The 144179-nt window shown below is 48.0% G+C and overlaps 1 protein-coding gene across 1 annotated transcript; it reads right to left on the bottom strand.

The window, feature by feature from the left end:
• Positions 1 to 35846: 35846 nt before the first annotated feature.
• On the bottom strand, positions 35847 to 104551 carry St3gal1 (ST3 beta-galactoside alpha-2,3-sialyltransferase 1). The gene is made up of 9 exons (XM_075960880.1): positions 104265 to 104551; positions 86543 to 86679; positions 57816 to 57870; positions 45958 to 46806; positions 44984 to 45180; positions 43665 to 43844; positions 42512 to 42557; positions 41024 to 41143; positions 35847 to 39728 (listed from the first exon to the last, which is right to left on the bottom strand). Exons 4-9 carry the CDS (start codon positions 46261 to 46263, stop codon positions 39555 to 39557), a joined length of 1023 nt encoding a protein of 340 aa, XP_075816995.1. The 5' UTR covers positions 46264 to 46806; positions 57816 to 57870; positions 86543 to 86679; positions 104265 to 104551; the 3' UTR covers positions 35847 to 39554.
• Positions 104552 to 144179: the final 39628 nt, after the last annotated feature.

The following is a 144179-nucleotide window of genomic DNA, read 5'->3' as shown; positions in this document are numbered from 1 at the left end:
TTATTACACAATAGCTGCCCCAGTGACAGAAGCACACTCTCTCCCAGCCATGGAGGTAAGAGCCTAAGATATCCGGGGACTAGCTCGGAGGCACATTTGCTGTCTTATCCCTGACTGCTGATAGCCTTCCGTGGACGGTTAGACACACCCCTCAGACCGCTGCCTCCGTCTTCATAAGGCACTCGACCCATGTCTTCTTGTTATTCTAATAAGAGTTCAGTAAGCCCAGGCCTCATCTTGTGGCCATTACTTAAACCAGCAAAGATGCTATTTCCAAATGACATCTCTGGAAAGCACCAAATCATATCAGGCCAAAGGCCTTTCTCAACTCTCAGAGATCTTTGAAGAGAAGCCCTGTGACTCTGGTTCCACCGACTAACTCTGTGTGCTCACCTGTGTTTCATCCAACTAGTTGGAGAAATAGGATCTATTACCTTTGAGAACTTTGTGGTTGTCTGAGTTCTTTTTTTTTTCCCCTGTTGCTGTGATAAAACTCTATGGCCAAAAGCAACTTGGAGGAGAAAATGTTTATTTGATGTGAGATTTCCCTCTGTATACCATTTGTTAATAAAGGACTGCTTTGGGCCTGCACAGGACAGAATATAGGTAGGCAGGGGGAAAACTAAGCTGAATGCTGGGAAAAAGGAAGGCAAAGTTAGGGAGAAGCCATGGAACCCCTGGAGACAGATGCCGGGGACTTTACCCAGTAAGCCACAACCACGTGGCAATACACAGATTACTAGAAATGGGTTAAATTAATATGTAAAAGTTAGCCACTCAGAAGCTAGAGCTAATGGGCCAAGCAGTGATTTAATTAATACAGTTTCTGTATAATTTTTTTGGGGGGGGCTAAGAGGCCTGGAACTAACTAGTGACCTCCCCCAACATTTATTCTTCTTACAACTCTCAGGTCACAAACAGTCACTGAGAACAACCAGGGCAGGAGTTTGAGGTAGGAACCTGGAGGCAGAACTAAAGTAGAAGCTATGGAGGAATACTGCTTACTGGCTTGTTCCTCCTGGCTGGCTCACGCTGCTTTCTTATATAAGCCAGGACCACCTGCCCAGGGCCCTCCCACATTAATCATTAATCAAGACAGCACCCTACAGACTCACCTTACTGAGGCATTTTCTCAGTTCTCTCTTCCTAGACATGCCTGGGTTTGTGTCAAGTTGATCAAAACCAACAAGCATAGGGCTCAAAGAGTGGCTGAGTTCTCTTTGGTCAACTCCTTCAGCTAACTGTGCCCTCTCACTGACAATGGGAGATCTTGGTTGCAGCTGTCCACATTCCCATGGACAGCAGAGGAGACAGGATGTGTGAGAACAATGTTATGTTTTATTTTAATTACTGTGCCTAAGAGATCCATAAAACAAAAATACCTCTAACCTCTAAGTCTCTTGCCCAAGAACAGAATACTTCCTGAGACGCTGGGGATTACTGTTTACGGGAGACAACAAGGTACACATTTTCTGTCCCCTAAAAAGATTGTCGGACTCAACTACACCAGATGTGCTTGATCACATGTAGGTGGAAGATACATAGGTAGAAAGTATGTCACGATGAATGCTTGCCCCTGATTGAATAGGAGGGAGATCCACAGGCAGTAAGTACATCAGGATATATGCTTACCCCTGACTGGACCCCTGATGGGAAATATGGTGGCCTTGTAGTTTTGCGTTTTTTAAGCCTCTGTAAAACGTGACTTGTAGCCATTTCCCAGGAACCCTGGAATGGTCCTGGCCAGAGTCTATCATCCTGGTCAGTATTTAATTACAGTTTGCTTCAAATTTGGCTCAAAAAAATTTTGGTAGTAGTCTCGTTCTTAACTGATGGGATTAATGGATGTCCCAGGAGGATCAATGGAGCTTTGTATTCCCTGGAGGATTTGCCTATTTTAAGGACCTGAAGAAAGAAAGGTCAAGAGGTAGGCCCTAGCAAAGAGACATCATTGTATCACGTGGAATGGGGCAGTCCTCACCCTATCACTGACTCCCATCATGTGACGATGTTCACTTGTCCACTTTCCTGGAACAGAACCTACTTTTCAAAGAGACCCAAGGAGCTCTTTAAGCTGATGGATTTATCGATGTGCAGGGTTTGTAACATCAGCATCATCAGGCAAGACAGTGACAAAGTTATTACAGCCCTTTCTTTACCTTTTTGCCTTCAAGGCTTGAGTCTACAGGCTGTCAAAAAATTATCAGATGCCCTCATTCAAGAAGCAGGACAGTAATTCCCCTAAGATTATGACCCCTAGGGAGCGTTTTTCTCCACAGTGTTTCTTCCCTTCCACCACTGCCCAATCTCATCCGTTGGAGTATCACATGCCATTCTTCAATAAACTCTGTCTTCCTAGTTCTGTCTCTGTTCTGAATCTACTGGACTGAGGTTACAAGGACTGAAAACCCAAGGAGGCTAGAGAAAATCCAGATAACAACCGTGTGGCTGGGAATGAGGAAGGATGACTAACACAGCCCACGGCAGTTGCCACCTTGTTACACTGACCACTTGCACCACACCAAGAATCAGGCTGCTTAAGGACAGAAGATCCTATACTATTGTTTTTCATACTTGGGGAAACTGAGACTTGTAGACAATTCTTACCCAAGCACACCCAGTTGGTTGGTTGGCAGAAACAGAAACGCAGATCCAAGGGACTCAAATCTTTTCACAGACTCTAGCAAGGCTCCTTTGTTTTAGATTGTCTTTTTCTTTTTGTTTTGTTTTCCATGAAATTCAATGCTGGGTGGGTAAAGAAAGGAATTTGATAAACTTCTCCAGTCTGGAGACCCTAGAGGTCTGGGGGCAGAGAACCATGTTCTGCTGACACACCTTCTCTGCTGGAAAAGTTTTTAAACAGCCATCTCTGCTCTCCGGGTTTCTGTTCATGCCATGGGATAGGGGAAGCCTGGAGTATGGAGTGTGTTCAGAGAACTGTCTCTCCTGGATCCTCATTCTCTGGACTGCCTGGCTCTTTCCGGATTCCAAATGCAGAGACTTCAGAGTAGAGTGATAAAGAACCTGCTGCTGGCCCAGCAGGGAAAAGGGGATCCCAGGATACAAAGTGACTTCTGTCAGACCACAGAGCCCCTTACAGCAAGCCTCCAAACAGCTTTCAAAATAGAGGTGGCCTTGAACCAAGGGTGGTGGGCAGAGGCTAGAAGAATGAAGGCTTATTCTACTCCAGACCTGTCTCTAGAACACCTCTCCTCTCCCATAAGTGTGGGCAACAGTTTGAACTTCCAAACAAGAACTTCTTCCCAGGATCAACAACTCAGCCCTACCCTCAAGAACTCTGCCCCAGGGAACCTCAGCTGCTGAGCAAAACAAGAGTCTACATATTGTTCCCTTTCCAAAACAACAAGGCACGTTTAGCCACAGCCCCAGCTTGCTCCTCAATTACCCAGTACTTTTGACCTGGGAAACCTCCACAGAGCAGCTCTTGGAAGCAGTGAGCATATCTGTGGGACGAGCCGGGCTGTGATCCATCACTGCCTTGCCCTGTGATGGTGGCAAACCTAGTACAAAGGCACTTATGAGGGAGAGGGTACCGTCCTCAATGACCTTCAAACCTGCTTATTAAATAGCTGCCTAAACTTTGATGCCTTTCAACTGTTACTCTGGTTACTTGGTCATCCAGAAATTTCTTATCTTTAAATATTGCTCAGACATGCACTTATTAATGATCCTGTGCAAAACATTACCCTCTTAATTTTTTCCTTTATTTTTATTTTATGTGTACAGGTGTTTTGCCTGCATGTACATCTGTGCACCATATGTGCACAAGAAAGCAGAAGAGAATGTTAAATCCCTTGGGACTGGAGTTATAGATGGTTGTGAGCTGCGACATGGGTGCTGGGAATTGAAAGGAACCCAGGTCTACTGGAAAAGTAGTTGAATGAAAAAAATGAAATAAAAGGAAAAGAGCAACTATTCCGAAATTATAGGGAAGATTTTTATCATTGATATAAGGGAGAAAGCAGGCAGAGGGAAGAGCCCAGGCTGATCATGGCTGGCAGACCAAATGAAACCATGAAAGAAGAGAGGAAGAAGGACAGAAATGGAGGAGCCACTGACCAAGAGAGGTGGCCAGGGCCAAGAGTCCAGTGTAGCCAAAATGGTTGAGTTACAGAGGGATCAGGCCTGGGGAAGGGGAATGGAAGCCCAGCCCCAAGGAGAGAGGGGCTTAGATTGGGGGTGTGGAGAGAAGTACTGGGAGGAGCCACAGGTACTGAGTGGGAGATTGAGACCTATCAGTAGCCAGTAATCTGAACTGCTGAGCTGTCTGTCTGTCCTCCGAATACTAGTCTTTAGACCTCAACTTTCTCCATTGAACAAGCAGGAGTTCATCCAGCTGTGACCCTCAATGTCAAAGTCATGAGTGCTGGGATCACAGGACTGTACTATCATGCCCAGCCAATCTTGTGACAGTTTTTGACCCAAATTCACTTTGTGTAGGATTAGCATAGCTATTCCTGCTTTCTCTGGATTACCATCTGCAGAGACTATGTTCAGTCCTTTTGTTTCCAGGCTGGGTGCCCTGTAACTAAAGTGAGTTTCTTGTAGGTAGCTCTTTGGTGGATCCTAGGTTTGTTTTCCCAATCAACTACATTACACCTTTTGACCTTGGATGATAACGTGGAGGAGAGTGGAGTGGAGACACCTGTACTCTTTCGTTCCAGGCTTGGTGGCATCCTCTTGGTGTCTTTGGAACCTTCACAGCTACTGCCTGGCACTGAGGCCACTAGACTGTTATAAGTTGGCTTATAACTCCTCAACATTCCATGTAAAAGTAGAGACTTTGCCCTTCCCCTGATATTTTGCAAACACGGTGTCAAGCGTGGAGCAGGAACTCTGTTCCTTCTCCTGAATGAATACTGCTGATGAGCATATTAACCTTTATCAAACTCTTGTACCGGATCAAAAGCTGTGTGATCACACTCTGCTTCTGTCTTAGTTAAATGAAAGAGACACCATGCTCAAAGAAACTTACAAAAGAAAACATTTAATTGGAGGCTTGCCTACAGCTTCTTAGGGTTAGTCCATCTGGTGGAGAGCATTCTGACAGACATAATGCTGGAGCAGTGGCAGAGGGCTGCTACGAGGGGATGAGAGAGAGAGAGAGAGAGAGAGAGAGAGAGAGAGAGAGAGAGAGAGAGAGCGAGAGAGCGCGAGAGCAAGATTGGGCCTAGCATGGGTTTTTGAAACCTCAGCGCTCACCCCAGTGACATGCCTCCTCAACAAGGCCATATCCCCTGCAATAAGGCCACACCTCCTAATCCCTCTTAAATAGTCCACCATGTGGTAACCAGACATTCAAACATATGAGCCTGTGGGGATCATTTTCATTCACTCAAACCACCACAGCTTCCATCATCTCTTTTCATTATCCCCACAGGTTGGTGAAGTAAAGGCAATGATTAACGATTGCTTGAGTACTGGAGAGTAAAGGAAATCTCAGTCTCTCTCGGCTGGGCAAAGCAGACCAATATCCCAACCCAGGCATCCAGTTCTGGTGACCTCCTCAATATCACCTCCTTTGTTCCATGCAACAGAAAAATGCCAAAGGACTAAATGACCTAGACCAAAAGGAAGCTGTGTATTTGGAAGAAGCCTGAGACAGGTGGCAGAGATTGGCACAATCATGGAGCAGGCTCACCAGGATCCCAGGGTTCTGTCCTTTGGGCTTGCCCTGTGGAGAAGCACTCATCTCTAAAGCCTCCTAGTCAAGATAGCTATTACAGCTCTGGTTAAAGAACATGTACATCCCAGGTCTCTGAGGCCACTTTTTGAAGCTTGCCCAGTTGAAGTGGCTGTCCTCGGTCTTACAGAATGTGAGCATTTATCTTGGGAAATGATGGCCTGTTGAAGGAAGAGGATCCCCGAGTCTTGCCCTATGGCACTTCTCTTGCCACAATCTCCAGTGTCGGGCCCCAAATAAACACCCAACAAGGCTCCTTCTGCATGTGTGGCTCCTCCCTGCATTTTTTGCCTTGCCCCCTACCCTAAACCTCTCCAGCCTGACATCCAGGATTGTCAGTGTCTGATGGGGTCTGGGGAAAGGATGAACAGCACCTTTGGGTCCACAGAGTTTCCATGAACTGACAACAGCACCCTGAGGAAAACCTTCACATCCTGCCTGCAGACATCACAGCTGTTGTCCTATTCCTAATGTCACCAAATGTTTTCTGCTTGGAGCCCATGTGTCAGCCTGAGCAGGAGCTGGCAGGGCCTGTATTAAAAATCGCTCTCTTTGTTGCTACAAAACACCTGACAAAGAAATAGAAGGAAGAAAAGAAGGAAAGAAGGGTGGGTCTGTTTGGTTCAAAATTTCACATTACAGTCTGTTGTGAAGTCTGTTGTGAAGGCAAAGGCACTGAAACAGGAGCATGAGGCAGCTGGGCACACTGTATCTACAGTCAGAAGCAGAGAAAGGTTGTACTCAGTTCTCTTTTCTATTCAGATCAAGACTCTGGTCCATGATGTTGCACTCATTTAAGATGGCTCTTCCACCTCCACTCCCTACATTTCAGCGTTTTTAACCTAGAAACTCCCTCACTGAAGTGCATTGAGGTTTGTTTCCATGGCGATTCTATCAAGTTGACAGTCCAGCCTGACCATCACAAGGCTCACACATGGGCCAGGCTGGAGAAGCAGGAGGTGGTGGGTTTAGGCCCAGCTCCCTTGCCCATCCTGTGTACTCTGCATCACCCCCACCAACATGGTTGTGGATCTTCAGTGTAATCTCTCCATCTGCAACATGGATATGTCTCTGCCTACTTTCCTTCCCTGTCGCACAGTTCTCTAGGCCATTTCCAGTATAAAATAGCCTTCTCAGGCTCCTTTTAATGTCTGATTCTAGGGAAAGCCAGTCTGAGGCATGATGATTTTCCACACCTCTGCTCCAGCATCTGGAATCTTCTTTACTCCTCCTGCATCTTACTCCAGGGCACAGCAAAGCAATGATCAGCACTCTTAGCATGGATATGGAGGAGCTACTGGACATAGGCTGATGGTGGCTAGCGGGTCCATTGAGATACTGACGCAATTCAAAGAAGTGAAACAGAGAGCAGGTCCTATTCAAGGTCACGTTGAGAAAAATCAATGGTGAAATATGCAGGAACCAGGAGGTTGGAAAGGGCACTAAAAGAAGACGAAGGGCACAGACTTCTTCACCTTACACAGTGGGAAATTAATAGACATTTGTGGACCTTAGACCAGGTAAGAGCCCAGACAAATTCCAATGACTTTGTTTTATGGTACACAGTCATGCACGCTGAAGAATAAGGGCAATGCTCTGAAAGATGTGGCGTTAGGGACTTCCTCATTGTGTGACTAAGCTAGTGTGTACTTACATAAACCCACATGGTAGAGATGGACCACTCAGTATGGCTACAAAGAGATTCTGTGAACCTGAGATGCACAGCACACTTTATAAACATTCCCAAAAGCAGGTGTTCTCACACAATGATGAAAATTGTGCTATAGTGAATATATAAACCAGGGTGATGTCTACTTGATTGGATTGAGAAATGTCCCAAAGATCAGTAAGGCATACTTCAAGATGTATCAGAAAGGGCATTTCTTGAGAGGACTGGCATATAGGACAGCAAGAGAGAAGGACCCCGGGAATACAGACAGTACCAGCCAACTGGATAGGGACTAGAGGGAACAAAATTGAAAAGAGGAAGATGCACTGGGTCACTGCTGCATTTCCTGCTTCCTGGCTGCCACATGGTGAACAGTTCAGCTGCAACACACCCTCCCCCATCACGATGATTCTGCCTTGCCATGAGTCTTAAACAAACAAGCAATGTAGTGATCCAACCATGGACCAAAATCTCTGAAATCATGAGCTCTGGGGAGTAGATGAGGTCCTGACCTGAGCAAACATGTACTGTTGACATAAGCACAGCCATGTCAAGGACCCCCATAAGCCCACATCAGATGCCTCTTGCTAACCTTTCTGGTTAACCTTTCTCTGTCCCGTGCCATCTGCTTTCTCATCTTACCCTCTGAAACATTTATCTAAGAACTTGGGAGTCAGATATCAGGGTAAGAATCTGAATTATCGAGGAGTGGCAGAGAAGTGATCAGTGACCCCCCCCGCCCCCCCGATCCAAAAGGGACCAGAATCTTTTTAAGCTTCACCCACTACTTCCTGTGTCTCTCTATATGTCCTCGGTCCTCCAAAATCTCTATGGCTAATTTTGATCAGTTATTAGATAGTGCCACCCTCTGATCCAAAGAAAACTTTATTGGCAGCCCTCACTATATGGCACAGCACAGAATTCCCTTGCTCTATGCCTGCTCTCTGCTGAGTCCTTGACCTCTCTGTTTTCTGTTCCTAATATTGTTCCCATATCTTCTACAAGACTGCCTCCTCCTTGGTCTGATGGGAATGCCAATCCTCCTGCCAGTAAGAACTGGTCCCTTCTGTCCTTTGTCTGCCCAGAGGCTCATGATGGTAGCTGAATAGACATTCAGTACAACATGCTTTCCTCATGACGTGGCATGGGACCCTCAGCTTTCTATACTAGAGCCCTGCATGTAGATCATGAATATGATGTATGTAATATGTATGTAGATATGTATGTAAAGGTACAGAGTATGTGCCTGGCACTGTTCCTGGATTCAGTCAATCCCTTGGCTGTGCAGGTCACGCTAATAAGCCTAAATATATCTTTCATCCTTTTAGTTGTTTTCTCTAGGTATTTTGTCAAAGCAGCAAGAAGTGACCAGTACAATTAATAACACACTTAATAATTGTAACTATCAACTGCTATAGCCTGTAGAAAACTGTGTGTGCTGTGCTCTTATGAGACAAACCGCACAGCACTTTTGCTTCTGCTCGCCTTTATGAAGGTGGGAATGGTTGAGAGCAAGGATGGATGACATAGATGCTCAAGTGGAGAGATAAGAGGCAGGGGAATGATACAGTAAAGAGCGAATCTATGAAGAGTTAAATGGATGGATGGATGGATGGATGGATGGATGGATGGATGTGTTCTTGGGTAAATAGCTGGATGCTACATTGAAGAAAGGGGAGAGACGAGCTGAGTGAATGCGTGGTATGCAGGTAGGCATGCCTAAATAAAAGAACAGCTAGATGGTTTTTGGAATGTATCGATGATGAGTGTGATGCTCTTTTATTTATTTAGTCCCTAGTCAGTTCAATAATTTTGTCACTGTGCTTAGTGCTCTAATAAACTTTGATGTGCCGGTGTCTCTGTGACATGGTGAGGCAGAGTCCTTTGGATGAGTCCTCAGGAGCGACACAGCTGGGAAGAACTACACTTTAGTGTTTTGAGGAGCCTTCATACATAAAGGTCGCATCCTTTTCAGCACTCACTGATATGTGTTTTCTTTTCTTTCTCTTTTTTATTTAGTTTTTTAAAATGATCTTTTCTCATTTCACATTCCAGCCTGAGTTCCTCCCCTCCTCCTGCTCCCCCATGTTCCACTTGCCTCACCCTCCATCCACTCCTGAGAGAGGGTCAGGCTTCCCATGGGAGTAAAGGAAGTCTGACACACCACTCTGAGGCAGGACCAAGGCCCTCATCCATATATCTAGGCTAAGTGTGGTATCCTGCCAATGAGAATAGACTCCAAAGAGCCAGTTCAAGCCCTAGGGATAAATCCTGGTCCCACTGCCAGTGGTCCCACAGACTGCCCTAGCCACACAACTGTCACTCACATTCAGAGGGACTATATAGGTTCCCCCACTATCAGTCCCCAGGGGGAGGGAGAAAAGAACATGAGGGAATGAGATGACTGAGATGGGGGATGGACAGAAAGGAAGAGCAAAGAAAGATATATCTTGATTGAGGAAACCATCATGGAACTAGCAAGAAACCTGGCATTAGGGAAATTCCAAGGAATCCACAAAGATGACCCCAGCTAAGACCTTAAGCAAAACTGGAGAGGGTACCTCAGCTGGCGTTCGTCTGTAATCAGATTGATGACTACCTTAATTGCCATCACAGAAACTTCGTCTAGCAACTGATGGAAGTAGATGCAGAGATCCACAGCCAGCACAGGGCCAAGCTCTCAGAGTCCAGTCAAAGAGAGGGAGGAGTTATTTAAGAACTGTCTATTCTGTTAGTCTGCTTGTGTCAGAAATCTAGCCAAATCCCATCATCTTTCCTCCATGGTGTACGAAATAAACTCTGACCTCTTTACTGTGCCAAATAATTTGCTTGCTGCCCATCTTCCTTCCCTTCTCCTTAGATTATTTAGCATAGAAACTCACTCCTAACTCAGCATCTTCTGTGTAAGTATCTACACACTCTAAGCTCCAGTTACCCTGAGCCCCCGCCACGGCCTCGTCTGTCGTCTGCCTGATTTGCGCTTAAACCTCCTTTACCTTGGTCTTTCTCTTTCTTCATTTTGTTCCTCTTTTTTTTTTCTGTACAGAATTCTGCCTCTGCATCTCACTTGTTTATCTCAAGATTTACCTGCGAGGTCCCTGAGAATCTCAGAGTAAAGTACCACATCTGGAAAAGAGCAGGTACTTGATAAAAAATATATGCTCCAATAAGAGTGGGGTGAGGCAGAATAAGGGCCTTTTCTTCCCCAGAGCCTGTAGATATGGAAAGAGGACCTTGAAACCATAACAAAGGAAGGATTCTGAGAGAGGGAGATGGTCTTTGCGGATGGGACTGAGGTGGTCATGAAGGTATTTACAGTGCAAAAGCAGACAGCAAGAGTCAGAGACGGAAATGGGGCATTGGGAGCTGGGGTCAGTGAGATGACTGCTGAAGCTGAGTGTGGATGAAAGGCCACAGTTCAAGATGCAGGCAGGCTCTCGAAGTTAGAAGAAGCAAGGAAATAGACATCTCTTTGAGGCCTAGAAAGAAAGCAGCCAGCTGACACATGATTTCAGCCCACTATGTCCACTTTCGAGCCTACTGTAACAGAATTGTCAGTCTATACACGGGGCTTGGTTTCATTTGAATTTGTGTCTCTGTGTTTCTATGTGTGTATATGTCTGTGCGTGCATGATGTGCTTGTGTAATTGTGTGCATATGTGTGTATGTTTATATCTGTGCATGTGTGTATTCATGCATAAATATATGTGTATGCATGCATGCATACGTGGTATGTATGTGTGTGTCCAAGAGTTCAGTCTCTTGTGTCATTACTCAGAAATTCTCCATACTTTGTTTGGAAGTCCTGGAGATTCACCTCTCTTTTCTTCCCTAACACTGAATTACAAGTATATACCACCATGCCGGGCTCTTTTGTACTGACTCTGGGAATTGAATGAAGCTCTTCATGGCTTGTAAAGGAAGCACTTTAACACCTGAGTCATATCCCAGCCCTTGTTTTAAGACACAAAATCTGTGTTTGTTCTAGGAACCCTAGGATAGCAAGGCACATGACAGCTGCTAGACCTTAATGAATCTCCTATGCCCACCTCCTCGCTACATTGGTTTCACATCAACTTCCAGGTCAGACAGAAGCAAAGCCTCCTTCATGTCTGGAAGCTGTTGGTTTCCTGGTGCTTTACTTTCGGGGCCTCTGAATGCAAGGCTGCTAGCAACCTGCCTCTGTGGTCTAGACCTTCAGAACTTGGTAGCAAAGAATAAAGAATGCTTTACTTCTTTCTTCAGTCTGGATCCCAGAGGCAGGAAATCTCTGTTTCCCTTTTCATTTCTGTGGTCAGCTAAGAATACAGCCTGGTGGGGCACAATGACCTGGCCTGCAATCCCAGAAACGGGGTTGGGAGTTCAGGGTGGAGTCAGAAGGATCAGGAAATCATGGCCAGTGTTAACTCCCTAGTGAGTCTGGGGCCAGCCTGGGATACATGAGACCCTGACTCAAACAAAGAAAACAGCGTTGCAGATGTTCAGGTTTAATAGAAGCTCCAGGAGCCAGCAGGATGCCCGCCTGCCTCCATCTTTTCTATCTTTTGCTCCGCAGTCCTGACCTCCCACTGAGAAGAAGAAGCCAATGATCTTCGGGTCATCACTAGGGTGCCAAGTCAGCCTCCAGCACCAGCCAGGTGGGCTGTGACTTTCCCAGAAGTCTTTGTTCTGTGCCAGATTCTCCTGGAAACCGCCTGCTCATGCTGCCAGGCAGATTCCTGTTGTGTGCTCTGATCTCCTCCAGGGGAGCCAATAGGGTGGGGTGGGGTGTGGGGGGAGGCCATGCTGAAGCTAGGGGCAGGCATCCAGGCATGACTGCCAAGGCAACTCCAGAGTCAGCACTCACTGGAGGTCTGTACCCTTGATTCTAGAGGGCACAAAGGGCCCCAGGAGGACATAACAGGCTCCTGATTGAAGAGGTCGAGCAACACACCTATAGCTGTCTACCAAATCCTTGCAGCTATAAAATTTACTGATGGGCACTGTTCTTGACGGTCCTGAGACACATTTTCTAAATGCCAGTTTAGCCTTATAGTTTTCTCTAAAAATGTCTTCCTTCTCCTCTACTCCCTACACTCCAGGGAAGAAAAGAGACAAACAAATAATACCACCCAGAAGAAAACAAAACCAAAGATGCCATCTGGATCATGCTTTATACTGAAAATAATTATCATTATAGGATTGTTTCTATGAATAAATTTAAGAGACAATACAAATCGAATGGCAGGATATCGGATAAATGAATTTTTTTGGAAATTCTGGATGCTGGTAGGCTAAACTGGCTATAGGCTGAAGGTTCCATGACATTTAAAACAGGATGAGAGACAGCAGGAGGCAAACCTGTAAGACTGTGAGATTCAGCAAGGATGTGCGTGCAAGTGGACACACACACGCTTCCCGAAGAACGCTCCAGAACACTCAACATGGTTGCTTTGTGGCTGAGGCATAGTTTGTAATTTTCTGACTTATAATTATCTGTGTTGTCTAAAATAACATGTTAGTTTATGGTCTGCCCCCCTCCCCAGAGAGACAAGGTTTCTCTGTGTAGCCTTGGCTGTTCTGGAACTTACTCTGTAGACCAGACTAGCTTCCAACTCAGGGATCTTCCTGACTCTGTTTCTTGGGATTAAAGGCATGTACCATCACCTGGCTATATGTTGCATTTTTTTAAAGAACTTTTTTCCTTGTGAGACAAGGTTTAGCTCTGTAGCCTGGGCTAGCTATGAACTCACAGTATTCCTTCTTCCTCAGCATCCTGAGGGCTGGGATTATAGAAGTGTGAGACTACTCATGACTGAAGTATTTTTTTAAACACATTTATTTACTTGGTGAGTGTGTGTGTGTGTGTGTGTGTGTGTGTGTGTGTATAGTGTGTGTGTATGCACATGCACACACATGCATGCGTACGTGCGTGGTGTGTGTATATTCATATGCCCAGGTTGTCATGGGGGTGGTGCATGTCTGGAAATAAGAGAGCAGCTTGTGGAAGTTAGCTCTCTCCTTCTGCCATGTAGATTCTGGGGACTAAACTTAGGTTACCAGTTTTGCCACCTAGTACCTTTACCTGCTGCGTCATCTTGCTGGCACAAAGTGCTTCTTTTGCGGTGAAATAAACCCATGGCCAGCTGACCCTGGACGAGGGAGACCATGTCAGATATACCCCCAGCCCAAAGTCCCCAGGGAGATGGGACCTCTCAGCTGTGTTTATAAAAGGCAGGTGGAAGCCTCAGGCCCCTGGTTATTCATTACACTTTATGAAATGCTGATATCTCAAACGCTCATGAATAAGCTAAGGAGTGGTGAGTCACCCAAAGGCCAAACCAGACAAACGACAGCCTTACTGATTAACCAGCCTTGCAGCAACCTGCCAGCTGCCTAGTAGCATGTGGGGGACTAGGGCCCATGCCTTGCTGAGGTGGTCAAGGGTCAGAGGCTGCCTTGGGTCTATAGGGACTGCTTATCAGGAAACTAGACAGTGCCCTTGGATTTTAGAAACTCCTGGACTCTCTTGTACTCTTAAAGGCCCAGAAATGTCGTCCCTGGAGCCCTACCTTTGTGGGTTCCATGGAGCCCATTGTGGGGTATAGATGTTGCTCATGTCCTACTGAAAACATATGGTGACTTTGTCCTCTCCTCTTTCACTGAGCTTAGGGCCTCACCTTGAACTTCTGCTCTGCTCCTTACACTGAACTGAAGTTGAGAGCAGCAGCAAGCATTCTAGGGCACCCCGAGGACAGATCCAAAACCTCTTCCCTGCTCCAAGTGTCGAAGGACAGTTTTTGTGCCAGAAACAGAAAAAGGGGGAAAAATGGCTTATGAGACCTGACCTCTGAGGGCCGTGAACCGCCAGGGATACAAAGTTTCGGAGACACTGCCTTGGTTGATGGTTGGATGTGGTTACAGTTTAAATGTGAAATATCTCTCTGAACACTCGTTTCCCAGATGGTGACGGTATTATGGGATAATACTGAACCTTTCAAATGTAGAACCTGGTTGGCAGATGTGGGGCATTAGAAGGCTGCTCTTGAGGGATGGAGTCCAACTCTGTTATCAGTTTGACCCTCAGCTTCTTAATACTCCAGGAGGGGAAGAGCCTCCATGACAGGCTTCCACTGTCACAAACTCCAGCAAGCCTTCCCACTGAGAGTGGCTGTACCTGTGGCTAAAAGTTCACCCTTCCTATCCTTAAGATGCTACTGTCACGCAATTGGTAGACATTGGGCCTAACTGCTTCAAAATTATGGAATAACCTCTTCATCTCAAGATGCTCAACTCAGTCATCCATGCCAAGTTCCCTTGACTGTGTCCGGTGAGGTCCTCCCTGATTCTGGGGATGAGGAAATGGCCATCTTTGGGACTAAGTTCTTTCTACAATGATCAGCTGATGGATCCTTTGTTCTAATGATCCACTAGTTTCCCCTTGGCTTAAAGACATAGCGTTTCAGACTTTTTTCTTAGATCTTTCTCTAGGGCTCGAGAACACACCCTGGGACTCTTGGCGTGACAAGGTACGAGGACTTTATGTTATAAGGCTTTGGTTCCTTGAACGAGCCCTGTGAATACCTTCCGCGTTTGGATCCAGGCAAACCTTGGCTACTCTCTCGGTTTGAGTCTGAAACTGAAACTTGGACTTGTCCAAGATAAGACCATGAGGGACCTTAGGCAAACTGCTACCACCTTTGGACTCCCTGTTTCTTCATGAACACAATAGGGCCTAACGACATCCCATCTCCAAGGCTTTTATGGAAACAGCATGGAATGTTGGTTGGTTAACTTAAACACGAGAACAGTCTCCTTGTCCCTTAGAATCAAGCTGAAGCATTTGGAAGAGCTCTGGTTCTGGTCTCTATGCTCCCTGTCACTGGAGGTCTTTCATGAGGCTCCTGGAACACATCTACTTGAGAGAGACCCAGAGTCTTTCCTGAGGGATGTGTGCTGTATGATGGCAGGCCCTTTCCAATCTCACCCCAGCACATCCTTTCTTGCTTGGGAGGCAGCAGCTATACTGGCCTAGCATTTATCCCTCAAGCACACCAGATGTGGTCCCCATTCTGGACTATGTACTTACTTTCTGCCCCACAGCACTCTCCCCCAGCCACTGGGCAGATGACTTCTAATTGTCCTTTCCTCTTAGCTCAAGATCCTCTCCTCCTCCTTGGCCTTAGTAGGAGCTACTTTTCCCACTGGTTCTCTGCCTTCATTCTTTCTCAATGTCCTTCCTATACTTGTCATGTCCCTTCTTTTTCTGAACCTGACTGACTCCATATCCAAGATACATGTGCAGTTGACTGTGACCTGGGTCTTCTTGGGGCTCTGGTGTATGATAAGGCCTATCTCTAGACCTAGTTCATAACTCTATGATCTTCCCAGCCCGCCCTAGTCAAACAATGTGCCAAGCATCAGAAAAGACTATGGGCTTTTAACCAAAGGAAAAGTCATGGGATGGTAGAGCCTGAACCCCCAAACCAAGGTAAGACCTGGGATAGCTACTCCTGTCATATTCTCCATGACCCAGACACACATTTCTACTGTGATTCCAACATGGAGACTCTGGAGTCATTGGTTGTTGGTGTTTTTACTCTTTTTGGTTTGTTCATTGCCTGTCTTTTCCACTGAACTAAAAATTCAGAAGGGGAGGGCTTGTCCATCATGGTCTTATTGGTCGTCACCAAGCATGGTCTCTGGCCTGTTGTGGGTGCACAGCCAAAGCTCGCTGAGTCAACAAAGCAAGTCCGAAGCTCCAAGTCCCCTTTCTAAGCTCTGTGAATGTCCACCCCACCCCAGACCCAATCTCTTCAAATCCCCAGGGATTTGTGCCTACCATTAGGTTAAAGGACTTTCATAAATCACACATGCATCTTCATTCCTTTCTGACATACACATTCTGTAACACACACACACACACACACACACACACACACACACACACACACACCTTCCTGAGGCCTTTGTGTACAGGATATTCAACTCAAGTTTAGGAAACGGTGTTCACACCACAGTAATGCGTACTGCTGCCAAGTGAAATCAACAACCAGCATTTGGCTCCCAGGCCTGTTCGACTCCACTCCCCCACTGGCCTAGGCAGTTTTGCAGCCATTTCCTTCCAGTATTGTTCTTCCTGCAGGCTATTTTTTCTGTTCTTCCTCTTCCTCTTTGGCCTCTCTTCCACCCCCTTATTCCAAATATGCTTTTTTTTCACCATGAATGCAGCCCTGCCTCCCACATTCTCCCATCACTGATCCTCTTCTTTGTCTCCTCCCCATGACTCCGACCAAGTCTGGGACAGAATAAGGGAAGGAACTGCTACCTATGGCCTTTGGGACATGGCAGCTTCTTCCTTGCTTACCAAAATCCTGCTGCTATGGCTCCAATGTGTCCTCCAAGAGGTCTGCGCTGGAAACTTCAGTGTGACAGTCCTTACCCCACTTGCGCGCGCGCACAGACACACACACACACACACACACACACACACACAGAGAGAGAGAGAGAGAGAGAGAGAGAGAGAGACAGAGAGAGAGAGAGAGAGAGAGAGAGAGAGAGAGAGAGAGAGAGAGAGAGAGAGAGAGAGGCTGGTGCCATGGCTGAAAGTTTGGGTTACTTATCTCGTCCTGATCCCAGGATGAGTTTGGCTCTTTCCTTTCCTTCCCCCACTCCTTCCTCTTCACCTTCCTTTCCATAGTCTCCTTCCCTCCCTCCCCCCTCTCTCTTTCATGTTCTCTTGCCTGTCTCCCTTCTGCCATGGGATGAAATATTAGGAAGACTCTCATCAAATCTAACCAGATTTGAGCTCTTCATCTTTGGTTTCTCAGTTTCTCCCCAGGGTGGCAAGAGATAAACCTCCATTTTATCATTTATTTATTTAGTGCATGTGTGTGTGTGTGTGTAAGAGATAGATATAGATAGATAGATAGATAGATAGATAGATAGATAGATAGATAGATAGATAGATGATAGAGAATTTGCAGAAGTCAGTCCTCTCCTCCATCTACCATATGAGTTCTGGGGATTGAACTCAGGTTTACCTGTTGAGCCATCTTGCTGACTCAAATCTATCTTTAATAAATGTCCCAGCCTCAGGTATTCTGTTATGGTGACATAAAACAGGTCACAACACTGTGTTTTGGAAACCTGAGCTGACATGCCAGAGTTCAGCTCTAGCTGTGACACTGGGAGGAAGTTCCCGACCACAGGATGCTCCCTGATATATGTCCTGGTCTCCAGTGCCAGCCAAATCTCTATCTGTGAAAAGGGGTTAGAGAAGACACAGTTTGATGAATGATTTTGCTCATGTGACAAACTGAGACCCCAGACATCATGAAGCATCCCTGCTGGGCCCTGTCCTACTTCCTGAGCCACAGAATTTGTGAGCATAATGAAATTGTCATTTGACGTCACTAGCTCTTTGGAGCATTTTGCTTTACAGTAAAACAGAAACCAAGAGGTCCTTTCCCTGTTGTCCACAGGCAGGGCGACTGTTCCTTTTCTAAAGTAGTGCTGTGTAGTCATTTCTTTTGTTCTCTGGGCCCTTGCCTACCAGTCTCACACACTGCCCTAGGGTGACTTATCAAGATGCTTTCCTAAACAAAACCCTCCCAGGGGTGCCTCTGATGCCAGCAATTAAAATAGCAAAGACTTTTTTTTCTCTGCCAAAGTTTTGAGTCCTTGGCACAGACAAAGGGACACTCAATTATTGGGATTTTTTTTTTTTTAAGTCCTGCTTTTCTTCGAACCCGAGGAGCAGAAGGGCAAATCGGAGAGTGTGGGGTGAGGGGAGAAGCACAGTTAGGACTGCAGAAATACACCACTGGCTCACGTAGGACCGTGTGTTTGTCTGGCAGGGTTCAGCCATAGAAGAGCTCCCAGAAGGCAGCTTAGCAGGAAGTGCAGCCGGTACAAAGCGCTGGAGGCTCTGAGAAGCCTTAGGTGCAAGGTTGTCAGATAAAACACCAGGCAGCAGCCAGGTGGTGGCACACGCCTTTAATCCCAGCACTCGGGAGGCAGAGGCAGGCGGATCTCTGTGAGTTCGAGACCTGCCTGGTCTACAGAGCTAGTTCCAGGACAGGCTCCAAAGCCACAGAAAAACCCTGTCTCGAAAAACAAAAAAAACAAAACAACAACAACAAAAAAACACCAGGCAGCTAGTCAAATTTGTATTTTAGACAAAGATGCTCCCTTCTTCTCCTCCTGCTTGCACACACACACACACACACACACACACACACACACACACACACACAGAGAGAGAGAGAGAGAGAGAGAGAGAGAGAGAGAGAGAGAGAGAGAGAGACAGAGACAGAGACAGAGAGAGACAGAGAGAGACAGAGACAGAGACAGAGAGAGAGAGGTATGTCCCATGAAACTTTGAGAATGATTATACTAAAATATGATTTGGGATATTGCTATTTTTCTCAGTGCAAATGTAACCATAACAGGGTTTCCTGTATTTTCATTTGCTAATTTGGGTAACTGCCCTGGGGACCTACTGGGAAACCAGAGGTTAGAACTGCAGGAAACTTCCTTCCCTGGGCTGCAGGATGGGAGGTGCCTGTGTTCAGGGACCAAGGCTGTCCTGTCAGGTGACCCTGGCAGGCACTGCCTGGCAAAATCTAGGATGAAGGAAGCGCCACTGCTTCTCAGCTATGGAGATGTTGCCTGGGCGAGCAACTGGAGTGTAACTCTGAGCCCATTCCAGCCGCTTGCCCTCCTTGCTGCTCGCTGGTTACTGAATCCAGCTAGAGCCACCGGCAGTGAATCCTTGGGAAATGTAATTTGCAGAAGCGACTCCTGTGGGACCCAGCAGGGCGCAACAAAAGCATTAATCTCTGCACTCTAAATTCTATTATATTAATACAAACGATTGCATTAGATGTCTAAACCACTTATTCAACCCTTGCAGGGTTTGCAACACTGTGTTAAGCAATCTTAACACATCCTTTCAAATTCCTCTTCGCATTCATCAGGACTCTGAGGCTCAGAGAGATTAAGAAATCTTCCCCGAATGTACACAGAAGTAGGTGCAGTCACTTTTACACTGCTCACAGCAGGAAGGAGGAAGAGCAGGCGATAGGGACCCACTGGCAGCACCACTCACTACACGGGGAGGCTCTAGAAAGAATGCTATCATGATCCCGGGTCACATACTTTATCTACCATTGCACCAGAAGTGGCCTCTCCTCCCCACTCTTCAAAAAAGCATTAAACTTATGGGTTCTTCCTTCTCAATTCTCAATATGCATTATGCCGGCAGCTATATGTGTGTTTTAGAAAACAGCAGGGAATCCAGTAAAACCAGAACTGGAGCCATTTGTCCAGGTTGATTTCTGCCCATCAGTTACTAGCTCTGGACACTGGACAAGCTTCTGAGGTTGTCTGTGTCCACTATTCCTCATGGACACAATGAAGCTGGTATGATAAAGATGATGCTCATGGTGATAATGATGGGGTCCACATCACAGTCGGGCCTACCAAATGCAGCCATACTCACACACGAGGTTCAGGGCTGTCTGCCTTGCCCACTGATGTGAAGGGCTGGTGGTTGGATCCATTAACAGGAATCCAGACACAGTAGTAGACACATAGTCTGCACCTTAAAAATATCAATTCCTAATATATATATATATATATATATATATATATATATATATATATATATTACAGAGTCATCTACGTGCAGAACTATGCCCTGGGTCTCCAGGATACACAGCTCAAGTTCCCATGCCACGTCATGAGGAAAGCATGTTGTACTGAATGCCTATTCAGCTACCATCATGAGCCTCTGGGCAGACAAAGGACAGAAGGGACCAGTTCTTGCTGGCAGGAGGTTTGGCATTCCCATCAGACCAAGGAGGAGGCAGTCTTGTAGAAGATATGGGAACAGCATTAGGAACAGAGAATGGAGAGGTCAAGGACTCGGCAGAGAGCAGGCAGGGAGCGTGGGAATGCTGAGCTGTGGGGTAGAGTGGGGGCAAGATGAAAAGGCAGATGGCATGAGGCACAGACACCAGGAAGTTTAGCAAGAGGTGCATACTGGGAGCCCATTAGGAAAGATGGCTTGGCTTCAGAAAGAGAAGGTACTTAGCTTAGAGCTGACTTTTTACTGGGTGGATGCAGGAACAGGAGGGAGCAATCTAGCAGGAAAGACTCCTTTTTGCCCTGGGGTGCCAGCCCCTCTCTACTTCCCACTCCACTGCAGCCCCTCTCCAGTCCTCATGCCCTCTAGTAGCATTCAGTCTTGCAGAATGCTGCATTCCAGCACTCCCAGCCCTGCCTACCTCCTTCCAAATAAACCTGACCTCTGTCTCCCACCCTCAGGATCCACCCTGCTCTGCCCTGTGGTTAGCTAGGCCGTGCACACAGAGGTCTCTGGCACCGCGGTTTGCTGAATTCCTTCTAGGTCTGTTTTGCGTTGAACAGAGACCTTCATGGTCTCACGAAAGCTATCAGGGTCGTTTATTGTGAACCCTTGGACCCAACCACTGTCTACACATTCCCAGTGAGGAACTTGTGGCCTCTGTTCCTTGGCTCTCAGCAGGGTTATAGGAAATAACTTGGATTATGGACCCCAAAGTACACAGGAAAAGTCAGAACTTGGAATACTTTACAAAATTCCTGAGCACACTTTGGCCTAGCACAAAGGACTCTTTTGTTCTAGACAAGAACATCAAGAGGACATTCTGTAGGAGGTGGCTGTCTAAAACTCCCCTCTGAACTAAGCCTCTGGCTGTGGCCCTTCCCCTCCATTACACTTAAGACGTGGGCTCCAGGAACACTAGAATCAGAGCCGGAAAGACCTCCGGAGCCCCTACTCTGTGTTAGAACCAGGTATGCCCACAGTCATAGAATCATAGGTTCAATGGCTTGTGGTTCTATTTAGGGTTTGTGGAACCATTAAGAGCAAGCATGGGAGCGGGAAGATGACTCAGTTGCCTTCTAGAGCCCCAGGTTCGGTTCCCAGAACCCACACAGCAGCTCATAACTATTTGTAATTCTAGTTCCAGAGTATCTAAATCCCCTTTTCTGGCCTCTATGGGCACCAGGCACATAGATGGTGCACAGACATACATGCAGGCAAAACACCCGTACACATAATATAATAAAATAACAATAAATAGTGTTTAAAAGGAGGAGCCTCACATAAGGAAGTTAGGTCATTGGAGACATGCTGTTGAAGCAAATGTTGAGGCCCCCTCCTGTTCCCCCCTCTTCTTTGTTCTAGGCAACATAAGGTGAATGATAACCCCGCACCCTGCCACAAGGTCTTCAATATAGTGTTCTGCCTTGCCACAGTTCCAAAGCAATGAATTGAAACCTCTGAAAAATTAAGAGCTGAAATAAAACTTTCTTCTGATTGAAATTGTTTATCTCAGGTGTTTTGTAACAGCAACATAAAGCCGACTAATATACCCCTTAAGCCCCAGATGAGATCCTGGAGTGATCTTACAGCTTTCTAGGGGCTTGGGATTTTTGTATTTGGCCCCAGCACTTCCTCTCATCTGCGTACATACCCATCTAAAAAATCGATGCCTTTTTCCATTTGACCAGCTCTTGCTGAACACCTACTAGATGCCAGGCACTGTTCTAGGCCCCGAGGATACACAGAGAGCTCTCAGAGCAAGGAATAAAAAACATAGCTCTGAGAACTTGGGGGGAGGGGCATCTTTTCCTAGGACTAGTGGTTGTACTGTGGGCTCTGGAATCCTGGAAGGAATGGGACAGCGTGGCTGATCTTTCTGTTGAGGATGGAGAGGGCAGAGTGATATTCTAGAGAACCAGAAGGCTGCTCCTGTCCCCAAGAGATACAGCAAGTAGCCCCACTGGGCTGAAGGATGGGTGCTGCGGGATGGGTGGCTTTTTCACCACAGCTTGGAATAATCTTGGGCACAAGGACAGAAGGAGGATTCTGCTCAGTGCTAGCTTTCTGGGATGCCTGCCTTCAGCTCTGCTTACGTGCGTTAGGACATCCAGGTCCACACCATAGTGGCTCCACACGGCATATTTTCCACCTTTATTCAGAGAGTTCGGCTGACAAAGGGAAACTGACTTATGTACCAGGAAGCCCATTTCCAGGACGTGCAATGCAATCTCAGCTCTATTTTTGGAAGACTTCTATGGGCTTTGATTTACTCAGAAGCTCACACGAAGCTTCCTCGGGTCAACAGGAGATGAGAGGGTTCAACTTCCCGGTGGTGGCATAGTGTTCCTATATCAGACTTTCCCTCTTCTTGCATCCCTAAGGCTTGCTGAATGCGTAGCCTGGACTCCAACCCTGGGGCTCACAGAACACGGTCCTTGACTTGAGGTTCAGGTACTCTCTGGCCTCCCATCATACCAAGAAATAATGGTTGGCCCCAGGTTCTCCCCTAGAGAGGGAAAACTAAGGAGCCTGAGTCTAGTCCTTCTACCCCTGCAGAGGTCCGTCTCCCCATCCCTACCCCACGAGACTTAACAAACATGTTGGCCTCCCAGGGCCTTCTTTAGTTTCCACACTCTTGGAAAAAGTTTAGCATGCTGCCTCTGAAGAAGAACATTCTACCAAATGAGAAGAAATCTTTGAGATGCCATCATTTGAAAATTGAGTTAGGCTTGAAAATTGAGCTGAGATTCTCATAGCACACGATCAACCACTTGGAAATATAATTCTGAACAGCGCTAGCACATTCATGATATGTCCTTGTCACCTCTACCTAGTTGTAAACAAATAAACAAACAAAACTATCATCCACACAGAATAAAGCCCTGTACCCATTAAGCAGCTCTTTGCCATACCCCCCAACTTATTTCTCCTGCCTTACCTTCAGGCCCCGCAAACCACTGTTCTGTCTTTTTATTTTGGGTGGCAGGATCTCACGTAATCCAGACTGGCTTTGAATTTGCATTATTACCAAGGATGACCTTGAACTTCTGATTCTCCTGCTTCCATCTCCCAAGTGCTTGGTGGTTACAGATGGGTTTCACCATGCCTGGCTTATACCATGCTGGAGATCCGACCTACAGCTTTGTGTGCGCTAGGCAAATTACCAACAGAGCCATATCCCCATCCCTTTATTCTGCCTTTGGTTTGTGTGAATTTGCAGATTATGGACACTAAGGAGTCACAATACAGCAGGCAACTGGATCTGGCTTCTGTCCCTCAGCCCCATGCTTTTGATGGTTGTCCATACCGAAGTGTGAGACTGAGTGTCATTCCGTCAAAGACTGAATGACCTGCCCGTGAGTGGGTGGAGCAGCCATTCCTCCCTCCATTCTGCTGATGGATGCGGAGGTTGCTCCCTTATTTCGCCTCTCAGGAGTATGGCTGCCGTGGGTGTGCATATTTGTGAACCTGCCTGCAACTATCTGCAATGCCCATCTAGGAGGAGAATTGCTAGGTCACGGGCTAACTTCGGTTAACTTTTTGAGGATCTGCCAAACTATTTCCTGCAGGAGCAGTGCCATTGTCATCCCAACAGCAAGGCCCAAGTGTGCCAGTTTTACCGCCTTCCTCATCAACACTGGTTATTTTCCATTGTCTGTGTGGATTCCAGCAGTGCTGGCTGGTGAGTGTGGTGTATCTCCTCAGGGTGCTTGTGAATTTGCCTTTTCCTAGTGGGGAATGTTCTAGAGGATCTTTTCTTGTCTTTGTAGGTCTTCTTTGAAGAATTGCGCACTCAAATAACTCCTCCACTTTTTATACATGTATTTTTAAGATCACGTGTGTGTGTGCCTGAGTGTACGTATGTGCGTGTGTGTGTGTGTGTGTGTGTGTGTGTTGTGGTGCATTTTTGTTTGGAGTGCAGGCACCTGGTTCACAGTGGATGTAGCATGTCAGAGGAATAACTTCCACTGTTGATTCTTACCTTCCCCTCTCTTTGAGACAGGCCTCCTGCTGTTCACTACCACACTGTGAGCTAGGCTTCTTGGCCTGCCAGCTTCCCAGGGTTGTCCTATCTCCACCTCCCACTCCACTGTAGGAGGCCAGGATTAGAGACACGTGTTACTTTGTCGGGCACGTTCTGTGAATCTGAGCTCAGGATTCTCTTGGGCAGAGAGCGGTTTAACCCACTGAGCCATTTCCCCAGCCCAGTTTCTCCACCCTTTAATTAGATTGCTTGATTTTTGCTGTCAAGTTGTCAGAGCTCCTTATATATTCTTGGGACGGGACCTTTGAAGGAGGATATTATTTTTTTTCCCATCCTGTAGGTTTTTCAAAGGATTTATTTTGGCCAGATGACTTAGTGGGAAGAAGTGCTTACAGGTCTGTCAACCTGAGCTAAATTTATGTGTCCCATGGTGGAAGAGAACTGACCCCTCAAAGTTGTTCCTCAACCTTTCCACGTATGTGCTGTGGCACATGCATGTTTCCTGACCCTCCTCATGGAAGTACACATTAGTGTGTGAGTGTGCTCATGAACACACACACACACACACACACACACACACACACACACAATTTGTTTTTAATGCTAATAAGTTATTCAGACTGATAAAGAGAATTGTTGGTAGCTTGTGTTACCTCATCCCAGCTCTTTATTTAGGACACTTGACATACGCTAGTAGTTCCTTGAAGAATTCTACACACACTTTTCCATTTACTCGGGAGATTTAACTATGCCTCCCTCAAAGAGGCAGAATCAGAGTGGCAGACCACCTTTGCATGTGGTTTCTGTGAGGGCTCAGACTACTCTAATGGCTGTTATAGCAGGTTCCAGTCTGTGGAGATGTAGGCGGCCAAACTCTTCCCTACAGAACAAAACCCCAAGCTCAGGCCACAGAATCCCACCAATCCGAGTTCGAAATCCCCTCCCAATCCTTGAATTTTCCCTAAAATCAGGTCACAGAATCCCACCAATCCCAGGCCTCCCTGGAAAGTCTCACACGCTCCCCATAAGAATCTCCATATAGCCTGCCTCGGGCTCAGTTCTTGGTTGCTTCTCTCCCGAGTGGAGGTAGCCACCTTTTTTTGCCTTTCCCAATAAATCTCATGTATGATTTGCTATATGGTGTGACTTTGTGGTATTTATTCCTTGGCTCCTGATTGCCAGGATACCTTTCCCCTCAGTGCTGTAATGTTTACATTTTCTATCTACCTGGGACTCTCTTCTCTGATTTAACCTGGCTCCCTTCAACACTTAAAACCAACTTGGCAATTCTCAGAATGCATTACATTTGTGCTTATAATAGATGACAAACCAGGTCTCTTGGACTTATGACTCCCATTCAAATAAAACTTTACACTCTTGGACCCATCTGCCCAGTGCCTCTCCAACTTCTAATAACCACCATTGTACCCTCTGCTTGTTTTGATTTCTTTAGATTCCATACCAAGGTGAGATCATGTGTGATCTGTTCTCATGACTCATGTCATTGACTACAGTGCCCTTCAGGTTCATATGCCAAACTGACAGGATTTCCTTCATTTTTGAGGCTGACAGAACTCTTGGGTACTGTATTCCTGCTTCCTCACCCACTCATATGTGGGTAGGGCTACTAATGTTGATTCCATCTCGTGACTGTGAGCAGTGTTGATATGAACACAAGCTGCAGACAGACCTCATTTCTCTTTGCTACATACTCAGAAGAGGAAGAGCTGGATCACACGGAAGCTCTATTTTTAGTTGTTTTTGAAGACTCTACACACTGTTTTCCACAGTAACTAGACTGATTTACATTCTCGCCAACGGTGTACTTGCTGTGACTTGTTCTTCGCTTGGTGTGAAAACCAGGGAAGGTGTGAGCATGGGGCCAGACGGGTCATCACGATGCATTGAGGGTGTGGTGACAGAGCCCCCATTTCCTGTGTACCCTGCTGCACTTCATGGTGGGAGAAGTTCCTTTCTCACACTTGACTTTGAGCTTAGCCGTCTATTTTGGTTATGCACTGCTATATACAAAATTGTCCCAAAACACAGGGCGCAAACCAGCAACTCTGACTTCCCCAATGCACAAACCTATGCTTGAGGCAGGTCTGACTGGAGAGGATGCTTCTCTGCTCCCCATGATACAAACTGGGGGCAGCTGTGGGTGGGGGGGGAGCACAGAATACCTTCCCAACTGTGCTTACATGGTTTGCCGAGTTGCTTTTATCCAGGGTTCCTGTTCATGCCACAGTCTCCACAGGCTGTGGGACTTCCTTTAGTGTGGTTTGTCTGAAAGTTATGGAACCAAGAATGTGAAGCTTCCACACTTTGAAGACCTGATTTAAATAGCACAATGATTTCTGTCGTGTTATAAGGGCTGAGGGAGTCACCAGCTTGTCCTGATTCATGGTAAGGGGAATTTCAAAGAGTCTGAGGGTGTTTATCTTATTTTATTTTATTTTTATCTTTTCCACATGATAGGAACATGATAGGAACCAGATCTTAAATGTCCATTGGGGTGGAAGTAAGTCTTTCCAGGCACTACTCCTGCCTTTTACATATGTGTGTCTGGTCAAGAAATACGAGAACAAGTAGAGATGTCCTAGGTCCCATGTAGTGACAGAGCCCATAGGTATGGGCCCATTCTACCTTGACTAAAGGTCAAAGAGTTGGAACTTACTTCTGTTTTTTTAAGGTCATTGTCTACAGTTCAAAGAACAGGGGTGGCTAATATCTAGACACGCTATTTTAGATATTAAGAAGTAGGTCTGTTTCTACCTCAAATGAAAGTCTAAGGATCCAACTAGGTTCGTACTCCCTTAGGGAGACAACCATCAATTCCACCTAGGGAGTGGCTTGCCTGCAGAATATTTTGGTCTAGGATGTAAATTACTTGTCTTGTTTTGACAACAGAAAGTTTAACTAAGAATGTAGCCCATAATCCTTCAACTGGTCTCTTCACTTTTTGTGTTCATCTCTTGTATCATGTTAATGCAGGCTTTTTTTTTTTTATCTTACTGCTACCTTTGGGGTTGAAATATTTAAACAAATGGAAATTAAATGCGGGTGATTTTCAGTATTCACTGGAACTCCCTCCTGGTGCTATCCTATGCTTCTGTTATTTTCACTTATTTCATTCTCTTATTTTTCTTATTCCCATGTCCCTACCCTGCTAAGTGGCATCCTTGTCAAAGCTGGTCTCTGACAATGTAGACAAAAGTCAAGTGCAAGCAAGCCAAAGCCTGGTCAATGAGATTGTTATGCAGCATAGTTGTGGCAATAGATGACTGATACACTCGGGCAGGGATTTTAGACAGAACTGTCTGTACGTAGCCCGCGGAATGGATGGGTGAGTGATGAGACAGGAAGCAGACAGAGGAACTAGTAGTGAGTTGATTCTGATATTATCTCACCGAATGATAAAAATATCCTGAACACATGCTGAAGGAATGGGGCTGTGGAGGTGTGGATATGAGCAAGGCCCCTTCTAGAAGCAGAATGGCAGGGCTGATGCTGGCTACGCATGTGGTAAAGGTGGCATAGTAAGACTTTTCAAGTTTCTGCTTTGAGATCTGGGCACACCTCTCTGGTCATGGTGACCCATAAAGGAGCAGGGACAGAGCGGGAAAGAAAGATAAGGTCTGTGGTTAGGTGTGTGCAGTTGAAGGGACATTAAACATGTCAGGAAACATCTTAGAAGGCAAATAAATATGGGGACCTAAGTGAAGAAAGTTTGTCCCCAGAGGTCAGGAGGAGCATTGGGAGTTGGTGAGAAGCAGGACCAGGGGTGGAGTCTTTAGCACTGCAGGTAGATGAGTGTGATGTTGGGAGATGGGGAACCTACAACATGTCCTAGAAGGTTGTAAACAAGGACACAGCAAGCCATGGGAAATAAGAGAGGGCTTTGGGCCCTCAGCAGAGAAGTCCTTTTCCCTATTTCCACACTCCGGTGAAGTCTGATGGTGCCTCCCAGCATCCTACCTGGTGGACCTGCCCTCCTGTTGTTTCTACAAAATGAACCTCTTGGAAGTCCCAGCCTCCCCTGACTGGCCAGCTCTCAGGTGATACACAGGTCCAGTGGCTCCTCTCCAAGGCGACTCTATGTGGAACAAGGCTTAGAGATCAGTCCCCTTGGCCTTGAGGGTGGGGAGCTCTCACTGTTTGCACACTTAGCCCAGCTTCTCTCTGGGGGTTCAGGCTTGACGTTGCCCACAGAGAATCAGGTGCCTTGATGGTGCATGCACCTGAAAGCTATTCCGGGAAAGGTGAGCAGATAGGGAAAGACTGTAGGCTCAGGGCCCGAGTGCCTGGTTCCCACTGAGGCTCACCACTGCTGGGCTGTGTGTCCCTGGGCCAAGTGGTTCTTGAAATCCAGAAGACTAGATTTTTGTAAAATGTGTATTTCAGAGAGGCTGCCTGACTTGGGTCATATGAGGAGCAGGTTAGGGTGGGCTTAACATCTGGTTGGAATGTTTAAGCTCTCAATACAGGCTGGCGTTCATCCTATCTAAGCAAAATATTATGTGGCAATCAACACGATTCTGATTAATTTGCTTACTAGGTACCAGGTCCTTCACTAGATACTGGGCATTCATAAGGAAAGACACCTCTAGTGTCTTTGCCTTACAAGAACCTCTGGGAGTGGAATAATAGGGTCAGAGGGAACTTTGAGATACAAAGATCTTGCTCAAGCCCTTCAGTGTGTAGTTTGGGAACTAAAGTGCTAAAGTCAGTACTTTGGAAGAGTCAACCTGAAGTTTCTGAGAATGAGAACATCTTGGATTCCTGGACAATTGACCCACTGTCTTTCCATCATATTTTCCCTGATGCCGGGCGGTGGTGGCGCACGCCTTTAATCCCAGCACTCGGGAGGTCGGGAGGCAGAGGCAGGTGGATCTCTGTGAGTTTGAGACCAGCCTAGTCTACAAGAGCTAGTTCCAGGACAGGCTCCAAAACCACAGAGAAACCCTGTCTCGAAAAACCAAAAAAAAAAAAAAAAAACCATATTTTCCCTGATGTTCAAGGTACATATTCTCCATGATGTTCAGTATCTCCACCAAGTGCTCTCTGCCTTTGCTTACATACAACGGCAACTAGGGTGAGCAGCCTCGATCTCCATCCTTTGATGCTGGGCCTCCTGTGCCCTGGAAGGCCTGTCCTGCTGCCTGCATCCTCTAAGACTTTGAATGTGAGCCTACTGCTCAGGTTTAGCCAGGGCTATCTTAGGCAGACCTGCTGAGTTGTCACTAAGAGGCTCTAGGTCTAGGACAGTAGCTCTGACATCAAGGAAAGATTTTGGCTGTAGAGGCCAGTTCCCCTCAAGATTCCTAGATGTTCTACCCCTTCACTCATTTTCCCTTTGTGGTTTTGTTTGGGCCATGAGGATCCTGCTGGTCAACGGACCTAGCATGGATGTGATGGGTATCAGATCTAACTGAGACATTTGAGAACTTATGAGCCATTACCACTTTCTTGTGCAGTGAACTTGAAGACTATGTGCTGAAGGTGAACTTGGCAATGTCCTTCATGAGACAAAATATACAGGGCAGGTTGGATCACCACGGGGGGGGGGCAAAGCACAAAACCCCTAAAAGTGCCCCAAGAAGAAATTAGCCTTGTTGTTCTAAGTTAGTGGGACTTGGAGCTTCTTTGTTTTTGCAGCATTAGCAAACTGTCCCAGCCTGATGGAAATATGATCAGCTCTGATCTTTATTCTTGGCTGAGTACTTATGAACAGTGCGTCCACAGGCAAACAGCATTAGCATCTTGGGTACTTTATGCGGACATCACTGCTATTTAATTTTCAGTCTCTTGTGCACCATTTAGTACCCCTTTACAGATTAATAAACCAAGTCAGAGAGTCCACGTTCCCTCATTGATGCATGGTTCAGAAATCATGGAGAGCCAAGAAGAGAGGGGAGTGGGAAGCCAGGAACAAATTCCAGGTCTGGGGGTGGCAGTCGACCTAGGTTTAGTGTGACCCAAGAGAAGACGACACCAGAGAACACTTATTGTCCTGTCCCCATTGGCTCAGGACTTTGGCTTTCTCCTATTGGGCCCAGATCTGTTTTCTTGACTAGTTTACTTAGGTAAGTGACAGCGATAGTGACCTTATCTGAAAGGTGTTGGGCTTGCTCATTTCTAAGGCAAAGTCCTGTGAAGTTCTGACTTTGTTCACAGCTGTGTGTGCCTATCCCCCTATGGCTTTCAAAAGCTTCCGTCTGATGCAATCTTGGCAAAGGTGGCTCCGTGGCACCCTCTCGTGGCCACCACCACAGAGCACTCTGGGTGGTCCTCTAAGCCAAGGCCAGAAAGACCTGGGCAGCCCTGGGTTAGGTGTGCTTCTCTGCCCCAATCCATTGTGTAGGGCTCCTGCACTGAGTTCTTCTGCTGGGAACACCGCCCAGTGTCCTTGTCCCCAAGTCACAAGTGTCACTCTAATGTTCCCTTTGAAAGACTTGCTGACTCCACCCTCTGACTCAACTTCCTATAAGTCTTCCTGAGCCTGCTTTGCTTCCTCAAGGTGTTGCGCCCCACCAAATTGAGGCATAGAAGAGACCTTAAGCAATGACACTTTCTTATTTTTGTGGGTGTGACTGCCATGTGGCTATCTGCCTGTTACCATGGCGTCTGGCCTTCTGCAGAGCCTTTGTCTTGCTCAGAGCTATCTCTAGTACCCATTGCCCTCGCTCTTGTATTAGATGGAGCAGATTTGCTCACGGTGGCATCCCTTCTACTCTATAGAGGCCCTATTTCTGGATGCAGGCCTTTGACTCCCAAAACCTTTGGGTGCCCTCGGTCTGACCACAGTTCTCCTAGGTGGAAGAAACTGCCCGTTCATGGACAGGTACAGACTAACTTGAGCTTCTCGCTTGGGACAATGCTTCCACAAAGCCAGTGCAAACGCTGGAGAGCGTGGAGGCAAGAGTGTCTCAGAGTCCAGAGGCAGCCAAGGAGATCACCAGAGGAGGCTGGACCTAGGAGCTGGAGGCTGAGAAGCCTGCAGGCCGTGGAGCTTTTCATTTCAACAGCATTCATGGACCGCTGAGAGCTCAGAGTTGACACTAAGATCTTTTGCTTTAGGTCTGCCATGGGCCAGGGATAGGTCTATGCTGGGCTCATGAGGACCTGAGTGGAAACAGCTTGACTCCCTGATTGTAGAACACACCTGCAGCATCCCGGGGACCCACAGCTCTTTCCTTTGCCGCTTTTCCATCCTAGACCTAACGGCACCATCCAGAAAAGAACTCCACCACCCTTTTCCCACTTGAGCACTTCTGGCCTTTTCTCTGTGCTGCCTGCAACCCGAACACTTTGCCTCAGGAGTCTGACCCCACCCACTGGCTGCCTGTGTTCCCAGGTTCCTGATGAACTGCAGGTGGGTTGGTGTGGTTTGACTCAGCCTGATGCTTTCTACTGCTGTCCTCCGTGGCCCACTGCACTTACACACATCCTCGGGGACTGGTGGCCTCTCTGGCTTCCTTCTGTTTCTTGCATAGCTGTCCCTCCTCAGATCATTCTCTTGTCCGTAGGCAGCTGTGATCTAGACTCTGGGCTTCATGACCCACAGCCTGATTAGACCCCATGCCTATGATCAAATAGCTGGGGCTCAAATCCTCTATCCCACTTCTGGGCCATAGTTGGAGTGATGGAAAAGCTAATTCAGGAGTTAGTGGAGGCTAAGCAGAGTCCCTTCTGCGATAGGCGAGAGCATACGGCTCAGCATTGCAAAGGAGCTACGGAAGGGTTACGGAAGGTCCTCTTCCTCCTCTTGACTAGTTGAAGTGTTCATCTAGCTTCATGGCAGTACCTTGCCCACAGTGGTCAGGTCAGCTGGAGAGTGGCCAACAGGGGGGTATGAAGAATAGGATACTCTAACTTCTAGTGGGAATGAGTAGGGTGAACCTTCCTTGAGGACCTTGGGGCCAGTCGCACCCACCATGTGCCTCGACAGCAGAGATTTAATAGTTCAGGTTTTGAAGGCGAGAACTCAGGGATCAGGGTGGGTTCTAGTTAAATCTGTGCTGGTTTATAGGTGGCTGTGACTTTACATGACAGAGACAGAGAGGGGAAGAAAGAGACAGAAACAGAGAGAGAAAAGGGAGGGAAAGAGAGAGAATGAGATAGAGAGACCATTGACATTTAATGTCTCTTTGTTTCTCATTATAAGAACACAACCCCATGGGATATGTTCCCAAACTCCTCTCACTTGAATTGTCCCCAAAGACCTGATCGCCAAGTGCCACAGGGAACTGCATTAAATTAGAGTTTCATTAAAGGCTCTGTGGGGTGGGGTGGTGGTGGTGGTGGTGAGTATGTGTGTGTGCGCACGCGCATGTGTGTGTGCCTGTAGTATTGTTCAAAGTTTACAAAATGATAGTTGTGAGAACCAGTAATGTCCAACCTCTGTAAGGTGACTGAGAATTAGGAGGACTGGGTTTAGCATGATGCATGGAAGAGGATTAGTTTTACTCTCTGGTTCAGGCCTTGGGTAATTCCCGCTGGAGAACTGAGGGGTAGGGAAGCGAGGGAAAGAAGTCCATAAGGCAGTAAGAATGCCTGATCCCGACCCTCCGAGGTGCCTATGGCAAGGAAATGAGGGGGAAGCAGAGGCCGACCCCCTCCCTAACAGCCCTGACTAGCTCTCCTGGCACAGGTGTGCTGGGCCTCCAAAGTCACTGCCACTTAGCAAGTCACATGTGTCTGAGGACACAGTTATCCCTGTGTATGAGTAGGGATCTTGTTCCAGCACTCAGATGGTTTCAAAATCCAGAGATGTTGAAATACCTTATACAATTTACATCCTCCCCCCCCCGCCACATACATTTTATACTTTAAGCCATTTCTGGATTCCTTATAACCCTGAAGGAGTGGAGAAGCTCTGCGGAGAGTTGTTAAACTGTACTGTTGAGGGGATAATAACAAGGAGAGGGCTGCAGGGCACCGGGGAGGTGGAGAGTGGGTAAGATCACTGCTGGGCAAACACGAGGACCTGAGTTTGCACTTTGGCATCCGTATGAAAATTTCATGTTCGCAACACCAGAACAGCGGGGAGTAGGGACAGGAGGCTGGCTGGGGCCTGCTGGCCACCAAACTAGCTCAGAAGAAAATCCGTGTCAACACAAATAAGGCAGAGAGTGAGATATGAAGACACTGGAGATCCTCCCTGACTTACCACACTTGTGCTGGATAGTCTTATGTCAACTTGACCCAAACTAAAGTTATTTGAGAGGAGGGAACCTCAATTAGGAATAGCCATAATACTGGCTGCAGGCAAGCCTTTGGGGCATTTTGTTGCTTAGAAGTTGATAGGGAGGGGACTGCCTAGCCCATTGTGGGTAGGGCCACTCCTGGGCTGGTGGTCCTGGGTCTATAAGAAAGCAGGCTGAGTAAGCCATGGAGAGCAAGTCAATAAGCAGCACCCCTCCATGGCCTCTGAATCAGCTCCTGCCTCCAAGTTACTGTCCTGTTAGTTCCTGTCCTGAATTCCTTTGACGGCCAACAGTGATACAGAAATGTAAGCCAAAGAAAACCTTTTCTTTGGTCATGGCTTGGTCATTGCAACAATAACAACCCTGACTAAGACAACACATAAGATATACCGCACACACACACATACATCATAATACACAAACAAACACATCACACATACACACGACATACAGCACATACATTCTTCTTCCACTACTACCACATCACAGACAGCATATACATACACACACACCACACAGAGAAAAAAGGTCTGTGCATACTCACTGCAGACACATTAAATAGCTATTTTTATATATGAAGACTTACGTAGACAGATTTTTTTCTTTACTATATGTGGTTAGTTGGACACAGGGATGCAGCCCTCAGGGACAGAGGGCTGGCTGGGTAATTCCTTCTTGTTTCTCCAGAACAAATAAGCAAATACATACTCAGAAATCTTTTAGTCCCTGAGGTCTTAGTCTAGCAAACACAGGAGCAGCCACTGTGTGCAGGAGGTGCCAGGAAAGTCCTGGAGAAATGTCTGCAGACTCTTAGTGCTTTTGGCTAATGTACGTTACAGTGACTTGGGCCTGAGATCTGACATACATAGGTGGTATACAGGGGACAAAGTCAGGGGGCCAGGCATAGTTCCTTAGGGACCAATGACAGCATACTGCCACCCTGTGGCTGCTTGTCCATTGTGCACCTGAAACCAAAGCCCATCATAGGGAACTGGGTCACTGACGAGTGACAAAGTGTGTGTGTGTGTGTGTGTGTGTGTGTGTGTGTGCGTGCGCGCACGCGTGCAAACGTGTGCCTGCATGTGTTCTAGTGTCTGTGGGGTAGTGTTAGTATGTGTGATGTGGTATATGTATATATGTGTGGTGTATGTGAAATAACGTGTATGATGTCTTGTTTGTATGTGTGTTGTGTGTCATGATGTGTGTTGGGTGTACTATATATGGGTAGTATTGTGTTGTGTTTGATGTGTTTATTTATAGAACGTGTGAGGTGTGTGATGTGTTATGGTTTGTGTTATGTCTGTGTGCACTATGTATACATAGTATGTTGTATGCATTATCTCTGTGGTTGTATTCCTGTATGCTATACATATCAGCTTGTATGTATATTGTGTGTGTTGATAATAAATAAGCATGACCCCTGGGGAGGAAATAGAAGGGATGGAAGAAAAGGAATGCTAGAGATGGAGAAGAGTCATGGTGAATCCTGGGAAGGCAGAAGGCAGGGATGGGCACACGAGGAGCAGGGGTAAATTCAGACCAGGCTGGAGTCTGGCCACCCTTCCTAGTGTGGCTGAAGTTCCTCTGTCCAGTGCTGGGTTCCTTGCTAAGCCCACTGCCTGTGCTAACCCGGTGCTTAATGCATATATATTCTCTGGTACATCACTACCCCAGCTTTATCCATGGGGCCAGGCACAGTGAGGCCCAGGCATCAGCTCAGCCTCACACAGCCAGGCAGTAGCCCCCAGAATGCCTGGCTCTAGGGACCACGTGTTGTCTTGGAACTGACTTCAGAAAGCATCCAGTGAATTCAGAGGTGGAGCAGCAGGATGCGCTAGGACCCAAGGCTCACTTCTGCCTTCTGTTTACCACCTGTGGTGAGCTGTGTTGGAAGGGCAGCCAGGGCAAGTGAGGTGGCATATAGACCAGAAAGTGCCATGCCTATCATGAGGTAGGGAGATCACAGGCACACACCAATCCCATGTGACGAAGTTCCAATTTAAGGCTTTTGGTAATATTTCTTTAAAAAGCCAAGTGAGAGTGATTGTATCAGCTTCAGACCTGACTGGTGCTCCTCCCAGGGTGTGGCTGTCTCCTCTGTGCACACTGGGTCCCAGCCAAGCAAACATCAGAGCCACTGGCCTGTGTCTACCTCGGCCTCCTGGGACATTCTGTTTCCAGTCCCAGCCCCCTTTGAAGATTGGCAAGGTCAAGTCTGTCTGATGCACGACAGTAGCGGTTCAGGGAGGTTAAGTAACTCAGCACAGTCACATAGCAGGGAATGGCTCCACTCTGTCTCCTGAACCCCTACGGTGAGGACAACATCCCAGGGGACCCTAGGAGATGACTCATGCAGCCATTTCAGGACTGAACGCCCCCTCTCCCTGACTAGAAACGTCACCAAAGCAGAACTCTGAAAACACCCAAACAATAAAATAGCTCTTTTTATTCACTTTGATTCGGATCATTGGAAATATTCAACAATAAATAAAACAAAGCAGGGGCTGAGGAAGGCCGACTGACCAACGTCACTGGAAATGCATTCAGAGCAATCAGGAGGGTTACAGGACGGGGGCACAAAAAAGCAAAGTTTAAATGAGTGACGCTGGAACACGCGCCGGAAGCAAGGGCGGAGAAGACCTTGGGAGGGAAAGTGCTTGGGTGACTTTGGCTCTGAAGGGGATCTGGGAAAAGTGATTGTGCACGAGTCTGGGGGTGCAGGAGGGACCCACAGCCACCTACAGGAGTGAGCTGAGCACGGTCCAGATCAGGCTCTGGGAAAAGGGCTAAAGTGATTGTGCAGGGGTCTGGGGGTGCAGGAGGGACCCACATCCACCTAGATGGGCAAGCAAAATCCAGACGAAGCTCTGGAGAAAGGATTAAAGCGGGTGCCATGGCACAGACCCTGGGCACGAGGAGGGAGGTCAAAGCTCAGTGAGCAGAGTGGTGGGTGGGGTGTGAAGAGGGGGTCCTCCCTTCGTGGAAGGAGAGCAGCAAGCAGAAGCAGGCTCAAGGCTGGGCCTGGCTGAGGCTACAGGCTGTTTGGGTAACGATGCAGTCACTACACTCTGAGGCTGCTCTGCCGGTCTCTGCCTTCCTCCTCACCTTCCCTGTTTCTTCAAGGTTTACCTGGGGCACAGGGGAAAGTGCCGAGAGGAAAGCCGGTGGTATCTCAAAAGTGGCTAGCCATGGTGGCTGAGCAGTAAAGGCCAAATCTTTCTCACCTCGGGTGACTATGGTGGAACCTGTGGCTTTAGCTGTCAGTTCCTTGTGGGCATGAACTTGTCACCTTATTCCCTGGTGGACAGTGGGCACCCAGGGCTTCTCCCACCCTGCATGTTCGGGCTACTTTGAAGGGCACAGGTAAAAACCAATCTCTGGGTCATCCACTGTCGTCCTTCCCACATTTGACAGGGAAAGCCTGTTCCCAGAAGGTGTGATGGGCCTATAGCAGCCCCGTGTGGCCACAATGGAGACTGCAGCACCAGACCTTCAGACCCTACCTAGCTGCTGGTCTCCTTTACTCTTCCTGTACCCACCCACTAGCCCAATCCACACGGTTTAATGGCTGTTGCTTGATGCCCCAAAGCCAACCTAAGGTCAATGTAAGGATTTTCCTCACTGGCTTGTCTCTTCTGGGAACTAAAGACTACAGATTTGCTTCTCTATCCCTTAAGAGCAGCACAGGAAACACAAGTCTCCTGGTTCACTGCAGGCTCATAGTCTAGGGTGTTGCCGAGACTCCCCTCGTTTCCCCTGGACTTAGCAGCTTCCTGATCAGCTCTGTGCACTGTAGCCCGAACCAGCGCTTCTGTCAGCAGCCATACCAGTCTCTTTGGGAAAGGCCCTTCCTGTTCTCAGTCACTCACACCCCCAAGGAAAGCTCCAATTACCTTAAATGAATTGGTGGAGTTAATTCTGGCCACAGCGGGCTGTATTTGATTCAGTTAAGAGCCCACTGCTAAGCCAGAGAATTGCAGGGGAGGCTAAGGGTTATGGGAAAGAGAAAGGCTGGCTCCTTGGCTGGAGAAGGGACAGGAAAGTGGGGGGAGGGAGAAAGGGAGGCAGGGAAAGGGAGTGGGAGGGGCCGATGAGGACTAGAAGAGTTTCCTGAGTTGTGTTCAGCTAGACATGGCTACACTCTCACTACAGGTACTTGCTCTCTCGTGCAGTGGAACTCAGGACACCCGAGTGGCCACCCCTACGCCAATGATCAGTACTTCTGACTTGTCCTAGGGATTGATCCACTGACGAGCAAACACCTGCTGAGTTCCTCACATTCAGATAATTGAGACTGTGTCTCCAGAGCGAGGATCTCACAAGAGTTCAGCTTTTTCAGCCAAGGGTCTTATGTCAGAAAGATTTTCAAAGTAAAGCATCATGTTCCGCCATTAAAAGCCTGGATTCTGAGTCTTGGAGAACTGAAAAAAAAAAAAAAGTTACAGCAAAGCCACTCACGGGAGCGACTCCTGGAAAACGACAATGTTGGTGTCTGCTCTTTGGTGATGCCTATGAAGGCTGTGTGTGGTCCCTGATTGAGACCCCTGAGCTCTCACTGTAGAGGGGAGCCTAAGCAAGTGAAGGTCTCCCAACCCTCAAGATACGGCTCTCATATTCTGCTTTGATGAAGCTGCAGTGGTCCTTAGGGCATACTGTCAACAGAAGCAGAGGCTTCTCTTGTTGAACATTTGTAAGGGGGCAACAGTTAAGGTCAGTGCCTGTTCACCCTTGTCCAATTCCCTCACCAAGGAGTTGTCACGTCATTGATGCCGGAGGTCCCAGTCTGAGGGAATTCCCTTCTGCAACGAGGAAGAAGGCAAGTCAGCTGTACTAGAAAGGGAGGTGATATGGGTTGTACAAAGGATCATCAGTACCATAGGATCTGCCCAACAGCTAGCCCCTGGTCCTGATGTCTCAACACATAGCTCCAGGATGCTCAGACGCTTTCCTTTCTAGTCCTACTTCCGCTTGCCAGGCAAAGCAACAGAAACACCACGAGCAGCATTGGGGAAGAGAGTGCACAGGGTTGGCTGGATGAACAAATCAATAAATAACAGGAAGTCTGTAGGGAGAAAAGGAGGACAGAGGAAGTGAGGAGAAGAGGTACATGCATTTCAGTTATGTTCTAGGGGGTCCTCATTGTGACCCCAAGGACTCTAGGAAGGTGGCTGCTAGAGACTTGATCCAGTGTTCAGGACCCAGGGGAGGATGCTGGTTATCAGTGGTCCTGAACCCAACAGTCTGAGGGAAGAGAAGTGAGCACCCATCCCATGCCTGGCACACTCTGAGTGGTACAAAGTATCCTCAGAGAAGAGATTCTGAGCTGGGCAGCCGGGTGCTGATGGAGGTCCCCTTTCTCCAGTTGGGGATTTTGCTTCGTGTCAGCCAACGCATGCGTTTCTTCCTCAAGTTCAAAGGCACGTGGAAGGAGTCAAACCTGCTCTGTCCATACAAATGTCTCATCGTGGAGGGTGATCACACAGGATGGTGAAGAGGGTTTCCCTCCTGTCAGTAACATGGCCAGCTTTCGATGGAAGACCCCTGCAATCAGAAGCTCTTCCCAGCCATCATAGGTGAGCTTTTGGAAGAAAGGGACAACGGGGATGCCATATCAAGTGACAGGCCAGGCTTCATGCAAAGGAGAACAGTATCTTGCCCCAGTGCTGGTGTAGCCCATTGTGGCTCTGCTCCAGAGATAACTGTCACAAACACCCCAGTCAGAGTCTGAGTTGAGCTTGAAGTCCACAGTTCAGTGGCAGCCTCCAAATGACTTCCAGAAAATGCCCACTTTTTTGAACATAGCAATCTTCGGGACTTATCCCCCCCACCCCATCATTCATTATTCAGAGTTTAGCCCATTCCCAGTATCTTCCCACTTTCTCCCACTTGGGGAACCACAGTGGAGAAGTGTTCCAACCTTAGAGAAGCCTGAGACTTCCTCTGTACCCTGGGAGAGTTGGACAGCTATGTCAAATGGATGCTACCAAAATGAGGGTGCAAGAGGCTGCCAGCAAGCCTGGGAACACCCCAAGTTCAGCCCTGGAAACTTCTGGAACAGAATGGCTCCAGTGATATGCTGGGGCTGCAAGTTGAGAGGTGAGATGTGGTATGTCCATCCTTAATGGGTCGCGGCGTCATCTCCCCTTGAAGATGCGAATTTTGTTGATGGTTTCCAGAGTGGTTGTGACATTGTACTCGAAGTCCGCATCATGCACCCCAGTCTTTCGGAATGCACCCGCAGATGGGTTGTTTTCCCAGTAATGGTGCCAATTCCCTCTGCTGTCTGCCCCGAAGCCATACAAGTCCACCTGTGGGACAAAGGCTAGGTGAGACCCAGATGACATGAGCATGCTAGCAGGGTGGGGGATTCAGGAAAGGCGACCTGGATATCCCTGGAATTTTAAGGTGAATGTTAATGGTTTGGAGGAACCTTCTTCAGAAAGCCAAGAAAGGCTCAAGTCCAACTCCTGCTCAAGGGAACCTTGGGGTGACCTCAGGTAGGTGGTCCTGAGGGGGCATCGGGCCTTCACTGGAGCTCCCAGAGGTCCTGGAGGGAAGGTGGAGAGAGGGGCTCGGAAGGCAGCCAAACTGTCCCTCATCTGAGCTGACTCTTAACACATTACATCACAGCAGAGTCTCATTTTCTCATCTGGGAAGGAGGCCAGGAGGCATGAACACGGAAGGTAGGTGACAGGGTCCAAACCCTTCCTTCTGAGACCAACATCTGAGGCTGCCCCCCCCCCCCCACACACATGACAAACACCAGTGACAACTTATTTTGCACAGTGTGACAAATCAAATGCAGACAGGTCTACTTTCCTCAGATGCCACCTGGCAGGTCCTAGGGACCTCAGGGACAAACCCATTCAACTGCAATCCTTATAACCTAGAGCAGTCATAGACAGGATGTCACTTAGAGAAGGGTCAAAGTCAGGCCGCCCAGGATACTGTGGAAAGGCCGTAGACCCGAGATGATAAGAGACTCTTTCAAGGAAGGGACATCCAAGTTGGGTTTAACTAGTGAGTAGATGGAGACCAGTAAGGAGGCACTCAAAGGGGCCTTAAGGGAGAGGATACCATCTAGTTATGGGTGGAGGACAAACTGGAGCTAGAGAGGGGTGTGCACAACAGAGCAGGGATCTTTGGGAGGGACGGGAGATAAGAGATGGGTGCAGTGCCTCTGAGGTTCCCACTCTGGCTTTGGTTCTCACAGTTGGTGGGTAGCAGAAGCCCTTATAGCTTCCTAGAAATTCTGGTGACGTGAGTACTGAATGTAGTTCCCCGGTGGCTCTAACAAGCAACCTGAGGGTGGTAACTGTGGCCTTTGCAGCTCTCCCTGTATAAGCTGGCTAGAATCTGCTTCTTCATTTTGAGCTGAGTCATAGTCTAGCCTCCCCCACTGGAATGTTCCAGAATTCCTGCTCTTGAGAACGACATCATATTTCTGCCATTTCTCCACAAACCTGGTGACACAGGTGCCAGAGTCCCTTGGAAAGATGTGATTAGGAACTGTCTTCTGCCCTCTCCCCTACCCTGGTTTCCCATGGAAACATGGAGCCGGTGGTCTTTGCCCCTCTAGCCTGCAGAAACATAGGTTGCATACCTCATCACAGACATGAATGGAGAAGATGACCGAGAGGATGCCAGTGGATGGGTACCGCCCATGCCCCTGAAGCCATTTGTCAAAGACATACTTGATGAAGGCTGGGTGGTAGATCAGGATCTGCAGGGAGAAGGGACTGGGTGAGTACAGAGCGTCTAGTAAATGCTATAATGCTGTGACCATAAGAACGTGGTCACGCAGATCTCTGACAAATACCCTTGCATTTGTGGACTTAGTGCTAGGGAGACTAAGCCTGCTTTTTTTACAGGGTAGGGCTGGAGAGTAATGTAGGCTTACTGGCAAGAATAAGCACAGAGCAGTTTTATAGCACCGGGGAGAAGCCTTGAAGGGGACAGGAGTGCCGAAATAAAAACTCCTCTGGGGGCAGGGAGTGTGACCCAAGGATCCAGAAGTGCTCCACGAAGCAGTGTGAGGGATCATGACAGTGACACACTGCATCAAAAACATACCCGTGGGCCACCTGTTCTGCCTGGCATTGGCTGGGATCTCCCACCTAAGGTAAACTACATGCAGGGGTTTCCTCTCCTGTTATGATGACATCAAGGCTCAGAGAGGCCAAGCAACATGTTCAGTGTTACATAGCCATGAAGGTTTCCCTGTGCCAGGCATGGCTTTGGCCTTATCCCCTGTGATCGCCTAGGAGACACTGAAGGGGACTCTGGGAACAGCAAAGGGTATAGGCAGCCTTAAACCATCCCTTAGGGAAGGGTTGAAGGAATGGGCAGCCTTAAACTATTCCTTATGGAAGAGTTGAAGGAATGGACTCACAGGTCTCGGGAGGGCTCTTCATTTCTCAGCTTTGCTTTAGGGCTTTGGGTCTGAGGAGAGAGACCCACCCTACAGAGATATCTATGGCTTCTGTCTGGGATTGTGCTGCCCAAGGCCAAGGCCAGCTTGTTGCGGGCATATGGGGGACTTCATCTGGTCGTCGCATGATCTAGGCCATGTCCCTGAGCATAGCGCTGGCCTCTCTGAGCCTCCTGAAGTATGGCTGTGCATGTAAAGATCCAGTGTGATGGGTTTTCCACACATGTTCCTGCTTTTGTCCATGTCTGGGCCAGTGCAGTATAGGGGCCCACTGGGGAGGATGGAGGTGTGGAGACAAAGAGGTGAGCCTGGCTTTGGGAGGCTCACAGGAATGGGTAAAAAACAAAACAAAACAAAACTGCAGCTTACACTTGCCCCACCCTCCAGGGGCTTGTGAGAGCTGGATAGCGGGTGCTACTCCGGGTTGGCTACAATTAGGTTTGGGTATTCCTGAAGAATCCCACCCTATGCCAAGTTCCCAGGTGGTGCTGCTGTTCTGGAGACCCAATGTGAGGACCTGCCCTTAGCAGAAGCTCCACAGGTGCCAGCAACCACGTCAGATCAGGGCCAGGGCACTCTGTGTAGCTCAGTGCCTCCATCACAGCACCAAATCATGGAAAAGGAGCCAGCAAAGCTAGAGAGTCCTAAACTTCCACTTACCTTCTCTTTTTTCACTTTGATCTTCGGGGGCACGGGGACGTAGGTGCTGCGAATCAGGAAAGAGAAGGGATTTATTAACATGGAGAGGGACCACCTGTGTGCCAGAAGCTCTGGGGAATGACATAGCCATGGGGAGGGTAGGGAGGCTTAGGTTCTCAGAAGCCACCTGCCTGATGGAGCATTGCTCCTGCAGTAGCGTCAGAGTGACACCAGGGGGCATTTGGACCAGAATGGGGGACTGGCTCCAAACATAGCCTTTCAGGGACCTAAGGATATTTGTTTTCATCTTCCAGAGTCAGAAGATCTGTGCCCATTAGTGGGGCCCAGGCTGATTACTGGGGAACTGGCAGGGGTGACCTGTGGCTGTCTCCAGCTCACACGAGAAGACATGAGCTACAGTGGCAAGGTGTAAAATCCACCACCACGTGGAACGTAACTGACGCAATGCAGGCTCTCCATGTGCCTGGGTACCAGGGGAGCATCTTGAGCCAGCCGCCTGGCCCAACCTCCTGCTGAGCCCTTCCCTCACACTCTGGCCCCCGGAGGCATGGAGTTCCTGGAACCCGCAGTTCTTGGCTTTAGCTCTGCTCCTAAGAGACCTGGGCTAGGACCAGGAGTTATGTGGACATCTGGAAAATGAAAGCCACTCCCCTTCGAGAAAAGGCAGGGACTCAGGAATTAGACCCAGATGGTTGCATGGGTCAAGTTCAGTGTTGGGCGAGTGGTTTGGCCCAGTCATGGTTGCTCCCTGGAGGCCGGAGCTAATGAGAAGCATTGCTGGGAGGACCAAATGATAGGCACCTCGCCTGGGGAGCAGATGGCAGCACTTACTCTCCGAGAGCCAATGTTGACTTAGCCACAACGTGTGTGTTCAGCAGCCCTGAGTGTTCTGTGCTGCAGTCCAACAGCAAAAGGATTTCAGAACTAAGGGTGGGCATGGAGCTATCACGAGGGGCTCTCAGCGCTGAGGATGGACATGAAGCTACCACAACAGGCTCTCGGAACGGAGGGTGAACAAGTCAGGTAGGATCAACTAAGGAGGTGGCAGCAACGGTCACATATGTACCAGTAGGCATGGGGGAGAGGAATCCCAAAGGACATCCAGCAGGAATGAGTGACAGATGGGCACAGGACAGTCATTAGAGAAACTCACTGAGTAATGGTGCCCGTGGTGGTGGCACTGACCACCCACAGCAGGTCGGTGATCTTGAAGGGGATCAGGATCATGCTGACATTCTCTCCCAACTCCCGAAAGCTCTCCGGATACACGAGATGGTGGGTGGTCCTGCTCCCAACATCTGCCTCAAAGCCCACCGTGGGCGCCTTGTTCATCCTGGGAAAAGAGGAAAACGAGGCAAGAGGTAAGGATGCTGGAGGTGGAGTCGCCTGTGTGGTACCCACAGGTGAGCTTCTTTGTTCCGTAGGCCTCAGTTTCCCCATGTGAGCAATGGGAACATTGCAGACATAGGCCAGACATGCCTGGTATAGCAGGTCTGAAATCCCAGCCACGTGGGAGGCAGAGCCAGGAGGATGGCAAGTTCAAAGTCAATCTGAACAACTCAGTTTGGGGGTACAGTTTGCCTAGCATGCATGAGGCCAAGTTCCAGAGCTAGTTCATCAAGACAGAGGACGAGGCTTTTTTTTTTTCGTTTTGTTTTTATAAAACCAAGTAGGCTGGATCTTGCCCTCTAACAATCAACTACCTGTGTCACAGGTAATTGTGCCTACTAAGGGCACCTTTTCAATGATCCAGAGCCCAGACAAGCTGTCTACCAAGCTACAGCTTTGAACTCAGATTTGCCTGACTCTGAACCCAACTTTGCTTCTCATTGTAGGCATTCCCACTGAAAGCCAGGAAAGGGGCCTATGGACATGAAGTCAAGGATACAGAAATAAGGTTGTCCTAGATTCTAGATCCACCATCCATCCATCCATCCACTCACCCACCCACCCATCCATCCACCATCTACGTATGTATGTATGTTTGTATGTATGTATGTATATATGTATGTATGTTTGTATGTATGTATCTATTTATCTGTATATCTGAGGGGATACTGAGTCTCACCTTTAGTTATGCTGTGTCCCAGAACATTCTGAATAGGAATTATGAAAAACTCAAGGAAGACATAGTGCTTTTTCCTGAGATGCCACTTCCACTGGGATACAGAGGAAGCAAAGCTGACATTAAAAGCTTCCGGGTCATGGTCCAGATTGAAAGTTTAGGGGTGAATTTGGGCCACAGAAGCACACTCAGTTTTGCACACTCAATAGGCCTTAGGTACTAAGTCACTACCCCCTTTGACATCTCTAGTCAAGACTTCCTTATTTTATGTCACCTTGCTAGGGAAAGATGGGGGGAACTGAGACCCAGAGGTCATCAGTCCTGGGGCCCAGGCCTGGAATCTTGTCCCTCTGAGCTGAACCTCTGAGGTTCCCTGGGCTTGGGTTAAGGGTCCATCCAGTGCTCACCTCACCACGAAGTCGTGGCTGTCAATCTCAGGCCCATAGGAGGAGCCCTTCAGGTTCCCAGAGTTTCCCACTACTGCACAGCGCCGACAACCCACCAATCTCTTGCCCAGCACAGGGTCCACATTCCCAGGTACCACGTGGAACAGTTCCTTGACGGTGTCACTCAAGTTGTTAGGTTTCCTCTCCCGCTGGAGCCTCTGGGGTGGAGAACAGAGGGGATGGTTAGTTTGGCTCCATTTGCCTCTGGCTGGACAGGCTGGCTCCCTGTCCACCAAACCTGGATACTAACTATGAAGGCACAGGTGGTTAGTGATAGTCACCCACATCCCAAGACAGGAGACAGGAAGAAAGCGCATGCATACACAATACAGGTACTCTCCAAATACCCCCTGTGTGTGAGACTAGGACTTTAGCTGACCTCTGGGTGGGAGGGAAGGGGCGAGGACCAATTCCAGACACTGTGGACCACAACTGCATTTCTCATTCCTATCACCTGCTAAGATCTGGTTTTGCTACTGGTGGCAAAAAAGACCAGCCTGGATTCAGGGTGCACCCTAGAGCCAAGGCCACAAGCCCTTCCCAAAAGAGGACACCAGAGACACAGGAAAACCATGGGATATGAGAGCAGAGACCAGGAGCTGCAGATGTGGGCCACGAACAGTCAGTAGCAGCAGCAGCAGCAGCAGGAGAAAGGCATGGTGGTAAAGACCCTTGGCCCCCAGGACTGTGCCACATGGTCACTCACTTCTGATACCTTAGCCCACCAGATCCATGGGAATTAGTTATGGGAACCACAGGCGGGGGAAGCAGTAGGGTTTTTTTCTCTGACTTACATGTGATAGATGCTCAATAAACAATTGCTGAGTGAAAATAAGTGACATTCTAAATGCTGCCAGATGCTTGGTGGGTCCCCAGATCTCCCAGACCTAGCCTTTGTCTCCCCCAACCCTGCCCTCAGGCCCGACTCCACTCACCAACCACCACTGATATGTGTCCTCTTCCATCAGAGCATTGTGGGCTGTCAGCAGCGGCTGCATGGTCTTGTTGAAGCGCTGGTCGAACCAGGGCGAGACCTTGTCTTCGCTGATGCAGTGTGTGCAGGTGCACGGCTGTGACTTGATGAGCTTGCGTAAGTTGTCGGAGAAACCTAGGACCATCTGCTTAGGGAACCAGGCAGTGGGCATTCCCGTGCTCGAGTAGTTCAAGACGAAGGAGGTGAGGAAGAAGAGCAGCAGGAGGAAGGTGAGCCACTTGAGGCTCCTCTTCCTCATGTTCACCATCTTCACACTTTGCTGGGTCCTCTGTGTTAATGGGGGTGGTGGTCACAGAGAGGAGAGAGGCCCTGTGTAGAGATGGGCAGATTCCAGAGACACAGGAGCAGGCAGCAGGAAGCGGAGACCTCTGAGGCAGCTAGGGTGAATTTTGGTCTAGGTCTGGGCTTGGGATATCTCTGTGTGGCACATGATGGCAGACCATGAGATGCAGTTGGTGACTGTGTTGTCTTCCTTTGGGTAAACAGCGTAGTCTGCCTCTTTTGCAACCCCAAGCAAAGTTGAAACTGTGACTTGATGAGGTTAATGCAGGCTGGGGAGAGCAATGTTCTCCCCCATGCAAAAGGGATCAAGGTGTAATCCTTAGCCTGAGTGATCCCCTGAAGGACCTGTAAGAAAGTCTTGGTACAGGATGTGGGGCTGGCTGCTTGGCCACCCTCCTCCAGAAAGTGTGGCTTGAGATAATCCTTAATTAGAGTGTTGTTTCCCAGGCTGTCACCATGGATGGAACTTAAAGGACATCTCCAAGAAGGTTCAGAGGTTGATGAATATCTGTGTGGAAAAGGAGGAAGAAGACGAAATTCGGTAACCTTGATTTGGGAACTGTTTCTCTCTCTACACTTTTCCCACAAGCCCAGGGGCTTCCTGTAGGCTTGGGGAGCACCTGTTTTCCCTGTCTCAAGCCTGAACTCTACCAGAGTGTGCCATCACTCTTGCTGCCATTGATGGAGTCGTTCTGGCTTTGCCCACCACGGTGAACCAATGGACCATGAAATCATGAGCCACAGAAAATCCAACCCCCCTCAAGTTGTTCCTGGCAGGTATTCTGTCAGCCAAAAAGAAAAAGAAAACGACAACAACAACAACAAAAACACCTAATACAATCAGCAGCTCAGTTTTTAAGTCTCTCGATTACACTTTTCTGCTTCTTAAACTCTGAACCCATGCAACTTACATATGAGCAAGTGCTTCCAATGGGGGAAAATGGTTCAGAACCTAAGTCCCTTCCCTGGAGGTTCCCTTTGTGATGGGCATATCCTCTCGGTGCTTGACTTAGACCAAGGAACTTAAATCCATCTCTCCATTCTTTCTGTCATGGCTCTGTTCGGTCCCTTGCTGGCCTTGACTCCACTTTCTGGGAGTCAGCACCCACTGCATGCAGGAGTTGGGCAGCTTCATTGCTTTATCTCCCATCCCTCTGGAATCTCCACCCTTTGAGCTGTGGCTGTTTCTATCTGGAGCTCTCTGCTTGGCAGGCACTCTGCTTCTTGCAGACAGAGGGGCCCCACTGAACTCCGGCATATCTCTCCTTTTTGTAGACGTGAACAGGAGTCTGGGCAGGAAAAGGCAAAGTAACATCTGGGACCTCAACAGCTCCTGGGCTGCCCAGAAGGGCCCAGGAATATCTCTTTTATTATCTTTGTGTCAGAAATTCTTTTTGCAATCACCTTGACTTGTGGCCAGTGACTGTTGGCGAAATCTTGTCTTTCTCATCACTGAAAAGCAGACCTTCTCCAGGCCTCTGCGTTCTGACTTGCTGGATTCATGTGGACAGACCCAGAAAGCAGAGAGTACGACTGGGGCCAGTGGAAGGCCTCCAACATGCTAGAGAAAAGTAAGAGCCTTCCCTAAACCGCTCTGCAGCTCCATCCTGGTCGGTGGATACTTGGCATCACCTATTCTTATCATGGAAGGTTTTGAGTGAAGCCTGCCAACAGCACCAGAGTGAAAACAGTCGTAGAGACCACACCAGAGTTCCTGTGTGCGGTGGGCCAGGCCCTTCATCTCTCTAATCCTTGCTTCCTGGATCCAGAAAATAGAACAGTGCTCCTCCAGGCCTGTGTGGAAAGACTGATAGGCACAAAGGGGACCAGCTCAGGGCACCCGGTGCATACACTACATAAGTCATGGCTGCTTCTCTTCCTTGAATCCCAGATGCTTTCTGTGTAAAATGTAACCCAACAAGATGCCTGGACTGTCTCAAGGGCAAGGGTACTTAAAGGACCAAATGACACCAGGCATCAAAGAATACAAGGCAGGGTAACCCCTGCCTCTGGCACCTCTGTTCTTCCAGGTGGTGGCAGCTGGCCCTTCAGTGCTTTCTGGGGACCAAGTGAGAAAGGGGTCCTAAGATATGGTGTGTGAGATACAGCAAACACTCAGCCTTCCAGAGTGGTTACCATGGGCTTTGAGGCTGATCCAGGGAGCTTACAGCTAGTTTTGACACCGAGGGCAGTGGTTCTCAAGGGTGGGTTATGACCCCTTGACAAGCCATTATCTCCGAAAATATTTACATTATGATTCATAACAGAGCAAAATTATAGTTATTAAGTAGTAACAAAAATAATTTTACGGGTGGGGGTCACCACAACACGAGGAACTGTATTAAAGGGTCACAGTGTTAGGAAGGTTGAGAAGCACTGCCCTGGGGGCTCCCTCACAGTGGCTCTGCTCCCGCTCTCCACCCGCCTTCGCCTTTACAGTCTCTCCCTTCACGTTTGGGAGTACAGAGGCACTGTCCTTTGGAGCCAGTGAGGCTGATACCTCCCTGGAGAGACCATCACCCTGATAGCTCCGAGCAGCAGTGTTGGATGGGGTTAAACCTGTTCCTTGTGCTTTGCCATTCAGGGCCCCAGCTGTCACCTGTTAGAGCTCTGAGCAGCCCCGTGCACTGGACTCTAACTAGAGCAAAGTCTTTGTGGTCAGCGAGGCCTGGTGTGAATGTTGAGCCTATCTTTCCTTGCTGAGAGAACCTGGTAGGTCAGTCTATCTCTCTGAACCCAGGTCTGCTCCTTAAGACACAGCGATCATATTTTTTTTTTTAAATTAAAGTGTGTGTGTGTGTGGTTTGTTTTCTAATGGCCTATAGAAATTAAGAGCAGAGCTTCCTGGTACCTAATGTGAACTAAAACAAGTTATCTCCACCAAAGCATAGACAATGGCATTGAGACTCAAGTGGGAAAGCCTCTGACGGAGCTCAAACACTAGGAAATGATCCATGAACTTGAACCTGGGTCCTCATTATCAGTTTCTCCGATTGGGGAATGAAAAGTCTAGACACTGCTCCCCCTCCCTTTCCTGTGCCTGACACATCTGCTCCGTGCCAAGCAAGAAGTTCCAGGAAGAAGATGCTGGCCCTGGAAAGAGCGTCTCCTGATCAAGCTCTGGTGTTCCTGTGTTCTCATGCAGGGGTGTGTCTCACTTCTGCTTTAATCCCTCTTTTGGAGAATCCATGGCCCAGTGAGTCACAGCTGGAGGTTGCTGCCTGGAGCCCAGCTGTGGAGAGAGACTCGGCCTGCCCGAGCTCCTGAGACACCCATATCCGGCAGCTGAGGACCACTCAAGGCTGCTTGCTGCTGACGCTAGGTCATTAGCTTCCTCCCAAAGAGGTGCCCAGCTACCACTTCCTGGGGAACTTGGCAGACCAGAGATATTCAGAAATCTTCCAGGAAAATTCTACGATTCTGTAGTGAAAGTCAAAGTATAGGATGACCAGGGCCTAGGGAGGTATCTGCTTCTAAATGGCTGTGTCTTCCCCAAACTTGTCACGACTATGCATCAATCTTGCTTAGAGATGTTTCTTGCTGACCTGGACCCCAGTTCAGGTCTCTCTCTACCACGGTGAGGACTACCTGGCCTTCTCCGTACTCATTCCCGTCTCCAGTGATGGAGGGCCTGGGCCTGAACAACTCTTGTTTTGAGCTCTTCTTGCCCAGAGAGCTCTGCAGGCAGTCAGCCAATGATGCCTGGGTAGACAGAAGAGAGAGGCAGGCCTTTTTTCTGTCCCACCTTAGTGGTGTAGGCTGCAGGTGACTCTGCCCTGGACTGCAGGACCCTCCCTACCTCAAGCCTGAAGGTAGATTTGTATTCTGTACTGGTCTCCTGAAGCTTCCTGGTCACAGCCAAATACCTGAGGTCTCTGTTTCCCTCAACTTTGCAAAGGACTGGTCTGTGAGGAACACTCATTTCCCCTCTATGCTCTCAGAGCAGATCCTCAGTTCTTGCCTTGCAGTCAGACCCTCAGGACATCTCCAACCAAACCTGGCAATCAGGTTTGGTTGCCTATTTATTCCTATCCCAGCAGCCCACCTGACTACACATTTTACCTCTCCTTGGTCTGCCTATCCAGAAGATCTACCAGCTAACAGCCTTTGTGTATATTATACCTGGGGTGATGGATAATTTCCAGCTATCAAGTAGACCTAATTTAGGATTGACATGGAAGTAAAATAAATCTTACAGAGGCAGAAGGAGGTCTGGGGTGAAGCTAGGAAGTAGAAGGTGGCCTGCCAGGCAGTGTGGGCAGGCAGTCCTAGCAGGCAGGGAACAGGATGACTCGCGGATCACAGAATGTGCTTCCTAACCCTAGTGTAGCCCTGGAGACGGGGGCATCACAGCCACAAGAAAAGTGCAACTGTTAGTGTTTGCTCATGTGTATCTGTGTTAGAGAAGCCTGAACACAGCCATGCAGCCCTGTGCGGGAGAGGACCGTCCAGGGACCTGTTTCCTGTAGCCTGCTTTCTTGGTGGCTCTGCAAACTACAGTCTTGCAGCTCAGAGTTAATTTTTCTTGGTATACTGGCAACATGGAGATGGGAAGGGCAGAGACTATAAGTCACTGTCACATTGTAAGTGACAAGCTCTCCAGTCAAAACCAGACATGACTCCTGGACCATGCTGCCCATGCCTGTGACGGATACCACGTGCTGGGGACCAGAGACACTCAGATAGCACCATGCTACCTGATGGATTTCCTGACTCAGTCTGCGACCACAGAGGCGTCTCCTCATCAATCATTACATGATCACAGGGTTTCGGGTTTCATGGGGAGAACTCATTAAGAGATCAGCCCCTAGGTCAGCTGCAAGACCACAGCCTGCAGCCTTTCCCCATGCAAGAGACAATGTAACACCTCTGAGGACGAAAATGCTGACCTTGCCTGCCCCTTCTCCAAACCCATGCACTTCTGTGCCTGGAACAGAACACTAGCAGCTTTATTCTGCATCGTCCAATCAGCCTGTCAATGTGCCCACTTTACATAGGAAAATGAAGCCTAGAAAGGTGAAGTCCCTTGCTCCAGCGTGGAACATTTTCTAAGAGTTAAGCTAAAAGGCTGCCTAAGCAGCGTGACCACAAAGCCCAAGTTCTTCCTGCTGGGTTTTGCCTCTCAGATCTTGTGCCAGGTTCCTTTTGGGGACACAGCAGCCTCCTGCCCCAGAAAGTCCACATGGGAAAGCGAGGATCATCCCACCTCCCAAAGCAACCACAGATGCTACACCCTCCGCCTAATTGAGGAAGCATGCATGAAGGAGAGAGAGGTGCCCTGAACCAGTAAGAGTGACGGCTGCTGGCACAGTGGGAGCTGGCCAAGCCAGCTGCAGGTGGGTGTTCAATACAGACATTGTCACCCACCCCACCCTGTGGCCTGTTCTGAGTATGGGGAGGGGTGAGAGAATTGGATTGTCCATCTCCTGCTGCCTATCAAAGGACCTCTGTGTTGGGAGTGCAGTTTTACAAGCATCACATTCTGGTCCGTTTGTCTTTAAAATATACAGGTGTCCTTTTATTCCCTCCTAGCACGGCAGGGGAGAGGCCACTCTGGAAAAGTCTGGATGCTCCCTGTGGCTCTCAGAGAAATGCCAGAGGTGGAGGGTAGGAGGGTATGGATGTTCCAGGTGTGGGGAAACACACATAGCTTGGGACTGGAAACCTCAGTCTGAACCCTGCCCTCAGATTTGGCCAGTCAGTGCCCTCTGCAAGGCCTCTTCCACACATGGCTCACCTGGATAATTTGAGGTATAAATCTTTCCCCTGAGAACAGTAACATGGGCACGGGAGCACAGTTACATGAGGGAGGTGTGCCATGTGCCTGTGTAAAAACGAGGCACAGATCTAAACTAAGCTAAAAGCCCTAAACATTTCCCTTTGCTTCACTGCATTGACCCTTGTCACCTTTCCTCTCTCAATCCATCCTTCCCTTTGTCAGGGAACAAACGGACCGGTGGGAAAATTAGACTTTGAAATTTTCAAGCAGACGAGGAAGGAAGGATGTGTGAGTGTGTCTACGTGTTGTGCACTAGAGTTCAGATTCTCAGTGGAGAGGATGAATAATCAAACCCTGAAAAGGTGAACTGTGTTGGGTGAACTGGCTTCCCTTATGAGTGCAGAGAGTGACCGTTCACAAGGTCCATAATGTGTTCTTGCATAGCTCTCCCACTGGGCAGCAGGACCTTCTTCCTAATCCAGAAGTCTCATGTCCTCTGCCAGGATCTGGAATCATCTATAGCCTGACTTGTGAATTCCCAAATATAAGACAGAATCTAACCCCAGGCTCCTGTTTGTATCCTGAGCTGTTCTTTGCTCCCAAAGCTCATGACCCCTCAACACCTGGAATTCAATCCCAACACACATCAGCTCTACAAGATCCTACATGAGTGGCCCTCTGAGCTACAATAATGACTACCCTGGCAAGATACATCAGCATAATAGTGGCACCACAGCTTTAGGGGTAACCAATCACTTTCTGATTGAATTTAGGGCCCATCCCGCAGATCAGAACTCAGACCTAGTCAGGATTCCATGGCAGGTGAAGCCATAGGCTCTAGGAGAGAATTTATTACTATTATATTGCCAAACAGACATAATATCAAAACTACTTTCTAAATACTTGTTTCCTATTCAAAGGCTGGCATATCACTTAGCCCCTATCAGAGAAGCTTCTTTTTTCACTGGATGGTGGTTAATACAGGGACACTCACAACTGGTCAAGCGTAGAGAATAAGCGATGGTGGAGTGATCATCTACATCACACATTTATAGGCCACATCTGTATCACACCCCAATGCAACATCTGTGTCAATACTCTTCCCTTCGAAGGCTGAGGGTTGCAAAAGGGAGGATGGAAAAACTATGAGAGATAGTGGTCACAGGAAACAGTATATTCTGGACATGACAAGACCACAGAATGCTTGAATTCATACCAGCTGTGGTTGCCTGTGCAGAACCAAGCAGAAGGCACGCATGTGCATGCGAGGGGGGGAGGGGAGGAGCGTGCACTCATGAGGTCCCACCTATGGCTGCTGGGGGAGGGAGAGCCAATTTTCTTCAGGGAGGTGACCACACTTTAGTGAATGGCCTTATACCCATTCACATAAGGGCAACACTGAGGAACATAGCTAAAATTTTAAAAAAATGCAAAACGCAGACATGAAATTGAGGAGGGACATGGTAGGGAGGTCTGGGAAGAGTTAGAGGGGAGTGGGGTAGATAGGATCAAAAAATAGCATACACATACACTGAATTCTCAGAGAATAAATAAAATATATTTAAAAATTTAAAGGTTACTTTAACATACCATGAATTCCCATGAAGACATTAATGCCATCAATGAAGTATTTGCTATAGCCCTACCATGCCTCTGCAGTGCTGCGTGTTGGGATTACTGGAACATAAAAGAAAGGCCTTTCCCTGGGAAAAGGCTTTTTTTTTCTTTTTCTTTTTGTCATCAGGAAGACAAGCAGTGACTAAGAAACAAAAAAAATTAATTTCACCCAAGCTGGCTCTCTTTCTGTCTGGCTCTTCCCCCCTTTCTGGGCCTTTCTAGCTCTCCAGAGTCACAGCAGCCCCCATGCAACTCCTCCAAGCTAACAACAAGCCCAGGGACTTGCACCAGTCTCTCTGCTTTGCCCAGGGGCTCTTCCCTAACAGGTTGCTCTTTCATTCAAATCGGGATGCTGATTCTTGGACAAACTGTCTATCATCTTCGAGTCTTCCCCACCTTTGCGTTCTAGATCACACAGCAACTAGCAAACATCATGGTTTGTTGTGCAAAGCAGAAAGGGTGGGCCTGAATGAAGCCTCTTCCAACTTCCTCCTTTCTGCTGCTGGCTTCCCCAGCTCTGACTTTTCTTTGTTCCCACTGTGCTCCCTGAAGAGTGATTAGGAATGCCTTTAACAACCACCTGGACGGCTGGCACCACCTGCATTTTACAAGTGAGGAAACTGAGGCTGTGAAACTTTTATTGATGCTTAATTACTCAATCTCTACCTAGTAATTGGGTTTTCCAAGGCTGCCATGGTTGGAAGACTTCCTTCCCATCTCTTGGGTTCTCAGGAGTTGTTCAGAAACTCCTACAAGGCCAGGATGGAAGGCGCTGCACCTCTGTTGCAAAATGGTGCTACCCTCCACTTGCGGTTCCTGCTTCACACTGCAAGCCACTGCATGTGTAAGCCTTGGTTCGGCCCTTTATTTGCCTCTTAGAACTTAGGAAAGTGAGACTGGAGCCGTATGTTCTCTCAAGTCTCAAGGAAGCAAAGCTTGGGTAGCACATTCGCTCATGAGTGATATAAAAATCAAGTCCTAGATGATGAACCACTATTATTCTTCTACCCACACGTCCAAACATTTTTATTAATAAAATTACTCCGGGTGACTTCTTAGTGACAGAGCAGATCTCTATTCCTGGCCCCTCCCAGCTGGAGCATCCCAGGTTTCAGCATCACCTTCCCTGGAGCTTTGGGGTCTCTGGCTCTACAGGGTCTTTGGGATGCGTGAGTTACTGGATAGAAGGGACCAGAAGCAAAATCGACTTGACTGAAAAAGACAAAATGAGCGGTATCAGCAGAACCACAGTAAACTAATGGATTTCAGGTAGATACTGGGGAAGGAAACACACATGACAATGAGGGGGAAATTTCTAAACATTTACATTTTGGAGACTGCAAGAATGAATTAGTCAAGAACTCTCTGCACTTTTCCCAGTGGGGAAAGTCTGTTAGGATGAAGAGCTTCCTGTTAGAGACACCTTTGTCCTGCCCCCACTCAACTGATAAATTTTTCTTGTCCCCTGACACAGGCCAAGACAACAGGCACTTGGGAATGACAGGCAAAGAAAAGCAGAGCGGAGCAGTGGCTGTGATGGTGGCAGGTGGGGGAGGGAACACACAGAGGTCAAGGTGGAAGAGGTCAATGGGGTACCAAGTACATTCCCTGTTTCTGGAACTTAGCACCTACTGCTGTCTACACAGCGGTTTTCTTACTCCCAGGTCTGTCAGGAGAGGATATTCAGTGTCTGAGCCTGTGCTGGAGTCCTGTACAGGGTCCTTGACCTTCATGAGAATCAGTTTCATAGCAGGCGTGTGGGGCAGGCTACTCTGATGATGCTCAATGGAGCAGGCTCCCTGGCAGAGCCACAGCCTGCTCCCTGGTGGCTGCAGCAGGGCTGGGCTGCATCCCACAAGATTGGAGTTACGGTCCCTTCCATTACGAGATACTTACAGGCACCCCAAGCCTGGATCCAGGCAGAATGGCTTTCTGATTGTTCTTTTTCCACCTGAATGAAATTCAGTTCGTGGAAGGTTTAATAAGTCCTCTGGGCCCCCGAGAAAGAACTGCTCAACTGCTCCCACAGATGAGTTTCAGACTCTGTATCCCCAGGCCCTGGAGGGTCTAAGGTCCAAAGCTCCAGCCTGGAAGCCCTAGGCAGTGCTAGGGTTTGCAGTTCCCAGGTATTCTTTGCTAAGAGCCAGAAGCCTGGCAACAAAAGGTGATTGCTGCCAGGGGGCTTGTCCCCCTGCTCACTGCTGCCCACCTGAGAGACAAGCTTTGTCACATTTCAGAATTAGAGAAACACCTCCAATGCCACCCTTCCCTGCTTTAGCATCTGAGGTTTGCAGAGAGGACACAACCCGCGTAGGGATGTCCGACAGTCTTTGGTCACACCGAGGCTAGGACTTGGGGTCCTTGACTTTCTGAGCACGTCCCTTAGAGTATGAGCAACTGTAGGAACTGGAAAGCGGGAGCCCGGCAGGTGACAATGCCCTGCATGCCAGAGAAGCAGACTGGATAGAGGCCATGCCTCTGTACCCCTTCAGCTTCAGTCTCTGCCTGCTGGGCCTCCCTCCCTGAGGCCAGCACCACCCAGCAGCCCATCCTTGCTTTCTGAATGGAGCCTCCTGCGCCAAGTGACATTGTGGCCTTGACACAGGGACACTCAGAGGACTCACGGTCCTATCTCTGAAATGCATTCTGAGCACAGATGCAAAGCAACAAGACGAAACAATTTCAGATTTCTCTGAGGGCCGTGGACGAAGGACGAGCAAACGGTTTCCTGCTAAGGACGCCTTTGTCCTGCCCCCATTCCATTGTCTGGCTTTTCTTGTTCCCTCCCAGTCCTACAGGCACTTGGAGAAGACACAGAGGAAAAGAGAGAAGTGGCAGTTATGTGGGTGAGAAGGTGGGGGGGGGTACCGGACACACAGGGAATCAAGGTGGAACTGGGCCATGGGCAACGGGGTACCAAGTACACTCAGGGTCTTTGTACACACTGCTGTCTACATAGCCGTCTTTTGGACCCCAGAGTCTTGTTCTTTCATTGTATCTACTTTGCTTGCTATTTTGTGCTTGTGAAGATACACACGCGTGTGCAGATGCATGAGTGTGCATGTGGAGGCCAGAAGTCAGTGACAGACGTCCCTTTTGTTAGGAGCCATGCACCTTGGGTTTTGAGAGAGGGATCTGGGCTCGCCAATTAGGCTATGCTGACTGGCCAGCAAACTCCAGGAATCTGCCCATCTTCGTGTCCCTGGTGCTAAGGTAGCAAGCGTTACAGCACCCAGACCTTCACACCCGCGAGGCAGGACTTCATTAACCTGACTCAGCACTGCAGCTGTGACTGCCCAAAGGCCCTCCTGCTCACCTTAAAGTCACCTTGCTGCCACTCCCCCTGGCTCTGTAGCATTCTCCCTGCCTTAACCTGGGGATGACTCTGCACTGGGGCTCAAGTTACTTGTTTTTCTGTGTGTCCCCTGCTGACCCAGGAGATTGGAGCTCACTAGTCTGTTTTGCCCAGGGGCCCCCAGTTAAGAACAGTGACTTGGGGCACTGGGGAACACTCAGGGCCTAGAGCCAGGTTCTTTCTGCCTGGGCCTCATAAGGAGTGGGAGATCTGGATCTTAAATGCTGACACCTCATGGGGTGGAAAGGGGTGGGGGGAGGGGAAGAGCAGCAGCCACCTGGAGCAAGCAGCCTAGGACCCTGAGGCCTTAAGTCTGAAGTTTTCCTTTTCTGGTTGACCCCAGCTAAGCAAATTATCGGTTCCAGGGATGGAGAAACTTCCTGTGGTTTCGCAAAACCAAACCACCAAAAATAACCAGGTGGTGTAACTGTCCAACCACCCAAGGCTGTGTCACTCGAGGGTGAGATGCATCTGTGGGCACCTCTGTGGCTGAGGCAGGATGTGACGCAGTCATGAGGAGGTACCTGGCCCCTCTGTTGCTCAGCCTTCTGCTTCCTAGAGAGCTGCATCCTCAGCGAGCTTCTTAGGGAGGTGGGTGTACTTCTGCCAGTCACCCGGGACTCGTTCCTCAGAACAACTACAGGCCAGCCCTTTTCTTAGTTTAGGACCCCACAGCTCTTCCCAGTAAGCCACAGTTCTGCGTGAGGTCACCAAATCACGAAAGCCACAGCTCAGTCTTTGGTGGAGACAATCAGTCTGACACCATCCCGGAGACCGGAGACCGTGGAGCAGTTTCTAGAGTCAAGGAAAACAAAGTTGTTCTTACCTGCTGTGCCACGTCAGTGGAGTCCCTTGACCTCTCTGAGTCTCAGAGTCTTCATCTGAAAAACAGAAACAATGGCTCAGCTTCACCAGCAGGAGGGCCAAATCCTGGAGGACCAAAGATGGGGTTCCTGCAGCTTGTCCAGCTCAGCCTTACACAGCAAACACTGTTCTCAAGTAGAGTAATGGCCTCGTTAACTGTTCGGTGCCGGGGAAGAATACGCGAGTATCTAAAACAGCACAGTGCAGAGCGACAGAGCCATGTGTCTCTACTTCCTGTTCAGAACGGAAAGAGCAAGGCTCTGGAGACCAGGCCTCTCAGCTCACTTTCAGTTCCCAAATGCTAAATGAGGAGCACCTGGCCCAGAGTCTGAACTTCTGGGGGTGCTGGCAGGTCCAGCTCCTCCCACTCCTGGGGGATGGATACATCTGGAAGCAGACATGGAGCCCACAAATAGGGGCTGAGCCCAACACATACCCCAACCTCAGGGCAGTGGCTGCCTCATAGGGAGAGGGCAGCAGGAAAGATGTCAGCTGCACTTTGGGGACCATGAGGACAGAGTCTGAGCTCAGATCCCAGGTCAGAGGCCATGGCCCCTCTGACTCAGGACCCTGCTGTGAGTTGCTGTAAAGGTCTCAGAAATGGGGTCCAGAATCAGTCTGTTTTTTGGGGTAAGAGATTTATTAGGCAAGTTCTTAGCTTGACAGAAACACAGCATGGGGGATGGGGGAGGGGCTCTTACAGGTTTCAGAGGTGGGGGAGGGAGTCCCCTGCCTGGTAGTTGATAAGTAACCCCTCATCCGTGCCTGCTTGCAGATTATCTCTGATTCCCAGGGAACACAGGGAGGCAGAAGTTCTGCCCTAGAGTTAATGTATGTCCATCATGTCGGAGATGCGCACATGTAGGCCCTCTGCTTAGGGTCTCAGCAATCTTCCTGTAAGGAGGAGAGACTCAGACTTGCAGGCAGGTACCTATTATTCCCCCATAGCAATGGGAATTGCAAAACAGCGGAGTGTGGAGGCTGCTGCTGGTGAACATGGCTTGAAAGGCACCTGACCTAAACTTAACAGTCACAGGTCACACAGGGGCAGGCGGCAGGAAGAAATTCTGACTCCAGAACCTTCTTTTGCAGGAAGGAAGCAGACATCCAGGTAGAAAGAAGTTGAATCTGAGAATGAGGGGGCTGATGGTTGGCTGAGCTTGTGTCCTAAGTTCTGAGATGGTAGGACCAGCACCAAACATCAAGTGCGCTGAAAGTTCTCCTGCCAGGCCCGGCCCTTCTCTTTTGCCAGAATGCTCCCTCCATGGCTCTGAATCTGGGTTAGCTGAGGGCTGCTACCCATAGTGGATGATCCAGGGCTTGTGATGCTCATGATACATGTGTGCTTATGGGAACTGACTATGGGACTAGATGCCCAGGGCTGTCACTCAGTGGCTTCACATCCCCCTGTCATGGAATGTGGCTGTCCCTCAGTTTCCCCATTTATAAAGAATGACAATAGTAATTCTTTCCTATGGTTGCTGGGAAGATTCAGAGGCCAAAATAAAGACAGTGCTTCAGATGTGTATTATAAATGCTCTCTAAAGGCTGGGACACCACCCTCACCCCCATCGTTGTCATGACCACGACCAGCACCACTACCGCTATCATCACAAACATTACTACTGTATTGTGCAAATAGTTATTCCCTGCCTCCTCCTCATAACTACCATCACTATTACATCATCAAAAATATCACCACTGTCATTATAATCATCACCATTACAAACATGGCCATCACCTCATCCCTATCATCAGAAACACCACCACCGCGGACATGATCACACAGAACACCATAGCATCATGATCAGCATCCATCTCGGTTTCTTTTCTGATGCTACGATAAAATACCCTGACTAAAGCAACTTAAGGAATAAAACGTTTATTGGGATCACGATTCCTGATCACAGTCCATAACAGAGCGGAAGCCAAGGCAGCAGAAAATGGAAGGGGCTGGTCACATTGCAACCAGTCAGGAACAGAAAGCAAGAGGTTAATGGGTGAATGCCTGCAGTCAGCAAGCCTTCTCCAGTCTTAAAAAGTCCAGGATCCCTGTCAAGTCCAAAAGACACTCCTTCCCACAGCTTCTTTCTCATTCCTACATGCCTTGCCATTTTGGCCAGGTGCACGCTCTCTCTCTCTCTGCTTTCTCTCTTTTTTTTTTGTCTTCCTCACTCTTGCCCCTCTTTCTTGGTCATCTCTTCTCCTCCTCTTCCCCCACCCTTCATGGTCCATTCTCCTATCCATGTTCAGTCTACTATTTTCTCTCCCTATCTATTCTGGACTCCTCCAGATGCCTCTGGCTCTTTCCCTCCTCATATCTACAACAAAAACCTTCTTCTCAGCCATATCTTGGAGTGGTCATGACCTCACTTTATACATCTGATGCCCCAAAGAAAAGGAGGACATAACAGATTCTAGGTATGGTTGAGGAGAAGGTTTTTATTGTATCTATGAGGGAGGGCAAGGCCAGAGGTATCTGAAAGGACTGGACCATGAGAGAGGAGAGAGAGAGAGAGAGAGAGAGAGAGAGAGAGAGAGAGAGAGAGAGAGAGAGAGAGAGAGAGACTAATAGGGCACAGAGAACAAAGAGAGCGCACAGCCAAAATGTCTGAGCTAGGAGGGAAAGAGAAACTGGAGAAAGGAAGGTGAAGCTCAGGGGCTGGAGAAGTTTAGGGTAAGGGGTAGGATGAGAAGTTCTGAGAGCAGCCAGGATCTATAACAGTACTTTGAGGCTGGCAGAGACTGCAGTCAGAGTCTGCTTTGATAAGTTAATAGGCACCTCAGCTAGCCATTTGTCTCTGGCTTCTTTGAAACAGTGTGGGAACTCCCACTTTGTACCATTTCCTTCCTAGGGAATGGTGCCACTCACGGCGAGCAGATCCTTCTACTTTGATTAATATCATCAAGATAATCCCCTACAGACATGCCCTCAGACCAACCTAATCTACACTTCCTTATCAGGTGAGTCTAGACGATACCAAGTTGATGAAACTAACCCTCATCACCATCATCAGGATAACTATCATCACCCTAACCACTGTCACCACCACCATCATGATCTCCTGCTTGAGGCCAGATGTGGCGGAGTTCACATTTCCTTGGACCTGCTTCCCAGATAAGGAAGCTGAGACTGAGAAGGTCAATCAGAATCAGCCATCATTACAACAGTTAATAACAGTGAGCTCAGGGATGGCAGGGAGGTCAAGAACATGGTGCTTTCCCAACACTGCTGAGCTGGGTCATGTGCTAAAGAGCCTCAAGTACAAGACAACACATATGTAGTATCAGAAACCATGAATGTGTACAGTTAGATCCTGGGCAGAAAGGAAAGGCTGTGAGGAAGTGGAGAAAGGGGGCCATCTGCAAGTCCAGAGGAGCCCTCACCAGAACCAACGCTAATACTGTGATCTTGGATTTCCAGTCTTTAGAACATGAAGTATTACGTTTCTGTCCTATAAGCCCTCCCTCTGCTGATGGTATTTTGCCATGGCTGCCCTGGCAAAGGAATGCAGGGCTCTAGCCATGATCCCACCTTACAGATGAGGAAGCTGAGGTACAAGGTTACTAAGTAGATCATGATGCTGATAATCACACAACAGCCAAGTGAGAGAGACGTAGGCATCCAGCTACACAGTCAATTGGCAGGTAGACAAAGTTACTGTGCAAATATTTATTCCCAGCCTCCTATCCTATGCCCTTTATGATAAGGAGGACAACATGCTCCCAACTCACCAACGTCAGATGGTCATGCCACTTGCTCTGGCAATGATGCATGCCATCTCTGGTAAAAGGCTCCACTGTGCCTGTGAGGTCCTTTCAGGTATCACAGAAGCTAGTCACCATTTAGAGACTGCCCTCAGCCTAAGCAAGGCTGAGAAAACAGCAGAGTCACAGTCGCAGCTAGCAGCTCATTCACCTGTTACATGAGCAAAATTCCCTACTAGAGCTATGCAGATAAGTATTGTTCCTTACTCAGCTAAGCTTACAGATCCAGAGTCCCTTCTGCAATGACTAGTTTCTACCACCAAGCATTTGATTTACAAGGATGGATGGGGGGGGGTGTCAGGAAATCTGCTTCTATCCATCCACTGTGACATTAAGCACCTCAATAGCCATAAATAAAGCCACTTCACTTCTCTGATTGTTTGTCTTCACGTGCAAAAGAAGGGTGGTGTCAGTCATTATGCAGGTTCACAGAAAAGAGCGGACAGAGAATTACCCTTTAGAACTTTATTAGAAGAGAGAGAACCTTGTGACCATGGGCCGCCATGACTGGGCCTTGAAGTGCGAGAGAAAGAGAGAGCGGCCATGTGTAACATGATGGAGGTCTTGAATGTTCAAGAATAGAGCAGGGTGTAGACTCTTAAATTAAGAGAGCTGCTGCAGGGTGCGGCCTGATTTCTAGCAGAGAGTGGGAGAGAGGCAGTGGAGGGTCTGTGATGTAATGGGTAGGTATACGCATGCTTTTAGGTTGTTGCAAAAATTGGCTGAGAGATAGATGGAGTTCTCAGCACTGTGCCTGACAAAGAAGAGCTGGGGATGGACAGACAAGGATGGCAGCCTGATGCATGAGGGTTGAAGACAGGCACCGAGGGACTGGATCTAAATCGCTGCTTACAGCAGCTACTTGGGGACCCATGGGGTGAGAGGTTCACATTGCGCTCATATGGGATGAGGGCAGCTGGGAAGGGAAGGTTGACACTGTTATTCTTAAAAACAATCCCTGGGCAGGCTGGCGGAGCCTGACATGAGAAAAGCGGCTACAGCTTCCCACCAGCGGGAGGGCTGGCCCTGGCGGTGGCAGCAGGTACCATTTGTTATTCAGTGGGCCCCAGGCAGAGACGGCTGCTGGTCCCTGAGCAATGGCTGGTCCCAGGCAGGGAGACACATGGCGGGTGGGCAGAAGACAGAAACATGGATAGACACGGCATGCAGGGTGAGGTTGAATGTTTATTCAGGGGGTTATGGAGGAGGAAGGGAGAAGGGGGGGACATAGAGAGAGGGAGAGAGAGAGAGAGAGAGAGAGAGAGAGAGAGAGAGAGAGAGAGAGAGAAGAGGAGAAAGAGACAGAGAAGGGGGAAGCAGAGAAGTGGGGAGAGAGGCAGAAGCGAAGCTGCCTCTCCGAGAGGAAGATGGAAAAGAGAGAGAGCTCAGGCGGGAAGCTGAAGATCAGCCTGCCTCAGCGGATGGGGAGGGGAATGGGTGTGGCTTGTCTCTTAAAGGGACCAAAACCATAGCAGACACCTTTAGGCACACAGAGGCACAGAAGGGACAGAGCGTAGGAAGGCACATGTGGAATGCAAGTGTCCCCTTGCCTGTTCACATCTGCTTCTTAAAGGAGAAATTGAGACTGGGGAATGTTTTCCCCAAGGTTATACACTGGGCTAGCCTAGGGATGTGGATGAGAACGTTGTTCTCCTGGGATCAGCCAAGTTCCACCCTGCTGCCTTCTGCTCACACAGGAGAGGCAAGGCTCGAACCCCCACACTGCCTTCAGGCCAATGTCAAGTGCCCCCACCCTTATGAGTGGGCTGCCAGAACTTCACACTGTGCACCCAGTTCTGAGTTACTTCCATACTCCTATGACTGGAAAAGAGTGGTCACAGGACCCAAGGGACCTTGAGTAGCTGGATCCCAACCAAAGAAATAAACACCTGAAACTTGCCTGTCCGGTAAAGTAACCCCAGGGGTCACTGGATTCATTTGCAACCTGAGGAAAGCCCTGCACGGGCTCCTGATCAACAAGCCCTGCCTGCTGCTACTTACTGCTCAAATTTCCTATCAAATAGGAGTTGCTTCACTTGAGAAATCCCCTTCCTTTCCAACTCACCAACCCAGGAAGGTGGCTCCTTTGCCCCATCATGGGCCATCCCTGTACTGTGAATCAGAGTGAAGCCCAGCTCCCCACTACTCCAGTAGTATTTGGCCCCCTTGCTTCAATATGGAGCCATCCCTGTGCCGTGGATCAGAGTAAAGGCCAGCTCCAGCTGGGAACACACACCTGCTCTGCAGCTCCTTCTGCCTGGCCCTGTTCCTAGTTAATTCATGTGTTCTGACCCCTTGCCTCAGGCTCCACTGGGAGGAACAACACACAGTGTGAGGCTGATCCGAGCTGTGAGCATCAGAAAGACCCTTCTGAGTTCAGAGAGATTTTCCTAGAGCAAGATCCTCAGCCCAAATCTAGTCCAGACCTCTGGCTTCATATGCTGCACCAGCAGCCAGTGGTCACTTGGCAAAGAATGACCAGGTCCCCAGTACATGCCAGGCCCCCTTTCTGATCCTGGTAATGGTTCCGTGAACAAGATGAAGTCTCTTCTTCTCTCAATGCCCGTGAGTCTAAACAGCGAACAGGTATGTAAAAAAAATCCTTGAATCTCTTTGGCAAGAAGAAGAATGGAAAATGGGAAACTTGGGCACCCTGCTGTGACGCATGGCACTAAGTCCTTGTCTCTGGTCCAGATGCTAGGGGTCTTTGCAGCATCTGCCAGCGTGCTGATCCACTGATCCGTTAGCCGGAGTGACAGGCTCTTCCAGTGCTTCAAAGCTTCATGTAGCTAATTCTAATTAAAATTCAACCTTAGAATTAAAACAGCTCCTTGGTTGCCCTAATCAATGAACCAATTAGCACTACTAATTCAATAAAGTAATTTGATCAAAATTAAATATAAAAAAGAGTCCCTCGGTGGCAGTAAATTTCGGCTGCTTATTAGCCTGGTGGCTAGTGACTACTGCCACAGCCCATGCTGCTGCCCAACTCACTGTCACAGGCAAACCTGGGAGGCCCTCGTAGATTTCGGGGTGAATGCACTGGGTGAAATCTCGGTCCTATAGTTCCCTGGCTCTGTGGCCGTTTTTGGGTGATGAACTCTCTCTGAGTTGTTTCTTCACTTTTAAGAATGGAACAGAACTGACACCTTGAGCTCTGATGAAGACCTTCTGAGTCAGTGTGGGGGTTCTGAGGGAGGGGACTGGGTCAGGGCCCCAGAAGAACATCCCGCTGAGTTCTAGAGCGAGACATTCAGAAAGCACAGAGAGCAGAGACCAGGAAGACAGAGGGTCCGAAAACCTCCAAGGGGAAGAGACTTTCAGTGCATGGTGGGGTTGGCGTCAAGCTGAGAAGAAGCAACATCCCTGTAGATTGGCAAAGGAAGGGGTCTTTTGCCAGGTCCAGGGACATTCACCCATTAAACTACTCAAGGACGAAGTCTCTTCACACACCCATTTTCACACCTCTTCTTTGGTTTTCTCTTTCCTTGGGAACCTGTACACTCTGGAGTAGCCAGGCCAAGCCCCACTTTTATGCTAGCTATTGATCTGCCAAAATGAAGGAAGTCCTAGGAAGAAAGTATCAGTGGCCTCTTGGAGACCAGCCCTATCCAAGGGCTTCTCTGGGCTCCATGTGAGGATCCATGCTGGACCTGAACCAGGAAGCAGCTCATCATTTCCTTACTCTTGTATCAGCAAAAGTTTGGCCACAGAGGCAGGGTGCATCTGCAGGACCTGAGGCAGAGCCTGGGAGACGGAGGCAAGCTGTGAAGAGACCCACTGTTCTCAGCAGAAAAAACTACTCGAACTTGCTGAGGACACAGCATGGGTAAAGTGTTTAGAGCCTCAGTGGTGGCCTCTTTTAGCAGGCACTTAGAGGCTTCTTTTGCTAAAATGTTCTGACTCTTCATTTGGGCCCACATCAGGGGAAAGTCAAGCGCATCTGCTTGTATTTTCCAATGACCTCTTTTGCTTTGAGTCAGCCTAAGATGGCTAATGCGTAGGATGTTAATTATTCAAGGAGTATCCATCTAGAAACCAATGACCTCTAAACTCTCTTTCTCATTCCCCTTTAAGAACACAGGTACTTGGGGCAAGGTTGTAACTCAGTTGGTGGAGTACTTGTCTAGATTTCTTGAAACTTCGGGTTTAATCTTCAGCATCATCCAACGGAGCATGGTGGTTCACATACAACCTCTGAATAAGTGGAGATAGGAGCATCAGAATTTCAAGGTCACCCTGGGCTACAAAGACATGGTCAATGAAAGCCTGGGTTAACTGAGATCTATTCTCAAACAAAACGCAACAAATGGGGGCAAAAAGAAAAGTCAGGGTCCTAAACCTGCAGTCACCTTGAGTACCAAGAATAGCAAGGCCCTGTAGGCAGACAGCCCACCCTCAAGATGAGAACAATTATCTATGAAGGGGAGGTTGCACCCAAGAGCAGCTCATCTGGAAAAAAACAGATTGGTCCCCTTGGCAAGGATGGGAAAGGCAGTGAAGACAGAGATTAATAACCTATTGATCACCTTGCATGACTGAAGCTGAGACAATGATGAGTGGGATTATATCTTAACTAGGAGTAAAGCTCCTACCAGGACCCCTGAAGAAAGCCAACTTGGGGGTCACCGACCTCCCTCTATCTCTTTAAGATGCACTGATGAAATCCCCCTGCTTTTCTGCGTTTCTCACCCCCCTTCATAGGTGCGTTGGGATGGGGTTGAGCCGAGACTGTTGGAGCTTCCAGGGATGCAGAAAGCAACTGTAGTAAGGCCGCAGGAAGGGTGGCCTGCAAATGTGCCTAGCTTTTCATCAGCACGGACAGCATTCCGTACTGAGTACACAGACGTTCCTGGGCATCTGGGCATCCGGCACGCATCACAAGCTGAAACACTAAGAGGGCAGAGTGGAGAGGTGGCCAGCTCGTGGGTCTTTATCTCAAAGTCCTGTCAGCGAGCCTTCCAATTGGGATTTGGGAGGATAAACTCAAGTGCCCATCACCATGGCAGAGAAGGGGTGAGGAAGGGTAAGCCTTTCCCTTTCCTTCTTTAATCCCCAGCATTCTCTCAAGCTTCTGGATTAAACGTGGACGTCCTGACACTGTGCACTCTTCTCAAGAGCTTGCAAAGGGCCACAAACACTTTTTGAGAATTCTTGTCTAGCCAGCATCTGCTGCGGGCAGGAAAGCAAAGCAGGGAGTGGGAGTGGGGGAGGTGGGAGGGTTGAGGGCTCAGGTGAATGAGATTGGTGGGTACGAGGGGGTCTGGCATGTTAAATTCTTGCAAAAACAGAAATCACGAGTAAGAATGGGACTTTTCTGGTTCACCTACCAACAGATGGGAGGCTACACACTTATTGATCACCTACTGTATGCCTGGTACTTTCTATGTTAGTAAACACTAACTACTTAGCTATACAGGGTTCCCAATATGTCCTGTAGATTAGTCCATCGACCCTTGCAGGTGAGTCATGGCTAGGTGACTTCCTGTCATCTCAAGTTTGGACAAGCATAGAGTGGGGAAGCCCCTTGATTTGGATCACACAGCTTCGAGAGGACAGTGTCAGCACCTGAATTCAGGTCTTCAGGCTTTGGACCTGATGCCTACAGACACATACTAGCATAAGCTGCCTCACTTCACCTCTGACGCAGACTCTTGGTGCTACTCACAATCCCTTCCATTGTAGCAAGAGGCCAAGGAGGCCACGAAAGGGACAGGGCTCCTCAAATGGGGTTCATGAAAGCTCCACCTAGCTCCTCAAGCCCGGTTCTGTGTCACCAGGTCACCAAGCATGGCAAAGTCAACGGGAAAACAGGCCTCGGCAAAGCCAAATTGGGTTTTCCAGTTGACAATGAAAATTGATGAGACAGTCCTGGCTGTAGGAGCATCTCTGGAGCTGGGTCAGAAGGCAGAGGAAGTGCTTGGCAAGGTAGAAAATTTTCCTATGTTGTTCAAATCAATCAGATCAGATAATGTTGTATAGCAGTTTCCTCTGAGATAGGAACATTCCATCCCTCCTCCACAGAAGCTTAGTATGACAGGAAGTGAAGGATTCAAAATGGCTCCAGGAAGTCCCTGAAACTGACCAGAATCCCTAAGCCCCTCTCACCCCAGAAGTATATAAACACTAAAGACTTCAGATCTTTGACTCAGATATTTGGTCCACTCACTGCCTCCTCCATTGTAACATGAGGCCATGGAGACCAGAAAAGAGACAGAGATGTCCCAGATGGGGTCTATGCAGGCAGAACCCAACTCCGAAGCCTGCTTGCTTCTCTGGTATGTTACCAGGTCACTAAGTGTGGCAGAGCCAACGAAATAGCCCTCTGCAGAGCTGCCTGGAAAAGGCTCAGAGGAACTGAGCCACCAGAAAAGGACACTCAACAACCTGTTGAGCTGCAGGCAGGCTGTGCCGTGTGCTCCAGGTTTCCAGGTTTTATGGCTGTCATCTATTCTGCCTTGGTGATGCAGCTGTTTTTGAAACATTTCTGTTCCTGTAAATAACCCCTCGCCTAGATTCTTGCAGTAACTCTAATAAAACTCATTGGACCACTAAGCAGGACCTTGACGATTTCCATACTTTGCTTTATTTATGGTTCCCTATTTGGGGTGTGTAGACATGGAAAAGTTTGTCTCTCAACAGTACCCTCAGCCATTCAGGAAGGAAGGGGATAAGGGAGGAGCTGGCGAATTCCATGGAGGGAAGATGAGATTCTTTTTGGGTCTCACTGGGGCTGCTAAGGACCAAGTGCTTGACTGAGTTTTAAGAGTTTTAAGCCTGAGGAAGTCCAATGTTTCCTGAGGTCACACTTATCAAAAACAAGGTGAGAGCTGGGGTCAGGAGAAGCACAGGATAAAGAACCCCATGAAGAGCCACACCTCCTAGCACAACCCAGTGTGGTGCCATATTGCCTCGAAAGTCCTGGGCTCCTAGATTCTCTAGTCCAGGTTCTAGGCTTCTGGTACCATCTTGGCAGGGCATCCTCAGCCTCCAAAGACCGACTGACATAGGCCACACATTTCCTTCCTTGGTGAGTGCCACTCAGAAGCTACATCATTCCTGTAAGAAATCCCTGTTTATGTCACAGCACAGGCGATCCACCCTCTCAGATAGCTTTTGGAGCGAGGTGACTTCCTCTGTGGTCTCTGTTTTCTGGAATCCTCTACTGTCCTTGTCCTGTCTTGGTCTTACTGGAAGGGTGTATCTCAGAGAGTAAGTTTCGTGCCACCATCACTGAGAAAACAGACTGTCCACCTCCTGAAGACTATGTCCTGCTCTTTGGCACCCCCTTGCTGTTCTTCCGTAGTTCTCTCTACGCTGTGCTCACATGTTGCCTTGGTCTTCCAACTGCAGTCATACTAGGTTCACATCTGCTCTTCACCTCTCTGAGCACATTCCTGCCCCAGGACCTTTGCACTGACTGAAACTTCCAGCTCTTTCCTACCATCCCTTCCTCAACCCAAATGTCATCCTTCAGGAAGAACAACACAGGCTAAAACACAACTTATACTTCTCTATGTCTTTCCCAGACAACTTACAGCCATTCTACAAGACCCCATGATAACTGTGATGCTAACCAGGCAGTCATGAACAAAATGGCCAGCACGGGGACTGGAGTGATTAAGAATGCTTGCTGCTGTCGCGGAGGATTTGAGTTCACTTCCTAGGATCCATGTTTCTCTGTTGGTTTACACACACACGAGAGAGAGAGAGAGAGAGAGAGAGAGAGAGAGAGAGAGAGAGAGAGAATGAATAATGGTCCTGACAGAGTCACACAGTCATGTCATACTTTGTTGTGAATGAGAACTGTCCATAGGTCCCATAATCCCAGGTCTAGCTTTCTGTGCTCAGCCAGGGGGCTACCCACACAGCCCTCTCAGTCTTGAGCTCTTCCAGGCAGCCTCTCCAGGAATAGGGACAAGAGTAGGACCTTCAGGGGGACTCAAGCACAGAGTTTCCGGAGCTTTCCACGAAGAGGCCTGGGTTGTTGTTCCCCAGGACTCTGGGAATCTGCTGACCTCCTGGGCTTTAGTCCCCTCACACATCCTTACTGAGCTCAGCTGCGGCAGCGGAAAGTCCCTATCTCATCCCCGTTATACAGCAACTGGGGAAATGCCAGAGGTGCAGACATTTTACACAGGAGCCTGGGCAGTCCTGTTGCCCCTCACTTTCCTGATCTCCCTGTCCCCCTTCCCCCTCCCCATCATCCTTAGGACAGACAGAACTCTCAGCTTGAAGCTGGCCCTCCCACCCCATGCTGGCACAAAAACACTCCTTCTGCCGGGACCCACTCAGTGGCCAGCGGAAAGACAGAACCTCAGGGCACATCCAGAGCTCTGCCACCAGCAAGGCCTCCTGTAACGGCCTTCTGCGTGGAATCAGGGTTCAGCTGAGAGATTTGGAAAAGCTCCTGCAGGGAGCTCCGTCCTAGTAATTTCCTGTTTGTAACATTCCAGGTTTGGAAGGGATTTGAATAAAAGCAACCAAATTAACCTAGCATGTCATGCTACCCTCTCCTCCAGGACGGCTGGTGACTCCTTGGAGGTCTGCTTGGCAGAAACTGCACCTAGAGATACATGTCTGTGGTGAGGCACACCACCCCAGAAGCCCAGCAGGGGCTGCAAAGCCATTCAGGTCAGAACTGTCCTCCCCTGCTCACTGTCTTATGTGTCCAGGATACCTCCTAGTTCCCAAGAGAACACTCCCTGCAGGTGCTGTGTTAACCCTCCGCTTGCAGGTAGAGACCTGAGGTTCAGAGAGGTGGAGGCCTCTGGCGGAGACTGCAGCCTGTACAGATTGGAACAGGCTTTCATCTCAGGAATGTGAGACTTCAGAGGCGGGCCTGCGACACCACAAGAGCGGCTGCTTTTACTCTACCCAGCTGACTTGTGAGGGGCAAGAAGAAGTGAGAGTGGTGGGAGGGAAGCCAAGGCCAGATGGAGCCGGAGAAGGCAAGGACCCTCCTCAGCTACTGGAAAAAGGCAAATGAAGACAGAAGATGACAGCCGGTGACACAGATTAGCAAGGTGGACATGAGAAGGCACCAGATGCTATGGGCAGGCTGGGATATGTTGCTGTGATTTCATCCTTGCTTAGAATAAGGGGGGATATTAGTCATGCTGAAGAACCTTCTGGAAGTACGAAGGCATGTTTCCTATAGGCTTGTGCAATATCCCAGCAATTCCCCCACTTGGGAGAATCCCAGAGCTGCTCAAATTATCAAACAGTCTCCAGGAGGTTATTATCATGCGTGTTCAAAGAAGAAAAATGGCTGTCTATAAAGAATTTACAGTAGCAGGGTATTGTATTACTATGATACCATTTGCAATGACACAAGACTCTATGCTATGGCATGATTTACAATAGAATGGGGCTGTATTGCTATAGCATCATCTGCTATGGTGGCAAAGTGGTAGGAATAAGGAAATAAAGAGATGGCCACCATCCTTTGTCATTCATAGTGTCTAAGATGGCATAGAGAACATGTCTAGAACTGAAAAACTGAAGTAGGTGAAGGACTGTTACTGCTATGAAACTTGGGTCTCCACACCTTCACCTATTCATTCTGTATTCATAATATCCATGATGACTGAGCTCTTACATTGGGCCAGGTGATGTCCTAGGCGTAGGAGGGCCACAGCAGGAACAAACCCGACCACAATGTGAAGCTGAGGGTCTAGGAAAGGCAGAGAGTAAACAAAGGCAGGAACGCATGTCAGGTTCAATGTCCCTAAGGTCCCTGAAGAAGAATTCAGAGTAAGACTGGAAATAGGGCTTCTAGCGGGTAGGTTCCTGCTTGTCTTGTTTTGTGGTTATTCTTCGGGGAATTCTATCTTGCTGGAGGTTACCCCTTTCCTGGCCTAGAAGCTTCTGTGCCCAGACACTCCAGGCCAGCCTTCTAAGAGCTCTGAGTCATCCCAGCCCAAAGACAAACTTGATATGATCGTGAGGCCTCATCCAGCTGCCAAGTCTTCAAGGTAGGATGCTGAGTCAGAGCCCATCTCTGCCTTCGCTGAGCCAGGAGCATCTAGTGTTTGGTCCCTGCTCAGTGCAAAAGAGTCAAAAAACCCCTGCCAGGAGGCCTGGTCCTTGCCAGGTCTGCTCCACCACAGCCTTCTGTCTGGCACAACAGAACAGTCACTCAGACACGAAAAGTCTAGAAACAGGCTTTCCTCTTACATCTTGAGAATCTCCTAGGAGCCTATTCCAGGAAACAGCTTAGTGTGCCATCATTTTTGTGTGAGCAGACGTTTATCTTCGTGTCATTTCAGCAAGCACCATGCCAGAGTGCTCCTACACATGCAAGGAAATCATCAGGATGGGGCAAGGCTGTGATCCCAGTGCTGAGGAATGGAAGGTGGGAAGATCAACATTTCAAGGCTAGCCCCACCCACAAAAAAATTTGGGACTAGCTTGGGATATGAAAAGATTCTGTCAAAAAAAAAAACTCATCAGGTCGGTAAGTCATAGATTATCAGACGGGCTACGCAGTATCAGCATCCTCAAAACACCCTCAGAATTTCCAGCAGCACCAGAAGTATCTGCTGTATTGCGCAGTATGTGCAGTCAGGTGAGCATGAAGAAACCATTGCTGAACCAGAACTTAAGGGAATAAAAGAGCTTAAAATACAGAGACAGCTGGGCAGTCACTGGGAAAAACAGCCCATGGCAATCTGGGTGTCTATCTGTTTTGTTGTTTCATTTTTGGGCTTTCCTAGTTCCCTTAGCGTTTCAAGATTTCTTTCAGTGGCCGCAGAACAATTTTCTGACTGGAAAATATAACTGTCTTCACTAATTTAAAACAATGAAAACTTGTGGTGCCCAATGCTGGGTAGGGAGCCCCCACTCTATGGTCCCTGGCCTGAGCAAGACCTCCAGAGAATCAGCCAAAAGGTAGTGAACACTTCCAGAGGCTCAGCTTGAAGTTGATGAAGCGGGAGAAGACACCCCAGGAAGATGAGCATAATGCTGCCCCAGCAACACTTAAAAGTCAAAACCAAAGTTCTTAAGGTGCCTTGTGACAGAGGCTAGAAGGTGTGACTCTACCTCCTAAGACTCATAAGGTGCCCAGCTCAACTGTTGTCTTTAAATTCCAACGGAAACCCTCCAGAGACAGGGTGTGCTCCAGAGCACAGAGGTTTCTTCTCTATTGTAGAGCAGGGTCACCGGCAGGGTGCGGTCTGACGCTAGTCTGCTGTCTGTCCTCATAGGGGTGTGCTGTGACTGAATGTCAGAGTTGAAAATCTCAGGTTCCGCGGAGGCAGCTGGTACCTCAGCCAGGGCAGCACACAAGATGGCCCAGCTACCTTCTGAAGTAACTCACGTGGTACTTATCACAATGAAGGAAGGAGTGCCTGAAACCTGGGTTCAAAATCCCAGTCATGGCATCTTGGTAGTTACCCTTTGGGAGCACAGGTTTCCCTCATACTACTGGAGAGGGTATGGCCTTCTCTCCACTTCCTGCTATGCTCTGCTCTATCTGTTTACCCACAGCGGTGGACTGAGCTCCCTGAAACCAGATAAACCCTTCCCACTTTAAAATCAGTTTCCTTAAGTCTTTGTCATACCGAGGGCAAGCAAAGATGGCCAACAGGAACAACCATAAGCCAGCTAACAGTGGGTGATAATTAGGGTCCCAGAGAGACTAGGGTTCCTGCTCCCTGGAGCCTGAGATCTGATGTACGGGATTTTCAACACAACCTTGGGCCAACATGTAAGGCAAATGGCTCCCAGCAAGTGTATGGATGCATCGATGGCCCTGGAAGTCCACCAGGGTTAAAGGACTTGATGGGAAGATGAAGGGCGGGGCTTGCCTGAAGTTGACACAGCCTTGAATGACAGGCTAGAAAGGTATGAAGTCCTCACCATGTGCCTGAGCTTGGGAAAGAAGCCTGGAATTGAAAGGCTGGGCCCAGATGAAGGCACTGATTTCTCTGTAGCCCCCATCTGCAAACACAACACACCTGCCCAGCCCTGTCTCTAGACAGCCTGGATTCTCACCCCCAGTTACTTTCCATTACCACCCAGGGCCTGCAGGCCGTTCTAGAGTAAGAGGTGGAAAGACGGAAAGAGCTGATGAAGAATGTCAGGGTTCCCAAGCCATCTGGAGCCATCAAATTCCCACGGGAGGCCTCCACATTAAGTTAGTCCAATTGTATGACTCCCTTCAAGGCGCCCATGGCTTCCTCTCTACCCAGACTTCTGTCTTTTCACAAACAATCTCCGAGGACCTGGGGCCTAATGGCTGTGAGTTCTTTGAAATACAATTAAAGATCAGAGTGGAATAGAGAGAATAGCAGAGACTACCATGGAGGCCTGTCATCACCGGCAAACACAAGGTCCCAGCCAGGACTCTGGACAAAAATAGACTACTGTGGTTTCCTGGAATAAGAATTCAGAGGGTTAAGAGTTCAGTGGGCCCTTACATGTACACTCCAGCTTGGCATGGAAGATGGGGTCACCCTGGTTCACAGAGGGCCGAGGGAACCACACAGGGAAAGAATGAAGAGAGGTACAGGAAGCCATGTGTGTGGAGTGCCAGGGCTCAGCCATGGTGGCCCTGTGGACAGATCGTGAGCTCAGTTCTCAGGAACAACCCAGGCAATCACGCTCTGACTCCCCAGGGCCAGACAGAAAAACTGAAGGTCAGAGAGGTGAGAAGACTCATCAAATACTACACTAGCGCCATCTTGATCCTGGGGTTGATAATTTGAGGCTTAGGGTCCCATCCAGGCTCACTCAGGCGAGCATGGGCTGTCTGTCCCCTGAATTTTAGCACAGGGTGGATTAAGAAGGTTGTATCACTCTTAGCAGAGAGAAAGAAAGGTGAGATCTTGTCTGCTTGTCCATGGTCAAAAATGACCTTCTGTTTGGGGGAACAAAGCCTTGAAGAAGGGGTGGAGTTTGTCACTCTGAGCGTGCTGTGTGATTTAAGAGATGTCGTCTAGGTGTAGCAGTGTTCTCCTCTGGAGAAAGGGCACGGAGGTAGGAGAGTTAGAGAGATCACCCTGGCTCCTTGGGGTGCTGAGTACTTTTTCCGGGGTGTATCGGCTTGCCGCTATGAGCAAGGATCTTTCCATCAAATTGCCAGGTGCAAATCCCAGCTTGCCCTCAACTTCTACGTGACTTCAAGCAGGTAAATTTCCTGTGGCTCAGTTTACTCTGTGGAGAAAGAGGGTAAAAACAATAGCATCTGCCACATAAGTTGCCATGACAACTAAGTAAAAGGACGTATACAGAACCCTTAGTAAAGCATGTGGCCCACCCAGGCACCTTAGAGTGAATACTAGGAATACCACCCCCCCCATGCCAATGCAGAGTCAGGCTATTCTCAGGCAGGGACAGCTTGCCCTGGGGGGCGGGGGCTTCTGTACCTGTGAGCCCCAGTCCCATTGACTTTTCAGAGAAGTCAATCCTAACGGCCCTGAGCAAGGTTGAGAACCTAGAAACCCAGGGCCATTGCCAAGAAGGAGTACGGCATTCCCATACATAGGAGGCTTGCGAGCTGAGGTTGAAGTCCCCCTAACCTGCCAGCCCCTGCCACAGATCCTTAAACCTTTCCAGGGTTTAACAGTACAGATGAGGAGGAGCTTTAGTTTAACCCCAAACCTAGAAGGCTGCAGCCATCCCCTCTATGGCCTGTTGGCTGATATTCACTAGGCACATACCCACAGGACAACACCCGTTGGTTCGCTGACCCATTCACACATTTAGTTGTGGGGAGTAGACTATAGTCCCTGTGTAAGTCACTAACGGTGCCATGCTGGCAGCAGCATGGTCTAGGGCCTGGAGGAGTCCTTGTCTAGCAATGGGGACATAAATAATTAGTAAGCAGAGGCACACTGGGTCAGACAGCCTAAACATGGCCTGCTACTTGTTTGTAAAGCGGGAGTCTGTTACTGGGACACAGCCACACCCAGTTGTCTGTGTACTGCTGTGTGATGGAGAAAGGTCATTGGCTAAGTAATAAAGAAACTGCTTGGCCTCATAGGTTAAAACATAGGTGGGAGGAGTAAACAGAACAGAATCCTGGGAGGAAGAGGAAGTGAGCTCAGACTCCACAGCTCTGCTCTCTGGAGAGAGACGCCATGCTCCCATCTCCAGGGCGGACGTGAGAGCTCTGCTCTCTGAGGCACACACGATGAAGCTCCAACCCAGAATGGACGTAGGCTAGAATCTCCCTGGTAAGCCACCTCGTGGGCTACACTAGAAATGGGCTAGTCCAGGTGCGAGAGTTAGCTGAGAAGAGGCCAGATAGAAATGGGCCAAGCAGTGTTTAAATGAATACAGTTTGTGTGTTATTATTTCGGGGCATAAGCTAGCAGGCAGCCAGGGTGCTGGGGACGCAGCCCCGCCGCTCCTATTACAACAGCCGTGGACACTTCTAATCAGCCATGGCAACCCGAGTAACCAGGAGAGAAGGTCTGACCAGCAAAACCTAATCTATTGACTGCACTGTCTTCTCCACAGTCCTACTCAGAAGCATGCATAACAGCTGGAGGGTACCACCACATCTGCCCTCCCTAGCCAGGGTCCCAGTAGCACCAGGTAGGACAGGACAGCGGAGTTCAGTGAGGCATGAGAACTTCTGTGGAGTCAGGGAGTGGGGCAGCTGGGCCAGCAGTGATCTAGTTAGGGTCAGTGGATCATTTGCTGGGTGAAGGGACATGGATAGGGCTCCTGGGCAGCGAGGCTAGCCTGTGCAAAGAGAGAGCGCTGCAGAGTAAGCTAGCGGTGCCTTTCGGCTGGAGACCATGCTGGAGACAATATGTGGTCATAGGAGACTAAGCGCACATCAGGCAAGACTTGGGGACCAACCCTGTCCCTGTAGCCCTTAAGCTGCTAGAAACAGGCCACCTACAAAGGGCTTTGTATATCTCTCTGACCACAGCAAAGCCGAGGATATTGGTCATGTGGACATGGGCTGCAGTTTCTGAGGCTGAACTTGTGGAATCTGGCATCTACAGGGGGAATCTGACAGGCAATAACAGCCGGTTATTAACAGGTTCGCATGAAGGAAAGAGATGAGACATTTGAGGGTAGGGAAACAAAAGTTCTTGAGGAGACTGTGAATAGGAAGGGTCCTAGGGGCCGAGATTGGGGAGACGTTCCTGGATGAAGCTGGAGTTTATAAAAATCAGGACCAGCTTTCTGCCTGTCCCCACATACTCCCAAGAAAGATGTAGATATTGTGGGACACTATAGTTCCAGGCTGGTGGGGTGTTAGGGGAGGCTTCTGACCCAGTGTGAACTTAGAAGGCCCCTGAAAGCTGCTGAAGTTCAGACAGGAATGGGATGGCATCCTTGTAGTGGCAGAGCATCACCCAAGGCTACCCAGGCCTTCCCGTCCCAGCCATCATCATGTTCTCTGTCTCATCCACTGCTCTTGCCTGCTGGCAGCTCCGTGAGCTCTGCCCTTCTGTTCTCCAGGGACCTTCCTGGGTCCTTAGTGCTCACAATGGTCCCCTCTGCAATATAGCTCTGCTCCTTTGATGGCCATACTCTTAACCCACTCCTCCTCGTCTGCTACTCGGTCAACGTTCCCAAATTCTCTCCTCCTCTGTTCCTCACACATTTGCATACCAGGGACTCACACATGGCTCTCACCAGGAGCACTGGGCTTCCTGAGGGGTTTGGGTTGTAACAGTGAGGGAGCATCTCAGGGAGCCCTGTCTTCCCTCCGGACTCTGCAGGGGATACAGTTAGCTGAACTTAGGAAAGAATACAACTGGAGTCAGGCACTCCAGCACAGGCCTTCCTAGAATGTCTTCAGGCAAGTGTCACTTCAGGACCTCACCAATGGCCTCTGGGGACATTCCTCCCGCCTCCCAAGGTGCAACTGCATCAGAACAGGAAGGCAGCCTTGTTTCCGGTCTTAAAGAGTCTCACAGGTGGAGGCACATGCACTTTTGCACAATTCGCACTGTGATCATCCAGGCAGAGAGCCCCAAGGAAGTGTTCCCAGCATAGGCTCTGTGGGTCCTGGGCTAGTTCTGGGATTTTCTGAGCAGACTCCTATCGTATCCAGGCACTGAAGAAACAACAGCAAAAAGCAGGAGACAGCCAACCAGGAGCGGTTGCCAGCCTAAAGAGGAGTTCCAGGACAGCAAAAGGGAGCAGGCTCTTAACAACTGATCACTCATTTGTATCCCACCTCTCTAAGTACGTTCTGTACAGCACCTCTGAACACACCAGTGACCGTCCTATGTCCCTCATTCTGGGTGCAGAGACAGGATAAAGTGGTTATTATATACTCTAAATCTCAGGAAAGACATTAAGGGAGTGACTTTTGCTAGAATGACCAGTGGGATTTGTTTAAATTGGCTTTAGCATATGCACAGTTGTGTAATATACTTATAAGTGCATATGATATGCATAACAGAATGGCATAAGTAGTGCATACTATATAGTACTTATGTATATGTACTTATGTATATGTATATAAACAGATACAGTAAGTACACACATATACATATATACGTGCATACAATGTGAGTGTGTACGTAGAAATACATGCACAGATATATGCATACAAGTTCTGCAGCAGGTCCGATCTACTTGCCTCTTGGAGTTTTAAACTATTAACTTACTGACTCGGACAATTATCCTCTGAATAGGTGTTGTTATCTCAGTTTATAGAGAAAGGGAGTGAGTGAGGCACGGGAAACTTCAACAGCTGGGTCCTTGGGCTGTCTTGGGTTTGGTGGGGAGGGACTCACTGCAGCTTGCTGAGGAACACGGTCCCTCCCCACCAAACCCAAGACAGCCCAAGGACCCATTGTTCCTATATCCATCCTCAGGACTGGAAAGGGGAGGAGGTGTGCGGAGGGGAGGAAGCTCAGATTATGCTCCAAGTAGAGGTCTTCAAGGATCACAGTCCATTCCACATTAACACCGGGTTTCCTGGTCTTTCACGCCTGCCCTTGAGGGCAGACGACATTTCACGGCAGACTGAAGCAAAGGCAGACACCGGCACTCCAGGTGTCCTCTAAGCCAAACACTGGTGAGATCTGCCCAACAGCACCACTCTCCTCACCAACTCCATTTCTAGGCAGCTTTCATTAAAATGCTGTCGTTGCCAACTTATAACCAATTATTACTATTTTTGGACAATGAAGTAAACATTTCAAGAATTCTTCAATATTTTCATCCAGTACAGTGTATATTAACACATCTGTATTATGTGAGTGATACGGTTTGGACTGTCCAGATGCAGTGTGGAGGGGCATCCTGTGGCGAGCAGAGTAGAGAGTTACCTTATGTAGCCAGGCCACATGCCAGGCACTCCATTTCTTAAGAGGATCTCTTGGCTAGAGTCCCAAGCTGCCCTTCCTGTCACATGCAAGCCTGTCCCTATGACATTATGGTTTGCCTACAAAGTGCAAGACTTTTCCTGCAGGCAGAACAAGGGACAGTTTCCAGGCCTTGCTGGGTGTGTGTGAAGGACCCTTGCTGTCCCTCCCCCTTTTTTTTTTTTTTACACCATTCTTATGTCCAAGCCACAGACGGTGATGAAGTGTGGCGTACACTATAAAGTCTTTCTGGACTTCAGGGCATTTAGCAGAGCCAAGGTTACCTGGGTTCCACCGGATGCTGCAATCTTGGAATTCTGAATTTACACAGAATGTGGGCACTCCCCCCTTATGGTCCAAAGGCACTCGTAATATCATGAAGCCCTGAAGTACTGTCACTAGGTATAAATGGCCTGTAGGCCTGGCAGACACTTAGAGAATCAAGAGTCATGCTTGAGCTATTTTTGCTTGTAGAGTATCAACAGCCCAAGCTGACCCGAGATGGGTCACGGTCCAGTTTTAGCTCATTAACTGCTAGCATGTACCCCATCTATGTGGTAGCCCCTAAAGAGTGCAAGGTTGGAGAAAGGCTTCTCTTTATATCAGAAACAAGTTCTCATCACCCCATTTCCTGCCTCCTTTTTGTCTGACCCCTCCTTGTTCCTGTTCCTCCAAGATCTGAACACTGAGCCCCGTAGAAAAAGGATCCATTTGCCTGTCACACGATCCCACGAGCTGTGGAATCTCCTTGGCTTTTGCTCCGTCCCTCTCGCAGCCTCTTGGGATCATCTTCCAGCTCCCGTTCCCCCATCTTCCTGGCTTTTTTCCACAAGGTCACCATTGCAAACAGGTGGCAGAAATTCTCAAAGCATTTCCAGTGTCCAACTCCTCCTGGGAACTCGTCCCAGTGACACAGTTCAAAGGAAGGGAGATGCTCACAACACCACAGGGCTATTGACAGTAACCATGACGATCATGCACATATGTGCATGACCTATGAATACACAGCCATGGAGAAGGGTGGAAACTTCCAGCTTCTACAGTTGCTTGCTGGAATATTACACAACAACCAGGCAGCATAATGATTGCCCAGAGTGATTCCTGGAATACTCTCAGAGTGACTCTCCTTGAACCAAGTACAGGATTTAAGGCAGGGACAGATGGTCCCTGATCCCTAGATCTGAGCAGACCACCCATTTGCAGAGGCTGCTACGTGCAGGGGGCAGGTTCTGTTCTAACTGACAAAGAGAAAAGCAAGTCTGTGTCTCCAGCCTTAAAGGTCCCTTTCCTGTTTTTGTTCTGATGGCCTTTACTCTCGGCACAGGGGTAACTTTAGTGCTTAGAAAAAGTGTTTACACAAAAACCGTTGAGCAACACAGTGACGCGTCTTCCCCGAAGAGCCTCTTGGACATGCAGTGGGATGTAACACAAAGGCTTGCCAAATGGATCTCAGGCAGGCTGGCTCTGTTACCCTCCCTTTTCCTTCCTCCTCCTCCTTACCCAGTCATTGATTTCAGAAAGCGCTGAAGGCTACTTGGGTGTGTTTGCGTAAGAAAGTGGGAAGTATGCAGACATGTAAGTGGCAGCTACTTGGACCAGTATCCAGAAAGAGCAATGGTTCCCTAAGTGTCAAGACCCCAAGCCCACAGATACAGGGTCTTCAGTTTCCACTGCCCTAAAACTAGGTCTGGAGTGTTGTCACAGGGTAGCTGGGACCTGAGGAGACTGAAGAGGAAAGACAGATACTTAGGAGACCTGCCTAGCCTTCACCCACTCAGTTTGATACACTCTGAATGTTGTGTTTATGATCTAGCAGGTGGGCCATTCTATGGTGCTGAGAGCAGTATGAAATATCCTGGCTTTGGGTTTCATTTTCTAGTGCACTGGGAATACCTGGATGTGCCTGGTCCATCACCTTCCTCAGTGCTGGCAAGGAAAATCTGCACTTGATACAGGTAAAAGCTCACAAGGGAAGGAAGAGACCCCAGCCCTGCTGCTCCAGGAACCTACACAGGGCTCTTCGGGACTGGCCAGGGTGACAAAGAGATGCAACAGGGGGATGGGCAGATGCCAAGGGAGGAGGCCTGGTTGAAGGGCAAATGGAAATGGGAGGGACGATTCCCAGAAGACAGGACATGTGCACACACTGAGTGTTGAAGAAGAGAGGACAAGTGATTCATTAGGAGGCAGAGAATGATGCCCTCCAGCAAGGAAGAGACTATGCAACCCACAGGTGCTTGAAGTTCCTGAGGCACAGCAGGTTACCTCCTGGAAGGGTCACAAGACCTAGGACACCACACCAATATCTCTACCCCATGACCACTCCTTTGTTGTGGACTCAAGTTCACAGAAAAAAAAAAGTCACACCTATGTTGAAGGTTTTACAGTCTAATTAGTGCTCTGTGATTGTGGGTAGCTGAACTGTTGTACTTGGGCTGGAGGTTGTAACTCAGGTGGTAGAGTGTTTACTCAGTGTGTCCTGGGTTTAATCCCTAACACTGCAGAAGCAGGGCATGGTGTTGCCTACCTGGAATTTCGGCACTGGGGAAGCAGAGGCAGGAAGAGCAAGAGTTCAAGGTCATCCTCAATGACCTAGCAAGTTTAAGGCCATCTTGACTACATGAGACCTCCATCTTATAAACCAATATTATGGGCTATGTTTGTCTTTTTAATACCCAATTATCAACTACCTCTTATCTGATATTCTTTCAACTTCAAGTGGGAAACTTCAGGATGTTTCAACATGCCACAAGCGCCAGCACGTCAAAAGTTAAGCTCGTCATCAGGTAACCTTTGAGAGCTGTAGCAGAGATAGCCATCCTCTCTGCTGTAACCTGCCCACCTGATATTTTCACTGAAGTCTCCGGTAAACGCACTGTTTTATGACTTTCGTTTCTTCTGTGGCTATAGAGTCCATGTTACCACTTAATGGGGAGCCACATCATTTGGGGGCAACCTGAATCTGTGTTCCTGATCCACGGTCACTTACATGTGGCTCAGCATAAACTTTCCTTCCCTGTGGAGCAGGAGTTGTGCCTCCATCACCACGTACCGATGACTCTTCTGTCTCACACTGGCCACCAGAGCATGCTCTATCTGGTAGGACTCGGCACTTTTCTGTATATTAACTAATTCAGGCTATCCTTAGCCATCCTGCCCATTTCACAGGTAAGGACACTGAGGTCAGCTTGACTGGGTGAGTAGCAGAAATAGGATTTGCACCCAGACCACACTGTCACTGCTCTGAAGGTTGCTCTGTGCCTAGCAGGAGGAGTCAGGTTGGGAGAGCGAGGAGGAGACTGGGGACTTGGGGGAGACTTTGAGTCTTGTCCTTTCTCCCACAGAACTCGGACTCTGTCCCAGGGATATTGTGGACAGGAGCGAAGGAAGGAAAAAGGCCACAGACGGAAACATGTCTGCAGCTAAGATCACCTGCAGAACCTACAAAGGCCTGGATACTGACCATCTGGACGTGAGCAGCCCCAAAGCTGGTCATTCGTGAAGAGTGAAGGACTCAGTGTGCGGGGTTGGCTTCTAAAAGCACCTGTGAAATTTCCATGCCCTGGTGGCCCTCTTTTCCTGAGACACTGGGCCTGGCCACAGCGAGTGACTGGAAGCATCTGTTCCCTGTGAGGCAAAGTGGTGGATCTAAGGGAGGCTGATATAACTTACACCTGGTACCGGAGGGAAGGAGCAGTCAATGGCAGAGGCCACAGCAAGTGCAGGAACACTCCTGGTCTTGACCTTTAAATGCTGCAGTGTTCTCAGGATTGGGACAATGGAACAGGTGCTCGGACGTGTGGGTAAATAGCCTGCTGTAACAAGCTCAGCTGAGCGTATACAAGTCAGAGGGAGAACTCAACATCGCCAGCCCCCACTCTTCATTGTTTTCTGTACATACGTGGGGCCTTCCCCTTAGCATCCAACACCCGGAACATCCGGGGCGTTCTAGGGAAAACTCTACTTGGGCTCACTATGAATGACTCCATTCTAAGTTGTATTTTATTGAACCCTGTTCCTGAACTTGCCCATTCAGGCTATTTTCCTGATGTATTAGAAGCTATAAAAGAATTAGAAACAAGGATCCTGGAGAGGCAACAGAGCTGGTGGGCACGGCTCTGGAAATACACCCCAACTTCAAAGCCCAGCTAGGAGCCATGTGCCTGGAAATACGTTACTAAACCACCCCGTCCCTCTGTTCCATAAAAGGCTTATATAGTTTCCAAGGAAACACTATACGAAGTCACCTATACAAAATAAAATAAAAAGTTCTTGATGAGTGGTGTACACCTGGCTTATCAATAGCTAGTTTCTACAGTGACTGACCAGGTGCTCTTAGAATTGACCTCCAACCAAGTCTCTGGAGGTACGCCCACATGCTCGGCCCACAGCCCCCCCCCCCCACTACAGCTCAGTACTTCAACAGTTCTACTGATCCCTAGTATGCAGCCTGGAAGTGGGATCACTAGGTTAGCATCTTAGTTACTTTTCTGTTGCTATGCACAGACCCCACGATGAAGGCAACTCTATGAAAGAACACATCTAATTTGAGTTAGAGTTTTCAAGGCTTAGTCTATGATCATCATGACAAGAAGCAGATAGGCATGGTGCTGGTGGAGTAGCTGAGGGCCTTACATCCTGATCTGAAGGCGATAGACACACAGAGAGATACTGGGCTTGGTGTGGGCTTGAGAAATCTCAAAGCCTACCCCCAGCAGCACACTTTCTCCAACAAGGCCACACCTCCTAATTCTTCTAATCCTTTTCAAACAGTTCCACTCCCTGGTGACTAAGAATTCAAATACATGAGCCTCCCTGGTGTGGGGAGCAGGCCGTTCTCAAACCACCACAGTTAGCCTGAAGATAGACCATGCCTTAGAACAGTTTACCAGCACAAAGGGAACAAAAGACTATCCCATCTCACCAGTCAGAAAATAAAGACAGGAACACCCATGTCACCAAACACTAGTGTGGATGTTCCTGTCCTCCTAATGGCTTTCCTTTTTGGGCTATGTCCAGGCTTTAGCAGATGACCTGCTCCCCACACATACAACCTCCAGAGACCCAGGAGAGAAAGCCTGATAGTCTCTCAGCTGCAAATCCACTGGAGACTGAGACTGTCCCACACCAGGAGAATGGTACCCCATCCCCCAGAGAACCCCAATTATCAAGGCTTATGTTTTATTTCAAATCTATGACTTAGTATGTTATTTCTTTACAGCGCACTCCAAATTGCATATGTCTCAGGCTCCACAAAGCCAGAACTATGTCCCATGCCTGCCACTAACTGGTAGATCTATTTCTCCCTGCCTGGGCTATCAGCGTCCCAGAGGTATGGCGCCCGCTGACTCCTTGCACCTCCAGTGCCCAGCAAAGCCCCAGGGCTGGAGGTGCCCATGAGTGACTGCCAAGCAAGTGAGGAGGGGAAACACAGACAGAAACAAAAGTTATCCTCTTTTTCTACACACTCCTCATTGGGTTCACTCACTAAGTTCCCTGTACAAGCTTAACTTCTTTGCCATCTGACAGCTCTTTGGACATGCAAAGACTCTCCCTTGTTTGTGTCTCCCCTCTTCCAGGGAAGAGGCACAGGCTCTGAACACTGCCACCTTCTTCTCAAAGGCTATCAGCAAAGGAAATTCCCCAAGGTCCTCCCCACCCAGGTCAGTATCTGGGGACAACACCAATGCCCTCTTATCTCAGCTACTGAGCCTGGCGCGCAGGCTGTCCCTGCTCTTGCTGATAACACAGCCTGTTGTTTTTAGAGGAAATAAGCCCTGAGAGCTTTCGTGTATGTGACTACAGGGCCATAGCCCCTACTAAGGAGGAAACATGCCTGTTGCGATTAGTGACGAACAGCCCTTGTTTTCCCTCCAGTGTTTCTCACCCATCAGCAGTGGGGTCAAGCTCACCACAGACACCTGCACAGACCTCTGGTGCCCACACAAAGGCAATGCTCCATAGCCCGGGGTCTGTGCCCTCTATTCTGCCACTTCTATGCGTGCTTCCTCCTTCCCCTTTGCCACTCCTGGCTAGGATGTGCACTTTTTGGGCCTTAGTCTAGAAGAGCACCTGACACATCCAAGAGCTCAGAAACACTTGTGGACACGTGAGGGGAACGAGTGTTTGTCAAGTGATGCCGGAAACACAGCTGTGCTGATGCTAAGGCTTCCTCGCTAATGCAGCTCAGCCGGGCAAACCCAGGACAAGAGAAGAGAGTTCAAGTCTTCCTCCCACTCTGAGCTCAGGACAAGAGGCCATGTGCTGCATTCGCACTGGGACCACACACGGCTAGGTGTTGTCTGTGTACCTTCCTTTAAAAGGCTGGGTTTGGGTGATCTGGGCCATATACAGGGGTCGTATATGGGAGAGGTGTCCACTCACTGTGAGTGACTGCTTTCTGTGGCAGTGCCACGTGGCATGACCGACAGTTAATAAAGTGGTATTTGGAGAAGTACTGAGCCGTTTAATAGCAACGTAGACTGGAATTTCATGGATGTTCCAGCGTCATCGGCAGAAACTCCCAAGACGGTGACTGCATATAAGTCAACACAATGGTCAGCTTCATGAGGTTTAGAACTGCCATGGAAATAAATCTCTGGGCATGTCTTGCGGGAGAGGGCTTCTAGGCTGAATTCGCTGAAGTGGGAATGTCTACCCTAATCATAGTGGTACCCAATGCATGGGCTGGGATCTTGAACTAAATCACAAGGAGAGAGCAAGCTGAACACCAGCATTCATCTCTCTCCGCTTCCCAAGCGTGGATGCTACATGACCAGCTGCCTCATGCTCCTGATACCATAACTTCTCTGCCACAATGGACTGACAATACCTCAAACCGTAAACTAGAATGCACACTTTCTTAAGTTGCTTCTGTCCGTGAGGAGAAAAGTTAGCAATGAATGTGGTTTGTTTAGTAATAATCTGGATGATATGTATAGATGTGGGTGCGCACTTATACACATATAAACACGTGTGTTTGTTTTACACAGATACACACATCCTTGCTAGCACTATGCTCAGAATGTACGGTAGGAACACATATGCACAGGTCCTCACTGTGGCTGCCACACCATTCTTCCCTGAGAGGCATCAAGGCACTGACAGAACACTGATTTCACACAACTTCCAGGCCATCTTCAGATATAGATGTCCAGGATACAAAGCAACTGAGTCTCACCAGGTCTGTCCTTAGAGCCATCGCCCAAGACTTGATGTAGAATGCAATAGCATCGGGCCAGGCCTTATTTGTAATGATGGCCACTTGTCATGGAAAAATGATCAAAGTCCAGGGGTCTCTTAGGAGTTTCCACGAGAACTGCAAAGCTCTCCATTAGAAGCCTGCTCTGTACATCACAGGGAAAACAGGTCCCTTCTGTGGGCACTGTTCCGCACGGCTGGCAGGCTACACTACAAAGAGTCTAAGGAAACAGGGCAACACCCTGTGCTCTGCTTCATAACCCACAGGAGAGTTTGGAAAACACAGCGCATGTCTCATCTCCTCACCAATCCCTCAACATAATTCCAAAGGTGGAAAAGACAGCATATTGTTCTTATCCCCAGTGCAATCCACAGCACAGCCCTGGGGGAGAGTCTGGAAAAGACAGCACGTCTCCCTCATGTGACTCACCTCAGGAGGCTGAGCCACTGTCTACCTCTGGCTCATAGATACAACTGTCCGGATCCACAGCGCTGACCCTCGCTCAGCACTGCCCCGGCAGGTGCCAGCCGCTTCTGGATGGCATTTTCAGTTCATCAAAGTCATGGCTGAAAATAGAAAGCAGAGAGGAAGTATGGGTTAGTTTGGCCCTTCTGAGATGACTCAAGACAATGACAAGGACTTCACTCACTGACTTGCCCACCCAAACATTCACACTACACAGAAAGCTCCAACAGTGCTATCGTCCCATGACTGGAGGAGGGAGAACAAAACAACCAACTCAGACCTCCTGCTTGCAAGGGGTGGGGGTGGGGCAGAGAACTGCACAGAAAATGCCTGGCAATGGGACACAGGTTGCAAGGGACACTCAGGAGAATGGAGGAGGAAGTGACCAAGTTGGCCTGAAAGAAGGATGTGAAAGAAAAGGGGCATGAGATGTTAGCCACTACCACATCTGAGATGTCACTTTTATAAAAACAAAAGTCTTCAGGGAAGGGTCCTCAAGGACCGGGAATACCAGAATGCAGGCATGAAAGCTGAAGAGAATCATTGGACAGGGGGTAACAGCAGAGACTCACTGGGCTTTGGCTGGTCGCCGCTCTGCGCAAGGCCATCATCCCAAAGATTCCCATATTATGAATTTGGAGAGCATGCAAATTAGCCTAGCACAACGAGTGCAGTAGAGGACAGGAAACAGCTACCCTGTCCCACTATGACCATCATTGCAGAGAGAATCCCAATTTTCTCAGACTATCCGTATTCACAGCAGTTCCGCCTTCCCTCACAAGGAGAGCCCATTCTCCACCTTTTGATCCTGACATTGATTTCGCAGTAGTAAAACAGCAGATGGAGGGAGCACCAAGGCACAAACATAGAATAAGGCAGAGACGGGGCATCGCTTAGCAGTAGAGCGCATACTTAGTATTCTGGAGGCCCAGGTTCCACTCCCTGGATACATTCAGCTAAAACAATATTCATGCAACAAATCCTCTTCCTCACTGCAGGGACTCATTCTGCCACCACATTCATTGGCCTGGGACAGCCTTATGGAGGATACCAGACTTCATGGAGAGGCTTTGGTCTCTCTTGTTAGCCTAGGTAAGCACCAGATTTGCTCACGAGGATGTCAGATACAGTGAGTTCCGGCCAAACTAAGTAAGTCAGAAGTATGCATCTACTCAGAGTCAGGAAGATGAGAGTAGTGGGCTTTATCGGGCCCTCGGGTTTGGACTATGCATCTTGCAGAGAAACACTGCTAACCACATACCCAGCCTGGTCCCTCCCCTTAGCAGTTCAAGGCAAATTAGGAAGGAAGCTAGCCTACAGGAGATGGTGCAGGAGACAGGGCTGGGACAAGAGGAGAAGGGAGATTCAAGAGCTGTTTCAGGTAAAGAATTGGCAGATAAGTGATCAACAGAAGTCAGCTTTGTCTAAAGGCTTAGGTCTGGCTCTGGAAACCACACACGGTGTTGACTATAAACAGTCTGTCAGAAGCTGCTGATGGGACAGGATGTTTACAGGGAAGATAAGCAGAAGAGACATAAGCAGAAGGGCTATCAGTATGGAAAAAAAAAACCCAACTTCTCCTAAGTGAGCTGCAGGGGAGGGGCCCTCAGCCCCAGTCCCAAACCCCTTACCATCTGGCCACTACTACCTCCACCGAGCAGTCTGGCTTCTCATCAACAGCTGGAGGGGGCCTTGATTTTCATTAAAAGCTAGAAGGACCTCGCTTTTCAGCAACAACCGGAGAGAGTCTTCCTTCATAGCAACTGTTGGAGGAAGCCTTGACTCTCTCAGCAGACATTGCCTCAAAGCAGCAGAAATAGGAGGCATCTCTGGGCATGGAAGCTCAGTTCACCTCCCGCAGCCTCAGTGGCTCCCCTTCGCTGTCATAGCACTGAGGTCACAAACACAGCGAAAGCCAGCGGCTGACGCCAGGAACAGCCAGTTTATTACTGTGACTTCCCTTGTAGTTCTTAACACAAGTCCCCAAAACCCTTCGTGGAAAGGCCACCTTGCAGCTCTGTCTTTCCCGGGCCCTGATGGCATGCCTCTCTTTGTCCAGGCTGAAGCTTCCACGGGGGCTTTCAACTAAGATGACAACTAAACCCTCACCAATGAAACACCAACAGGAGCTACATACACAAGAAAGCCAGACACGATACTTAATACTACTCCATGAGGCCAGAAACAAGTTCCCAAGACTAAAGAAAGGAAATCCAAGTTCTGAGGGAGTGGCTTCCTCAAGGATTAAGAGTGGCCCGTCTGTTACTCAGCTGGTTCACTTAGTCTGTGGAGTGAAGAGTGTTGATTCCAGCTTGTTCCAAGCAACTCACCTCTTCCTCCTACCCATCTCCCAGGCAGCATGAGTACCAATCCAAGCTGCTGGATTCCAACCAGGACACTCAGAGACAAGGAAAACATTTACCAACTAACTGGAGCACAGACGAGGACAACTTGCAGCTAAACAAATCATGGTTATGTTCCTCTGTGTTCTTATTCCCCGCTCTGAGCCCATAAGTCGTTGTTTCTTTGACCCTATTAGTGCATCCACCGCTCACAGTCCCTGCGTGTCACCAGGCAAGCCTTTCGACTGCACAGCATTGCACAGTAAATCTCACAAGAGACTGTTCTCCAATTTTGTTCCTGCTCAGAGTAGGACAGGGAACTCGAAATAAAACTCAAAACATCATTCCTGGAGAGACAGTTTGCTTAATAAATCATAGCTCTTTCCCCTCCAAGCAGAAAATGATTGTCTGAGTAACTTTTAATGTTGTCTGTCCCGACACTCTCCCTGCATTTATGAATTACAGGACTCTTTACTCAGGGGCCCGTGGACATGTCATGTTCTGACACAATATAGATGCCTTAAGGTGCACCACAGGGAAGGGCCGTCCAGTCAACTGTGTGATTTTAGAAAAATAGCTTTTTCTCAGAATTACCTGTGCTTAAGATGCAAAGTACGCCTGCTTCAACCATCTTGCAGGGCCATGCTGGGAAGTAGATGAACTAGCAAGTGCTTGGGAGAGATGGCTCAGAGACTAAAGCGCTTTCTGCACAGGCATAAAGACCCAAGTTTGGATCCTCAGAACCCACATAAAATCCAGACACTGTAGCGTGTAGCTGTAACCCCAATGTGAACCAGAGACAGCCAGGCCTGCAGGACTTGCTGGTCAGCCAGCCTAACTGAGACAGGGATTTACAGGTTCAGTATGCGACTCCTTCTCAAAGACTAAGGTGCAGACAATTCCAGAAAGACAACCACCATCAACTTCTGGCCTTTGCACATAGGCGCATGCACATGAACGCACAAACAAAAAAAAATTAAAGGATTAAAATTATACAAAGAACAAGGAATCACTCTGATAAAACTAAGTAAAACAGGAGTGGGACTAACAAGTGGTATCATCAAGTGTTGACTGGCACTTTGTTAAACTGTCCTTCATTGTGTGTGTGCGCGTGCATGCGTGTGTGTGCCTGCGCACATGTGTGTGTGTGCGCGCATGCTGGAACTCTGTCAATTTTTGTCATTTTGAGCATGACTATATATGGAGGCCTGGGATTAAGCAACTTTGTCATCTGACGAGCACAGTCAGGAGTCTGAAATAGAAACCAAGGCATAGCTAAACTCATTTGTAAAGGCCAGAACCGGCACAATTTACTTCATGTGAACGCTTAAAAGGCTTAACTGGGCTGTGTCACATGCTACTTTGCCCTAATGAGGCCAACAGTAGGAATTTGAGCACTGCCTTCCAGGAGTGCACTGTGGAGGGAGGGGACATAGACTCAGACACATAGAGCCACTCTCTACACTGTGGGAGATGATGAACATGTAAGTGTGTCATTTCCTAACTAGAGTCCTGTCTTAAACATGATGTTCCTGAACAATGGGATCAACGTGATGAGGGCCTGGCTGCATCTGAATGCAAAAGGGATAACTGTCTGGGGAATAAGAACAGACAGAGAAACTAGCAAGAGCTGGAGGGGAGACCTAGAAAAGCCAGTGTAGGTACCACAGGCTGATGTGAAGGGTATAGGCAAGGTGCTTGGCGAGCAGGGGGACGGTTCTCCTCTGGGTGTGAGAGTGAAATTCACATCAATTTGTACAAATCTCAGGTACGGAGCCACAGACTTGTTAACACGGGAGTTTTCTTTCCTAACTATAAGCTTCCGTATCTGAAAAATGGCTCCGTACACTGGACTCCTCACAATGAGGTGCATTTTTGAATCTGAAAGTCAAATGCTGAGGTCTGGCTACTTTGAGAGAGAAATATTATCACCAACCACAGCGGCTACAGTTGAGCCTGGTGCCATGCGAAGTACTTCATGTGCAAAATTTCTCTCCACCTTTATTATGCAACTCTGAAACTTTTAGTCCACCCTTATTTCACAGATGTGGGAAAACGAGGATATAATGGAGTTCCATCATTTACTCGGGGCCACACAGAAATAGGTGAAGGTGAAATTCAAAGCCAGGGCTCCCCTGGATAGGATCCTCCAACATGCATATTCTGAGCTGAGCATCACCCTGAGGCCAACTGCGAAAACAGATCTACAGAAACATAGCTATGAAGTGAACCTGCCTCATCCCCCCAGCTCACGACCTCCACTTTGAGTTAGGGGCTTTCCCTTACCCATCACTCTGCCGATATTGGCTTTGTTTGTTTACTGGGAAAATGAGTAGAGACGGCTTGGCCAGGCAGCCCATCTAAGAGAACACTGAGCTTATTCCTCCAGCAGCAGGGCAGGATCCCAGCTCCAGCACCCGAGTCTCTAAATTCTGTTTTTGAGCATCCTCTGACTGTTCCCGCCTCTTACGCCTGCTTTTTCCTCATCTGCAAGGTAGAACTGATGAGAACAGTGGCCATAGAGAAAGAAGGATGTGTGCTTTTCCCTGCTGTCACGGGGCTGCAGGCAGATGGTCTAGTCACTCGGTGCCTCAGCCTACTCCTCCTTTGGGGATTTGGATGGGGATGAAGGACGTCCCACTCCAGGTAGGACGTTCCTTGCCATTCCTAAGAGGTGAACTGAGTTGGCTTTCAGAGGAAGCCACCAGAGAGGAAGTGGTTCCTCTCTGGGCATCAGGTGCAGTTCAGTGCACGTTCTCATCATCTCCTGAGGACGCTGGGGAGCTGTGAGACACGGGCAATGTTTTCTAGCCAACCCTTTCTTTAAAGGAGGAGGCTTGTGAATGGTGGAAGATGGACTAAGGAAAGTGGAAAAACGGGAGGGAGGGGCAGATGGAAGGAGTGGGGACAGAGGGACCAAGGGAAGACACCCTTGCCTATGGCCATGAAAACCATGGACTCAGCCTCTGGTGTAGGTCACCTGGAGTGCCACCACCAACCATGCTATTTTTGGTTCTCAAAAGTACAGCTCAGTGTATGGAGGGGGAGGACTGTTTGTTTCTGGCCCTTATCTCATTGAAAGAATGAGGGGCAAAGAGGTAGAGGGGTACAGGGAGATGAGCAGGGGACTCAATACAGCAGAGATGAAGTCATCCCCCTGCCTCCCCCATTCAGACTAGTGTGTTAGAAGGAAACAAGTTGGTAGACAAAGTACGTAATATGTTGCCCCAGCTACCTGTCCTGCCCTGGAGACTTAAATCTTGACCGACTTCCAAGCCTCTGTCTCTCACTGTGAAAACACCAATAACGACTGTGTTCCCCAGTCCTACCCACAAGGAGAAACGAATCAACCAGAACAGCCAACCAGTGCATTTCCTGGGAGGTACTTACATAGATAAGGGGCAGAACAGGCTGTGGGAGTATCTGCTGAGAAGGGTCAGTGGGGCGGCAGCCTGGCAGCCACATGGAGGCCTGCTTCTTGGCCCACTCTGACAGGTGAGGAGACAAAGATGGGAATACAGACACTACCACAACAGGGCTGGAGCAAGTGCACCTGAGGGCCTGCTCAGGCCCTGAGGCTGTTTCGCACTTTCGCTTGCTTCCCATGACCAGCAAACACTCTCTGATGTCTTAAACCCAGGAGAGCTCCAGCCTGCTGCCTCCTCTGGAAGGTTCCCCTGTTTCAAAGGACGAGTGAAGAAAGGTTTTCCACCCTATGGAGCCTCTGTGGATAGCGAGGCCCCTACATGCAGAGTGTGAAGGCCCAGTCAGGAGCTTAGCCAAGGAAATGGCCCTGGAGCGGCTAAGCAAGAGTGCTCTACCAGGCACTACAATGCTGAGAGTGTCGCTCAGAGCACAGCTCCAGCAACCCTTTCCAAACACTTCCAGAGTAGCAACTCCTTTGGCATTCACTAGGTACCTCCTGGAAGACAGGCACCGTGAGGACCTCTGTTTCACAGATGAGGAAACGGAAGCACAGAACGGCTGAACGCCTCGCTCCAGGTCACACAGCTATGAAGAGGCAGAGCTAGTATTTTAACACATGAGCCGATGAATCAGTGAGTGACTCAGCAGATGAATAATTGAACTATTGGGGAGGAGAAGGTTGAACAAGGGCACCCACTATGATTTCGTAACTCTCGTTTCATGCTATCTCGGCGTGCAACCTCTGTGACTTGCTATCTCTGGATCAGCTCATGGCATCCTCAAATCCAAGCAACAGTTACGATCCCGTAGCTCAGGGCCAAAGACGAAACCTCCCTGACTGCACCCCAAGGATGGTTTCCAGCCATGCTGCTTGTCCATATTCCAAACTCGCTCCACAGCCTCCAGGGCTTCCTCTGCTTTGTGGGTTTGGCATAGCATAGGGATCAGTTTCATTTGTATAATCCTGTACGTACTTCTGGGCTTGCAGCTGCTTCTCTCAGTCAGCTCCAGGTCACAGGTACAGATAAGAAAACAGCGCAGGGTTTTATGTCGGAGCCAGTGCTTCCGCTCCAGAAGGCAGTTCTTTTTTCTTTCTTTTTTATTTAGTGTGTCTGCATGTGGGGCTGGGGGTGGACGCACGCTTTCACACGACATGACATACATGTGGAAGTCTGAGGGCAACTTTTCTGTGGGAGTCATTTCTCCTGGGTTCTGGAGACAGAACAGGTCTTCGGGCTTGCCTGGCAAACACTTTCACCTGCTGGTCCATCATGGCAGCTCGGGATAGGTATTTTCTATCCGAAGTTCCTATTAAGTGGGTGGCAAGGACAACTAGCAGCCAATCTTATCTTCTCACTTCATTTTAATTTCCTTTTTGACCGAAAGGACACATTTTTACATTGAAGATGAGCCTTTGAAACCTCCAGCTCTGCACCCCCACGGGGTAACTCTTGGCTGTGGCAGCTAATATATTTCCCAAGCAACCGGCTTTCCCCCTCTGACCCTCCACCAGGTGGTAGGATTAGAAGATCTTCCACTAAAGGCACGACGCATCTTCCTGTCTTTTGTGAAGATGTTATTAAAAGGAGGGTTTGCGAGGTCCCAGGCTTCCACTCCTCAGTTCACTTGAAATGAAAGAGGTCGGCCTCACAAGGAGCCCGTCCAGGAAGCTGGGGGACATTCTCTGTCTGGCTCTCAAACTAGATGCTTAGCTCTGCTCCACTTCTTGGAGATTCGCCATGGCTTTGGGCATCACTTGGTCCCCAGGCGCCATCTGGATTCAGTGCATGCTGGCACATACTACTACTAATAATAATAATGATAATTTTTTAAAACGCACTTGCCATCAAAGACTTGAGATGGAAGTGAAGATAGCAAAGACAAATGAGTTCAGAACCAACCAAGCCAACCCACGAAGCCTGATTAGAATGTGACTCTTGGGGTACGCTGACGACAAGTACCAGTCTACCAGAGGGTGAAGCTATGGTCTTAGACTCAGGAGAAAATAAGTAGGGAGACTCAGGACCTCCATCTGACTAGGTAGTCAAAGCACTGAGTCCACGATCATGCTCCAGATGGGGCAGATCTAGGGACTGGGCTGGGAGCTGATGTAATGTCAGATGCGGTTCTGTTCACCCACAGCCCCCAAACCTCCACAGTGCAGAGCAGCAAGGTACAGGATCATCGCTCTAAGTACATGGCATGTGGTCTGGGTCTGGGCTCTGAAAGTGCCAGGGAATTCCAACGCTACCACTTTTGGCTACGGAACTCTATCTACATCAGTGTCTTAACCTCTCTGACTCTCGGCTTCCAGTTTCTGAATCAGTGAGAAGGAAGTCAGAATAAAAGTATAGAGACCACCTAGGCTGCTGTGAAGATCAGGGGTGCAGTGTCAGAAGGGCCAGAAACTCCTACCAGGGAACTTGCTTGCAGGCTAGGCCAAGTTGAGTGATGATCATGGCTCTCTCAGGTAGGAGCCCAGACACCTTACTTCCTTATTTTGTAGAAAAAGACACAGATCTAAGACAAACCAGATGGCTCAGCAGGTAAGGGCCTTGCTACCAAGTCTGGCTACCTGAGTTGGAATCCCTAGGACTCTCCCAGTGGAGGGAGAGAAGAGAAATTCGAGCGTTGTCCCTTGACCATCACAAACGTGCCTTTATATGCTGACATCTCAGAGTCCCATGGTCTACATGTGTAATTGCAGAGTGGGAAGAACCTTTGTCAAGTGTGACACTCAGAAAGTTACCCAGCTCCAGATATTTAAGTCTGTGGGAGCTGAGGTTGGCTGTTCCCAAGATGAAGGCTCCTTCAGGCCCTGCTACAGCCACAGTCTACCAGAACCGGGCAGAGGAACGAGGCCTTCACTACACGGCCAGTGAAATTAGAAGATTTACTTGAAGCTCCCAGCTATTCTTTTTGGGATCTAAAGAAGGAGTTGTGGTTTTCTTTTCTTCCCACTGACTCTTTTATTTCTGAAAAAGTAAATGGCCAATTAGACGAGTTGCCATCTTTCACGAGGGCCTTTTGAGCATGAAAGAGTATTTTGGAATCATTCTGTTTCAGTTAGAAAAGTCACAGGTTTGCTTTGTTTTTATTTTTTATTTATTTATTTTTAATTTATTTATTATCTTTAATTTTTTTTCTGAAGGGCTTTCTACGAAGTACGTATGAACAGAGATAAATTGTAGTCAATTGGCTACATTAGTGCCTTGTGCATTCCAATTGCGTTTTGTTGTTTTGTTTTAATGAAGCCAAATCTATTACAATATAATCTATTTGGATTAGATTTTTCTTAACTATGTCTAGTGAAAGCCAAGGAAGTATTCTCTCTGCATATGCCAGCGGTCCCTTCCTCGTGTCACTTTTTAATCCTACCACTTCATTTGAAACTGATGTTATATTCAATTGCTCTGATGGTCTATCTGATTTGTTTATTTATTTGTTTTTTGGAGAAAATGTCTTACAATATAGTCTTGGTTGGCCTTGAACCCAGAGATTTACCTGCCTTTGCCTACCAGCTACTGGGATTAAAAGCATGCAAAATCGGATCAAATTGATTTTTTTTTAATGAGCATTGATTGACCGGTGTTTTGCCTGCATGTATACCTGTGTGAGGTTGTTGGATCTCCTGGAACTGGAGTCCGGGCAGTTGTAAGCTGCCATGTGGGTGCTAGGAATTGAACCTGGGTCGTCCAGAAGGATAGCTAATGTTCTTAATCCCTAAACTATTTCTCCAATCCTGATTTTGATTTTTTTAACTCTAATTTTATATTCTCTTTAAAACTTTCAAGTTATAGACGGGAGCAATCAAGAGCACATATTGCTCTTTCGAGGACCTGAGTTCAATTCCCAGTACCCACATCAGAAGGCTCACAATCAGCTGGAACTCCAGCTCCAGGGTGATCTGATGTCTCTGGCCTTTGTGGGTAGCTGTGCTCATGTGCACATATCCTCACACAGAGACACATACATATACACAGTTAAAAATAACAAACATAAATTTCAAAAAATCCTTTCAGGCTTATATGGTTGAGTAATTTCAGATTTTAGAAAAAAACAAAACAAGACAAAAACACACATTAAAAAGAACTGGTAAAAAAAAAAGTTCCAAATAACCCCAGACCACCTGGAAGACACTTTTAATATGCAAATATTCTTGTCTTATTATGTGATCTTTGGATGGGTTTTTAAAATGCCATTGTGGGACACAGCTTGTCCCCACACCAACGTGTCCAGAAATTAAACCTTAGGAGTGAAAAACTGACATTAGGGAGCTAGGAAGATGGCTCCATGAGTAAATGTGCTTGCTTCAGGGACGGACTTGAGTTTGAATTCCCAGAACCCATGCTCACCACCATTATCACCACCATCACCACTACCATGAGCAACACTATCATTACCACAACCACTACCACCACTAACACCTCTACCATACCACTAGTAAAAAGCCAAACAAGACTGTACATACCTGTAACCTCAGCACTGGGGGGTCAGAGATAGATGGACCGCAAGAGTTTGCTGCCCAGACAGCCTTAACAAAACAATTAGTTTCTGGATCAGTGAGGAACCCCATCTCAGGGCACTAAGGTAGAGAAGGATTGGGGGAAAACACCCCATGTCCGACTCTCACTTCTGAATGTACCACTGCATGCGTTCTCACAGGCACTCAGATGCATGCACCATCCACAAATACAAACACACATACGCAAAACCTCCAGCACTTGTTGGGAAATCCTTATAACCCAAGACGTACAGTGAAACTATTAATCAACAAGCTTGCTTTTTGACATCAGTTGTACAACGTAGATCTGTGAAACAAAAGAGGAAACTGAGGCAGGGAGCAGGTGAGTGACCTGGTCGCTGAATAGCAGTCTCTAATTGAGGTGTCCTGAAACCCAGGCAAGCCTTAACACTTCCCATTGAGAGGTGAGTGGAGGCAGGACAAGCTGAGGGCCTTGTGCGGGGTTTGGATGTGGTTTCGGTGGGTCCTCTAAGGATCCATGCTGGAAACTCGGCCCTTAGTAAACAGTGTTAAGTGAAGGTAGGATCTTTAAGGGGTGGGGACACCAGATTAGCCCAGCCTCACACTAACTAGCTTTTTGACTCCTGTGAGCTCTCCCTAGTGTCCACGATCCTTAATGCCATTCACCAGGACCTTAGCCAGGAAACCTCACCAGAGCCTATGCCAAGCTGCTTGAATTCTCAACTCCCAATCCTATAAACTAAACAAACCTCTTTCCTCTACAATTTCTCAACCCCAGGCATTTTGCTTTATCAACAGAAAGGGAATAAAGGGCCTTGCTACCATCTTATCTTTGACACACATGGGGGCAATCTGATACAATGGGTTAAACCAGGACTTTTAAGAATTTTAGGGTCTCCATCTAAGGGATTTACCCTCTAGCTTCTCACTGACCATTGCGGAATCCTTGGTCTGACCTACAGCTGACTCAGGATGTGGCATAATCAGCTGAGACAACAGGTAAGGGTTGGATCTCCTCAGTCGACCCAGCTGGCCCTCTATACTTGACCCCATCATTTTCCCTTCTCAGGAAGATACAATAAAGACAATCCCCCACCCCCACCCCATGTCTTGTTTGCTTCCCTGGCTTCTGGGAGGCTGTATTTCCAGAAGCTTGAAGGTGGTCATAGCAGGCTGGATTAGGGCAAAGGGTTTGATTTCTTCTCCAGTCCCCTTCATCTCTCCCCAGGGCCTCTGGGAATTTGTACTGCCATGTTATCTAGGATCCCAGCCCCTTTCTCTGCATCCTTTCCAGAGGCAGAGAAGGTACTGCGTCATTTCCTGATGAATTTCCCCCAGGTGCTGCCCAGCCTCTGGGGGAAAAAAAGTCCTTTATGCAACCCTGCACTTGAATTTCCTGTCTAACCCTAAATGTCAAGATGTTTATAACACTTCATACTTCGGAGCATGCACTAAACACTTAAGAAAAAGTAGATGTTACTGAAATCCTTCTTAGGGGTTGCAAATAAGACATGCTTTCATAAACTTCTGCTCCCAGGTTCTTCCTAACTCCTGGGATGAAAGCCAGGATGGCCTTTTACTTTGCTGTCTCCTACTTAGGACATGGAAGATTGAGCATACCAGCCAGGACAAGAGTTCTAAGTCCCAGGCACCAGTTTTCCCTTCTTGGGTTGGCCTCCTGACCTGGGAAGCATCCCTACACCAGAGCCTTCCTGTTGTATTTTCATTCCTGTTCTTATAAGAGATACCCTGACCAAAAGCAACATAGAAGACTAAAGGGTTGGTTTTCATCTAAAGTTCCAGGCTCCAGGCAGCCACTGAGGCAAGAACAAAACTAGGGATGTTGCAATGCGCAGATGCTGCGTGTTAGCTAATTTCCATGTCACTTTCTCTTGTCTCATATAGCTCAGGACCCCCGTGGCTAGGGGATGATTACACACACAATGGGTTGGGTCTTCTTATACCAATTAGCAATAAAGACAGACAAGCCTCCGAAAGAACGGCCACAGGTCAGTCATATCCAGGCAGTCCCTCAATTGAGGCTCTCTTTTCAGTTCATTCTAGACTGTGGCACGGAGACATTTAAAATTAACCTTCATACCATACCTCGCCACCAGGATCATGGTGGCTAGACTCAGTCCATTCTGGTCACCTTAAACTAGATCTAAGTTATCCTTCTCCCCTCAGTCAGCCTAAAGTGTTCTGAAATAGGCTACTGTCCCTGGTAACAGTGCTTTGGGAACACTTCTCAGTCCCTGGCCCGACCACTTAGCAATTTAGCACTTTTGTTCTTCCACAGGGAAGAAGGGCTTTTTAAAGGTTTTCTACTACTCAAAGGAACAAGAAATACAGGCTCCTCCAGGGCAGCGTGGGGAACGTTCAAAGAGGTTAATAAACTGTTTTACCTTAAAATCAGCTGCCTATTTGTAGGGTTTCCCTACGAGTTTTCGGGAACTTTCGAACTCCTTTGTACCATTTAGAACAGACTCATACCCCAACACCATCACTTTTTCTGATAAACAGACCTCATTCGACTGGAACTTGAAGGCTCTGGAGCCTCCATGAGTGAACCTGCACATTCATCTCCTCTCTATCCCCACAACCGAGTGGAGAGTCCCATGCACCCACTCAGCACGTAGCACAGAGGTCCAAGGACTGCCCTGTTCATCCAGCTAGCCTGTGGCTGTGTCCCCCTGAGAGCTAGCACTTTCTCTCACTGCTGGCTGCTGTGTCCTTTAAACTCCAACCTCCTGAATCTGCTGTTCAAATCTACATGGGAGGTATGTGTACAGGTGTATGTCAAATATTCAAAATAGAGCATTAAGATACATTTTCAAAGCAAATCCAGCGCAGCCTCTCAGCTTCACACACAACCATGGTGAGGCCTGTAGCCGTACCCTTTGAGGCTTTCAGCGAGGGCCCTGCAGGCTCCAACCGTCCTAGCATACAAACCAGCCAGAGAAAGGGACACAGTAAAGGACTCTGAGGCCAAAGTACCTAGTTCCTGTCACCTCCACTTTCTGCAGAAGCCAGAGGCAGCCTGTCATCTTAGTGGCTCTATTTTCTTGCATACACAGGATGCGACACTTTTGATATCTGTAGGACACCATTCAAGAAACGGCATCGGCTCTGCTGCAGACCAATAGCAGAAACCCTGCATTCCTGAGGCTTAGTAACCCCTAGGATTCCTTCTATGGACCCCTCAAGAAGAGGGGAATCACTGTCTGGTGGCCCTTTCAGCACAAGTGGCTTTGGTTGTGTTAAATACCATACCTCCACGGTTCTTTATCATCCCACGCATCTCCCCCAGGAGTACTGAGACCTCTGGGACAGCAAGAGTTCAAGGACCACGTGTTTTTCCACTCCTGGTATCTCTAGCACCCTCTGAGGTATCTCGAACAAAACAAAGTCCCCGTAAACATTGGCTATCATAGCAATCTAGCCATCCCCACCAACGTAAGCTGAGAAGCAGTAAATTCCAGACTTTCCAATGATAGGTGATGATGGGTCTCTCAAAACCCAGCACTGAAAACTGGTAGCGGACGCCTGACCAAGTGAGAGAGGGTTCACAAAGACAGGAAGCCTCCCTGTCAGCGAGAAGGGAGGCGCTTGTGACCTGGGGGTAACATGCTCCAGTCTCCCCGAGCAGCCTAGTTCTGAGGAAGAATCTGAACAAACATAAGGAAGTTGGGGACTGTCTTCACAAAGAGGCCCCCGGTGACAGTCAATAGAGCACCGCAGCCACTTCTCGTTCCGCAGGGTGAAACTGAGACCCAGGACCCAGGACAGCTTGGGTGCCACGTTGCAAAGCAACTGAGCCTTGGCACCGAGACTCAAAGGCAGGCTCTCACCGGGGTCACGTCTGGGTTCTTCTGACCAAAGTAGAACACACGAGCTCTCAGGTTCTCAGGCTAGTGATGGGGAATGCAGTTTCCATGTGGGTAAAAAGGACCTGAAAGTCTGTTTTCTGGATTTCTTCCGACCAGGCCAGCTCTCCGTGCACAAAGCAGTCAGCGCCAAGTCCTCTAGAAGTCTCCCTCGTCACTGGTCTCACTTTCCAATTTTCAGTAATCAGCGGAAGTTCAAGAAATATGACATAGAGAATTCTAGAAGTTTTAAAACGATAGGTTTGAAGCAACTAGTATTGTTGAATATCGCTCTAATTGTTCTATCTCATTGTTAGTTACGGTTAATCTTGCTGTGCTTAGTTTAAAATTTGGACTTTGTCATCGCGCCCCATGGGAGCCAAGGTCTTGGATATCTATGGGGATCTTGGGCAATACCTGGATAAGAGACCATTGTACAAGGACAAGTTGACTGATGAACTTTACTCTTTTCTTTTCTGTTTGCTTTTTGGAGACTGGGAAGGGCTTGGGATGAGAGCTAAGGTTCAGCTTCCACAAAGCAAAAGCCCTGTCCAAACACAAACCCTTGAGCCATCAGCTCCAGACAGGTAAATTGATGGGGTTGGGGGGGGGGTTGGGTGGGTATCAAAGGCACACATCTGGTTGGGGGGGGTCCTTTTAGGTGAAGCCTGCCTGACACTTGTTTCTAGGTCAGAGTCCTGACATGATAGGCTGCTTGGTGGAAGGAGAGATGGAGATTCACTTGTCACAAGGTCATACCTGAGGATCTAGGACCCCCCATGGCATCCATTTCTTCCAGGCCCACACATGGATAACTTGATTCCCTGGGGGGAATCAAGGACTCCTGACATTGCTGACAGCCAACTGCTCAGAGGTCCCAACTGGCTGGAGTGGTGACAGCCAGCGCCTGCAGATCTTACCGGCACCAGCACCATCCACAAATAGCTAAGAAAAAGTCAGCTTCTGCTTGGTGCTACAGAAGCCAGCTGAGGGGAGCTCACACCCTTAAAGAAACCTCCCTGGTCACATCCTGTAACACTTCCTGTTTTCTAGCTCCAGATCTGGTCAAATGTTGCTGCCTGATGCAAAGTCAGTGTGGGGAGGGGAGCTCCTGCTAAGCCCAGGCCCTGGCTTTGATGGTCAGTATGATCTCAACAAATAAGGCAGGGGATGGACGTGAAAGGACAGGGAAGAAGTCCACTGTTGATTCTTTCATTCCTTTAGTCAGCTCCTGTCCACATCCACGCACACCCAGAAGGATACTGTAAGCATATGTTAGCACGGTACACATCCACACAGTCATGCATAATATCTACTCTGCAGGACTCATTCTGGAGCCTGTAGTAACGGCTCCACTTTACAGAAAAGGAAACTGAGACTCTGAGAGGCGAAATCACATGTTTACAGCGAAAGGCTCCATCCTACTACATCCAATTTTAGGCACACGCATAAGACACAGAACGGTGAATTTTAGTTATTTTTTCTTTTCAGCCAATCAATCACGGAAGTTCAGAAAATGACAAGACTTTGGTGTTTGGGACAGGAAGGGGAAGTACACGAGGCTCAGGGGCCCAACCCTGAGGCTTTGGTCTCCCTTTCTCACAGCTTAGCCTAGCCGTTGTTTCCAAAGCAGCCGGCAGGGGGCAGTGCATCTCTCTTTTTCAAACGTGGGGGCACTCTGGGCCATCATCCAAGAAAGAAAATCAGGGGACATCGCCCGCAGTTTCCAGAAACACGCACACTGGTTTAGCGAGGGAGGTAGTAGGTGCTCAGCGCGCTCCTAGAAGCCGCTGGATGAATTTAAATTTAGTAGTAATGATAAGGGACGAGGGGTGTTCTGACTCTGGCTAGAGCCTTCTGTCCTAGAGGCCTTTTCACTGAGTACAGTATTAGCATCTACTATGTGCCAGGAGCGACGGCAGAGATTGCATAGCCTCGTCCCCTGCTCCTAGCAGCTTTTCTGTTCAGGAGCGCCCCTCACCTGCCGCAGAGAAGGTGGGCGCTTCGTCTCACCACAAGTCCATGTGGTCGTGGGGACGCGCGACAGTGGTAAACTGGGAGAGGAGAGGGTGGCCCATAAACACAGTAAAAGTCTGGAGAATGCCTGATGTGGCAACTGAGCCAGCTTGTTCCTGTCCTCGGGGGTCACTGATGTCTCCTGGGAATCAACCTCCGAGATGCCGTGGCCAGCCCAGCCCCCACCCATTCGAGCACTCCAGAGCGCGCACGTCCTCTAGGAGTGCCACTAATTCCTACTGGCGGTAGGAGCTGGCTAAGACCCTTGTGCAAGAGGCCGGGGAAACTCCAGGTTTCAGCAGACGGGGGGGGGGGGGGGGGGCGGGGGCGGGGGGGGATGAGTCCGGGCACCCTTTCCTGAAACTTTGCCGTGAGGCAGGGCGAAGACGCCTGACCTATACCACGAAGGGGGCACCGGTCTACTCAATGCCCAGCTCGGGTTCGGACGCGCTGCCTCCCGCCTCCCGCAAGGTCATGCTCAAACCCTCACAAACAAACAAACAAACAAAAACTCCGAGGACTGAAAGTTGCTTGCGCAACGGTCCCATTCGGAGCTAACAGTACTCGCCTTGTACAGTGTCACCGTTTCCCCACCCTGGTGCTCTTATCAGAGGGGCGGACCGTGCCCTGCGCTGGTCACGTTATGGAGATGCAGACAAGTTGCTAACTTTTGTCACATTATTTCTTGGCAGTTGCGGCGTTTAACGGGGTTGGAGCAGACTCCCAAGTTTCGAGTTGCCTTCTCCGTGCTCCCTTTGCCAACGCTAAGCCACCCACTTTCCAAAACACCTTATCCAGTTGTCCTGTCCTAAGCGCCAACTTCTCCCAGAGATCCGGAGCAACGCGGGATTAGAGGTGTCCTGGGGGCCAAAAGCCTCCTCCTGGGTCTGCGCCTGCTCACAGCGGATTGGGATACTCCATCCGGATGCAGTCCCACTACCTCTGGTCTAAATAACCAACGGCCTCCAAGCGTTCCCCACAATGTCCCAGCCCAAGACATGTTTCTCTAGAGAGTGTGGGCAATCAATGGAGTCTCCTACCCGCGTCCCGGGTGGGGATCTACTGCGGTACTGGGTGCAATGTCACCGCGGCCGCTCGGGGAATCGCTGCCTCAATCACCGTAGGCTCCCTCTCTGAGCTCCGGGAGGCTTCTCCAGTAAGCGCCAAAGAGCCTGGAACGTCAGAGCTGGAGTCTCTTCCCTGACACTCTTCCTGAGACCACTGTGGTGGCCATGACTGAGACAGAGATCTCTCTCCTCGTGTCTCCCTCTTGGCGCCTAGGGTCTTGGGTCTCACTCCTACTGTCATACCTTCCTAGCCCCTTCCCCACCCCTTCTATTCCGAGGTCCGGACAAGCACCTCTGCACTTAGAGAACACATGCGGAATTTCCCGAGCCCCAACTCGCGAGGGGGAGTCGTCCCTGGGGCACCCGGACAGCGACCAGCTGGGTGCGCACTCACCCAACGCCGGAGACACGCCGGAGTTGTCCGGCTTGGGGCACTTAGGAGGTTCGGAGGGGTATCTAAGGAGATGTGTCCGGGATACTCACCCCGACCAGCTCACACCTCCGGGTCCTCCTCTACCTCCTCTTCTGCCTCCTCCTCTCTCCTCCCTCCGGTCTAGGGCTCTTTGTCTTTGCAAAGTGTCGAAAGTGTCTGGCATAGTGGGCTCCGCCGGCGGAGGCTAGCGCCGGGGAAGCGGGAGGCGGGGTGAGGATGGGAGAGGCCTCTGGAACACCTTCCCCCGGGTGTAACGGGAGTCGGAGGCGGGGCGTCCGGGGAGGGGCCGTCTTCTCCCGCCGTTGGGATCAAGCGGCGACTTGGACGCGCCCAGCCCCGCGGCCGCCTCCGCGGCGCGCAGCCCTCCCCTTCCTCCGCCCAGCGCCCGCCCCTTGGAGCCCCGGCGCCCCTTCGCCCCTCCCGCCCGGCCTCGGCTCGGCTTTCCCCTAGCTTGGAGCTTCCTGCGAGCCCAATATAGCACTGTCGAGCCACGTGGACCGCAGCGGGCTGGGTGGAGGCCGGATCGGCCTGAGAGACTCCGGAGGAGGCGACGCGGGCACTGGATCACCGCCCCAAGAGAGGGTCTCTGCGGGAACAGTGGGCGAAGCTAGGGACGAACTCCCGGGAGGCCTAAAGCCCGTGGGGTCAACCCCAGGGACTAGGTGATGGGCGTGCACCGAGAGGACGTGGGTGGCTGTGCCCAGAAGAGCCCCAGTCCAGTGCGCGGTGGAGAGAGGTGGTGATCCCCCTGCGGGTGGTCGGGCAGAGCCACCGTTTCCTTTAAGGGCGTGGGACTGGAGGTGGGATTTAGGGAAGCTGGGGGAGGGGCACGGCGGATTAGGGATAGCATATACTGTAGCCTTGGTCGGGGCGGCCAAGACTCAGATCCGCAGAGCCTGGCTCCGTAGCATCCACATCCCCGCCCTTCCTGCCTGCTCGCCACGGGTTTTCCCTCGTGGATGGACAGGCAACCGCGCGTTCCCGAGCTGGGCTCAGTGGGAACCTGAGTTAGAGCGGTCCCCCAAGCAGTTTGGGGCTGGGGATTTGGTTTGGTTAGATTAGCCTTGCGGTTTTTCTGGCCCTCCTTGTTTTAATAGAGAGGTGAGGCTAGTGGAGACGGAATTTACAGAGTGCGGGTCATAGATCCTAAACAGTAGGTTTAAAGGGCATTTCTAAAAACTAGGTTATTAGTTCGTGTCCTCTCACTGGGACTATCTCTTCTGGAAACTTTTCTGTGAAATGTTAAGAGGAAAGACAGGGCGCGCAGGGGTCTTTTCGTTTTTCAGCTGAGCCTGCTTCTGGGGATAAACCTTTGCAGTGGAGGAGGCTAGGGCTGCCTAGCTGTTTATTCATCGGAAGGAAATTGTAATGTGGGTGAGAATTTGCGGCGCTTCTCCGCAACTGTGTGATCTTGGGTTCATGGGAGGGTGGGTCCTTTTTCCTAGGTTTGGTGCCTTGACGTCCTCACTTGCAAGTAAATAGCCCTAGTTAAGGCGGCGTCTGTTTGCTAGGGATTGCTGTGCTGAGCAAGTGGATACAGGCATGCAGAGCTCACGAAACTGTCCTTGGCATCTTCTAAGAGCTCAGTCCAAGCCCGCAGCTTGAAGGAGGAAGGTGTGGGTTTTCAACTGTGCTCCTGACCTGCTTACATAGGGTGGAGGCATTGTGTAAGTCCCGGGGCAGTAGAATTGATTAGAAGGGAGAAAGACAAAATAAACTATCAGAAAAGGGAAGATAGGAAAGAATAGAGACCCACAAGTCCCACTTCGCAGAGGGTGGGGGCGTTATGAACAAGGACTCCTTCCTTCAGTTAAGCCTTCCTGGGGACTTATTTGCCACTTGATTGTCCCTTCCTCCTGGGAAGTTGAGAGGAGGGGTCTCCTAGGTGTTCTATGTCCTGTGCTAAGTAAGTCCTCTTCTCTGCTGTCCTAGGTTGATTTGGGTTGCCATGCTTGACAGGGGATGATATTCTTGTCCCTTGGAAGTATCTCTGCGAGCTTTGTTGTTTCCAAGACTCTGGTCACACTGCAGCACCTGGCATTCTTTTGTGTGTATGGGAGAGGAGGGCAGAGTTCCAGTCGGTCCAGCTACCGCCCCTCCTAGCACAGCATCTTCCAGCCGCATCTAATGTGGGCCATTTAGACTTTTGGTACCCAGAGACACAGTTTGGAGCAGGCACACATATCCTGGCGACCTTCAATAGAATGCAGTTTAAGTGGTCACCTAGCTGGGCTTCACTGCCAAGAGCAAGAGTCCCGTGGTTCACAAGGCTGTATCTGCTGGCCCTGTGCCTCAGTGACTTGAGGCTTTCTGTGGCTGAGGAACACTGTTTCCTGCTGACTGCAGTCTTCTTCCTGTGGTTCAGAAGGCAGTGAGGAAGTGCTGGGTGAATTAATTGTAGTGTTCCTGCAAGGAACCATGAGTGCACAGGGAATCACTTAGGAGAATGGAACCATACTATGTGGATAGAAGGCCGCTATTAAATTCTAATGGATTCTGTGGAGGGAGGTTTAGATTAGGCAAATTAATAGCCCTGGGCCATCCAGCTGTTGCGCTCTGCTGTTGCAAGCCCACAGCAGCCCTGTTTCCACTCCAGATTCTTAGTGGGGTCCCTAGATGATTTCAAAAATGACTCTGTTGAACTCTGGTGAATGTGCATAAACTATTGCCTTATCTACATAAAAAATGCATCTACTTCTGGGAAGGAAATGCAGGTGGGCCTTTTTATTCACCTGCTCCCTGTCAGTTACAACATACTTTTTTCTAGCCAACAGGATAGGCCTCCCATCTCCTTCCTTTCCTTCTCTTCTTCTCTTTTGGCTGCAGCGGCGGGGGCGGGGAGGGGTTGTTGTGATATTCCATGCAAGCGGCACTTCAGACACCCTGGACCATTTCCAAAAGCAAAGGAAACAGGCTGCATACCAGGGGTGGATGTTTTCATTTCTTCCTGTCACCCTGATCATATCTCCCAACAGGCCCTGCTGGGGAACCACTGGAAGTAGTCATTACCGGGAGTGCCTGCACAGCGGGTCTCCTGGGGAGCCCTGACATGGATGTAGTGCACACTGCCACCTGCCCATGAGTTCAGAGCACAGTTGATGTGCTGATGACGGAGGAAATTGATTTTCTCTTTTCCCTTCCCCCTTAGTTGGCGTACCAGAGTGGAAAAGTACCAATGGGTTCCAATCCCACTGGGCGATTGTGCAGAAAAGAGCAGGGTGATGGGGATTGCTGGAGGCTTGCAGGGGCTCCGGCGCATGGTATTTTGTGTTTGGGGTGGTAATTTCTTGGGTCTCGGGACTATAAGGAATTCCTGAAGTCTCCTTAGTGGTTTATGTAGAAATGTCCAAAGTGATGCTGGAAGGAGAGACTGCTTGTTCCATTGGCGCTCTCTCTGTGTGTGTGTGAGTGAAGTTTTCTCTCTTCTGAAATATTCCTTAATACCATGCTTTTGGTGAGGTTTTTGTTGTTGTTGTTTTGTTTTGCTTTGTTTTGTTTGCCCCAGCAGCCTCCGATACACTGTAACAGTAGAGATGGTTATTTTAGTCCCACCATCGATATTGACCCCTTTAACATTTGACTTTGTTCAGGAGAGGAATCCAGTTGAAAAGCCCATTTAGGAGTTAATGAGGTCACCAGCCCAATCTGCACAGACAGCCAAGCATCCTGTGTCCATCACTGATTGGACCATGGGGAAGAAAAACCCTTTAGCTTTGGCATGTGAGGGAAGGTAGTAAACATGGCATGTTAACCCCTTCCGATCCTGGGAATTCCGAAAGGCTTTTGAGACAGCGGGACCTGTGTGATCAGCCTCATTCCCAGACCCAGTGTCCGGTTGGTTTCAGAGTCCCAGACCCACCAAGCAGGCTGATTGGTGTCAGTCATTCATGACGATCCAATGAGGAATTTCTGAAGACACCTTAGGAAAAGAGATATGTGTAGAAATGTCCAAAGTACTACATCGTGGGAAGCTGGAAGGAGAGGCTGCTGCTGGGTCTTTGTGTTTGTGATGAGTAGTAAAGGTGAGCTTTAATATGAGTTAGAGCCACCAGAAAGGGGAGACAAATGTGCCTGACGGCTGAGGAGTAAACTCTGGGGGGGGATATTTGACTCCATGGTAGAGCACTTGTCTAGCATGTGGGAGGTCTGGGCTCAATTTATAATACAACATAAAAGAAATGGGAGGAAGGAAGGAAGAAAGAAGGGAGGACAAACTTTGGGGTAGACCCAGAAAGTTCTTGTCCACTTGCATAAAAACAACCAATTTACTTGGGGGTCACTCATGTCGAGGTAAGAGAACAACCTGCAGAAATTGATTATCTTTACCACAACAGCCCCAAGGATAAAACTATAAGACTTGGTGGCAAGTGCCTTTGCCAGCTGAGCCATCTCACCAGCCCAAACAGGAACATTTTAATTCATTTTCTCTGTTAGCTCTCTTGTGCTCATGGAAGAAGAAGCCAATGGAAGACCAGTTGTTGTCTGGGTGCCGTTCCTCATTCAATTATTCCCCCTGAAGCGTAAGTTAAGATTTAATCACAGTATGAAAATAAAAGTGCTCTGTACCTTTAAGAACCTTGTGGGGGCCTTGTGGGAGGTCTTTAGGTCATTGGAGGATGTTCTTGAAAGGACTGTGGGACCCTCTTCATTTGCTCTGCTCTGTTTAGACCTACCTAAGCCTGTTCCCTCCTGGGATTCAAATACAAAGTGTTGCTGTCAGCTGTTCTCACCAGACAGCCTAATCAGTAGTACCACCTGATCTTAGAGCCAAGCAAATCTATTGGGGCTTTTTAAGTCAACAATGTCAGGCAGGTATTGTGTGGCAGTTACATACTACATCAGTAGATTTGGATCTTGTCACACTACCAAAACCTATCTCCAGACTTTCTTTTGCATGAATGAATAAAGGTATTTTTCTTAAGCTACTGCAGGTCACATTCTGTGACTTGCAGTCAGTGGAGCATTGAGTTACTGTAGCCAGGTTTGTTCTTCAGAACCACTTCACCACCTTCTCCCAGGTCACTCCCAAACCCCAGACCCTTAAAACGTAATGGATCTCCATTACCTGAAGAAATCAAGTCTAAATTTCCAAAGCCTGTCAAGTCACAGACCCTCCAAGTGTGGCCCCATGTGCTCCCAGCTGTCTCCTAACTCTCGGATCCTAGGTTAGCAGGTTAAATGTGTAGTTGGTTAAACTACACGTTATGTTCTTGACAGCAACAGTTTGCTGGGCTGCTGAACCCTTCAGTGTCTGCTGGAATGAGTTCCCCAAATGTCTAGAGGGCTGGTGCAGGGACTGGCTTCTTGGTAGGCCTCGCTGCCTTTGCATCCTCTTTAACTGCTGTAAGATGCCCAGTGACAACGGTTTAGAAGCATCCTTATCCTTGGGCCCTCGCAGCTGAGGGAGCTTATTTGTACTGACGTGGATGGCTGAGAAGAGCAATTCAAGAAGCTCAGGGTTTTATCTAACACATAGGCAGAGCAGGGCCTTTTTAGGGTATTGAGACAGAAACTACCCCATAACTCTTTGGCTAATGGTCATCCTTGATATTTCTTGGCTAGTGGATCAATCCCTACTTCTAGCATCCCAAGGCGCTCTCTCTCTCTCTCTCTCTCTCTCTCTCTCTCTCTCTCTCTCTCTCTCTCTCTCTGTGTGTGTGTGTGTGTGTGTGTGTGTATGTTAAACCTACCAGTCTTTTAATTTAGGACAATCCAGGATGGCATCATCTTAAACTTAGATAATTGAATTTGCAAAAACCTACTTTTCAAATAAAGTGAGATTTTGAGGTTCCTGTGGGTCATGAATCTGGGGAGAGACAACATTCAGGCCACTCTGTCCAGTATATTTCATCTCCCATCAGCCCTCTCACCAAAGCAGCAACTGATGCCCAAACTTGGACATAGTCCTTTTTTTTTTCTTTTTCTATTTTCTTTCGGTTCCTTTCTGTTTCCAAAGAAGCCAGACCCTCAGCCACTTCCTCATGACTATTGGGCAACAGTCCTGAGGTCAAGAACATGGAGGGCTTGACATCAGATTTAAGACGTCAGTATTTGGGAGATACCCCTTTGATTAACATTTAAACCAAATGTCCTCCACACCCTTATACACGTATCCTTAGAGCACTCTTGCGTCCTTCTAGAAAACCTACCACTGAGTTGTATATCTGAACCAATGGTTCCCTGGAAGGCTCCCACCTCTGAAGTCCTTCCCATCTGGTGTGCACCAGAAGCAAGGTGGGAAGGCTGCTTGTGATCCCTGTCTTTTGCTATTGCCCCCTGTGTACTTATCCCTTCAGCTTTCAAAACCCTGCCTATCTTTTCGGACTCTGATTTTGCCTTGGACCTTTGTAGCTACTTGGCCCATATGTTGAATTCTTACTAAGTGGACAGACCTGAAGAGGTACAGTGCTTCATTTTTTAAAAAAAAAAATGTAGTAAATACGTACTGTGTGCCATATTCTTGTTTAAACAGGAGGTTAAATGATGGCAAGAATTTCTAACTGTTGTGGGAAACCAAAGGGTCTCCTGTGCAGGACAGTGATTGGTGTCGACCTATAAAAGCACACAGTCACGGAGAGTTTGTGGTACTCAGGGCTTCAGCTGCATTGGAGAAACAGAGATCAGACACTGCGCTTACCCTTGGAGGCTGTGAGGCACTCCAACCCAACAGCAGTGGACACCGTAAAGGGCTTTGGAGGAAAAGCACAAATGCATGAAGTGGACTGAGACAATGATGGTGGTGGTGGGGTAGCGAGCTTGTCAGTTGTGTGTGCACGTCCACCGTTTGGGCGAACTGTTCTCATGGTAGAAACACTGGCTGAGATGAGGTATAAGTCCTTGCAATAGAAACCTCTTGTTCTATGGTATTTTCCCCGACTGAAATCAAAACAGGCTAGAGGAAATGGCTGGATTTGGAAGCTACCCCAAAGAGTAAGATCGATGCCTCTGTTCTTGAGAAGAAGCGGTGAGGCTCCTCAGGGTTGGAGAATGCTCTGTCACGGTACTGATGACAATTGCAGCCAGCACCTAAACCCGGGGAACTGAGTCTGAGGCTCTAGTGGGGGTGAGCCCATCCCTGCTGTTATTAGTGTGCATGGACAGTAGCTGGAGGCCTGAAGGCAAGCATCTTCAGAACTTCCTACACTGGAGTCTTCGGGGTCCTTCCTCAGAACTGGTATCTCAGCTGCTTTAAGGGGAAAGATGGCATGTAGAATTGCCTAGCCCAGTGCCACATATTCAGAGAGCCTCCATAATCAATGGCCATAACTAATGTAAGTATCTTTCTGATCTGTATTATGCTTGTCAACAGATCTGTGAATGTTTTGCAGATGAGAGTGGAAAAGTACACAGTTTGTGAGTTGCCAAAATATGCCAGGTCTCTGCCAGGCTGGCTGCATCTCTTTGGGGAAGAGAATTTTCCAATCATATATATGTATGATCTGTATACATATCATATATCATCTGTCTATGTAGTGGCTTTCAAACTGCTGTTTTCCCTTTTCCTCCTTTTCTTTTGTGTTCTTTATTTGTTTTATCAGACAAGAAAAGTGGCATTTTTTCCCTCCAATCAAAACCAAGTGTAAATATTTAAATCTGTAATAAAAGATTCCCATGCTCTAAAAGGTTGTTTATGGTATCCATATCTGTTCCTGGAAAAATAAATAAAAACTTCTTAAGCAAATTCTTCAGTGTTTGATTTTTTTTTTTGAACCTTAGTAGGATAGCTTGACTATCCTTGAGACAAGTCCACCAAACTTGGTAGTTGAAACAGTACCCAGAAGGCAGCAATGAGCACATCTCTGTCACTTTGTGCCCTGTCACGTGGAACTGTTTTATACATAGGTTAGGTGTCTGGAACCCAGCTTACTGGCCTCGAACATGACGAATGATGGGGTTAACCCAGGACTGCCAGGAAGGGTAAGTATCATGACACGTTAATGCACATCTTTGTTTTCTCACTGTTGGGACCACATACCTGGCAGGAAGCAACCTAAGGGAGAAAGGGTTCCTCTTGGCTCACGGTTGAAGGACCCAGTCCGTCATAGAAAAGCATGGCAGCAGGGCTGTGGCAGCAGAACTGGGAGACTGCTTGATCACATTCTAGTGGCTCAGGAAGCAGACAGATTGGAGCTGAAAGCAGGGCTGGACTGTAAATCACAAGAACTGTCACTCAGCACTCCACTTCAAGACCGCATCTTATAAAGCTAGAATGTCTCAATGAACCTTCTAAAACAGTGCCACCATTTGGAGACTAAATATTCAAAAATATTTTACAGTTTGGGGCCTCCGGCTTCATCTACCTTGATCCACAGCAGTTAATAAAATGCCAGTCGTCCACAAGTTTATCTTGGGCTCGTTTCAATTCTGTAGTTTTGAGGGGTTGCTGAATAAACGTTTTTGTGCCAGGTATTCAGGTGCTGAAGGCAGTGGGCATCTGGCAGCCATGAGAGTCCTTGCTGCAAGGCACAAGAGGCTAAATCACTAAACTTAGATCAAGGCCAAGGGTGCAAAAACCAGACCCATCTATAAAATGCGGGCTTGTAGTTTCTCGTTACCATAGTAACTAGAAAATAGTCTGAATCAAATTGCAGAGAGAAAGGAAACTGCCCTTGCACTCCAGCCAGAACCCTCTGGCTGTTAAATCCTAAGTTCAGGATGGAACTTGCCTGTGATACGAAACTCAATTTGTTTATTCCAGCTCCAAGCCCTGTCCACACTGGAAAAGTTCAGAATTGTAGAGAGATTTGGAAATGACAGGGGTGGCTGTGGGCGAGAACCAGCCCCTTTGGGGTTAGGAGAGGGGCACTTGAAGGAGTTTTCAATGGGCTCAGGGTAAATTCGTCTAATAACTATTTCAAATGTGACAAAGTTGTCCCTTAATTTGGACCTGGCATTTCACCGAGGGAATTTAAATAAGACGTTACCAACCTTGGCACATTTCATTAATTCAGAGAAACGGGAAGCCTTTCCATTGTACGTTTTCTTATTTTCTTGCTTTAGGCTGGAGTCATCTGGCTTGGCCTGTCAGTTTAAACACAGGGGGGACATTTAATGAGTTTCTTATCTGAACTCTCTGAAAGTGAGCATTTAAGAGAAGGCCTTAAGAGGAATGCTTAAGATTTAATCTATGTTGACATGGAATTGTGAGTTGAACTCAAAGACCGAAAGAAAGTTGAATTTGAAAAATTCAGGGACGGGAAGGATGGAAAACTCGGGAATTAAGATCACTTTCTGCTCTTGTAGAGGACTAGGGTTCAGCTTCCAGCGCACACACAGTGGCTCACAACCACTTCTGACACTATTTTCTGGCCTCTTTGTGCATAGCATGAACATGGCACACCTATATAAATGCAAAAAAATACTCATAAAATAAAAACAATTTCACATTAATACACCTGTAACAATCAAGTTAAATATTTCCATATATGGATGCTGCAAAGATAGATAATATATTTATATATATATATATTTTATGTGAATGCATGTATACATTTGGTGTGTGTGTGTATGTGTGTGTGTGTGTGTGTGTGTGTGTGTGTGCTTATGTGTGTGCCTGAGTGTGCATGCAGTGGTCAGAGTTGTGAAGTCAACAATAGGTGGCATTCCACAAGTACTGTCTTCATTGTTTTAGACAGGGTCTTTCACTGGCTTGGAGCTTACCATGTAGGCAAGACTGGCTGACCAGCAAGAGACCTGTCTCTACCTCTTGAGATTAGAATTGCACACATGCACCATAACACTTAATCTTTTATGTGAATTCTGGGAATCAAACTCGGGTTTTCAAGCTTGCAACCACATTACCAACTAAGTCATCTCCCCAGCCAAGAGTGTATGTTTTAAATGTTCACTGATATAATCACCTTTATCTTAATGTATTGATGTACAAAACAAGAAGGCTCTGGGATTTTTTTTTCTTTCATAAGTAGGGCTGTTCTATGTGAAGTGTTGTATTGATTCTGTTTTTGGAAATGACACTCCCTCTTGCAAGTTGGCTGGAGAGCTTGTAGCCAGGAGACTTCCCCTTCATTTTTGCACTGGTCCTAGTGAGGCCCACCATACCTGGTATTCACTGGGAGCAACCACTTTCCCACTTTCTCTGTAGATCCCAGGCCTTCCTGTCTCCTGTCTTTAGCATAGTTGTCTAACTGTCTGACCCAGAAGCCAAACTGTGTGTTTAGACCCATCACCCATGCTTCCTAGTTATGTGACGCTGGGCTTGTTACTTCTCTGAGTCTCTCTTTCCCCATCTGTGAAAACAAGAAAGTGAATGCATGTAAGAAGTCAACAAGTGAATGCATGGGATGTTTGTAGGTCAATTATGGGCCCAGCCCAGTCTGCTGTACTTAAGTGAATTGCCAGAATTTATTGTTCAACATCATCTTTGTAGAAGACGGCCTCGCTGAGTGGAGGTTTTCTCTCGGCTGAATCTCTTGCTCTAAAAGTGCAGGCAGTGTACAAGTTGGTATCCACAGCAAGTGCAGGGCCCAGGCTCAGTCGCTAGACTCTTTCTGCTTACTGCAACAACTGAAGATTCCTCCAGTGTCATGAGCAAGGATCTGGGTCCCAGTGGGAATCCACTGGGATTCCCAGCACCATGCTTCCTTGGACAATATTTAGACAGAGAAGTGTGAATAGTGGTAGAAGGAGAGGCTGCTCATTAAGAAAGAGGGCTCTTCTGTGGACTGGGGAGACAGACCAGGAGGTCAATTGCTTGCCTTGTAGGTGCAAAGACCTGAGTGCACTGTCTAGAGCCCATGTAAAAATGCTGGGAATGCTGGTGAGACCTTATGTGTGTAGTTTTGACATTACTAGGAGAAAGAGTCTTAGAGAAAATTTCGCAATCCTCTGGATCTTACAATCTTTCTGCCCTCTCTTCCACAATGTTCCCTGAGCCTGAGGGGAGGGAGTTACTTTGTAGATGTACCAGTTGGAACTGGATTCCATGATTGTGCATTTTGATTGTGGTTTTCTGTAATGGCCTCCATCTGTTGCAAAGAGACATTTCCTGGATGAGAGGCGTGGACTATACTTAACTCTGGGCATAAGTAAAAAATATTTATAGTATGTTTAGGGATCATGCTGGATTAGGAAAGTGGTAGTTGTAGGCTCTCGTCCAAGATCCATGACTTCCCTAGCTCTGGTTGGCTGCCTAACCATGAACAGAACAAGGACAAGAATAATAGACATGCCAGAGTGGACAGGGGAAACTCATGAGACCCCAGTCCTATACAAAGATTGACAGGCAACTTCAGCATGATGGGAGTGGAAGAAATAGTCTTCTTCAGGGAAGAGCCCACTAACCAGTTATCCAATATCAAATGGCCAGTCCTGAGAACATATACACACCTGTAACATAAGACAGTGTGTATATTTAGGATTTTATACATACACACACACACACAAACACACACACACACATATGTTAGATTTCAAACCTGGGACAAATGACCAAGGTTCTTATTTAACATACCAAAGCAGATGCCAGCTGACAGGTTCTTTCTGTATCCCTTAGTCACTACGTGTTATAGGGCCCTCCTGGCTGGCATACCCTACCTTCTACCCTCAACTTCTCCAGCGCTGGGACTGGGATGGCCTTTCCCCAGCTGCTCTTCCCTATATAATCCAACCATTCTGGTTGCTCACCCTCTTTGTACCTTTGGGCTGCCTGGATGCTACACCTGGTTACCCTCTTTCCCCTCTCCCTTTTCCTCTCCCTCTCCTCACATGGCACAGCTCAGTCTGGTCATGTCCAGTCTGGACTCTCCCAGATGTCCCTGCTCTCCCATATATTTCTTATAAACTTTCTCCTTCACCATACCCAGGAGAAGTCATAATTCCTTTCCTTTTATTTTTCATTCAATGTGTGTGTGTGTGTGTGTGTGTATACATGTAATAAATATTAATGTAAAAAAGAGGCCGTGAATTTGATATATAGGAGGTCTTGGAGGGAGGAAAGTGAAGAAGGAAATGATGTGATTATCTTTTCTATACCAAAAATAAAAGAAACATCTGGGCTTGGTGGCCATATTCATTTGTAATCCCAGCACCACGGAGACTGAGAAAGATCCCTGGGGATCACTGGCTACCTAGGCTAGACTAGTCAGCAAGAGTTAGTTCATATTCTAAAACTAAGGTAGATAGTACCTGAGACATGACACCCAAGATTGACCTCTGGCCTCCCTACATACACACAACCAGGTATGTAGGTGGGGGCTGATAAAAGAGTTTGCCTCCCAAGAAAGAAGTGTACCAGAGCTGGGGGAAATGTCAGTGGTTCAAAGGCAACAGTTGTAAGAAGGGACTGGGTCTTCAACATTCCAATGATCCAGGGCACTGGAATCATTCCCACAGCCCACACTCAAGCATGCTGAACTGTAACATAGTTCAGACTGTGTGAGAAGCATTCCTATCTTTCTCTCTGCCATTGGTTTTCCCCACATGCTAATTCTGACCCCACTCTCTGCCTTATTGCCCTGTTCTGAGTCAGGACAGGGTTCGGGGCTTCTAGGCAGCACACTCAAGCTGACTGAGATGACATTAGAGATCCTGGTTTAATGCACCCTTATGGCTCTGACTGCTTTGCCCAAGAATGTCTGTCTTTCTGGGTCACAGGACCATATGAACAACAGGGACTTCAGACTGGAAACATCAGAGGTGGATGCCCATAAGATTCTTGTTAAGATAGGAGTCCAATTCTTGAATTTAAAGGATGGTAGCAAGTCTCAATATAAAATAGAAAAAAAGGTAGAGGATAAAGAGGACGATGTGGAGAAGGGGAGGAGGAGAGGGAGAAGGAAGAAAAGAAGGAAGATGAGGAGAAGGAGAACAAAGACACCCATGTCCCTGTAGCCATTCAAGGAAGTTCTCTCATCTGTGGAGTCTGGGGATTGCTCCTCAGCAGGATGTCTGCAGACTCTCATGTTCTGCACTTGTCCCCTCCCTCAGACAGTCACTCATCTTTCCTCTTGAGGTGGTTCGAATAAGAAATGCCCCCCATAATCTTGGGAGTTTGAACACTTGGTCCCTGCTTGGTGGGGTTTAAGCAGTGCAGCCTTGCAGGAGGCAGGCTCTGAGTATTAAAAGCCTGACCCACTTCCAGTTTATTCTCCCAGTTTTGTGCTTACGTTTGAAGATGTGAGTCCTCAGCTTCCTGCTCTAGCCGCCATGCCTGCTGCTCGTTGCCACTCCTCTAGCCTACCATCATGGACTCTTTATCCCTTTGGAACCAGAGGCCAAAACAAAGTCTTCCTTAAGTTGCTTTTAGCCAGGACGCTTTAGCACAGCATCAGAAAGAATAACTAATACACTCTGTCTCACCCTGTGTCCAGCAGAGACAGTCTCAGTGCACGCTACTGCTCCATACACTGCCAAATCTTTGTGTCCTTTCTTCCCTCTCCATCCCATCCCATCCCATCCCATCCCATCCCATCCCATCCCATCCCAATGTCCAACTTCTGCAGCCTCAGCTCAATTGCATTCTTTCCTGGATAAAGTCCCCGACTTTCCAGCACATAAATGGAATAGTATTGTTTGTCGTTAATTGGGCTTCAGGTGGATCCCAGCTTCCTCTTTTTGACTATAAGGCCCATTCCATCATATCGTTTTGTGCTCACTGTAAGTCTGGTCCCTGACCCAGAATCCGTGCCTCTCAATAGTTCTCTAACTTCCTTTGCCAGGCATGCTGTCTCTCTCAGGAAGATTTCTTCGAGTGTGTCTGGTGGTCGAACCTTCTCCGATAGGCTGGCTTCTGGGTAGGTCACTGGTTTAGTGTGTGCATCTCTGATCAGTGAGGGGACACTACTTTCTTTTCTAGTGATGAGTCTCCAGTGCCAACATGAGTAAATTAAGAAGAGCCTAAGTTAAACGCTATTTAGATACAATAGCAATTCTTGCATACACGCACCTACAGATCCCTGAGTATAATCCTGCTGGGAGCTTCAGTGTAAACGTGAGTAATCCCAAGTGGTCAGCTAGATTCTCACATTTGTCTTTCAGGGGGTGCCTGTGCCACTGAAATGCAGAAGCACAGCCTTTGGCATATGCCAGCACTAAGAGTCAAGACAAAATGATTTGGGATAAGCATCCTCCAGGAGTGTCCAGCCCTATAATAGAGAATTGAGATAGCATCAGCACCATTAGTGTCAAAACAAGGCATAGCAAATTCCGTTAGTTTGGACTGAGGGAACTAGGACATTAGTCGAAACGTGACTTGTGGCCGGAAAAGAGTGTGGCAGGTACCGGGTTCTTAAACTCCTGTGATCCATGGCCTCTTGTCCTCGTCCCCTCTTAATTGACAGAGGAGTGTGTAGGTGCCATGCTCTCCATTATCTCTCATCTCTGAAGGTGACATAAACCATGTTGTTTGTCTTGTGTGCTCATTTCTTTAATAAAATATGAAGTGTTCCACAATCATGACAGCTTCTTGCAAAAAAGAACAGAAACCTTACAAGGCACTCATCTGTCTAGAATCATTGGGAAATCTGCAGTGGTCACATGTGCTGGCCACCTCCATTTGCCAGACTTGGCACTGTCTGTGACAGGCAGAGAAGCAGACACCACGATGCCTTTCACTCTGCCTGGCATTCCTGACAGTCCTGGTTGAGTCCTCACTCTAACCCTGTACTGAAGCATGAACTCCTCAGTCGTGTCTCCATTTTCTCCTGACCCTTGGACAATTGTTACCTTTTAAGTAGGATCCACCAAGTACTCCTTTCATTTCCTAAAACTTGAAAAAAGTCGACCAGCCTGTCTAGTGGGTTGAACCAGTATGAACTTCATAGGCTTCTATGCTTAAAGGCTTGGTCCCCAGTTTGTGGAACTGTGTGGGAAGGGGTAGGAGGTGTGGTCTTGTTAGAGGAGGTGTGTCACTGGGGTGGCCTTTGCAGCTTCAAAAGCTGGAAGAATTACCAGTGTATTTCTTTGTGCCTTGTGGTTGTCCTCAAGAGATTAGCTCGCAGCAACTGCTCTGGCACTACGCCTGCCTGCCTGCTGTCATTCCCCTAGCCATGATAGTCAGGGACTCTAACTCTCTGAAACTATAAAGCACAAATAACCCCTTTCTTCTATAAGTTGTCTTGGTCTTGGTATTTTATCACAGTAATAGAATACCAATATAGACAGCCTTCTAGCTGTCTTCAGCACCAAAACTGGGCTCTGTGCTTGTTCACTTAACCTGGGCACTAGACTCGGGCAGGGTCCGGGGGACACTAGGCATTTGTCCTACAGTTCACTCTGTGGCCACAGAAAGGTCATCCTGACTTCTTCATTCCTTCTTCTCATCATCAGTACCGTCCAAGGAATTGTCTTCTATGGAGGAGCATCACCCTACATAGTTTGTGTAACTCTCTGTATACTCCTGAGCCTGTGTGGGTTTGTGTCTGTACCTGGTTCTCCTACATGCCTCCATATCTAACTCGTGACCCGTGGGTTGCACGGGGCCAGGCACAGCTACAGATGTGGCCCAATACAAAATCATAAATGTATACTCAAGACATGAAATGTTTTTTTTCTAGTTTTCTGTAACTTGATTGGGAGTGTGAACTTTGTAAATGACAATATCATGGCACAGTATAAAAGGCTGACATTGGACCTATGGCACTGGGAGTCACACTGCCAGGCATCTCATTTAATCCTTTCATTTCATTGCAGAAGAGACCAAGGCCCAGGAAAACTTCCCACCTCTTCGAGTCCCGAATGGAAAACCATTCTCATGGAGTCCTCTGTTGGCTTATTTTCTTAATAAATACTTAGATAATGCTTGTCAGTACTGGTTCAGGTTATTTACAAATATTAGCATTTTCTCGTGTTTGTGTTACTGGAAATTGTACCCAATGACTTCAGACGTGTTGGACAAGCATCCTCCCACTGAACTACCTTCTCACCTTGACGCCTTTATTTTACTTCGAGTTAGAGGTTCACTAACTTGCTTAGGCTGCCTTTCAACTCAGTCATGTGATGTTTCTGTCTCAGCTGCCCCAGTAATTTGGATGCAAGCCCGTGCCACCAGGTTCAGCAACATTAGCATATGCAGAAACTCTGGGATATGAATATGTCACTAGCCACACTTTACAGAAGCAGAACGCTAATTAACCTGAACAGTTCTGTCTGTGGAGCTATAGAAATGAAGAGGCAGACATGATTGAATGACTCTGGACTCTGCCTAAGCTACCACCCCAGTCTCTGTTCTGTGACACCCCTCACTTTCCCTTGACAGTAACTGGAAGTCCAGTGTGAACCCTCTCTGTTTCTCTTTTCTAATGCTGGAAAGGAGGTCTGGGATAAGGTCAGGTTTGTTCAATCCAGTGCACTCAAGATACAGAAACGAATCAGCGACCGTGCTGCTGATCCAGCTGTCACGGCATCTTCGTCTTCGTTCCCAAAGGAGACAAGGAAGGTCCGAAGAAGGTCGGAGAAGGTCACCAACTCCAAGTCGTGGCTTCAGCAAGCCTTCTGTAGTTCAAGAGTGAGAACACGCGCGCGCTGGCGCGCGTGCCAACCCCTCCCCCTCCTAGTTCTTATCAGCTCAAGTATTTTCAGAGCTCCAGAGAAGACCACGCCCATTGGGTCAAGCAGCCCCCTACAATTGACTGCGGTGACTGAATTCACACATTTCTCCTCCGCTCCTTCTCTCTCCTCCTTTTCCCTCTCCCATTGAGCCATCACAATGAAAACAGAGTGGGGGTGACTTTTTATAGGGATCTGCTATATCTTTCCAAGTTTCCTTTACAACGTTCTACTTTCCCGTGGAGGATGAAAATGGAGGATCTGCTTGCACACGGGGGGGGGGGGGGGGGGGGCGGAGGGGTGCAGGAAAGGAGGAGGGAGAGCAAGTTGGAGTTCTTGTTCCTGAACTGACCATTGGTCATTCCATCTCTTGGTGTTCTCTCCCAGCATTCCGCAGGGTGGTGGTGGCAGGGAGTTCCTCCTGGAAATCAATCCCCATGGACTCAAAGGCATCCTTGGGATGTCAGTCCAGGCCACTCTACATGGTCACAGACTGGCTTCCAGTGTGTCTCATTAAGCAGGAGTAGAAGGACCAGTTTTTGAGATTGTCAGGATGTAAGGGGCGGAGCTAAGTGAAGAAAAAGAGGCTAAGGTGTAGAGAACAGGTAGACTGAACAGAGGAATCCAGGAGCAGGTACCTCCATACACCTGTCTCTTCAGGACACAGGGGCTTCTTCGCCTCCAGGTGTGAGCCAGAGTTCCCAAGGTTCAGGAGTTCCTTTGCCTGCCACTTGGAGTTACATCTATTAATTTCTGTCTCTCTTTCATTTATTAAATGAGATCAAAGAAACTGCCGGGAAAGGCGATGCAGTGAGGGGGTGGTGAGCTGAAGACAAGCCTAGCTCTTCTAGGGGCAGATGGATGCTGTCCAAACAGCACAGCTGAGGAAGGAAAGTCAGAGGACCCCCAAAGCAGGCACAGGAAACAAAACCAGTTCATGAGCCTTGTGCCTCGGCCCGTCCCCCCTCTGCACATCTGACATATGAGCCATCAGAAAAGGCTTTAGACTCAGCTTATCAGACTCCTTCTTCAAAGTGGTACATTAAATGACAGTGATGTCCCTCTTTTGCCTTTCTGTAAAATAGGTTAACTGAGTACTCAAGAGATTTGGAAATGATTGATAAACTATGCAGTTTCTATGTCCCTCAAGGCCAGTAGAGGCTGTTGGAGGTACCAAGTGTCTCTCCTAGTCTTTTGCACTTCTTAGGTTCCAGGCACAGTTCATTGTGGGACAACAGACATGAAGCCCTCAATCGTCCTGTAGTCATGGGACAGAAAGATTCTTCCTCATAAATATCTCTATTTTGTAGACAAAGAAAACGAGGCTCAGAGAGGTCTGGGGTCTTTCCTTGTGTCACACAGATGCCATGGAGTGGCATGGTGACTGCAGACCAGACTCCTGAGAGTGGGGGTCATGCTCTAGTCTTGTCTTGTAAATGAAGTTTCTGACCCGTATGGGCTGCTGGTTTGTAATTTAACCTGATATAAAGTGCAAACCTTTTGCAGGAGGCTACTGGGCCTGGCTCTGGATTGCATTACCCCAGGACTCTGCCTGTGCCAGGAAGTCCACACTTTAAAACCAGATTCAGCTGCAGACTGGAACAATGACCTTGAGTCGGTCACTCTTGAGTGACCAAGTTTACGTCAGGAGCCTTTGTGTTTTATCAGCAAAAGGAGTACTGTCTTCCTGAGTACAAGGCCAGGAGGGCAACCACGCAGCTTGGAGATAACCCCCAACTCAAACCCTAGGACTGTAGCCAATATCTGCACCCTCCCTCCTCCCCCCATGCCCTCGCAGCTTCTGAATTTCCTCTGAGATTGCCCTGAAACCACTCTTTCCTCTTCCAGATGCCTCAGCTATGACTCTAGCCAGCACCGTGCACATTCCTTGGTGGAGATCTCTGCATTCCCTTCGATGGCTTTTGTCTGTTCTGTTCTGAAGTTTCTGGAGAGCTGGGCTATGAATGAACCTCTCAGAAGAGCCCCAGAGTAGAGCCTACCTCTTGACATGTGCTAATCTCATGGATAAATGCCAGCAGGCTGTGGACAGGAGCACCTCTATGCAGGCACTTGGTAATTACTCACAATTTGGATTTGACTCGGGAAGCCCAGTGTATGCCAGAACTGCTCTCCAGGAGGATAAGGGGTGAGGGCTGGTTTTTGTCAGTTTAGCAGGAATTTCATTAGCCTCTGTGTGGAGTCTAAAGTGGTCAGGGCAGGGGCTGATCTGATGAATAGAGAATGGCCCTGCCCTAATTTCTGGCCTCATCACAACAGCTCTTCCAAAGCCCCAAGCGAACAAATTAGCCACTCGAGGAACATTTTCAATGAATACACCCTTGTCCTTGTCCTTTTTCAGACTGAAAACTCAGCAGAAAAGGCAAATAGGTGGGCTCTAGTTCAAAAGAGATACGGGGGTTTTTGATCCTACTGCATGTACTGGCTTTGGGGGAGCCTAGGCAGTTTGGATGCTCATCTTACTAGACCTGGATGGAGGTGGGTGGTCCTTGGACTTCCCACAGGTCAGGGAACCCTGATTGCTCTTCGGGCTGATGAGGGAGAGGGACTTGATCGGGGGAGGGGGAGGGAAATAGGAGGCGGTGGCGGGGAGGAGGCAGAAATCTTTAATAAATAAATAAATTAAAAAAAAGAAAAAATAATGACACCTTGAAATTTGTGGGCAAATGGATGTATCTAAAAAAACATCATATTGAGTGAGGTAACCCAGACCCAGGAAGACAAACATCATATATACTCACTAATCAGTGTCTTTTAGACATAAAGAAAAAAAAACCCAGCCTACAGTTCACAATCCTGGAGAACCTAACAACAATGAGAACCCTAAGAGAGACATACATGGATCTAATCTACATGAGAAGTAGAAAAAGACAAGATCTCCTGAGTAAATTGGGAGCATGGGGACCATGGGAGAGGGTTGAATGGGACAGGAGAGGAAGGAAGGGGTGCAAAGAAAATATGTAGCTTAATAAAATCAATAAAGAATTTTAAAAATTATAAAAAAATAAAATGTGTAAAACTTGCTGCAATACAAAAAAAAAAAGAGATACGGGGTGTTTGTCTTCTTCATCCCCTCCCCCAACACACACCACAGAGGACATGGAGGAGGATGTGCAGCCCTCTGGATGAAGGTCACCTGCTGTTGTAACAGCATGCTCATGAACACGGGCACAGGAACATCTATCTACTCCGATGGCACTCAGCGTGATGGGCAGATGCACCAGGGAGAGGAAGAAGACAGCAGAGTTTGATGTGCCCTCAGCTCCGTGTGAACAAAGGCTGATGCACCGCCTTCCATGTGTAATCTTACAGCAAACAAGTCTCAGACTGGTGGGCTGAGCTTGGGCAAGAATGTGGCTGGGCTACACTCTCTTGGCAGTAAACCTGTGAACCATTTCACCAGGGAGTGTCATTACAGCAAGTCTAATGAGACCTTAGGAAATCAGAATCAGGTGGTGACTGGAAAGGACCTGAAGTAGGAAGACACCTGGAGGCCGATGTTCTTGTTTTGATACAGCATGTGCTATGGTATTCAAGGTGTGTTCAGGGAAACACATCTTACCCGAGTGTGCAAATACCACCTGGATCTCACTAGACACAACCCAAGACTCATACTGATGGCATGGGAAGCTTCAATGTGTTACATAGCATACCCCTTTGTCAAACAGTTTGACTGGCAACTGCCCATTGCAATGAGTCATTTGCTCGTTCAAGATCTCTGGTTTTTGGTACACCATCCTCACTGTATCTTTACGTGAGCTCTTCTGGGGTACCCTATGTTTTGGAGAACTTGTGGGTATCATTCTGCAGTACCAGAACTCCAACAGGACTTAGATGGGGTAGGTTGGAGGGGCCAGTCCCTCCACCCAGAGCCAGGATGTTGTTTGAGTCTAAGCTGCTGCCAAGGGCTATGTCTCAGTCCATGGTCCAGCCGCAGCTCGGGTCTGGGGTGTGGCCAGTGGCACCTCAGGAGGACTTAGGAATTATGAGAGATGAAATCAGAGGAGTGTACTGACCCAGTCCCACCCTTCACTGACCTGGCAAAGCTGCCCTTACCTCTTGTTGCCCACTTCTACAAGAGAGCTTGCCCTTGCACTTGGAGAGAGGGCCCTCACACCTCACCACAGGTGAGGATGAACCTACTCTGAGGTCATGCATGTAAGGGAGCTGACTCTGCCACCACACCCAAGGCAGGTGGCCCCAGTGACTCAATCTGATCTGACTGGCTAACACCCAGGTCCACAACTGGGCCTTGGGCTTATATGTATGGGTATTGTGTCTGAGCACCACATATGTGTAGGGCCTGTGAAGGCCGGAAGAAGGCATTACATTCTCTGAAACTGGAGTCACAGGTGTTTGTTAGCTGCCATTTGGATGTTAGGAACCAAACCCTGGTCCTTTGAAAGAGCAACTACTGCTCTTAACCTCTGAACGATCATTTCCTGTCTTCATTCAGGAATTCTTAAGGCACTATCTCTATTTTTCACTCTTATACCAACAGATAATTGTCCTTCCCTCCCAATCTCTCCTCCTTCTGCTATGCTTTACTGTCTTTCTGGGGTGTCACCCTGTAAAACAGGCAGGAAATAGAACCCTACCTCAATTCAGTGCTAGGCAAGAATTAGAAGGCATCCATTTCAGCCACATCATCCTTTGAATGAAAAATGAGACCTAGGAAAGAATGTTCCTGAACATTGCTATGAGCAAGTTTAGCATCTGGCCCTTGGGAGATTTTACATTGAGATGTGAGCTAGTCTGCTTGGTCCAGATTCCAATCCACTCCATCCTGCCTTTGTGATCTGAGGGAACTTGCTGAACATCCATGGGCCTTAGCTTCCCTTTCCAATGAATGAACAAAATCACTGCCCAGGTAATGTGTCAGACATCTTAAGTCTGACAATCCCATTCATACACGCAAAGACATATCACAGATTGACAGGTAAGTGTAGCATGCATCTACCACCCCGAGCATGTCAGTCTGGCATCGACCTCACATCCTAATTACATCTTTTTAACGAAGTGACTGCAGCAATTTCTGCAGTCACTGTGACCCTAGAGCTGTGTCATCTTGGAGAAGGACCTCCCTGTCTGTGACTTGCTGTCTGCTCAAGTGACGGAGCAGTGTATTGATGCAGCCTGCCCAGCAAGCCTGAATCTGGAAAGCCTGTTGGGCCTATTGCTTTGGGCAATGGGTCCCACAGAAACAGGACTCAACAGAAGACTCTGCTGTCTGTCAATGCAATTTCTGGGGACACACATGCTTCTTACCTATGTGTGAAGGAGGGGGTGTGTGTGTCTCTGTGACCCAGCATTTTTACAATGCGGGGGGATAAAATCCAAGACCTCACGTATGCTAGACAAGTGCTCTACAACAGGGCTCCATGCCCAGTCCTACTAGCACTGTTTTTGCCAATTTGGCAAAATACCTTTTGTATTTTGCTTCCAGGTATAGCTTGCATTCCATAGAGAATTTTAATAATCATTTTATGCAGTCAACATTCATATCTACCCATCTTTTCTTTGGGCTTTCATCCAGACAGTTCCATGTACTTTTTAGGTTTGCTTTCCTATTGTTTAAGGGACACGATTTTACGGTTCTGCTCTGATTGCCCTAAAATCAAATTTTGCCTCATTCTTTTTGGGGATATTTTTAGTGCTTATATAGCATTATAGGTGGCAGGTATTTTCTCCCTGTACTTAGAAGCTGCCATCCCATTGTCTCCTGGCTCGCATTTTTTTTCTATTGAAAAATAAGCTGCCTTAGGCACACACGCAGTTTCCTGAGCTTTCAAAAGCAGCGCATGCCAGAGTCAGCAGCCAGAGGAAGATGCACACGGCCACCCACACCCCCAGAACACTCAGCACAAGCTGGGTTTTACTTCTTTTCTGGGCTGTGTTTGAATGGTGTCCCAGGGAGACTGATATTGGTTCCTGCCGCTCAGAATGTCTGCGAGGAGTGTCCATGAACCTGGTCTTGTATCCATGGAGGCTATAGTCTCAGTCTGTGTGTTGTTTCATGCTAGGAGTCTCCACACACTCATTTATTTACCTTAGATGAGCATTTGGTCATGGCCCCTGGTACTAAGAGTATCCTAGTACATGACATGGCAAACAGGGCATGGAGCTACATCGGCCCATGAAGATGCACACATTCAGCCTCTGTGAAGTCAGCAGACAGTGGTTGTGATTTCCAGCTGTACTTGTGAGAGTTATTGGGCTGTTTCATACCACACTGACCCAGTGGTGTGGGATTTCCCTCTGTATGCTGTGATTACCATTGATTAATCAAAAAAAAAAAACTGCTTTGGACCTATAGCAAGGCATAACTTAGCTAGGCGGGGAAAACTAAGCTGAATGTTGGGAGAGAGAAATCAAAGTCACAGAGAGGCCATGGAGCCGCTGCCGGAGACAGATGTGTTGAAACTTTGCTGGTAGACCAGGACCTGGTCGTGATGCACAGATTAATGGAGATGGGTTAAATTAAGATGTAAGAGTTAGCAAATAACAAGCTAGAGCTAATGGGCCAAACAGTGATTTAAATAATATGGTTTCTCTGTGATTATTTCAAGGCTAAGCAGCTGGAAACCAACAAGCATCCTTCTCCAACAACCAAGAGACTTTGTCTTTTTACTCTCCATCATCCTAGGAGATGCTCATTGCTGAAACCCCAGGCCCATAGGACAAACAGACCTGAAAACAGAGGTATACAGCAGGATTCAGAGGCAGGGTGGGCAGGTTACAGATCCTGAGGGCAGAGAGATGTATTATATGGTGAAGTGAGGACCTCCAGGAAGCTCAAGCGACTTGCCTATGGCCACACAGCTGACAGGAGACAGGTTCTATTTTGTTCTACCCTGAGCCCCAGTCAGACCTTCCTGTTTTGTTTACTTCTGGTACAGTATGCTGCTTGCTTCCCTTGTCCCTGTGTCTGACTTTAGGTACCATCTCTAGGACTTTTTGTTCCTTGGGTGGGTCCCTGCTCACCACCTACCCCAGCAAAGGATGGAAAACGGAACATGTACAATATGACTTCCTATGCTGTCCTGTTACTGATTGGCAGGTGATCAGAGAATTGACATGATTTCCTGAGTTTATCAAACCTGGTGATACTAGGCGTGGCATTGCATGCTTTTTATCCCAGCACTCGGGAGGCAGAGGCAGGCCGATCACTGTGAGTTTGAAGCCAGTCTGGTCTACAAAGCAAGTTCTGGGACAGCCAGGGCTACATAGAGAAATCCTGTCTCAAAAAGCCATAAAAACAAAACCAAGCAAACTATCTGGTCACCAGGCAGATTCCAGACCTGCTAAGCCGCTGCCACCCTGCCTGACCACACCTCTGATCTCCTGGGTGGAGATAAGGAAAGCAGAAGACAGATTTCTGGGTCATATCCCTGGCATGAATGGATGTTTGCTTTGAGTCATAAGGTAATAATAATTTCCTGCGTGTGTGAATTTGTGTGGTGTAGTTAGCTGTGCTGTGGTGGCCCAAGCATACCACACATTGTTACAATTATTTATTTTAATTTCAAATCTTCACTTGAGCAAATCTTGACCTCAGATACTCTTTTATATTTTTTCAAATAAATTAGTGATTTTGTGTATTTGTGTGTGAAGCACATACAGACATATTCATACACACATGGGTAAGTGTTTTATTGGTATCCATGTCTTTTGCAGAATAGTGACAGGACTAAGGAATAATAAATAATATTCAGCGCTCAGGGTGCTATGAGGGCTTCCTGGAATATGAAGAGCAGACTTTTAGTTTGGTCCAAGGGCCAACATATGATTAGAAATGAACCTTAAAAGGACCGTGGTTTGTGCTCTGTGTGTTTGTATTCACTGGTCCATCCTTCTATCCATCCATCCGCCCAACCATCCATCAATCTAACATTAATACAGTACCCTATTTTCGGTACCTTTGACCCGGGGAATCCGGCTTGTTGTTCAGAGGAATTTGGAGTGGCAGACTCGCAATATTCCCCCATCCTGCACAAGCAGTGTCCTATCCACATACTCACAGGGTTGGGATCTTTGAGAAAACAGCAGCTTTCCTTCTTCTTGTCACCTGCATACCTCCAAGGAAGTATGACATTCCTTCTATGCTGCAGGGAGAGCTTGAAGGTGGGGTTGGCCTTACCTAAACTGTTATCAGAGAGAAAGCATCTAGCTAAGCTGACCAGAAGCTGGGTACCATGCTTGCCTTTCATTCCATTCACGCGCTGACCCATCCATGCTTTCTTCATGCTTTCAGGGGCCAAGAGAGCCATCTCTGTGTTGCTCATTGTGTGGATGAGAGCGAAGGTAGAAAGATCTCCCCTGTCCCATTAATTGTTTTGTTCAGGCAAGAGAGAGACTTTGCCTCAAAAAATAAGAAGGATGGCACTTGAGATGCGGTGGTTTGAATGAGAATGGTCCCCATATGCTCTTCTGCTTACATGCTTATACAGACAGTAGAACGGTTTGGGAAGGATTAACAGGTGTTGCCTTGTTTAAGGAGGTGGGCGACTAGGGGCAGGCTTTGGGATTTCAAAGGCCCATGTCATTCAGAGTCTCTCTCTCTCTCTCTCTCTCTGTCCTGCTGCTTCCTGGTTGGGTCTCAATATGCAAGCTCTCAGCTACTGCTCCAGAACCATGCCTCTTTACCTGTGATTATGGTTTTTGCCTTGATGATCACGGACTTTTATCTTCTGAAGCTGTAAGCCCCAAATAAACTGTTTCTCCTATAAAGCTGCCTTGGTTATGATGTCTTGTTAATAGCAACCGAAAAGTAACCAAGACATGAGGAGAGACACCCAAGATTGTCTTCTTCTGGCATCCATTAAGCATGTGCACCTACACATGTATACACACACACACACACACACACACACAGAGAGAGAGAGAGAGAGAGAGAGAGAGAGAGAGAGAGAGAGAGAGAGAGAGAAAGAGAGAGAGACTCTTTTAAATGAAATATAACAAGTCAAGTAAGGAGTCTCCGCTTTGATGGGAAGTAGAGGAAACTTGTTATTATCCTGTTTCTCCATCTGGTTTGAATCCCAGTAGCAGTTTAAAGGTGTTCTAGGACTTACAAGGGACACAGCTGAGAATTCAACCTTGAGAGTAAGAAGTAAGATGAACACAGAGAAAGAGAGGATGAGAGCCATATGCCCAGGATCACAGCACAATGAAGACAGAGCTGACAGAATACCTGGGCCTCTTAACTTCTAGAGGAAGAATCCTTTATGAAGCACTCAGATAATCAAGGCATGATTTCCGTCATGATGTTAATGGACTCACCCTCTGAGACTGCAAGTTAGTCACCGACTAAATACTTCCCCTTCTATGAGTTGCTTTAGTTATGGTGTCTCTTCATAGCAACAGAAAGATAATTAAGACAGGCATGTTGGGGAGAGAAGGAAGCTATGTTGGGGAGAAAGAACATCAGGGAGTGGGGGTGTCAAAGGTGTGTCAGAGAGAGGGTGTGTCAGAGAGACAGTGTGTCAGAGAGAGGGTGTGTCAGGGTGAGTGTGACAGGAAAAGTCTGGGCATAGGAACCCATGGGACTTGGCTACAGTCCTCTCTGTTGACCTATGTTCTATGGCTACAGTCCTCTCTGTTGACCTATGTTCTATGATGGTGGGCTCCCTATTTAACAGCACACACCCATCTTTATCTTAAAAATAGGGACGCTCGGCTGCCCCAGTCTTCAGGATTGTCATCATGTGGGGGTGAGACAGTGTCTGCTCTGTGTTTTAATAACATGGCCAGCTCCTCTGAGCTCAGACAATATTTCTTCTAATTAATGCTGTGCTGGATATTAAATTTCTGACCCGAGCCTTCACCCCGCGGAGGAACCCAGGGGCACATTTCAAAAACATGTTGCTCACAGTGGAAGGAGAAGGATTTCGGGCCCCTGTCCTGGTTTCTCACCCCTCAAGTCAGCCTCAAGTCAGGCTCCTTGGTCCCCTCAAGAGCACTTAGATTTAGGTCTGAAGAGCGTCAGAGAAGCCCCCTCCTTCTCCAGGAGAGAAGCTTAAGCTGCTGGCTTCCAGGGCTTTTTCATTCCTTTGTGGTATTTGGTGGCTGTAAACAAAGCCAACAAGACTGGCTTAGCCCAGAGGCTGACTGGGTAGTTCTTAATTTGGAGCTACAAGGCCTTTCTACAAACACAGCCAGCCAACCAAAGCCAAATAAATGTTTCAACATCCGTCTTATCTACAGGGTTTCATCAGAACCTCTGGGTACTTTCCCCCACTTCTTCTTGTGGTACGAGGCTCAGTGGACATACCCACATACCCTGTAGGGACATACCCACATCCATCCTCACACAGGGGAAGGAGAACCATTTTGAGGTGACGCAAACTTGTAGAGCTGAGCAAGCAGGTGACACACCTACCGTGTGTGGTCAAGTTCTTCAGTGTGCTCGCTGTCCTCTCCATTACACTGAAGTCCCCATAGCAAAGAACCAACCTGCTCTTCAAGTCTTGCTCAACAATTCTTGTTATCAGAGCAGGGACTCCTCAGCCTTCCTTACTGGCACTTGTGTACTCGGCTGAACCACGGCCACACTGGCTGTGTCTGCGGACCTGACCGCACTGGTGAGCTGGCTGATCCACGGAGTCTTTCAGCTTCTGGGAGGAGGCAGGGGAATGGAGGGTGGCTATGTATGTCCTGCTCCTTCAGAACTGCCAAAGATGTGTCGGTTTGGTTTCTCTCACAGATCGAGAACAGAGGAAAGAAGTCTCGGTCTAGCGTGGTGAGCCCTTTTCATGGGTACAAAAGGTGTGTGCATTCCAGTAGAGGTGAGTCAAGGTCTCCAGTTCTCCGTTTATATGTCTGAATATGGGGCTTCTCATAGCCTTCAAGTTCTCTTTTAAGCATTGACAATAGCATTGCCACAGAAAATGGTGTTCACAGCCAACTCCAGCCCTTCAGACCTCAGACAAGGAACAACAGTCATGGTACATGAAGGAAAGGGAGGAAATATATTCCTCAGTCACGAAGTCTGGGGTCAAGTGTAGGTGGTGACCTGGAAACAGTTCAGTTACTCTCCTCAACACCATCATCTGATGGAGACCTGTTGATGGTCCTGGGAGAAGGAAGATATTTTAAAGAGCCACATGCACCCCTCCCCTTTGGCTGTTAAACTATTCAAGCAATGGTCCCTAAGAATTTGAATTTCTCAAGGATCTCCAGCTGGGAGAAAGAAAAGGCAGTCAGAGGAGGAACTTGTCTTCTGTAGAGAGATTTCACACAGTTTTGACAACTTGTCATGTTACCTTGCAAGAGAGTCTGGAGCTGAGGAATGGACAGGTAGTGAATGGGGTGGGACCACACCCTGGCCAGGACTGCCAAGCCATGCCAACCTTTTGTGCCTATATAAACCTAAGTGTCATATGAAGTTCCTGAAGATAGACTCCCAGGGGCATGTTACTGGTCCTCTTTGTTCCTCTCCCTGAAGTAGCCACAGGAAATACATTTCATTTTTCTTCCTTTTCACTATTAATTGTGTTTTTATTTGATTTCTTGAGGATGGGTTTCTGACCCTGACTTGTTAGAACTCCTAAGACCCAGGTTCTGACCCCCACAACTGAGTTAATGATAGGGACTACCCACTTCATAGCTTATCCCGAGAGTTAAATCTATGCATAATACAGCTCTTAGCTGTACAGCTGGGTGTAGAAATCAGGTAGAAGGAAATCTTGGGGGTTGGCTGACATTTTGAGACAAGGACCAAATCCAGTCCCCGAAAGTGACAATATTCCACATGCTACAGCTTCTTCCTGATATGTGGGATCAGGATCCTTGCAATGGAAACCCTTTCTAAAATTCTCACACGGTGGAGAGATAAGGTCAGAGTGGGGCTTGCGTCACTCATGTTTGACTTCACTAGTCTGCCAGGCTGGGTCTGTGTCCTCTAGCTTCTGAGACTATCTTGACGCAGATCAAGATATCTGACACCTCAGCTCTTGGTCTAGGGTATAGCACAGTGATCCCACCCCCGACATACTGCTTCAGCACATCCATCCTGGGGAAGAACTGGGTTTCCTAACCCCGAGTCCCTCTCCTGCTGGCTGCTGAGTGCTTGAACGTGTGGACGGTGCTTTAATGGTGTCATTTGATGAATATACCATCACCCACTGAGTGGATCCACAATGCCCTCTACCCTCTCCTGTGAAGGGAAGACCAAGACTGGCTGTAGTATTCAAGTGGCGTTGGAAATACTCACTTTGCTACAGTTTTCAAAACAAAATGGTGAGTGAGCCGTTCCACTTCTATTTCCTCTAAATTTCCACTTTTACACAATGCCCTCCAATTACACCTAGATCAAAACATGCCCACCCTAGGGACCATTTTAATACTTCTCATACTGCTGGTAGGAAGGAACAATTGATTCTGTGAGAACCCCTGAGCCTGTAGAGATGTCTGTGGCCATCATTGCAGATTGGTGGTCACACACAAGCACCTTTCCCATGACTCCTCTTGTTGACATCACTTCCTGCAATAGTCTAGCTTAGCAGTCTCCAGTTCTTAGGGCCTTCTGTGCTGATTTTAATCTCTGCTCAGTGTTCCCCAGTGTATGCTTGTGAATATACACAGCTTGGGAAAGCTGACACATCCCCTTCCTTGTCACCTGAGGACAGCAATGGGCATGGGGCCTAAGCTTTCCCTGTGGGTGTCCCCCATCCCTTGCTCAGCAGCAGGGATGGTCAAACCACCAGTCTTTCTAATTCCCTGGGAAAGTAGCTCTTTTCTGTCTTGACTTGCTGAGCTGACAGGATGTGGCTTCCCTGCTGTGGTCGGTCTTCTTGCAACTTTAGAGAACAGTGCCCAAAGCTGAAGCTTGCTGAGAACAAAACTTTGCCTCAGGACCTTTGCATGGCCCTTTCCCTCCACCAATTCCCTAGATACCCTGCATAAATGAACCTCTACCTCTGAATTTCTGTCTCTGTAGGCCATGTTGAGTCATGATAACTCTTGTTATCTCCCATGTACACCCCCTCCAAAGAAGATTGGTTAATGACCATGTACACAACATTAGCAAATCATGTTCCCAACCCACGTTTTCTTTCATCTCAGTTTGAAAAATCAAGTCCAGAATAATGAAACAGTTTAATAAAACAACCCACGTTTGAATTCTATGTGTTTGGAGTTCCAGATAGCTCCTTGTAACAGAAAGAGACATTGCCCTCACATAAGTGCTTCTCACCCTCTGGCAGGCCAGGTCTGTCTGCACTTTTCTGCCTTTGCATACTGCATGTCTCTCCAAGATGCCTTTCATTATTGTGTTGTGACATTCAGCTGGCCGGAGGGACCCCTCGTCTGTCCAGGCCTTCATTCCTTGAGGACTGGTCATTCTGGACCTGATGTCTACAGTCTTATCAAAAGGGGATGGCTAGTATTTTGTCTAGTAAAGAGTTGAATGACAGGCCCGAGCTCATTCCATCCCCCGGGTAGTTCCTTTCCTTCCTTCCTTCTTTCTTTCTTTCTTTCTTTCTTTCTTTCTTTTTTTCTTTCTTTCTTTTTTTTTGTAGTTTCATGGAGCAATAAATATCTTTTCTGACCTGTTCAACCCAAACACCTAGGCACTGAATGTTCTCTCGCTCTTCTGAAGTCTCTCTCAGTGTGTGAAGCCTTCTCAGGAGCAGGAAGGAATTGGGTTGACCGTTTGTCTACCTACTAGACAGCGGCCGGTGTCGTTTTTAAAGAGTGGCATTGCAAATGGATAAAGTTCAGGGAACCAATCCCCATAGTCAATTAAAAATTCCTTTTGATTAAAAAAAAATACCTGTTACTTCAAACACAAAGAATCTAAGCGTGGGTTGTTTTAGTAACTATTTTGGGTTTAATTTGATTTTTCAAAGTGGGATGGGAGAAAAACTGGGGATGGGGACACCACGTGGTCAAGTGTCATTAGTCTATCTTCTTTGGAGGGGTGTACATGGGAGTGACAGTGGGTGATGGTTAGTGATACAGTCCTGCCTCATAACTCTAAATCACAGACCTGTGACCCAGTATGGCAAGGGAGCTGCTGGCTGATTTTTGAACCTTGGCACAGTGGGCAGCTCATGGTTTGAAAGCTGTTTGTGTAAAGTGAATATGGTTCTGACCGTTTCCAACCTTATGCTCCCAACATCCAGCCTGATTTAGCAGGGACAAGGAGAGTACCATCAGCTTCCAAGGGAACTGGAAATGAACTTGTGTGACCAGCATCTTCTCAGAGACTCTCGGTAGCAACAAGTCATGGACATCCCTGACTCATGTTGAAAGTGCATGCATATGTGTGAGTGTGTGTGCGTGCATGCGTGCGTGTGTGTGTGCGTGTGTGTGTGTGTGTGTTTAGCACCATCCTTTCTCAATTCAGGGTAATTTTCACTCTTCTGGGACAGGAATGCCTCTAGTCAAATTACATTCATCTGTCACCTATAGGGTCCAAGGCGCAGACATCTGGGAGAAGGTCCCTGTTCTGGGATCCCGGAGACTAGCTGCTGATCTGTCTGCTTCTGACACGTGTGTTCTGAAGAAAGCCAGGAGCCATCTTGTTGCTGTCAACAGCTGAACTGGAATGACGTTTAAACTCCAGCCCTCCTGTGCCTGATGTTATCACACTTCCCTGGGATTTTGCTGTCATAATTAGGGTTTATATATTAGCCACAGAAAAAGATAATTGATCCTGTTTAGATAATCTTCCAGTGAGAAGAGTTGACTAGTCCTTTCTGTCTTGAGGAACACTTAGTCGTTGTTTTCCTATGGCCTGGGAAGTCCTCAGGCCCACAGAGCTGAGCCCAACTGGTACCCATTAGCTACTGTGTCTGTCTAGCTGATGAGCTCTCTGGATACCGATCAGTTCCTCACTTAACATAAACACCTTTTCTCTGGATAGAGAGTGTCTCACATCTCCTTTACTCAGTAAACTCTTACCATCATGCAAAAACAGCTCCGGCATTCCTTTTTTTAGAATGTCTTTTCTGACTTGCTTGGGAACGTTGAGTATATTCAACTTTAATTTCTGAAGCATCCCTGACTTTCCTGACATATTTACTGAAAAAAAGAAAACAAAACCTTGTCATTGAGATTGAGATAGGTTCGAGTACACAAATCCCCTTCTGCAGAGCAAGGCCTGAGCTGTAGTGAAGTAAGATGACGGTTTTAGCAGGGGAAAGCACAAACATCAGTGAGAACAGAGTCCGGAACGAGCCCAGTTGCAAATGTCCTTCTCGCTGGACCACAGACTGCTGGCCAGAGCCTAGAAGATTTTTTTTTCAGCACTCAAAGGTTGTCTGCTTGCTGAGAATATGAAAGCTCTAAGCCTTTCAAGGTGAAGTCACTTAAGGTTCCCAGAGCTGCCTAGGGAGTCAACAGCAATTTTCTTAGTGCAACTTTCCCAATTCAGCTATTTAAGGTGGTGTTTTTTAATTGTTTTTAATGATATTTAAATTCAGAAATAATTTCAGGTTGAGCATAGAGTCACAAAGATGGTCCAGTGTGTTCCCATGAGCTCTTGGCCTGCTTCCATAGTGTTGACACTGCATATTCCCATAATGTTTTTGCTAAGTGCAGGAGGCATCATGGGGATGAAACTGAGTCCAAGAAGTCTGGGTTCTCAATAGCCTCTCTTTCTGATCACAGAGCTCATGCAGAGTCCCACACTACAATCAGCTGTCCTTACATGTTTATCTCCAGTCAGTGTTGTGTCTCAACTGTCCTAGCTTAACTAGCCCCTTTCTTTTTTCTTTCTTTTTATTTATTCAATGTGTTTTTCACATCATGCATCTCGATTCCATTCATTTTCCTGTACCTCTGCATCCACCCTCTGCCCCTGCCACTCTCCCTCCCCAAATAAAACAAAATTTAAGAGAATATTTTTTAAATCTCATTATGGAAGCTTCAGTGTGATACAGTGAGTCACACACTAAACCCCTTTATCCATATATTTTTTTCTTGCAAGGGTTCATTGCATAGAGTTATTGATCTGGTTAGAGGTCTCTGGTTTCAACTACACCATCAGTAATTAGACCCATTCTTAAGGAGAAGTGCTTTAGAAATCACCCCATGGAACCCACCCATACATAGCTTAGCAACATTTGTAATCTCAAACTAGATGAATATGCAGGAATAGTGCATGTATACATTGCTTAGCTTCTATAATTTATTTCTACTAACTAGACAGTGAGAGGATTTGCAACTCCAGGAAATGCATAAATTATTTGTTTCCTTAAATTATGGATGGCATGTTTATAACAAGTACATATAAATTGTAAGTGTACATTATAAATATATAATCCTATTTGCCAACATTTATTACCCTTGTGCTGGTGGCTGAACTCCATGCTAAGCACTTTGCAATCATCTTTTCATTTAAGTTCCATTGTTATTCTATGGAGAACAAAATGTCTTAGGTTTTAACTTTTCTTTTGTTAACCAGTAACTTAGAAAATATTTTTGTGGAAACTTTAATAAACAGAAGATGAAGGCTCCTGGGAAAAAATGAGGGTGATTATTTAGAAGTGTCCTATCTGGAGGACGGTGGTACCCCTAGCATATAAGATTAAGACTGTTCCCAGGCACACTGTTCAATACAGACAAATGGAGTGGGCCTCTGTGACCTCCTGGCAGCTTTCCAAGGAACCCACAAGGTGTGCAAGTATTGTGGAGAGTCAAGTACCCAAGGACCGGCATACTTTAAAATGTTAACACCCCCCTAGAAGGCTCTGGCAGAGCTCTGACAGTGACTGTCACATCAAATAGGTGGCATCCTGCCACAGACTGCAGAATAGTTAGGAAAGAGAGCATCCCCATCACTGGGATGTTTGCTAGACTCCATCCAGTACTACGTTCAACCACGTCTCTCTTTCCTCCAGGCTCGGCCCTCCATGGACATCTAGAAACTTCATCTCCTTGGAGATGCCTTAGCAACCAGGGAAAAGATGCAGTGCCCCTGAACATTGGCTCCTTCAGCCCTGGGCATCACTCAGGACACTGGGACATAGCTGTGCCTTTTGCTATAGAACAACAACAAAGCTGCTTTTGAACACAGGTACAGCCTGAAGATAGGAGCCAAATATTCTAGAACTGTGTACTGGAAAGGAACACTTTCCTGAGGGCCCACTTGGAGACACGCCCTTCAGTATCGTTCAGTCTTTACCCAAACAGGCAGGGGGCATTTTAATGTTTTGATTCCTGTTTCCAGGTGGAGAGCACAAGGACGTTTTCCCTCCTCAAGGTCAATGATGTTGTTTCTCCTGGCTTAATTCTTCAGATTTAACCTGATTACCCTGCTCTTCATTTGACCTAAGCTAAGGGGAGTCAGGAGAAGACTTGATGTTTCCAATTAGAGACAGACTGCAGGGACTGTCACCCATCTGGACGATGTACTCTGAGTGCTCTGGGTACTATACCAGGAACTTGTCCAGATGCCTAAGCCTGGAAGCAAAGGAGACTTCAAGGAGGGACACTGAGTTAAACTGTGCTATTTATTTTCCATTCAATCCCAGTGGAGGTATAGCCGCTCCAATTAACACTCAGGATGCTCCTGATGGGAGTGTCCCTCAAACACTGGCATATAAATGTGTCTTTAAACTCAGATCCCATCACTAACCAGCCGTGCAGGGTCTGAGGGCTGAACTGTGCCTCTCCTCAGCCTTGAAGACCAATGGCACTAACCACATCATCTTAGTAGCAGTGCCATGGCACTAGCTGAAGGGTATAATGTTGTTTCTGTTTCCACAATGACCTGGCAGGTCAAGTCTAGGTCCTGACCACTGACTCTGCCTGGTTCTCTTCATCTCTCCAACTATAACTTGAAGAAACAGGTTTGCTCCATCACCCTTGGAGGAACTAATTACACACCCAAAAGAGCCACAATTCAGGAGTAATCTTTAAGCCAAACCATATTTCCTGGGGTGGAAGTGTGCATTCAAGGCCTTCGTGTACTAGGAAGCCAGGATTCACCATTCTTTTCTTTGGTCCTCAGTTTCTCCATCTGTAAAAGGAGGCTTGATCCTGATAAAGCCCTGATCCCATACGAAGGTGATGAAAATTAAGACGAGCCAAGGTCCCTGTACCACTGAAGTTGGTGCCTAGCCTGGGAGAGAGCAGGCACACAAACTCAGCATAACTGGTGCTCAGTACTGGGACTTTCCTGCTTCTGCCCACAGTGTCCCTTCATCAGGAGCTTCCTTCAGGGACTGTAGCCTAGCTCTGTGAACCGGGCAGGCTGAGAGTCAAACACCCCGACCATAGAGATCCCCTCTTCAGTAGTGTCTCATGTCATATCTTGCCTTTTTTCCTCTGGTGTGGTGTCTTTAGAGCAGGAACCTAAAAATGTCACCCCAGGCCCCTGCTTCCTCCCCCAATGAGGCTGGCCCAGCTTTGCTTCTCACTTCTCCCACCGAGTCCATGCTTGTGCAGGGAAGGGGTTTCATACTATTCCTAGAAGGTTCGAGCCTGCCTCTGCCTCAGGGTCTTTGCACCACTTCCCACTCATTCTGGCACCTTCTTTCTTCAGTCGCCATGATGTTAATCACCCTGTATTTTCATCTCTGAGCTTACTTATTAGACAGAGTGACTTAAATGCATTCTTAATACCAGGAAGGGTGACCAGGAGATTCAAAGTCCTTAAGAAGTAATTGGAACAAAGGAAAGGGGCTGGGTTTGTCAAGCTTCCCAGAGGCCAGGAAAGGAGCACATATGCTTTGTAAGACACCTAGAAGAACCGGGGTGAATCACAGCCATAGAGGGTGTCCTGTCTCTTAGTTCTGCTGGGAGGATCATTAGCAGAACTGTATGGGTTGTGCTGAATTGAGCATTAGGGAAAGGATGCAGTCACGTCTCTGGGGTTGTGTGGAAGTAGTGCTAGGGGAGAAAGGGATAAAATCACACTGCAGAGCCACTGGGTGTCCTGGCTCCATCTCTGGACCTATGGCAGTCCCTATGGGAAAAGAACCAGTGACCTGCATGGGCTTATACTTTTCGGCCCCTGGTCCCCACAGTTTCCACAGCACTGGGTTTGGGGAGTGTGCTGAGGCAGGTGCCTTTGCTCTCCAATACAAATCATTTCCTTGCACTCCTTAAACAGTATCCCAAATATCTGTCTTCCTCGGCTTCTGAACATGCCATAAGACAGAATGCCAATCACCCAGGGCACCGTATATGGTATGGTCTCTCACTACTGCAAGCTTCCCTAGCGTTTTGCCCACAGATATCTCATATCTACTTGCATCATGTATTGCGAGGATTTACCTGACTCTTCCAAAATTATTATTTTATCTTGGAGCTCAGAGATGGAGAATGCCCATGTAATCCCTTACTGCCAGACACTGACATAGACTTCTGTGTGTCCTGGCTCTATATCCTCCCTGCCTGTGGTTTCTAGGGGGCAGGAGTACATTTTCTTAATCTTATACCTTTCATGGCCACGACAGGGCTGGCCACAGAATAGGAACCAACTGCACTAAAGAGCTTGCTTCCCACAGCTTCTGCCTTTCCCTTAGCCCTGGTCTCAGACCCTGGCCATGGTTTGTGGACTTTTTTCCTCCCTGAGAAACATCTCAGTGATGAGGAAGGATGACTCATGGGAGTTGGAGATTTGGGGCCTCCATGAGAAAGGTATAAAATTGCTAAAGGTTTTTGCAGTCTGATTAATGTCTTGATGACTCACAGCATCAAGGGCACCTGGAGCCATCCTTGGCTCTTGATCCCAGGGATGAGAAGGCATCACATCCATGTTTTGTAATGCCCAGGGGTACTAGTTTTTTGTCTGGAAGCAGGGCAAGGTCTAGTGACTCTTCAGAAGTAAATTTTTGGCACCTGTTACATTGACCAGTAATTGAGACAGGATTTTGTCCTTCAGCAAAAACATGATTCACAATACAGCAGAAACATCTTCCTTTTGTCTCAGAATATGGATAAAGCTCCAATATGAAAGTGCTAAGGATGTATTGCTATCTAGCGTGAGAATGACAGGTTTGTTCATGGAAGGACACATTGCATGTGAGAGAAGACTGGGTGCCTCTGTAGGATGGTCAGATGGATAAGAGGAACAAGGAAATGGAGATAAGACATTAGGCCCCCAAAAGGTGTCTATGGAATGTGGAATGGAGCTTGGAGGGGGAGCATAGGGAAACTCCTCATCCTACAGAGACAGAAGGCAGAAAACAGAAGACAAAAGAGTACCTAAGATGCTGGTGCCTCATGAGCCGGAGATACCTATAGTGGCTAGAAGGTAGATGTGTAAAGCTTCAGTAGGATATGGAAAATGGGTGAACTTTATAGGCAAGAATTGGTAGCTAAGTTTCCACAGGTGCCCATTCAAGACAGCTGCCTATTGGGTGTGTGGAGACCGGAAGATGGTACCGGCAAGTGGGCTGTCTCTGCCATCCAGCACAGGATGACAATAGATCAACAATATTAGACAGGGCACGGTTTATGCCTGGCTTCAAGGGAACTGTTTCAAAGGATGCCAGTCAGATGCCTGATAAGCAGGACCCAAGCACAGGAAGAGAGAAAGACATCTGCCTCTGTCTTCATCCTTCTTACTGCTGCTGACCCTGGAGAGTCCAGAGCAGCAGAGGAAGGAATTGGTGCCATGGCTTTGGAAGGTTGATCCTTCTAGTTCCTGTTCTCTATGTGCTGGTTCTCAAGCCCAAGTATAATGTGGCTGATTTGGTATGTGTTTAGAAGTTTAACCTTACTCTGGGTTCTTGACTGTTTCTGAAGTTAAACTCGAAGCTATGATGCCTTTCAGAGGTGTCATTCATGGGTGGGGAAGGGAGAGATGGAAGACTCTGTCTTAGCAGCTTAGCTTGTAATTATACCTGATCAAATTTAGCTGCCCAATAAAGGCAGTCATTACCAGCAGGACTGAGGCTCATCAAGTCGACAGCTCAGAGCAAGTGCACTCTTTGGATGCTTCCAGCTTCAGATGAAGGACTCTTCAGGCTTCTGTTCCACTGTTGCATCCTCCATTTTGCAAGGCATATTGATGCCCACCCAAGTCATGACGTTCTGTGACCACACTGTGCTGTGTGTATCATGCCATGTGCTCAGGATACAGAGAAGGTAAAGGGTATACCTATCCGTATGATCTGGGAGCAGTGCAGACCACACAGGCCATGGACAGAGCTCCTAAGTAGTCTGTGCTTTAAGTCAGATGCAGTATGCCCTTGCTTACTTACACCTTGTGCAGTCAGGGAAGGTTTCTTAGAAGGGTGAGTTTCTAGGGTCATTTGTCTCCAACAAGTAATAATTCCTCAGAGACTTAGCACATGCAGATTTGGAGGTAAGAAAGCGGTAGAAGTGTGAGGGCACAGTTCTATGAGAAGAATGGAATGTGAAGTGTAAGGGGGCAGGGGAGAAAAGTGAGCTACAGGGAGACACCATGTCTACCCACAGACTTCGTTCAGAATTCCCTTCACCTGTCTTAGAGGAGATAGGAAGGTCCTGGGTGTGGCCACATCTCCTTGCTAAAAGTGCACTCTAGCTGGAGAGGTGAGGAAGTGATGTTAATCCTAGAGATTGAGGCTGGGATTGTTTATCCATTTCCTGTGGAAAGAAGGGATTTACAGAGAGAACTGGGTTCTTCGTTGTGATGGAAACACTACATGGTATCTTACTCCTGTGGGTGCACAGAAGAGGGATGTAGGAGATGAAAAAGGAAATAAAAAAGGAAAGGCTTGAAACAGAAAACAAATAAAATGTTATCCACAGGAGCATGATCATGGAGTGTGGGTGGAGATTGAAGGCAGCGAGCTAGTGCATATGGGATTAGACCCACTGCATGTGGAACTGGATTCAGCTGTGGCGAATCTCACCCTGACCCAACTTCTCCAATAAGATTTGATTATGATGTTCATGTTACCAGATTTCTAGTGCAACAAAGAGGAGCGATATTGTGCACATGTGGGTTAGTGTAACTGTATTTCCCTTGGTATGTAGGGCATCTCTCTTCCAAAAGGGTTCAAAAGATTCTGAATTGTGTAATCTTGGACCTGGACCTTTGTTGTTGTTGATGGTGATGACGATGATTTGTGTCTTCTGGAGAGAGTTACACATTTGGAACAGGATTCAGAAGCAGCAAGTCGTGGATTAGAATGGTCAGGAGCAAATGCCACTGCACACTGCTACTCATTGCCATTTAGTGGCTTGCCTCTTTGGTTAGCATCATAAGTTACCTCTGGGGAGAGAGGGAGAAGGAGGAGAGAGGGAGGGAATGAGAGAGAGAGAGAGAGAGAGAGAGAGAGAGAGAGAGAGAGAGAGAGAGAGAGAACCAAACATTTAACTGCTATCACAGTCCAGAATAAAAAATAAAGAACTGGGGAAAATATCCTTTCAGTTTAAAAAACAGGTTTTTGTAGTAAGGACGGGCCGCTTGTTGGTTCCCAGGTGCTCAGCCCTAAAATAACCACAGAAACTATATTATTTAAAACACTGCTTATCCTATTAGCTCTAGCTTCTTATTGGCTAACTCTTATAAATTAATTTAACCCATTTCTATTAATCCATATATTGCCACATGGCTGTGTCTTACTGGCTAAAGTTCCAGTGTCTGTCTCCGACGGGGCTCCACAGCTTCTCCCTAACTCCTCCTTCTTTGTCCCAGCATTCAGTTTAGTTTTCCCAGCAGAGCTCTGTTCCCCTATAGCTCTGCTATAATCCCAAAGCAGTTCCTTTATTAACCAATGATATTCAACATATAGAGGGGAATCCCACATCAGGTTTTTTCCATACATGATAAAACCCAGTAGTACCAATCAGAAGGAGCTAACATGAGTCTACCACTCCATGGACCAGAGATGCTGGTCCAAATAACTGTCAAACAGGGTCCTAAGCAATGATAGGTACTAAACACTACCTATCACTGCTATTTTAAGCCAGTATGGATGGAGCCTCAGGAAACTTAAACTCTCAAGGCAAAGAAAACGTGTGGACTACTCTTTCAGGGGAACTGTATGATTCCACTGTGACATTGTCACTGTCAGGGCAGGTTATTGGTTTGTGGGTTCAGCATTGGCAGAGAAAGCTGCTGTTCAGTGGTGGAGAGGGCAGGATAACTTACAGGTGCTCTATACTTGTGATTTCAGTCATGACTCTAAGTATTTGCCAGAGTCGGTTCTCTGCAGAAAGGTTTGCAGCATCACGCTGTGACATAAGGCATCTGCACCTTAATTGTGGCGGTTAAAAATGTGCCATGCAGGGCTTATAAGTTGCCTCAGCAGGTAAAGATGCTTGCTGCCAAGTCTGATGATTTGAGTTTGATGCCTAGGATACACATAGTAGAGGAAGAATTCGACCCCTTACCACACACTGTGGTACATGTGCCCTCATCCCTTGCCACAAAATAAATAAGTAAATGCAATTAAATGTTCTAAACCAGAATATCTTAGGCATTCTTGGACATTAGAATAATCAATAGTATGCTATGCTCAGCTATACTAGATGCTTTCAAAGATGATGTTTCTACT

Source organism: Microtus pennsylvanicus, chromosome 2 (genome assembly GCF_037038515.1).
Source record: "Microtus pennsylvanicus isolate mMicPen1 chromosome 2, mMicPen1.hap1, whole genome shotgun sequence".
NCBI lineage: Eukaryota > Metazoa > Chordata > Mammalia > Rodentia > Cricetidae > Microtus > Microtus pennsylvanicus.
The sequence above is the reverse complement of the archived record's forward strand: the minus strand, read 5'-3'. Positions and strand labels throughout refer to the sequence as shown.

Excerpts from the sequence above, each read along its gene's own strand:
- St3gal1 (XM_075960880.1), bottom strand. The coding sequence starts at position 46,263 with ATGGTGAACATGAGGAAGAGGAGCCTCAAGTGGCTCACCTTCCTCCTG. Across the intron at positions 45,181-45,957 it reads ACACATATCAGTGGTGGTTG|AGGCTCCAGCGGGAGAGGAA; the intron begins GTGAGTGGAGTC and ends TCTCCACCCCAG. Across the intron at positions 42,558-43,664 it reads ACCACGGGCACCATTACTCA|CACCTACGTCCCCGTGCCCC; the intron begins GTGAGTTTCTCT and ends CCTGATTCGCAG.